This window comes from Moschus berezovskii, chromosome 26, assembly GCF_049115385.1.
Source record: "Moschus berezovskii isolate FMDL1 chromosome 26, NW_MosBer_1.0, whole genome shotgun sequence".
NCBI classification, from domain to species: Eukaryota; Metazoa; Chordata; class Mammalia; order Artiodactyla; family Moschidae; genus Moschus; species Moschus berezovskii.
In genome coordinates, this window is record NC_142485.1 from 20765350 (window position 1) to 20909528 (window position 144179).

At 45.2% G+C, this 144179-nt stretch overlaps 2 protein-coding genes across 3 annotated transcripts; one reads left to right on the forward strand and one right to left on the reverse strand.

The window, feature by feature from the left end:
- Positions 1–42801: 42801 nt before the first annotated feature.
- Positions 42802–57580, reverse strand: LOC129549359 (uncharacterized). Its single transcript, XM_088832667.1, has 5 exons — positions 57553–57580; positions 53264–53518; positions 52477–53148; positions 44544–44642; positions 42802–43090 (listed from the first exon to the last, which is right to left on the reverse strand). The coding sequence occupies exons 1-4, from the start codon at positions 57578–57580 to the stop codon at positions 44560–44562; spliced, it is 1038 nt and encodes a 345-aa protein (XP_088688793.1). The 3' UTR covers positions 42802–43090; positions 44544–44559.
- Positions 52795–101700, forward strand: PRAG1 (PEAK1 related, kinase-activating pseudokinase 1). 2 transcript variants are annotated; one of them, XM_055416527.2, is made up of 6 exons: positions 52795–52939; positions 57878–58297; positions 60099–61933; positions 79904–80061; positions 92520–93259; positions 99135–101700. In XM_055416527.2, the coding sequence occupies exons 2-6, from the start codon at positions 57968–57970 to the stop codon at positions 100296–100298; spliced, it is 4227 nt and encodes a 1408-aa protein (XP_055272502.2). In that variant the 5' UTR covers positions 52795–52939; positions 57878–57967; the 3' UTR covers positions 100299–101700. The 2 variants fall into 2 exon arrangements, with proteins under 2 accessions (XP_055272502.2, XP_055272504.2); XM_055416529.2 differs by having other exon boundaries at positions 60384–61933.
- The last annotated feature ends 42479 nt before the right edge of the window (positions 101701–144179 follow it).

Consider the following 144179-nt stretch of genomic DNA (forward strand, 5'->3'; position numbering starts at 1 on the left):
AAAGCAATGTTTGTGAAATGCCTTAAATTCATACAATGGAGGTTTATAAATTCAGAATAGTACTGCTTTTGGAGATGCTATTTTTGGTGTTGTGTGAAGACTGTTAACACATTTTTATAGATAAAGAGAGTTCCTGGCTGGATGGTGGTGCTAGTGGCACAAAATGGGAATGTTCTTAATGCCCCTGAACTGAACTCTTCATAGTGGTTAAGATGGTAGATTTTATGTTATGAGTATTTGACCACAATTTTAGCAATAAATATATAAAGAGTCAACAACAACAACAAAATCTTTGCATTATTTGCCTGTTTAGAAAGCAGGTTTCTTGACATCTACCTACTCTGTACCCTCCAATTTGTGATGGACTCTCACAGAGCCTGGGAGGGCAATTGAAGATCAGTGGCCCATCTTGCTGCTTTCTCGCACTTTACAGATGAAAGATGAGACTCATCTGAACAAAATGATCGACTCTAATTAAGGTTCCTTCCTTCCTACAGTGTTGCTAGGAACAAAAGTTGGTGTAGCCACTATGGAAAACAGTACAGAGGTTACTCAGAAAATGAAAAACAGAATTACTATATGACCCAGCAATCCCACTCCTGAGCATGTATCTGGACAAAACTATAAATCAAAAAGATACATGCACCCCTATGTCCGTACAGCACTATTAACAATAGCCAAGAAACAAACTAAATATCCATTGACAGATGAATTGATAAAGAGGGTATGTAACACATATATATAACAGAATACTACTCAGCCATAAAAAGAATGAAACAATGCCATTTTCAGCAACGTGGATGCAACTAGAGATTATCATATCAAGTGAAGAAAGTAAAAAAGAAAAATACAAATACCATATGATATCACTTATATGTGAAATCTAAAATATGACACAAATGAACTTATCTATGAAACAGAAATAGACCGACAGATACAGAGAACAGACTGTGGTTGTCAAGAGGCAGGGGGTTAGGGGAGGGATGAGTAGGAGATTGGGGTTAGCAGATATAAGCTTCTATAAGTAGAAAAGACAAACAACAAGGTACTCCTGTATAGCATAGGAAACTACACTCAATATCCTGTGACAAACCATAATGGAAAAGAATATATTAGAAAAAGGATGCATATATATGTATAACTGAATCACTTTGCTGTATAGCATTAATTGACACAACACTGTAAATCAACTACACTTTAATAAAAAATACATGAATGAATAATTTAGGGTTCCTAATTTTAGGTCACATTTCAATTTCCAGGAGGAAAGTAGCACATCATTCTATGTATTATTAGTAGCAATAACCGTAATATTAGTAACAATTAATAATACCATAATAAAAAGCTGTAAGACCAATATCTTTCCACATGCTTGCTTTTGCAGGCCCTGGAAGAAGGACTGCAGAAAGTGGAGCCCAACGTGCACTTCCTTGGCCTCCTGTGGGTGACAGGCACGCACAGGGCCAGCAGGTGAGGGGACACACAGTGGAGTGGGTCTGATTCCTGTCCTCCTCTCCCTCAGGTTTTAGGTTACCAGCTTTCAGTCTAGGACCAACTCAGATAACTGAATGCCAAGTGTCACCAGAGAGCAGACGGGACATTCAGTGAGTGGGTTATAAACTGTCATCGGGGGCTCTCAGGCAGGTTGACACACCTCCCACTACCTTGGCTGAGTGGTGCTGCAGTAACTCAGCCTGGGCCTTTAGAAGGTGCTGTCTCTGGAAACAGACCTGCTGAGTATATGATGTGGTCACCAGGCAGTGCAGAGTCCCAGGAAAGGATGCACAGTTCCATTAGCCTTGGAAACGATGTTAGAAAGTAGGAGTGGGAGGAACAGTAGCCATCTGGTTAAACCCCATATTTCACAGATAAGGATCTGAGGACAGAGGCACTGGGGGTGGGGCTGCAACCTGTCCAGGGCTGCCCAGCTGCTTAGCAGTATCTGGGAGTGGAGGCCAGACCATTTACCAGCCAGGGTCCCCTGCTCTTTCTGTCACCCTAGTCTACCTGTGCCTGGTAGGCAGAAGAGCAGGGGAAAGCATGGACTTTGGAGCCAGACCAACCACACATCTCATCTCTCCTTTAACGGCCCTAAGGCTTTGGGCAAGTCATACTCTTTGAGCCTCAGTTTCCTCATCTATAAAATGCTCATAATAATTCTTGTTTTTCAAGGTTGGCATGAAAGTTATGTGATGTGTATGAAGTGCCAGCACAGTTTTTGGCAGAACAAGTGCCCCCCACAAACAGTACCTATGATTTAGTACTATTCTTGGGCCACCATGGTTCTCTGGGCACAGTGGGGCAGGATTCCAAATGCACTGTGGGTCCTGCTTGTTGGATGAGGGCAGGCACAGAGTGGGGGTTCCAAGGTAGAATGGAGGGGTGCACAGGAGGAGGACTGCCTGGCTAGTTCGAGCGCCGTTAGATCGGAGTGACTCCATGGAGCTGGCTGGCAAATGCCCAGGACACTGTGTTCCCTAGGATTACCAGACACCTATGATGATAATTATATGGGTTCCCCTCCAATCAACAAGGTCAGCAAAGAACAAAGCCCTTACACTTACAGGTTTGAAAAAGGAGGGACTTCCTCTTATTAGCTGGAGAGAATGGGGCAAATCAATTCAGATGTGCCCTCTAAACACATTTAAATGAAGGTCCACAGAACTCTCAGGGGTACCGCAGGGAATTATGAATGGTTTAGTTGTCTCCAGACATAGTAACAGAAGATCCACTCAGGCCAGCGGTCCTCACAGTGCGATCCTTGGCCCAGAAGCAGCAGCAGCACTGGGGAGCTCGTTAGAAACGCATAATCTCCAGGCCCCAGCCTGACCTACTGAATCCTCTGAAGATGGGCTCCAGGAGATTTTACCAATCCCTCCAGGCCATTCTTAGGCACATACAATTTAGAAACTACTGGCCTGGGCCATTTCTCCTGATTTCCTGATTGACAGCATAGGGGCTATCAATCTTGGTTACACAGATGCAGTCCAGTGCCAAGGCTGGGATTGGACCTAAGGATCAGGTATTTTAAGTCTCGCCAGGTAATTTCAATGTGCAGCCAAGCCTGAGACCCACTGATTTGGAGCAACAATTTGAATGAAGCAGTAAGTCATTCATAGCATTTGTGCGTGAGAGTATCAATCAACTTGGAATGCTAGGAGTTTCTACATTTTCCTTTGTTCAAAGTTTTTGTGTTGTTTATCCCACCACTACTTCCTCAATTGTCCTCTGTGGGTTCTGCTCCCTCAGAAGTTCTGAACACTCTTGTCCCTTGTACCCATTCACCTACTGCTACCACCATATAGTCATTAACGTTGCTGAAATCACTGACTAAAGGTAAGACCCAAGAAAAAGCCCCATTCATTCCAGGTTCTTAGGATCCAAAATCAATTTGCAAATTAAAGACATTTATGTTTCTGTCATATGTGTGTTTCTTCTCTGTTGGGAATTGTCTAGACTGTTCTTGGTGTGTTTATTCATTTGTGTTTCTTCTCTGTTGGGAATTGTCTGGAGTGTTCTTGGTGTGTTTATTCATTTGTGTTTCTTCTCTGTTGGGAATTGTCTGGAGTGTTCTTGGTGTGTTTATTCATTTGTGCTTCTTCTCTGTTGGGAATTGTCTAGAGTGTTCTTGGTGTGTTTATTCATTTTATTCAGCTTTTGGTTCAGATCAGCACTAGAACAGGTCCCAGCTGGTCTGTTTTGTTTGGCCTTTGAAACCTGCAAGCATCTCACCTGCTACTTAACACTAGAGACAGCATGGCGTTTCTTCAGCTAGGCGAGGGTGGAGAAGCAAAAAGAATCTATTCTTTCCCCCAGTATCCTGCAAACTGTACTGCAAGAAAGCTGGTGAGTAACCTTAAATGACACTTTCAGGTTCTAATAAAAAATACTATGTTTTAAAATGAGGCAATAAGATAGTTTTATCTAAGATGTCATCATAAAGGCCCGGCTTACACTTTTAGCTTCAGATCAATTACTTGGAAGTTTTAGAAATCTTCAGGAAGCCCAATTTAGAAACGTGTTCAGTTCATGGAGTTAACACTCTTTAGTCTGCCGATACAAATCAAATGTTCCTTCTCAGGGAGGTTCCCTAGGGTGACCTCTCCAGGAATTCTGAAACTACTTTAAAGAGAAATGGATATTTAATATATTTTTTCATATTTCTCTGCACACAGTAGGCTGACCAAATATCCTGATCACTCTGGAACTTTCCCATTTTAGTATAAAAAGTCTCACGGTCACCTTCCATCCTGGGAAACTGGGATAGTTGGTCACCCTGCATCCTGCCCACTCCTTGCTCATCAATTTCTTTATAAAACCTCCCCTTCTGTGTGACTCATGCACTGCCTCATCTCAAACCATCAGTACTTGTGCTTGGAACATACACAATCACACCCAGTTCCTTCCTCACAATAGGAATGCAAATACATTCTTTTATTTTTCTCAAATTTCTACTTCCCATTTTTCTCATGGCCCCATCACCACCTTCTCTCTCCACAGGGATGATTCCAAAAACATCTTGTTCTTTCTAATCAAACTGCCAGAACAAATGTGGAGAAGAAAGGAAGGTGATTCCTGTGTTTCAGAGCTGAAACTAGATGAAAGAGTGCAGCATAAAAGTTAACGAGTGACTTTTTATTCAATGGCATAAATCTTTATTGCATCTCCCTTAGGTGCTGGATACTATGCTGCACGGCATCCACAGTAAGACAAGTCCTTGACAGCAAGCTAGTAAGCGAGACAAACCTGCTCTCTTCACTCAGTAAGGCTCCCTGGCATCCTAGATCTCCTTGCTCCTTAACTTTCCATTCAACCAGCAAATGCATCTTTGGTTTTTGCATTCCTTATCTTGGACCACTAGCGGAAACTGACTGAATACAATACACTGCCAAATTATTCTTTCTAATCTCAGTGATACCCTCAAATTATTATAATAAGCTCAATTAATTTCTTGTAGTGCTTCTAAATTCTGTCCACACTGAAGTTCCTTCACCCACCAATCAAGTAGCACATGACCTTGTCATCCACCTTCTTGGCTTCAACATCCTGGGATGGATATCTATCTACCATGCACGTCCAACCTTAAATTCTTCCAAGCTCATTGTGGTCTTTTTCTCTTGCCCTGCTGTCTTAAAGAAATACAGTTTTTTTCTCTCTGAGACTTCTTTTATCCTCTACCCCTTCCTCTTTTAATGTGCTTTTTCCATCTGTACCCATCTGATGTATTTTTTCTGCCCTTTGATTTCTCTTCAACCTGTAAATGTGCCTAAATCACAATTACTCTTAAGAAAAAAAGAGGTGATCTGACTACACTGAAACTATGGAATGCCCACACCTTTCCCTCTTCTGACCTCCCCCATCCATTTCTCCCACCCATTTCTCAATCCTGTGCTCCTACTAAACTGCAATTTTCTCTCAAGTGGTACCAATACGCTTCCTATGGCCTGCGGTGCCTCTTCTGGGTTTTCCCCCACCCAAGCCTCTTGGCGTCATGTGAGGGCGCTGTGAGGACTACCTCTTTGACGCCTCTCCCGTCCTCTCACTGGACCACATCTCCTCCCATGATCTGCTCCTTCTGCCATGCCTCTTTCACTCCTGCTCTGGGCCCGTCTGGACTTCCCTGGTGGTTCAGACAGTAAAGCGTCTGCCTACAATGTGAGAGACCCAGGTTCAATCCCTGGGTTGGGAAGATCCTCTTGAGAAGGAAATGGCACCCTACTCCAGTACCCTTGCCTGGAAAATCGCATGGTTGGAGGAGAACGGTGGGCTGCAGTCCATGGGGTCATGGGTTCCAGTTTCAGCTCCATTCTGTTGACCACACGTCTATATCCCCACCTCTGAACTCTCTCCTGAGCTTTCTATCCTTATTTCTAAACATCTAATGGGCAGCTCCACATGGCAAAATTCAAAGATCTTCAAACTTAATACATCCAAAGTTAAGTTCATCCCTCAAACCTGTCTGCCTGCATTTTCTGTCTTAGTCCCTGAGTCCATACTACTAGAAATGCCTGCATCAATCTTCACTTTTCTTCCAGTCCAAACTTCCAAGCATCTGCTAAATAACACCAAGTTGTGTTATCAGAACTTTTTATTACAAATGGCAGAATCCCAACTCAAATTAAACAAGAAAAAGAAACGTATTAGCTCATGGAACCAAACCATAAAAAACGATGGATTTGTGTGAATTGTACGAGATTTCTCTCTCCACCTTTCACCTCAGCTTTTGTTTTGTTTGCCCTCATTCTTCCAGGTTTCTTCATGTGGAGGGGGCCATGGCTGCTAGCAGTCCCAAAGGCACACCCTGATAGCAACAATGAGAAGAGACACTTAACCTGTGTCAGGTACAATTCTAGGCACTTCAGAGCCTGTGAGGCAAGAAAGAGAGAACGTGCTCTCCACTTCAAATTCAGAAAACCCATCGACAAGCTCTGAACTGAGCCAGCCTGTGTCACGCACCCATCTGCTGAAATAATCACTGGGTCTAGAAACATGAAGTAGAGTAACTGCGGGGTTTGGACCATCCGCTAGCCCCTTAGCTTGAGTGAGTCAAGGAGGAGGCAGTCTGAAGAACCGCAGCAGGTGGGAAAACATGCAGGGTTAGACTGTGAGGCAAGAAACGGAAATGCACGAACTCTGCAGTGCTGACTCAAATTCATGGGTCTTTGTATCACCTTTTGAAAACTGAGAAACCCATCAGGAATTGTATCTGAATAGACATCTCACCCACCAAAAAAATGTACAGAAGAAAACCACGACATTCCTCAAAAGACAGTTTTAACAATACACTAAAAACACAAATAAAGGGTCATCAGAGATCAAAAATGTATGCCAAGAGTTCCTAGCCTCTGAAAGTATAGAATATCTTAAAAAAAAAAGACTCTCAAAGTTCTAAATAATAGTGGTTGTAATGATAAAAAGCATAATGATGAGACAGAATGGCATGCCTTTGTATAACGTTACCTGTTCAACCTGCAGGTGCTGTTTCATCTCTTGCACTGACTTTGAGGCCCCAGGGAGGTCTGTGGTCGTGGGTGACATTTAGCTGTTCTTTCTCAAAGAACTTCAGAAAGAGTTCTACCTGAAAAACTTCCAGCAAGAGTATTGAAATTGACCTCTGAAATCAATAACTTCTTACAGAAAAATCTCCACAATGTATCTGTAATTTAACTTTTTAAGATAAATAGTTGGAAAATTTATCCTGAGGTAGCTTGATATTCAACATTGTTTCAGACCCCAAACACTGCATCTATGGGCTTGCATTTACTGTCATGCACTGCTGCTGCTGCTGCTAAGTCACTTCAGTTGTGTCCGACTCTGTGTGACCCCATAGACGGAAGCCCACCAGGCTCCCCCGTCCCTGGGATTCTCCAGGCAAGAACACTGGAGTGGGTTGCCATTTCCTTCTCCAATGTGTGAAAGTGGAAAGTGAAAAGTGAAAGTGAAGTCGCTCAGTCGCGTCCGACCCTTAGCGACCCCACGGACTGCAGCCTACCAGGCTCCTCCATCCATGGGATTTTCTAGGCAAGAGTACTGGAGTGGCTTGCCATTGCCTTCTCCGACTGTCATGCACAGTAACCTCTATTTTTCTTCTATTTCTACAATTCCTCAGATTATTGATTTCTCATTCATCAGAAGATTTGTAAACATAATAAAGCCTAAGTGGAGCACACATGAATATGAATTTGTGATGCGTATAAATTAAGTCTCCCACTGCAGCATTCGGGGAAGATATTTCTCCCAAGAGCCAACGACAGGTGTGTAATAAGATGCTATTTTCATTCCCCATCATCTAAGGTTTTGGATGTAACTGGAAACATTCTTGGAAGCAGGGGGAGGGGACTGTCTGAGTAATTGTTGTGAAAGCCATTATTCTGCATCAGTTGGACTTGGGAATGAATTAGAACAAATGTTCAAGAATGTTCTGTTTCTACATGAAGCTATTTCATCTGTTATCTCTTCCTCTTGCACTTAAATGTGACCAAAAGATATTCCAAAGTGAAATGCAGTCTTGTATGAAATCAAATTGATTTCTCTTATTTGTAATCTACCAGAGGATATTTGTCCTGAGTAATAGGGGGCAGCAGAGCTATTGTCCTTATTTAAAAAAAAAAGAAAAGAAAAAGGAAAAAAAAACATTTGGCATTGGTGTTAGAAAGAAAAAACTATACAGTGTGTTCTATATTTGAAATTCCATGAACTGTTGATAAACTGGGTTTTTCCTGTAAAAAGAGACGTGCAGAAGTCTGATTTTTCCACCTCAGTGTTCACTTTTACCACCCCCAGCACCCCTTGTTCAGTCAAATGTGTATGAAGTCCCAAGGTGTCTAAGAAATGCCCCCCTCCATCCAGGATCAAACAAAATGATTCTGAAATGGAACATCAGCAGAACTCCCTTTGTTCACCTTTTTCCCTCCATGATTTTTTATTGTTGGCAGTGACTGCTGTTCAGAAAAAAGGCTACCTGCTTTCAAACAGAAATGAGGAAAGGCTAAGTCTGTGTGTGCTTGTACACAAGTGTGTGTGTGTGCGTGCGCACACGCGCACATGCGCAAGCGCACGCTGGGTTGGGACGGGTGACATCCAATGTGTTCCTTCACAGGAGTTATTTACTGTGTTGAATCTGTCTTCAGATGCTTGTAAAATATTCAGCAGCCTGGAAGGAACCTCTCTAGAGGGTGCTAAGCCCCAGATGGACGTGTTAGGGAGTAAGTTTTCAGTCACCTCTTCATAGGAAGGCTCATGAGCCCCCAGGAATGTGCTCATGCTGAGATGCCTCTAGGCTGGCAGAGCAAGCACGGACCTAGGGGGCCAGGAGAACCTGACTCCTTAACTGTGAAAAATCAGGACACGTGACAATGCCTTAAGGAGCCTCAGTTTTTTATCTATAAAATGAAAAGCTTGAACTAAATCAGGGATCTTCCACTCTGTCCCACACAGTAGCCTCATTTGATTTTCTTGTTTTTAATAATGATAAAGGGCCTTACCCCAGACAACTTGAATTAAACCTTCAAGGATGGAACCCAGACACAATTATTTTCTTTTAGGCTCCCAGGTGCATTTAGGTGCAGCCAGGGTAGTGGCTGGGTGATTGCCAAAGTCTCTCCAGTGCGGGCTCGACAGGACTTGCTCCGGTCAGATCAAGTGTCTGTTGGGTCAGCTCTCTCTCCTCAGAAGTCCACACTGCCCAGTCATTCTCTGTCCAATGGAACTTTCCATATTCATAAGACACCAGGGCCACAGCTCCTATAGGATTTGTGAAAACAGGCTGTCATTAATTGGACTAACCAATCTAAAGAGTGAGGAGTTGGGAGGGAGGAGGGGAAGGATCCATTGTTTAAAGGGAATCATTGTAGTTTCTAAGAAAACCACAGGACAGCACTGAAGCTGCAGGGAACTATGCATGGTGAGCTCATTTCCCTGTTCACCTCCAGCTATGACATCTCTTTTGCAGCCCAGCACTGTGCTGCAGAGATAAACTAATTTAATCAGTAGCAAGAGCTGCATTTTGATCTTGCAATCAAGTCACATAATTTCCTTTTCCAGGACAGCCCCACACCTCTCTATGTTCTGTTCTCTTGCCTCTCAGAGTTTTCTTTCCCTCTTGCTCCCATTTAACCCATCCATCCCCGCTTCCCATCCTCCAAAGATCTGCCCACTGCTTTGTGCATCCCCACCCCAACCCTCCACAAGAAAAATTTTTTGGTCATTTCCCATTCACCCTACTTTGTATGCTCTGGCCCTCCTTTCCCACTTCTCCATTTCCCAGCCAAGATCGCTGGGCCACCAATGGCTATGAGGATGTGAAAATCTGAGCCACAGGCATGAATAATGAATTGGGAGCAGCAGACTGAAGCCAGTCGGAACTGAGAACACTATTTCTGAAATGCAGCCAAATGATTTAGCAAGAGGCAATATGGAGTTACTGCCATCCCTGGAAGTCCTGGAGACAATGGTAATTATGAAAATGCAGTTTTGACAAAATATGAGTCTGATGGAAGTTCCAAGGCTGGTGGAAGCGTCATACCCTGCTTTGGGCTGAAGTGAGAGCTGTGGAAGGTATGGTGACACTTGCTGACCCCATTGGACTGACGGACTAGTGCAACCACTGGCAGGATGGCCTGCTTCCTTATTCCAAGAATAGCATCACCACCCTGAGTCCAGTGCAGCTGGACAGGGTGGCTAGAGGGGCTGGTGCTGGAAACTCCATCTGGCTGAAGGTCAGGGAAGTGGAGGACGCTGGAACTTGAGGTTACTAGGATGGGTACAGGCAGAGTCGTCTGCTGCTCTTCTAACTCATTAGAAACCAGCCTAAGTACCAGCCCTCAGCTCTCCTATGTCTGATCCCCTGCTATTTCCATTTAGTCAGAAACCTCCTTTGGACCTTCCCTTTATAAGCAAGACTTGATGGATGGGTCTATGGAGTCTGTGGTTCAATGTGGGGACTTGCTGGAACTGGTTAGTGAATGAGGGCCTCCAGACAATCTTCATTAACATTCTGGCCACCCCTCCAGTCCTTTCCCATCTGCCCTCCAAATGCTGCCAGACACATCTTTGTGAAATATAAACGTGGTTATTGGACTATCTACCTAGAAACCTGTTTATCAGCTACTCATGGGCTCCAGAATGGAGGCTAAATTCCTGATCACAGCATCCGAGGCTGTGACTTGACCCAAACTTCCATCTCCCACCCCTTGTCTCTCTACAGCCCAGAGATGCTGCAGAGCTTTCTGCTTTGTGTCTCTGCTGCTCCTTACCTGCACATCTGTGCTCAGCCTGTGTCCCCAGCATCTCTGTCTCCTGCATGAACACCCATTTATCCTCCCGAGACCCAGTGTAGGAGCCCCGCTTGCTAGGAATTCCTCTGGAGCGCTCATATCCGAGGAACTCTCCTCCCCTTGTATTCCCATCTTATCTGCTGCCTACTACTTCACGCGGGAAGGATCTCTTTGTGAGTGGGAAATGTGTTGCTGCTGCTGCTGCTGCTAAGTCACTTCAACCCAGCCCCAAATCATTCTGCTCATCGCATAAACGGCCAGTAAATCATGAGAGGAGGTGTTGGGGTGAAGGGAAAGCTAGCAGACCCAAAAGACAGCAGACTAGTGTCTCAAAAAGACATCTTCCCTCAATCCAAAATTCAGTTCCTTTTATATAGAGGAAGGGGAGGGGGAGTGGCCCAGTGCGATGCCAACCAGTGGCTGAAGCATGACTCCTAAGGACTGCTTCTTGACAGCTGCTCTCGAAGGTCGAAGGTCGCTAACTTAGGGGAGGGTCCCACTCCAACACGGACCAATGGCTGAGCAGGACTGTTAACGGTCGCTTGCTTCGGGGAGGGGTCCACTGCCAGGCGGACCAGCTGGAACGCTAACAGAGGCTCGCTACCAGCTGTGCACCTACCCCGCCCCTATTACAGACAGACCCTCCGGAGGCAGAGACTGTGTCCCATTCACCCAGGAATGCTCCCTGCATCCCACATGATGCCAGTAGACATGCATAAATGCTTATGCAGAGAATCCCGGCTGGGACAGAACAGAAAGCTAGGATCACAGGACTCCCATCTTACAAGAATGGACGTTCCCACAGTCCCTGCCTTGAACAGAGGTCCAGCCTTTGGAGTCACGCTCTGCTTCCCGTCCTGCTCAATGGAGAGCTCCCAGCACCTGCTTCTCCGGTACCCCCACCCCCAGCCTGATGTGCTGTGACTGTCATCTCAGGGGGCGAGCTGCTCCCAAGTTCCCGGTTCTTGTCATCATTATGCAACCTTGACAGGCAGTGGAGACGCACCCTGGAGATTCAGATATTGCCAGCTGTGAGCTGAAGCTTTCGAACCAAAACCACTTTCCCCGAATGAGGGTAATAACTGAGTCAGGAGGGAACTAGGTAGAGCAGGTATGAATCTCTGAAAATAACAAATGTGCAGAAAAGGTATCTTGAACTTTTCACAACTCGATTTAATTTCTATTTCAAGTCCCATTTTTTCCCTAAGAATGTGAAGTCAGTCTCCCCTCCTTTCCCTTTTCTATAACGTATCATATGAGCACCTGGGAGGGTTAAGGCGGTGTCCAAGTGAGGGCGGACCTGGTCTTCATCCTCAGCATCTTCTTTTCATCCTGGTTCCTGTTGGGAAGTCCCATCTCATCTAATACAGTCTGCCCCCGTGGTCGCTGAGGCTTCCTCATTCCTGTCCTTTCTGCCATGCTTGGAGAACAAGAAACCATGCTGGGGTTGTAATGGGGCCTGGAGAACTCTTCAGTTCAGTTAGTTCAGTTTCAGTCGCTCAGCAGAATAGGAAAGACTAGCGATCTCTTCAAGAAAATTAGTGATACCAAGGGAACATTTCATGCAAAGATGGGCTCAATAAAGGACAGAAATGGTATGGACCTAACAGAAGCAGAAGATATTAAGAGGTGGCAAGAATACATAGAAGAACTGTACAAAACGATCTTCATGACCCTGATAATCATGATGGTGTGATCACTCACCTAGAGCCAGACATCTTGGAATGTGAAGTCAAGTGGGCCTTAGAAAGCATCACTACGAACAAAGTTAGTAGAGGTGATGGAATTCCAGTTGAGCTATTTCAAATCCTGAAAGATGATGCTATGAAAGTGCTGCACTCAATATGCCAGCAAATTTGGAAAACTCAGCAGTGGCCACAGGACTGGAAAAGGTCAGTCTTCATTCCAATCCCAAAGAAAGGCAATGCCAAAAAATGCTCAAACTATCGCACAATTGCACTCATCTCACACGCTAGTAAAGTCATGCTCAAAATTCTCCAAGCCAGGCTTCAGCAATACGTGAACCATGAACTTCCAGATGTTCAAGCTGGTTTTAGAAAAGGCAGAGGAACCAGAGATTAAATTGCCAACATCCTCTGGATCATCGAAAAAGCAAGAGAGTTCCAGAAAAACATCTATTTCTGCTTCTTTGACTATGCCAAAGCCTTTGACTGTGTGGATCACAATAAACTGTGGAACATTCTGAAAGAGATGGGAATACCAGAGCACCTGACCTGCCTCTTGAGAAACCTGTATGCAGGTCAGGAAGCAACAGTTAGAACTGGACATGGAACAACAGACTGGTTCCAAATAGGAAAAGGTGTACGTCAAGGTTGTATATTGTCACCCTGCTTATTTAACTTCTATGCAGAATACATCATGAGGAATGCTGGGCTGGAAGAAGAACCAGCTGGAATCAAGATTGCCAGGAGAAATATTAATAACCTCAGATATGCAGATGACACCACCCTTATGACAGAAAGTGAAGAGGAACTGAAAAGCCTCTTGATGAAAGTGAAAGAGGAGAGTGAAAAAGTTGGCTTGAAGCTCAACATTCAGAAAACTAAGATCATGGCATCTGGTCCCATTCCTTCATGGCAAATAGATGGGGGAACAGTGGAAACAGTGTCAGACTTTATTTTGGGGGGCTCCAAAATCACTGCGGATGTTGATTGCAGCCATGATATTAAAAGACGCTTACTCCTTGGAAGGAAAGTTATGACCAACCTGGATAGCATATTAAAAAGCAGAGACATTACTTTGCCAACAAAGGTCCGTCTAGTCAAGGCTATGGTTTTTCCTGTGGTCATGTATGGATGTGAGAATTGGACTGTGAAGAAAGCTGATCGCCGAAGAATTGATGCTTTTGAACTGTGGTGTTAGAGAAGACTCTTGAGAGTCCCTTGGATTGCAAGGAGATCCAACCAGTCCATTCTAAAGGAGATCAATCCTGGGTGTTCATTGGAAGGACTGATGCTAAAGCTGAAACTGCAATACTTTGGCCACCTCATGCGACAAGTTGACTCACTGGAAAAGGCTCTGATGCTGGGAGGGATTGGGGGCAGGAGGAGAAGGGGACGACAGAGGATGAGATGGCTGGATGGCATCACCGACTCAATGGACATGAGTATGGGTAAACTCCGGGAGTTGGTGATGGACAGGGAGGCCTGGCGTGCTGTGATCATGGGGTCGCAAAGAGTCGGACACGACTGAGCGACTGAACTGAGACTGAAACGGACTGAACTGTCAACCAGCAACTGTTAGTGATCCTGCTCACCTATTGGTTGGTGCCTCAGTGGGCCCTCCCTAAGCAAGTGACTGTTAGAGAGCAACTGTCAACCAGTGACCATTAGTCAGCCATTGGTCAATGCCACATTGAGCCCCTCCCCCTCCTTCTCTTCCGTATAAAAGGATCCCAATTTGGGACTGAGAGTAAATGGTTCTCTGAGATGCTAGTCTGCCATCTTCTTGCTCTGCTAGCTTTCCCGTGAAAATCGTTATTCCTTGTTCTAACAACTTTCCTTTCAGTTTATTGGTCTGTTGGGCAGTGTGCAGAATGAACTGGGCTCAGTAACAAGGCCACATCTTTCAAGTCACACTATAGAGTCATTGTTACTTCCCCAGAACCTTAAAGAAATAGGACATGGGTTCACTCTGTTTTCTTTCTGTGGGGCTGGTTTTAGGTTCCAGCATCCCTCACACCTGACATGGAACCAGAGTTCATGGCCTCCTTTTTCAATGGCAACCCACTCCAGTACTCTTGCCTGGAAAATCCCATGGGCGGAGGAGCCTGGTAGGCTGCTATCCATGGGGTCGCTAAGAGTCGGACACAACTGAGCGACTTCACTTTCACTTTTCACTTTCATGCATTGGAGAAGGAAATGGTAACCCACTCCAGTGTTCTTGCCTGGAGAATCCAAGGGACAGCAGAGCCTGGTGGGCTGACATCTATGGGTTCGCACAGAGTCGGACACGACTGAAGCGACTTAGCAGCAGCAGAAGCATCTAAGCTCTCATAACCTTCATTCCAGTTCACTCTCCCACCAATCTGCAGCATCCTTTTCTAGCTAGTGTGTGGGGAGGTGGAGGAGAGAACACTTCCAACTACTTGCCTGAGTCCATAGTCTATTACCTTTGTCCTGTTTCCATTTCCTCAAAGCCTGTTCTTTTGAAACTCAGAAGGAGGCTTTTTCTTCTTTCCTTTCACATCATTTCCCTATGACCTATGGTAGTGATCACCTACCACCATCTAGTTACTGAATGGAGAGCTGGGGTAGGGTCTAGGGGGATTGGGGTGGGGATTAAGAATGTGAGCAAACGCCTAGGTAGCATTTACAATCAGTCAGGCACTGCTCTAAAGTCTTTACATACATTAGCTCATCAAATCACTACCACCCACTGAAGCAGATACTATTATTCCCAGTTTACAGATGAGGAAATTGATGTTAAGTAGTGACAAGTTGGGTTTCCCAGGTGGCTCAGACAGTAAAGAATCTGCCTGCAAAGCAGGGGACTAGGGTTTGATCCCTGGGTTTGAAAAATCCTCCGGAGGAGGAAATGGCAACCCACTCCAGTATTCTTGCCTGGGAAATTCCATGGACAGAGGAGCCTGGTGAGCTACAGTCCATGGGTCGCAGAGAGTCAGACACGACTGAGCAAATAACACTTTCACTTTCAGTGACAACTGGAGGAGCTGGGACTTGAACCCAGGCAGTCTGGCTCCCGAGCCTGTGCCCTTAACCACTAAGATGATAGCTTCTCACTAATCAACACCCTGCCACACACATTATTCTGATTGTCGATTTGAACTCCTTGAAGATATATAGTAAGAGAAAAGTTTAAAAAAATTATAATGAAAACATCTCCTTCTACTCAAAGTGCTTATGCTGAGATCTAGCAAATTTTTATTTTGATGAGAAATCTTTTCATCATCCATGTGAATGTAAAATAAAAAAAAGATAAAAGCCTAGAAGTCCTTAAAAAATAGAATCTCCCACCACTATTGCCATCAACCAACACTTGTAGCTCCAGCTTCCTAGAAGTGTTTTTATCAGGCCCCTCAGCAGCAGAGTAGAAGTTAGAAAGGCATGACCTCCGAAAAGGTGCTGCCAACTCTATGTGTGTTCCTCTGTGTGCCCTGAATGTTTCTACCTAATTCTAAGCATTAACATCCCTTTTGATGAAAAGATGCCCAAGAAAAAGACATTTGTGTAGAACAATCATTCTTAACATTTTGGGGAGTCACAGACCTTTTTTCAATCTATGAAGTTACCTCCCCAGGAAAAACAACTGCTTATATCCAAAAGCACATATAATTTGGCATAAAATTTTAGGCAAATTACTGAGCCCTATACTGTGTGTGAATTATCCCTAGAAGGGAAGTTGTTTTGTTCATTTCTGCAACCTTCAACACCTAGCAGAGAATAAACTCACCGAGTTACACGCATCCTGTCTCCATGCTGGCCCAAGCATGCACACTGACTCTCTGTGGTACCATGAGAGGCAGAAAATCTTCCCCTCCCCTTTATCCAGCCCAGATTCTCTGCAAATGCCTGGTGCCAACAAGGGCATTTGTTCTTTGTGCATTGATGCCTGTGTTTTTGCCTCCAAGAGACAAACGCTGACTGTGGGATCTGAGTGGAAGTGGCCACTCTGATTTTCAGGCAATTTGGGGGTTGTACATAAAATTCTATATCCTCTTGGAGGCTAGGGAGGAAAAGACCAAAGCTCCAGGCCTCTTTATAAGCCACAGAAGATTCCTCATCCATTACAGCAGGGTAGCCAATTCCCTGACTAGTTTTTCCTTTTTTCAGAAGGGAATTCAACACATCAAGTTTTAAAATACCTTCTCAAAGAAAACAATTTAATGGGTTTTCCTGCACCTCAAGAGTATCAGGGAAGTGCAGTTAACTCTGCTTTTCAATTCTCAAATCAAGCAGCAGAGAGGATGTTTGGGTCAAGGCCAAATACTATTTTTTCTATGAAGAAAACAGAGATGGTTCAGATCAATTCTGTTAGCAGCTCAGAGCCCTCTGCAAGAAATCATGGTTCTCTGTGAGGGCAAACACTTACATGATTACCATTTGTGGTTAACTGGAGTCACATCACCAAGGGGATTATCAAAAACGAGTAGATCAAACATGGCAGAGACAGTTAAAAGCTACTGAGAAATAATAATACTTTGTTCCTTTTCATTTTTCTTTTCTCTTCCTCCTATGTTGGGGTGTCATGGTTTATCCTTTCTATCCCTTCTATCAACAGTCTTTACTTCTTTGATGATTATTTCTTGTGATTTATTCTTGTTATCAAGTTTTATATCTTAACTGTGTTCATGGATTCCTATACCTTGAAAAGGGCCATCTTCCTTCCTTACAAGTGACTCCTAAAGCCTTTGCGGCTCCATACCACTCAGTAATTATTCTAGACTATTCCTTGTTAGAGTACATTTATGATTATATAAATTACATACATGTAAAAGTGTAGTAAAATTCCATATGTACATAAAACACAAAAATAAATTGGAAACAGATAAGATGAAATCATTATAAATAGGACTCTAACATTTTATTTTTTCTCCTAATGGATTGTCCATTCCCCTTTGAGATTTTAACATCTTGCTTTGAAACACAGATCAAACGTATCATCAGGCAGGTAAACATCAGGGGAAAGCCCTCAGAGGGCTAAAACTGACTGTCAGTTGTAACCTGTTCAGCCTTGGGTTGTAACCTGTAATAGTCCCCTTACATCTGTCATTCATATTAGTGAGTTCATAAGAGATGCTCTGTTATGGACTGAATGTGTTCCTCTTTCAATTCATATGCTAAAGCCCTAACTCCCTAGAGTGACATATTTGGCTAAGGAAGTAATTAAGGTTAAATGAGGTCATAAGAGTGGGGCCCTAATCCAATTGGATTAGATAGGTTCAGTGGCCTTATACAAAGAGACTGAGAGACCTCCCCCTGCCTATATATATATATATATATATATATATATATATATATGTCAGTCTCTCCCAGTAAGCTTGCATCTAGGAAAGACCATGTGAGCACACAGCAAGATGGCAGTAATCTGAAAACTGGGGAAAGAGATCCCAACCCTGCCAGGCCTTGACTGGGACTTCCAGCCTTCAGAACCATGAGAAAATAAATTTCTGTTTAAGCCACTTGGTATTTTGTCATGGCATCAGAGCAGAGAAATCTACTCTGAGAAAACTCACTAGATTATTCTTATAAACACAGATATACTCATTCAACTTCAGGTTAATATTTTCTTCAAAATTGGTCATACAATTACTATTAGGTGAGAAACTTCGGTGGTGCCAGCAATGTTTACAGGTATGAGGCACTCCCACAACATCCCTTTGACCTAGGTGAGCAGAGGAATGTAGGGCCTGTGCAGTCCTGCTGCTACAGCAGAGGTGCAAGCCTCACCTTTCCATCAGAAAGGCAGCAGCACCCCACTGCTTGGCACTGTAACTGCCCCCATTACCACGCTCTTAGTGTGTGGCTTAGAGAGACAAGAATTAAAGTGTCTGTGGGAAGTAATTAGAGACTGAAGCTCAGTTCTTCAGAATTGTATGGGCTGCTGTTTCTGGACAAAATTTAGGAAAGATAGAATGATCTGCTCTTCCACTGAAAACAACATAGACCCTGCTTTTGCTTATTTATTAAAAAAAAAAAACTCTTTAAAAATGCATCCACGAACAAATAAGAAAAATCAATGGAGGGTAAAAGTTAATTAAAAGGAGAAATATATATAGGTAACTAAGCACTGAATCTGGTTTTTGCTCTGGGGGAATCTTTTAAATCTTGATTACTTTGAGCTCCTGTTTTTGACAGCCGTACAAAGTGTGAGGCGTACGACAAATCCTCACGCTCAACTAAAGCAGGAGTCTGAAAGGAAAATCCATGATGTTCCTAGGAACATCAGACAAAGCTAAGAACCCTCAGTAGAGACCATTAAAAAGTGCTAGTTTCTCTCAACTGTGGAGCTGGGTTGAAGGGGAAAATATCTCTCCTGAGAATTCATAGTGTAATATAATTTTCATGGGAATTTTCAGCCCCAATACAAACTCCTTCAAATCTGGAACTGATTTTAAAATAGTCCCTGCTGTGCCAGGTAGAAGTAAATGTATATTATCATTTAAGGAAATTACTTTCAACTTAGGCTCAAAAATTACTACAAGTGAAGTTTTAAGGAACATGAGTCCATAGTAAATATTACAACAAACACGGAAACAAAACACATCATGAATGAGAGATTACAAAATCAATCAAGAACATTCAAAAAAGAACCCAAAAGAATGCCCAAAACAAAAATACAATGATTTGAAAGTCAAAGCTCAATATTCAGGCTATATAACAGGCACAGTTTAAGACTTGATTTACTCAAATAAAGAATGGTTAGGCAGAAATTACCAGGAATGTAACATAGAGAGAAAATGAAGTACAAAAAATTAGAAAGACATTAAGAATCTTGTAGTATACAGTGAATTTCAGAATTTGCAAATCACAACCAGGTTTTATGAAGGATGCAATAAACAAAATGGAGAAGAGGCAATATTCAATTGAAAATGGCTAAGAATTTTCTGTTACTGCCAAAACATTCAAATTATCTTATCTGAAAGATCAATACATTCAAAGATTAAAGTTTTAAAAATATATAACTATACACATTATAATAAAAAATACACATTATAATCAAATCACAGAAATAACTACTAAGAAGAAGGCACACACACATACACATAAAAATATAGCAAGGAACCCATGGCAAAATGTACCATATTTAAAAAATATACCTCAGCTTTGCGAGAGTAAAACAGCTTAAAAGAAGCACTCGGACTTTTCCTTCTCTCATACATAACAAGAGAGCTCTACTCCTTCACTCACTACAGTCTTATATGAGCTTTACTCCTCTCCTTTAGACCCAGTTCAATTGTACACTCCTTGAAGGTCTGAATCAATATATTATTCCCTATGTAGTTCTCACAAAATATATAGAATGGAACTTTATATATAGTAGATGCTTAATAAACATCTGAGTTACTATGTACTGTATTTTATGGATTTGAAGGTTTTGACACTACCAGACTTATCCGAATTATATTAATAAGTTTTTATAACATGTGAAACTCAATGGTATATTATATGAGTTACAATTTGAATGTTTTTAGTTCCACCACCTCCTTTCACTTTCTAGATTTCTTGCTAAATTTGGCACAATAAGAAAGACTTCAGGCATTTAGGAAAGCAAAAACCACAATACAAAATTGTCTTAAAAGCAACCATATTAACATGTTCTTAACATCTCCATTCTGTGTGACCCAAAAGCCAGCATATGGAATGCATTCTGTGATCATGTTTGTATATGTCACATTCTTAAACTTCAGCTCTTGGGCTGAAGGCCAAATCTGAGAAGTGGATGGGGGAGTAGATTTCTGGATGTATGATGGGGGTCAACCATTAATCCCAGATACCCCAGTAAATACTCCTGGGAGTCTTCCAAATCTTACAGATCAGTTACAGCTGGAGATGCAGAATTGGGTCCTCTTGGTAGACAAAGTAAATGGCTTTCTATATCCTGAAGTTATCCGGACAAAGTCACTTTTTAATGCATTCATTCTTATTCTCACTAGAAAGAAATCATCAGTGAAGATAAGCCATGAGAAAGTCTTTTTCAGAAGTTCATGCTGAAATAGTTGCTTCTAACTTTTCAAATTTTTGGCCACAGAAGTGTTTCTTCCAATGTTTAAAGTAGATGAATGTGAAATAGGGGTGGGGCAGCCCAGAACCCCAATTTCCGGCTCTTAAATCTATGAACTCCTAGTCAGCAGTCAACTATTTCTCAAGCTTTTGCATGTATGTAAGAGTCACCTGGGAGTTCATAAAATATGTAGGTTATTGGATCTAACTCCTGAAGAGTCTGATCAGAAGATCTGGGTGGAGTCTGAGAGTTTAAATCTTAACAAGCACCCCAGGGCATGTAGAGGCTGTGACCTGCCCTACTATATCTCACAACCCCTCATCCTTTACAGGGATGCTCAGCAGAGACCAGTGTGAAAACTACTTGGCAAGTCTCTCCCAAGTGAGGCTCCTTCTTTGACTCACTCACAAAGTGGTGATAGAGGCCCAAGATTCTCAACTCACTGTAGCTGATTTTTCCCATAATTTCCTAAGCCGCTCAAACCTGAGGCAGCAACCAGGTTTTCTCTGACTGGTGGAATGAATTCTAAGAACTTGTTTATTTTAAAGCAGCAATAATGATAGATGCAGAGATTGAAATTCTACCTAATACTCATCTCCCAAATTATCTCAGTAGAAGGACGTGAAGCCTAGATCACGTGGAACTTGGTAGGACACCAGCTGAAACCCTAAAAACAGCTGAATCATGATCCGAGCCCAATCAGGGAATTCCTTCCTGACAAATGACTTCAGTGGATTCCCATGAATGCACAGCTGCCTGGGGGGATGCAAAACCGCCACTCAGGGCTGAAACAAAAGGTCTTAGATTTTTAGAAACACTGGCCACCAGTGACCCACTATTTTCTTGTCTAAGAAATTAGACATTGGTGAAATCTGTATTCCAGAACAGCAGTGGTGTGCTGGGCAGAAAAAAATTGCTCTTTCTGTTTGGGGCGTGGTAACACATCACACTTGGGTGCCTGTCCTGCCCCTCAGATTAGACAGTAGAAAAACTACAGAGTAGGAGTTGGCATATGTGTCTTTCTTTATCCACACTCTATCGCAATGTTCTTTAGTGTGGTTGATAACACCAGCTGATTCCCTCAAAGCAGGAAAAGCCTGAAGGAGGGGTTCCTAGATCCATTTTCATTCAGAAGAAATCATGAGCTCACTTAGATATGTCACTAGAAGTTCCAGAATCAGTCTTATAGTGCCTGGGACCATATATTGGCTAAAAATACTAAAAACAGCTCAATTCAGTTCAGTTCAGTCGCTCAGTCACATATGACTCTTTGCAACCCCATGGACTGCAGCATGCCAGGCCTCCCTGTCCATCACCAACTCCCAGAGTTTACTCAAACTCATGTCCATTGAGTTGGTGATGCCATCCAACCACCTCATCCTCTGTCGTCCCCTTCTTCTGCCTTCAATCTTTCCCAGCATCAGGGTCTTTTCCAGTGAGTCAGTTCTTCATATCTGGTGGCCAAAGTACTGGAGTTCCAGCTTCAACATCAGTCCTTCCAATGAATATTCAGGACTGATTTCCTTTAGGATGGACTGGTTGGATCTCCTTGCAGTCCAAGGGACTCTCAAGAGTCTTCTCCAACACCACAGTTCAAAAGCATCAATTCTTCGGCGCTCAGCTTTCTTTATAGTCCAGCTCTCACATCCGTACATGACTACTGGTCATGTACAGCTAAAAACAGCAGCTAAACTGTGGTAAATTACATTTGGTATTTCTCTGAAACTTGAGATTTCACAGAATTTGAGAACCTATATAAAGAGACATTATATAATTTTCTATTTTTTCATAAGGATTGTGGAAAATTGTGTCTCAAATCTGGAAAGCCCTTCAACTCTTGGGGGAGACAGATGAATAAGAAAGATGATTATCAAGCATTAATCTAATTTTTAAGTGCGTTTACTAGAACTTTATTAAAATATCATTAACATTCAAAATTCAGCCAAAGCAGGCTATACCTGTATTTCAGTGCAGAGGCTATTTCTCAAAATATTTTGGTGTCCTATTTTGTGAATTGTTTTTAAAGTCAATTTGGAAACCACACAAAAGAAGTCCTATTACAGCATTTTTAAACTTCTTTTTGGACATATGAATAAAAATTTTGAAGACTGTTAGCTATTCTTTGTCCTAAACCCCATTACACTGATCATGCTATTCAAGAAAGTTTAAGTTAAAATTTGTTGTTTACTTAACAAAATCATGACTTCCTTTTTCTATTTTTTTTTTCATAAAAATCACCATCCCCAGAATTTTTACTTATACACTCAGAATCACTGTATTACATTTTAGTAAAAGCTTGTTTTTAACCAAAAAACAAAAGCAATCTGTCATACCCAATGTGATTATCCCCTTTATTCAATAGCTTGCCTCTGAATGAGGCCTTTTTCAAAATTCAAATCCATTTTGAACAGGGAGAATTTGCTATCATAAAATAAGGGATGTCACAGATTTTGACAGCAGTTTCAAATGGATTCTTAACAGACTAATACTGACATCTAGAAAAGGACAGTATCTGTTTGTGTAAACAATATCTAATTGGTTGATTAAGAAAATTAACCTTAGTCTTATCTACTTGTTATAGTTTTTAAACAGGGATTCTGCTCATAACACAGGTCACTATAGATTAGAAGCTACATGTACAGAGAGCAAAGTCTGATTCCCAGTTTATTAGTCATGAAGTGTGTTAATCTAGGACCTCAAAAGACAGGTGGTGAGAGGGACATTCATATTTGTATAACACAAATTCATAAGGAAGAGCAAAATGTTATTATAGAATTACATGAGTGTGTGTGTGTGTGTGTGTGTGTGTGTGTGTCTGTGTGTGTGTCTGTGTTTTGGGATGTGTGAGGAGAATGAGTCAGGAAAAACATATATTCAAACTTACTTCAAAGACATTTTTGAAGGCTGACCACTTTCCAATAAACGATGAGAAGAATTTGATCAAAGAGAAATTTGTAAACTACCTCTGCCACCAATGCAGATTGAATATTTGCTTTTACTGAATAAAAGTCTGTAGCCTGCCAAAGCCATGTTTAAATGTTTGAGGTCTGAATAGGCTTGGATAGTGATAGGTTATAACTTTTTAGTGAAAGGAAAATCATAAATGTGATATTCACATGAGGAGGAGAAATTGACCACTTCTGTCCTAAGAAAATCAGATGATGGTGGGGATGTTTACAGTGGTGGTGACCTTGGTGGTGGTGGGGTGGTGGCGATGATTATGCTGTTGGTTTTGCTGCTGGTGATGAAATTATTAGTGGGAGTGATCCTTTAATTTTTATCCCACGTTTTCCCCAAGTGGTTCCACTGAACGAATAATGTGGTTTCCTGAAGTTTCATATTAACTCATAAGCAAAAACACAGATAACTGAGTTGCTTATGTTTTGAAAGAGTAGAAGAAAGTGAGAGACCATCTATTGTATCAGAATTATTTTCAATCCATAGTAAACCTGGGACCAGAGATTTAATTTCCAAATGACAGCACTTCAGTCACTCACTGTGACATTCAGTGGTGTATTTATGCTTTGTTTTTTTCTTGTAAAGATTAAAAAATGTTCATTTTCAAGTGCCACTGTGGGTTTCTCATGAGATACATTTATTTTTTATCAGCACCAGGATTAATAAGAATGCTCCAGAAGTTAACCAGACAAAACAATAAACACGGTACTGCTGCTGCTGCTGCTGCTGCTGCTGCGTCGCTTCAGTCGTGTCCGACTCTGTGCGACCCCATAGACGGCAGCCGACCAGGCTCCGCCGTCCCTGGGATTCTCCAGGCAAGAACACTGGAGTGGGTTGCCATTTCCTTCCCCAATGTGTGAAAGTGAAAAGTGAAAGTGAAGTCGCTCAGTCGTGTCCGACTAGTAGCGACCCCATGGACTGCAGCCTACCAGGCTCCTCTGTCCATGCGATTTTCTAGACAAGAGTACTGGAGTGGCTTGCCATGGGAATTCAGTTCGAATCCCATCTCTCACACTCTCAGGATGTGTGAAGTTAGACAAGTTAGTCTCTTGGAGTCTCTGTAAACCATTTTTACTCATAACAGCTTGTGATACCAAGTGTGGGTTTTCCACCCAAGCAATTCTCCAACTCTCTGGACACCAACTGTGTCCTACAACTCAGCTATGACACTGGCTTCCCAGAGTTAGCATCAGACTCCACAAGTTGAGGTTCAGTCTCACATAACTGCCCCTGCTTCAGACACCCAATGCAGGTTCTGGACCTCCCATACTTCTGACCTACTGGCTATAAATCAGGGATTCCCACAATCCTCTCCTTGGATTTGCTAATTTGCTAGATCAACTCACAGAACTCAGGAAGACACTTTATTTGGTATTATCAGCTTCTTATAAAGGATACATCTCAGGAATAGCCAGTGGAAGGGATGCTCAGGGCAAAGTATGTGAGCATACCACCTCCCAGCACCTCGATGTATTTGCCAACCAGGAAGCTCTTTAAATTACTCCCAACCACCCCCTGCCATGTTTAGGGCATTTTATGGCAGTTTCATTACGTAGGCATGAGTGATTAAATCACAGTCATTGGTGATTACCTCAATCTCTACTTCCTCCCCCCCACCTGGCAGGAGGGTGGGGATGAAATTTTCTAACCTCTAATCATGGACTTTCTGGTGACCAGTCCCCACCCTGAGCTCTCTAGGGGACCCCAGCCTCCAGTCAACTCACTAGCATACAGAATGACATTCTTACACTCCAGAGATCCCAAACGTTTAGAAGCTTGTTTCAGGAATCAAGGGCTAAGAACACATGTGATAACAAAAGATGCTTTTATCACCCCTACCCTATTTCTCAGGAAATTACAAGGATTGTGATAATTGAGGACAAAGGCCAAATATATATTTCTTGTTATATAACAATATCACAGCCTCATTTTTTTTTCACCTGTGAAATAGGATTATAATCACTACATCACATGGTAGTTAAGAGGATTTAATCTGTCATTTGTTAGCAAATGTCTGGGACAGAAGGAGTGTTCCCTTGGTGGCAATTATCTTATTTTTTTCTGTTCAATAATGGTACCCATGCCCTTTGTGCCCGTCTCTGAGTGGAGCACTACAAGGGTGCCAAAAAAAAAAAAAAAAAGCAGACAGGTCACAGTCTACCAGGAACCTCAGCAGGGCTGTGTGGGCCCCTTAAGGGGAAAATGCTTCACAAGAATAGAAACTTAGTTTGCAGAGTAGTTGAGCATTTTTGGCTTAAGTGTGTCGAGTAGTAAGTGTCTCGAATGTCAATGATTAGCTTACTTCCAGAGTTTAGAGACCCACTTCATGTATTTGTTTAGAAACCAGGGATGTGATACCAACCATAAAAGGAAACTGAACATTGTTCTCCTGTGTGGTGAATCTAGAAAGCTAGTGGGAGCTTCTGTCTGCCCAGTGTTTAAAAATGAGCTGTTGCTTAAAAAAAAAAAAAAAAAAGTGAACTGAAAGAAAAAGACACCTACACAGTTACACTGGCAAGAAAGTGTTGTTCCAACGAGATCCAATTTTTTGAAGTTCTTTGTGAATGGTATGGTACTATACAAATGTTTGGCAAGCTTCCACATTTTATTACCTTTGTTATGTTAGTGTGGGTTATAATTGAAGGTTTTAAGATTGTAAAGAGTGTTAAGTCCTCCACTTGCACTCAGGATGCTTGAGAGAGAAGAGTGAACTTGTGTTCATGGGAAAGCATATATACCCTGGGAAATGGGAAGAGGAGACAGCGGGCAGCGTCACTCCTACATTGTTCTATTTTTAAATGTCTGTTTTTCAGCTTAGCTACTGAATTTGTTTCTGATGTGCAGTAGCATTCCTTTCATGGTAGAAAATTCATAGACACAAGCTTAGGAGCTGAAGAAAACTGAGTGTGACTTCTTTGTCCCTGGCGTTTCCAACTGAAATTAGGTTATCATCTTTGCTCTCCCAAGATATTATTACATGAGCCCCTCCTGGTTTAGTTAATCGGATGTGGCCCTCACTTCCCAACATTCATATACTCCTTCACCCCATGCCTCCCAGATAATCTGAGGTTTATCAAGGTGTCATCACATATGTTCTCAGGGGCAAGTTTTGGGGGTTGGCTTTTATTCTTGCTTTTTTGAACTGCAGATTTAGTTACTGCTGCTGCTCCTTCTTATATTAGAGTATAGCTCTACTGGGCCAGGCATCTCTGTTGTCACAAGCATCTTTTTCTCCAGCCTCCAAGAAGGGCCCTGGTTTTCCTTAACCCCCAAAGGACACTGGCATACAGTACATCTGAGATCAGGCTTTTCATAAAACTTTACAGAGGACAGGGTCATAAACTAAGTGAAATTCACAACTGCTTCTAGGGTTGGATACTCTTAGGATTTCAGGCTCAGACCCAACCTCTGCATCTAGGTCTAGGTTCCATGGGGCTCCCCACACTTCAGAGTTCAAACCCAAGTCAGTTCCCAGAAAAAAAGTGAAGAATCCTTCCAGCCTGGTTCAAACCCAGCCTCCTCCTCCCCTGGAATAAGTGTTAGTCACTCATTTGAGTCCAATTCTTTGCGATCCCCTGCCAGGCTCTTCTGTCCACGGAATTCTCCAGGCAAGAATACTGGGGTGGGTAGCCATTCCCTTCTCCAGGGGTTCTTCCTGACCCAGGGATTGAATCTGGATCTCCTGAATTTTACAGGCAGACCCTGCATTACCATCTGAGCCATCAGGGAAGCCCTTTCCGTGGGATAAGTGATCACTATTTCTTTCCTTTGGGTGAAATCCCACCCTTCTCTTAAGATGATAATAGTCTGACCCTCAGAGCTCAGGCATGGCAATCACGGGAGTCCTGAGAACCCTCCCAAAGCCAGGCACATTTCACCTGCAATCACCACTCAGGGGGGCAGTGACAACAGTCCAGGCTGCATGACCCAGCCCAGCCATTCCTTTTCTCAACAGTTCCTCCAGCCTGATGTGAACAGAAGTTCAAGTAATCTTGTCATTGCTGAAAAAGCTGGTTCTTCCTCTCAATTATTCAAAAGCAAATGTTTGTATGACAAACTACGCCTACCTCCCACGATCAAAAATAACATTCTGGAAAACTTGGGGGAAAATCATTTTCTGTCTCTTTAAACATGCAGTTCTGTTAGTACACCTGGTTAATACTAGAAAAGACTCTGATGCTGGGAAAGGTTGGGGGCGGGAGAAGGGGACAACAGAGAATGAGATGGGGGGATGGCATCACCGACTCTACGGACATGAGTTTGGGTGAACTCTGGGAGTTGGTGATGGACAGGGAGGCCTGGCGTGCTGTGATTCATGGGGTCGCAGAGAGTCGGACACAACTGAGCAACTGAACTGAACTGAACTGAACTGAACATTGCTAAGCGTCAAAGGACAACTCAACCTGAAGCATCTGATCCTGGGTTCCTTCTCTGGGTTCCAGGTTTCCCTTTGCACAAGGGGTGGCTGTTTGCTCTATAACATTTGGAAAAGTGCCACCCAGCAGTACTCCCTACCACAGGTGGGGGGCCCCCACCCCCAGCGATGCTTGCATCTCTCAATGTGGCAGCATTTTGCACACGAAAAGATATAGTCCAGTGTCTTATTACATAAATGTTATGATTTTAAGTGTATTTTTCTTAAACTTCTCAACTCATACAACTCCAGAGCATCACTCCCGCCTGTCAATCTGTCATGGCAGCAGTAGAAATAAATAGTACCCACTGGGGACTACCGTATACCACCATGTGGTAGATGATCATCCTGGGGAAGGGCTGGCTGGAATTAGCAAATGAATAAATTGTCTTCCTTAAGGACATTCATGCTTTGTAAATCTTTCCAACTTCATCTTGCCTAGTTCCCAGGGCGACAGAGGATGAGATGGTTGGACATCATCACTGACTCAATGGACATGAGTTTGAGAAACAGGAAAAGACAGGAAAGCCTGGCATACTATAGTCCATGGGGTCCTAAAGGATTGGACATGATTTAGTGACTGAAAAACAACAAGTTCTTCAAAACTGTCAACTTCATCAAAGACATGGCAAGTCGGATAGCTGTTACAGTCAAGAGGAACCTAAGAAAATTGGACAGCAAAAAGAAAGGTGGTACCCAGGACAGGATCCTGGAACAGAAAAGAATATTCGGTTAAAACTAAGGAAATCTGCATAAACTATGGTGTTAATAAATAAGAATGTGTCAATATTGGTTCATTAATTGTAACAAGTGTAACTTACTAATGTAAGATGCTAATAATAGGGGAAATTTGGTACAGAATATATGGGAATTCTCCGTACTATTGTGATTTTTCTATAAATCAAAACTTCTAAAATATTAAAGAAAATCTGGATAAGTCATGGGTGAAAGGCCAAGTATGATGAATCTTTAGAGAAACAGGTTGGAGGCAGGCTGAGCAAGGCCTAAGCCAGAACGCTGAGTGTCCTTTGGCCCTTCTCTGCATTAGGGGACGTTGGTGGTAAGGTTTATGGTTTATTGAACACTACCTTCAACTTTGGACTTTACCTAAGATAACTCCAAGGAAACTTCAAGGATTTACAATCTGCTGGTGGTTTAAGAAGTAGAATAAAGAAGAAGACTGGCAGTCCTCCAATGATTAACCAATATATTTACATTATCCAGGTTAAAAAAAAAAAGACTTTATATACAAAGAATTAAATCAACCACTTATCAGTAGGACTTACTAAAATATTTTGGTTTAAGATGTACAGACAATAAGTTGAGCTACTTTCTTTTAGCAATATTTCCTTAGGTGCTTTTTAAATTCCTTTGGAAGTTTATAGTGACTGTACATATTTATGCCAAGAATCCACCTAATCTCATTTCAGTACTTTCCCTCTTTCTTTTTGCCTTTTACGCTTTCCAAAGCTAATATCCAGGTAATTCTTAAGGATGAAAAATCTCATCTGTTTAGTTTATATTTAGGACTTGAAAGCTTTTTAAAATGTATTGCACTTCTTTTTCATTATGTCAGGCCCAGAGTACCTGTTAAATTATGACTTGTATTTGAATCTTAAATAAATCATACTTTATTACTAATAAAATGATTCATCAAATTAAGTACATGTTCTACTTTGCTCAATATCTTTGTAAACATTATAGATAAACTTTTGCCTCTTCCTCCCTCTCTCCCTTTCTTGCTTCCTACTTTCCTTGCTTTCTTTCATCCAAAATGCTCATTGAGCATCTACTCTGCCCAGGATTTAGGAAAACAATATAAAGAACATATGCGTGGTATCAAGGGGGCTCACAGTCCAGTAACAGCAGATGAATGGACATATCATGAAACCTCCTGATATAAATATTAGACTAGGCATGTGCAAAGGATGCTTGTGATGGGAACACAGAGCAGAAGGCTGTTACTCAGATGGGGGATGGGGGAAGGCCTCTCTGTGCAAACCCCTCCCTCACCCAGCACTAGGCTATCAGTTTCAGGAAATTGCTTCCTATGTCCTAGGTACTTCTGAAATCTGATCTTCTCAATCAATTGACAAATGCATCAGACATAATTGTATCAGCCAGGCCCTTCTTATTATGTACCAACTTGCCTTTAAAATGTCTCCTAGAAGTAAAAAACAAGGTGTTTGTGATTAAATCCTAGAAGGAGCCATGAAATTCTTTCTGTCTTCCAGTCCTCTTCACATTAAATACATAAAATAGAAGGGGCAATGAAGCAAATTTATCACTTTAGCAAGTGATAAAATTTAACTGCTTTGTGTATTATTTAAATATTTGCATGGAAAGTCAGATTTCTTTCAGGGTTTAGAAAGTTTTTGACTTAATGTTTAAAATATTTCTTTAAAACTTTTTTTTCTGATAACATTGTGGTCTTTTTAAGTTGTGAGTGATTAGGGATTTCTGGTTTCTACATCAAACCAAAGTGATAAATAGCCATCAAGCCATAATCTGATAGTGCTGGTCTCAATGACTGTCTTGGAAAAAGAATGTCCCCATTGTAACGTTGTACAGGGCAAAGTGGAAACCTGTCAGAAGGGTCTTAGTGTCATGCTTTTGCTCCAAAATGTGCTGGATATCAAGAGTCATGTCACATTACTGTGTAAGGCAGTGCCCACATCGCTACATAAAACCATATTATGTAGGCGAGACATGGACCACCAGCAAATATCAACACCGACATACCAGCTCCATCTTCCAACCATCAAAGTCAGCAGTAGATCTTCTAAAGTTTTTATTCAGGGAGTGCTTTATTAAAAGTCTTACTATTTAATTCAGAAAAGAGATATGTCTACATTTGTGAACATTAGAGGAAAAAATTCAGTAAAGAATTAAACATGTAAATTTCACATGCCCCACTGTATTTAATCAAAAGTTTAAATCAGATCCTACAGACACTTTACTAACACTGAATCTTAACAGAAGATGTTTATAAAACCACTAGACTGACATCTGAGCCCACGACTTTGGTCAAGAAAGAATCTGCTACTTACACAACGCACTTAGCATACTACCTGGCTTGGATAAACCATGGGTGCGACTCTGCATGCATGTTTGGTTAGTCAACAATAGTTTCGATAAATAAGGAAAGTCCTAAAGGTAGTTTTTTGGTTAACCGGCATTACTGGCAGATCAACAGTGAAAGTGAAAGTGAAGTTGCTCAGTCATGTCCAACCCTTTGAGAGGCCATGGACTGTAGCCTATCAGGCTTCTCCATCCATGGGATTTTCCAGGCAAGAGTACTGGAGTGGGTTGCCATTTCCTTCTCTAGCAGATCTTCCTGACCCAGGGATCAAACCCAGATCTCCTGCATTGCAGGCAGACGCTTTACCCTCTGAGTCACCAGGGAAGGCCCTGGGAGATCAATTCTCTCATCTAATCCAGATAAAGGGTATTCTACGGAAAAGCTACAATGGAAGCAAGCCTGCCAGGCAAGGCGTGTGGAGGCGTGTGGTAGTGGTGCTTCCTACCGTGAGACTATTACAGAGAGGGAAACAGAGGAGTTAGGGTTCAACAGAAACCAGGGGTCAGAAGGCACTCACTTCCTCAATTACCGGGTTGATTTCATTCATCTTCCCCCGGAAACATCCAGGGTGGCAGTGAGCAGTAGGGAGAGGCAGGAATTTAAACCGGGGCGTGGGGGCGGCGACAGCTATATTTTACAGAGCCAATGACCAGCGCCTGCCAACGACTTCTGACCATTTGCACCCTTCGGTTCAAACTCTTTCCTTCTCTTCCCTGATGTTCTTCTTTACTTTCTTGGAAATAGCCATTGCTCAGCTTTTAAGATTCTAATCAGAAATCACATCTGCCAGGAAACACCCCTTATGTCAGGATAACCAGTCTTCCCCATCCCTATCACCCTGTTCTTATCACAACCTGTGGCAGGTACCCTTCTTGGGTGGATGGGTACACCCTGACTCTTCTTTATGACGTCATTCTCCAAGCAGTGGAAGATTCTCCCAGTCACTGCTTAGGCATTTGCCCTGGGAAGAAATTTAAAGAGAAGTGAGCATGGTGATAATGAAGGGTGATGGGAAATTGCCCGTGAGGAGGGCCTGCAAGGCTGAATACAACCTATTTTGACATCACCAGTGTGGTCACCATTACAGTCAGTCTAGGACCAAAACAGGCACAGAAGGGGAAGACAGGGCTACGTCTGTCTCTTGGAAGCAGTAGAAAAACTAAAGTAAATCTCAACAGGAAGAAGACTGGTGTGCCTGAAATACACACATGTGTTTATGTGTATTTGTGACATATGTGTGGATGCGTGTCCATATCTACAGCTATCCATCATTTAGTAAATGAGTGTACCAGCTACCCTAGACACGTACCCTTTTGCTCTTAAGAGAAATATTCTTGGCATTCTTTGACTGACACTCATTCAGATGAGATAATCCCAACAGAATTCCTTACCTTGTCACTACCAAACCCAGCTAATGTTCCACGTTTTAAAGTAATTATTTCTGTCCTTTTCTCTAAGGTGGTTAGGCCAAATTACTAATTCCCAAACTAATCAAAAATGAGATCTTTGAGAAGTCTGTTACTCATGATATTGGCACTTTTAACAGATTCAGAAGGAGCCTACTCAAGAAAACATAAGGGTGACTAATTTCTGCTCAAATATGATAAGCTGCATGGCACAGACTTAACAAGATAGTCTGATGCCTCTAAAAATTTTTTTAAATCGAATATAAAAAGACCAGCTTCAAGATAGATTTGCAAGAATGTGGTTCCTAATTAAAAAGAACATTATCTAGTCAAATTACTTGTGAAGTATTTCTGTCAGATTTTCCCATATCATATTTCAGAGGTCAGCACACTTTTTCAAGAATGGGCAGAGAGTAAACATTTTCAGCTTTGCAGGCCACACAGTGTCTTATTCAACTCTGCCATTGGAGTAGGGGAGCAGATCTAGAAAACAGGTGCCAGTAGGACTCAGATATTAATTGAAATGATAACTGCAGCTGAGTTTCCAGAGTCCTGACTCCTTCATACTCAGAGCGATGGTAGGTAGAACTGCTCCCCAGATAAGGAGACTGAGCAAACAGCTAATGATTGAGTGCTCAGTTGCTTTAGTCATGTCTGACTCTTTGTGAACCTATGGACTGTAGCCCGCCAGGCTCCTCTGTCCATGCAGATTCTCCAGGCAAGAACAGTGGAGTGGGTTGCCATGCCCTCCTCCAGGCAATCTTCCCAACCCAGGGATTGAACTCGGGTCTCTTACATTTCTTACATTGGTATGTGGGTTCTTTACCACTGGTACCACTGAGAAGCCCAGTTAATGACTGGCAGGGCCTTGATTTGAAATTGGCTAATTGGCTCCAGGGCCTCCACCATTAACCCACTGGACTCTCCTGCCTCCATCTAGATGACTGTTCTCGTTCTGCCACTGACTTGTACAAATCTGCAAAGGTTCTTTGGAGAAACAGAATCAAGAGGATGTGTGAGTGTATCTATACATCTATATCTATTTATTTTTAAAAATTGGTTCATGTTATCATGGACACTTGATAAATCCCAAGTCAGCAGGGTAGGCTGACAGTTTGGAGACCCAACGAAGAATTGCAATTCAAGTCCCAAGGCAGTGGACTGGCACAATTCCCTCTTGCTCCAGAGGTCAAATATTTGTTCTATTCAGCCCTTCAACTGACTAGATGAGGCCCACTCCTATTATGGAAATAATCTGCTTTACTCGAATTTACCAATTTAAATGTTTATCTCCTCCAAAAACACTTTAAGGTTGAACATCCAGAATAAGGTTGAACCAAATATCCGGGTGCCCATGGCCCAGCCAAGTTGACATATGAAATTCACCATTGCCCAGTGGTTCTCTGCAAAAACCCATTCCAGTTCCTGCCTGGTTTCCCTGATCCTGACAGTTAGGTAGTGTCAAGTGAGTCGATTTTGGAAACAACTTTTGAAATTCTAACATCAAAGGTGCTATATAATTACCCAAGGTTTCTACTTCCTTCTTCTCACCCCTTACCCCCTTTTCCTTCCTTCATCTCCCCCTCCCCCCAGTCTCCTTTTTGTCTGGGAAAAGAAGGTGAGAGAGAAAGAGACGTTTCAACAGTCAGAGTTTTGCAATGTGATGCCACGGTGTGTTGCAACACTGTGATGCCCGAGGCAAATGAATCTAAAAGAGAAATTCCATTTTAAGTGAATACACTGTATAATAAATCAGCACTCACCTATCTTAGAACTTTGATGTCTTTATATGTACTTTTCTTCTTACTCCTCAGATAAGTAATTTTCAAAATGGAACAGAGTTTGAAGAATTGAAGTTCAGCACCTAATTTCCCATGGGTAATGTTGAAAACCTATTCACATATGATTATTTACATCATAGCCTTATTGCTAAAGGGGAACTACTGGATCTCAGGCAGCTACAGCCATGACTTTCTGAGTCCCTTCATTCTGAGAGCAGGATACTCGCCTGTTCAGATACAGAGAAGAGGTGTTTTCTCCACATGGAAAGTCAAAGGCCTAGAATGACAAGTACAGGAAAAAGGCTACCTTTTGGAGCATCCATGCTAAGTTGCCATGATCAGCCTGCCCTGGTTACCATTATAGTTCAGAATGAATGCTTCAGTTGAAAAGGCATAAGATAATCCCTTAATATCAAATCAAATTAAAAATACAGAGGACTTCCCTGGTGGTCTGGTGATCTCAACTCAGGAGTTCCAATGCAGGGGGTGTGGGTTTGATTCTTGGTCAGAACCCACATGCTATGTGGCATGGCTAAAAATCAATCAATAAATAAATAGCTTGGATAACTAAATACTGGAGATGACTAAAGGTTAAAAAAAAAAACCTTCAAAATGAATTTTTATTCAAAATCACCAAAACTCAGAAAGAAATGAAATGTCCATCAATTGATGAGTGGGTCATCAAATGTGGTATATCCATATAGTGGAATACTATTCAGTAATATAAAAGAACATATGACTATATGGAGCAACATGGATAAATATCAGAAGCATTATGCTATATGAAAGAAGCCAGATTCAAAATGTGACATCTTTTATGGTGGTGGTGGTGGTTTAGTTGTTAAATCATGTCTAACTCTTGAGACCCCATGGACTGTAGCCCACCAGGCTCCTCTGTCGATGAAACTCTCCAGGCAAGAATACTGGAGTGGGTTGCCATTTCCTTCTCCAGGGGATCTTCCTGACACAGGGATCAAACCCAGGTCTTCTGCATTGCAGGCAGATTCTTTACCAACTGAGCTACGAGGGAAGCCCCATTTTTTAAGTCTAATATAATTTTCTGGAAAAGGCAACACGATAGGGACAGAAATTAGACCAGTGATTGCCAGGGGCTAGAAATGACAGAATGGCCACAAAGGGGCATGAGGGAACTTTTGGGAATGATGGAACTATTATATCTTGAAATGTTAAGAAAAACTCTTATAAGGAAGAGTATTTACACACAGTATTTACAATACTGTATCATATTTATCGATATTTCTAGGCTACATAGGGCTTCCCTAGTAGGTCAGACGGTAAAGCATCTGCCTGCAATGCAGAAGACCCGGGTTCAATTCCTGGGTCGAGAAGATCCCCTGGAGAAGGAAATGGCAACTCACTCCAGCATGCTTGCCTGGAAAATTTCCATGGACAGAGGAGCCTGGTAGGCTATAGTCCATGAGGGTCGCAAAGGGTCGGACACGACTGAGTGACTTCACTTTCTTTTCTTTATTTCACTAGGCTACATGGTTCATCTACAAGTTTTTTCAAATTGTTGCAAATCTCCAAAATTTTTTCTGATATATTTATCAAAAAAAGTTCACATAAAAGTGGACCAGTGCTGTTTAAACCTGTACTTTCAAGGGCCAACTGTATATTCCTCACAATGGCTGAAACTTACCATGTCTACACTGTGCTAGGTGCTTTCTAAGTATTATTTCATTTTCTGTTAAAAAGAGCCCTATGAGGAAGGTGGCTCAGACAGTAAAGCGTCTGCCTACAGCACTCTCATTTTTCAGATAAGGCTAGAGACATAATTATCTGGGACTCCAAGTCATTGTCAATTAACATGAAAAAGCAACCAAACATTACTTTTCAAACTTTTGAAGGTTTTAGAATGCCTGAAATCCTGGTGTACTTATAGTCAAAATTCAACCAAGGTTGGCTGAATTCACAAACGCAGGACACATGGATACAGAAGGCTGACCATATTACTGGGTTTTTCATAGAAGACTTGATCATCTGTGGATTTTCGTATCTGTGGGGGTCCTGGAACCAATCCCCCATGAATAGTGAAGGGGGAATGTGCTGAGTTATGTACCAGTTGTGAAGGAGGGAACAAAATTAGTACTGCCTTATGAAAGACACAGTTGTTTTCAAGATGGACCTACTAAAATGAAACCATCCAGATTGATAATGGACATACCTTCCCCCTTTCCATACTCCTCCTCCCAACCCTCCCCTTGCATAAAAGCTTTTCATCTGTACATATGAAGCCAGAATCTTATTTGTTTTCTAGGTGCTATATTACTTGAAAGTCTTAAGTAAATTGGAAACCATCATAGATTTAGAAGGCTGGATTTGCAATTGATTTATGTCTCTTTAGCTCCATGTAACGCAGGCTCTCTTTCATTATAACTCGATTAATCATCTGAACACAAGTCCTTAAATCTGACAAGTGTTAAGAGTGTGCTCACCAGTTACAAAGCAATTCCTTCCATTTTTAAATGCAGAGAGCCTCCCTATAAGTTAACCTCACTAGTCATAGCTTTCATATAAGCAAAGCCCCACTTCCACATCACCTCCCAACTCGTATAGATAAAAATAGAATCCTATTGCTCCCTCTCTGCATCACATCCTCTTTTCTGGGTGATACAGCTTCCAGTCTTTTAAGCTGTTTCTTATCAACAGTGTCCAGGCTCTTGGCTCTGCTAGAACTTAGCTCTGCCCAGTATGCCACCACCCAAAGTTGCAACGAGGCTATGATTGTACTGACTTTTTTTGGTAACACATCACCTTGTTGTTGGCTTCCCTTCAGCTTGTAATGATAGAAACTGCATAAGGCAAAGATGAGGTCCCTGGCTCAGAAAAGTGGTGATGAGCCCTGGGTATGCATGGAGGGTTTGACCAGGGCAGAGAACTCAGACCGCATCCTCACCATGAAGATCAGTCCTGTTGCTTGTGACAGGACAAGCTTGTGAGACTGTATAGTGTATAAAACCCAGAAGGCCAGTGAGTTAATTCAGAATGACTAACAACTGCTTCTAGGATCCAGAAATGGCTCAGATTCAACACAATTTACTTCCCTTCTTTCACCCAAAAATACCACAATATTTTTAGTCAAACACCTGCATGAAGTCTGTAGATGCTGCAAGTTCTTCATCCGCCAGCATGATAATCCACTGAATCCCCTGAATCCCGTTTCCACTTCTCCATATTGAGATAAACAGTGTCCTTGGTTATCATAGGTGCCCTTGTGTGTATAGACGTAACAAAAGTGATCCAGGTGGAGAATAAACTAGGTAAGAGGACAGACAGACTAAATATTTTTTTGACAAACATTGACAGGGAAACCATCAAAGACTCCAAAATATGACTTATGGCTCTTCTTAGATGTAAAGCTCACTCCTACAGGTTAAGAGAGGGTCCAGAACAAGTGTAAATCAGGGCATCTGGGTTTTAATCTCTCACGGTTGAGGCAAGGGCAAGAGAGAAAACTCTAAAATAATTAAGAACAATGAAGGGGCATGAAAGGGGAACAATAGGAATGGTATAGGAGTTGCAAGTGGACTGGATCTTATAAGAGAGAAAGGTCATGGTGGGGGGAGTGGGGGAATGACCTAAAAGTTAACTTGGAGAATGAATAGAATGTAGATGGTGGGGATGGGGTGAGAAAGAGCCTTATAGATAGAACCGATTAGAAAAGAAAATATGGAAGGAAAAAATCACTGGAAGGGTAAACACATTCCGTCAATGATGACAGATTTAAGGGAGTGTGTCTAAGATAAATTTGTGTACGGACTCTTAGGGGGAGACAAAGAGATATTTAAGGAAAACTTCCAAGAGTAGTGAAAGAATATAAACAGCTTCTCTGGAGCCCAAAGGGGACCTAGGATCACCTTTTGGAGACAGAAAATGACAGCATTTGGAGAAAGTAAAATAAAATTTTACTTTACAAAGTGGTTGGAAAATGTACAGAATTTGCTAACCTTGAAGGATACAGACTATATGTGTGTGTGTGTGTGTGTGTGTGTGTGTGTGTGTGTATGTATATATTAAAAAATGTGAATATAAATGCACAGTCTATACACATATCATAGGTTATTAAGAGGAACTAGAGAAGGAAATGGCAACCCACTCCAGTGTTCTTGCCTGGAGAATCCCAGGGACGGGGGTGCCTGGTGGGCTTCTGTCTATGGGGTCACACAGAGTCGGACACGACTGAAGTGACTTAGCAGCAGCAGCAGCAGCAGCAGCAGCAGCAGGGATGTGTCTGTATTCTGAAAAAGGGGTTAGCATCGCAAATGGCAATAATGTCTCTTCTTAAAACAGTATCTTTTCTAAGGTAAAGGAGGTTACTCCCCACCAACATAACCAACATGACCCAATGTATCCAGTCCTGAGTCTTATCTTAGACTGGGGATTCCATGACACACAGATGACATTTCTGAATAGAACCATATTCTGATAACCTATTCCCCAAAAGACAGTCTCCTCCTCCTTAAAAGGTGTTCAGTTTCCTTTGAAGTAGTTTGTATTCTAGTAAGAACTGACCTTATTTTCTCTCTTAACTGTCTTATAAATCCACTATACATTCTGATCTGTACATTTCTAGATATTCCTCCAGCACTTGGAAATACTTAAATGATGGAATTTGGGATAAGTGTTGAGAAGATCCTTCTGTTTTACTGTAACTTTGGTTAAAAATAAATGCACTATTAATATGCTGCTTTTAGAGACAATTTATTTTTGTATGTCATATCACATCAGAATATCTCAATTTTAGTTATTAGCTTGCTCTTTCTACACCACAGACAGCCTGGGAGCTGTTGCTATGTATTATAAACAACAAGTTTCAATGTCATTCCTGAGTGTCTATACCCAGGAAAAAAAATAAAAACCAGATTCAACTTTTTTAAACATTTGTTTTATAAAAGGAGTTTTTGTTTTTTTTTTGGTGAGGAAGAGATAGATGCCTCTTATCAACATTTTGTTTGAAAAATATTTAAATTCGGACTTCCCTGACAGTCCAGTGGTTAAGATGCCATGCTTCCACTGCAGGGGCATGAGTTCAGTCCCTAGTTGGGAAATTAAGAACCCAAGTGTCGCACAGCATGGCCGAAAAATAAATAATAGAATAGCTGGCATAACATTCAAAAAAATATTTAAATTCCATTATAACCGCAAAGCACAATTTTTATCATGACTCCTTTCTGCTAACAGAGAAACAGAAATAAACAACTTGGGGCCCTTGATTTTGCTTTTAATGGGCAACACATTCAAATTTTTTACAAAAGTAAAAACGAAAAAGTGTGTGTGTGGATGACAGGGTAGGGCAGTTAGGCAGACACTGGCCGGAAGAGCAGCGTCTGGTCGCCGTGGCTTCGGGAAAAGGGAAATGCCGAAAAGGTTTTGGGGAGAAGCATATTTGCCTTCTACCAAGAGTAGCCAAAAGGAGGTTTGCTGCCAAAAATAAAAGGACAAAGAGGGTGGGGAGGGTCGTGGGAGGGGTGTTCAGAATGGAGGGGATACATGTATACCTATGGACATGTATATAATAACTGGCATAACATTTAAAAAAAATACTTAAATTCCATTAGAATCATAAAGCACAATTTTTATCATGATTCCTTTCTTCTAACAGAGAAACAGAAATAAACAACATAGGACATGTATACCTATGACCGATTCATATTGATGTATGGCAGAAACCATCCCAACATAAAGTTATTATCCTCCAATTAAAATTTAAAAAAAATAAAAGGACAAGGTATCAGCTACACTCAAGACGCTAATATTGGCCAGGTGAGTAACTTGCTATCTGCCCCAGTGCAAAGTAAACTGTTTCTTTGCCACGTGTTATGTTTCATTTCTGAACCTACAGGCTCAACACAATAGCACAGAAGCGGTTAACGAAATGAAAACACAGCAGAAACCTCCACCCTTGCTGCTTTTGGAGCTTCGAGGATATTGGAGGTAATGACTCAGAACCGTGATGAACTCTCTCAGGGTTTTGTGCCTCCACGGCTTGCCCCGCATTTGGCACCGATAATCAAGCACTGGCTGGAATAACCATTATGATAATACAGCAGGGACGTCTAGCTTCTCTTCTAGTGAGTGCCCTGATAGAGGGCTGGAGATAGAATATTCAACCGGTGAGCGCTCTGATGTGGATTTTAACGGCTCTATAAATGATTCAGTTGGACATACTCCAAAGTAGAAAAGTCTCAGAGAAAATTTACGACTTTTTTTTTCTTTTATCCTCTCTCTTTTACTTTTTCCCATCTCTGTGTGTCTTTACTGCTTCTCTCTCTCTTTCTTTCCTTCCTTCCATCCTTATTTACCTTATCTTTCCTTCTTTTCTTTCTTTTCCTCTTTATTATCAAAGAGGCACTGTGAGGATCATCCATAATAGTGAAATTAAGATACAGAAGGGACCTCAACAATTATTTTCTCAAATCCTTCCATTTGTGGTATAGGCAAGAGACCTGGAATAAAAAGGTCTGGATTTTAGTCTAAGTCTTAGTGGCTCAGACAGTAAAGAATCTGCCTGCAGTGTGGGAGACCAGGCTTCGATCCCTGGGCTGGGAAGATCTGGAGAATGGAATGGCTATCCACTCCAGTACTCTTGCCTGGAAAACCACAGGGACAGGGGAGCCTGACGGGCTCCAGTCCATGGGGTCGCATAGAGCCGGACATGACTGAGCAACTTTCACTTCACTTTACCACCTACCAGGTGTTATTTCCTGGGTAAATACACAATCGACTTGAAGTCCAGTTTTCTCATCTGTAAACCAGGACTACTAGCGGGGGCCAAGCTGGAGCTCCACTGCCTCTCAGTCTGCGGCTCTTTGTGTTAACTCCACGATCACCTTGGATCCTTCCTATTTGCCTCCATAATCCCCACCCATGTCGCTTCCCCACAGACCCCTAAACCATCTCTCCCTTGCATTGTCTGTGTTCCCTCCATACCCATCCCTGAGACACCAGAGGATGGCAACTGATGCCAGAAAAGGCACTGGAGGAACTTACTCTGCTAAGTTCACACCAGCACATCTCTTGCTCCTCCAAGAGTATGAAATTAAACCACAACAGAACAGACATCCTTTCCCACATCCTGCTTCTGTCTCATGTCCCACCTCCCACATCCACATTTATCCTTGCAAACTCAGCAATGTCAATTCAAAAGGAAGATTTGTTTTACTTCCTAGATGATAGCATTTTCCTGCACTGGGAACTTACGAAGCGTTGTCCCTTTGGAGTCCCTGTCACAATATAAGTGCACGATCCTGTTTGGCTCTGTCATCACCTCCCCACCTCCCCTCCATTTATACTGTCTGATTCGGAAAGTCAGGAAGCAGATCCGTTTGGCTCAGTGCTGCATCATCAAGGCCTTGCTTAGAGTTTAGCATAGAGGGTGTCCTCAAACAAAGTGCCAAATGGATAAATGAATGGATTTAGCTTCTGATGGACTTCCCAGGTGGCGCTAGTGGTAAAGAACCTGCCTGCCAATGTGGGAGACATAAGAGACACAGGTTCGATCCCTGGGTTGGGAAGATCCTCTGGAGAAGGGCATGGCAACCCACTCCAGTATCCTTGCCTGGAGAAACCCATGGACAGAGGAGCCTAGTGGTTTGTGGTCCATAGGATTGCAAAGAGTCGGATACAACTGAAGCAACTTCACACACATGCATGTATATGCTCTAATATTACCCATCAATTACTAAGAGTGTATACCAGTTGCCATAGGTTGATTGTTTGGGTCCCCCCAAAATTCGTGTATTAAAACCTAACCCACAAAGTGATAGTACCAGGAGATAGGGGTTTTGAGGGGATGATTAGGTCATGAAAGGGGAGCCCTCATGAGCAGGAATTATTGCCTTTATAAAACAGAACCCCAGACAGCTCCTTTACCCCTTCTACCATGTGAGGCTACAGCAGAGAGACAGACTTCTATGACCCAGGAAGTGGGCTCTCACCAGACCCTGGATCTGCTGGTGTCTTGCTTATGGATTTCCCAGTCTTCAGAACAGTGAGAAATATTTACAAGTCACTGGTCTATGGTACTTTGTGATAGCAACCTGAATGGACTGAGACACCAGGTTCTCAACTAGGCATTTCACATAACTTAGCTTATTTAATTTTCAAAACAGCCTTTTGGGGAAGATATCACTAATTGTGTTTTACAGACAAGGAAATTGAAGCCAAGAAGGGACATCCAACACAGCTTCCACAGTCAGGAAAGGTTTTCCAAAAGTAACAATGATCACACCTTAATTCCTTCCAAGTCCTGCTAAAATCAGTTTTAAGTGGATGACCTTATTGGATGACTGAGCATTTTAATAGGGAGAGACAGATAGACAGACAGATGAGTGATATCTCACATATATGATCACACAATTGGTATTTATCAAGGCTCAATTAGCTATGGAAAATGTCAACAAATATGAGAAATAACCATCTGGAATAGATCTGGGCTAAACTGGTTGACCATATAAGGCACGGGGATTTTTTTCTTTTGCTTCTCCTCACTCCCCAAAGTATAGCTCTTTGGACACCAAGGACTGTCTGCTCTGGCTCTCTTAAGGTAACTGATTCCAACCTGTCAAGCACAGGTTTAGCTGAATTTCAGCCTGGAAGATGTGAAATCTCTTTATTATCTTCTCTGTCATACAAAAGCATTGTAATGCCTGTTCTTTAATTGAATTACGAACAAAGCAACACTATGCCCTGATATGAAAAGTCACATTTATTTTCATTCTGGACACTTGCTCTGCGGGATCACGCCAGTGAATGCTGCTGTCATCCCCACTCAGACTTAGTCAGCTGAGTTGGAAGAGATTTTGTGTTTGTTTTATTTATTTATTTTTTTAAAGAAAAGAGATTAGTGAATACATGTCTGTTTGAAAGCAAATTCCTTTTTGAGCAAAACACCAGCTTGGAGCCCTGGTAATGAGTCCTCTCTCTCTCGTCATCTGGTGAGCCCTGACCTATGGGTGAGAATATGAGATAATAAAAGGTTTATTTAAAGGAGAATCAGAGATAAAACTGTACAATTCCCTCATCTCACAAATGCACAGTTTTCTTTTCCTTTTATGCTCTTGTGTTACATCTTTTTGGAAGCTGTTTTCTCATTCAAACCACCCCTACTGGGCAGGCATGTCTGGGAGAGCTGCAGGTGTCCCCTGGCCACGGCTCACAAAGCCCACTTGTAATCAGCGCCATCACGTGTCTTCTGACCCCCTTCCTCCCCTGCTCTCTCCACATCTCCCCCAGCCAACCACCACTGCTGCTTCTAAAAGGGAAAAAAAACCAACAGCCAGTCAAAAGAGTTATTATCTTAAAGATTCCTTAACGAGGCCTGGGGCTGTCTAGAAAACTAGTTCAAACTTTTGCTCTGCTGTCTCTTTTAGCCATGGGGTCCCCCTTCCCTCAGTCACTAGTCACTGCAAAGCTTGTTGACTCTGCTACATTCTGTGGTCCCTGGGCAGTCCACCAGTGTCCCTCCAGGAGCCTCACGGCCACCACTCTTATATGCCAGCCCCAGTCAGGAATGTAAATCCACACGCAGATCATCCTGACCCCACAAAGTACAGCACTGGTGACACTGTATGCGATGCTAACTGGTAGTTTTAATACCGAGGATCTGGAAGACAAGTCATTTTTGTTTTTCCCTCCAGTCTTCTATACTTGATTATTAACTGGTCTGCCTAGGCAAGTCTTTCCCCCACTACTTGACTGAGATGCAAAATGAGAATGTTCATTCTGTGACATTATGACTTGGGAAGAAGTAATTTACTAGTGAGAGTCAGTGTTTATAGAAGATGCAGGGTCGGCATAGACAGATACTCTGTGTCAATTACGTACTCTGTACCTGAAATAGAAGGAGGCTGCATGCAACCTGAAGGCCCTAGATGGGAAGGTTTACTTGCCCCCCCACATCACCCCACCCCACCCCATGCAGAAATCAAGCAACATCTGTCTCTTGATTCAGTGCATTCACTCAGAAACCTGAAAGGAGGAAGCAGGTTAGTTTTTCGTGGTTTTTTTTTTTCTTGGTTTCACCATGTGATATATACCAAGGAGAGAAATAAGACCTCCCCTCAGAGTCCCTTGCATTGTATCAAAACAGGATTTTACTCCTGCAAAGCGCCAAAGCTGGTTATTGGTAAAATGCTCTGTGCCCAAAAAATTGTCCTGAGATCCTTTTGTGATATATTTCCTATGAGAATCTAAGAAAAATGAAAAAAAAAAAAATGAAAAGGGACAAGGGACAAGTCCACGTCACTTCAGGGGTGAATATGCAAAGGAAACATTTTTTCAACATGTTTAGATGGCGAATGTCATGTTCTTTTTAAATAAATGGGAAACCCCCTCCCCACCTTTTCTTCCCCCTATCATTGAAAAATACTCAGGAAAATTTGATTCAGAGCACTGGCTTACCTTGTAAGTAAAAACCTCAAAGATATGGTCCATGGGATGACATCCTTATGGTTGGGTTTTGGCAACTTGTCTCAGAGGTAACGTTCCGCAGAAGGCTTTCTGTAAAAGTCAACAACAGTACAGAGGTCGGACACTCAGAAGCCTAGTGACCTAGTAAAACCGAAACCGAAGCTGCCTTGGGGAAGACGAGGAGAAAGTCACAGTGATGGGGCTATTGAACCACGGTAAAGCATGTGACGCTTTCTCAACCCTGATTTATCTGGCAGCAAACAGCCTGGAGTTTCTGTGATGTTATAGAATTATGGATCCATCTATCTCCCACGGGAGTTTAAAAACCGATGGCCTTTGAATGACTAAGCTCATTGACCTAAAGATACATGAGGTTTCTCAGACCTGCTGCATCTTTCACACACTGGCAGCTCTCTCAGAGTGACACAGGTGATCTCTCTCTATGTGTGATGACATCTATATGACATAAAATGGACTGCTAACTTTTTTTCAGTGTGCAATTCTGTGGCATTAAGTACACTCACATTGCTGTACAACCAACACCACCATCCATCTCCAGAACTTCTTCATCTTCCCAAACTGAAACTGTACCCATTAAACAATAATTCCCCACTCCCCCTTCCCAAAGGCCCTGGAAACCGCCATTCTCCTTTCTGTCCCTATGAATCTGACTACTCTAGGTACCTCGTGTAGGTGAAATCAAACAGCAAGTGTCCTTTGTTGACTGGCTTACTTTACTTGGAATAATGCCCTTGAGGCAGCATGAATCAGAATTTCCTTCCTTTTAAAGACTAAATATTATTTCATCTTTCTCTTTTTATAAACAGCTTTATTGAGTATAATTTACGGAGCATAAATTTCAACCATTTTTAGCATGTGAATCAGTATTTTTTAGTAAATTTATCAAGTTGTCCAGTCATCATCACAATCCAGTTTTAGACCATTTTCATCATGTCAGTAAGATCACCTCCCTGCCCATGTACAGTTCATCCTTACTCTAAATCTTTTTCCACTTTCTGCTATAGGCAACCACTACTTTCTGTCTCTGAAAAGTTGCCCTCTCTGGACATTCCATATATCTGGAATCATAAATTTAGTCTTCTTTTGTGTCTGGCTTCTTTCACTTAGCACTTTGCATAATGTTTCTGAAGTCCATCCATGTTGCCATATGTATCGGTATTTCACTGTTTTTTCTTACTGAATATGGATATGTCACCTATTGTTTATCCATTGACCTGCTAATGGATATTTGGGTTGTTTCCACCTGTTAACTATTACGAATAATGTTGTATGAATATTGGTGTGCAATTTGTTGTGTGGACATACTTTCATTGCTCTTGGGTAGATATCTAGAAATGGATTTGCTGGGCCTTATGACAAATTTACAGTTAACGTTTTAAGAAACTGTCTACTGTCTTCCAAAGTGGATGTGCCATTAGGAGGTTTTCTTTAGGGCAACTAAACAAATCTTTCCAATGGGTTTGTTTTGATTTTGTGACCCTTCCCAATGTAAAATATTCTGCTTTTCAACTCTGACCCCAGCTCAGTCAGAAAGTCAAGCAGTGGGCGGGATGAATTAATTCTTCAAATAGTTCTCATTTTCACATCCTTAACTCACAGCTGAGTTCATGTTAAAACTAAACAATTTTTAAAGCTTAGAAGAAGGGTTATAAAACATTCTATGAGACCTCTGGCAAGTTATGTTGGTCATTTAGGGCCTCAGGGTCCCACTTGTCAGAGAAGATGAGACCAAGGTGACTTCTAATGTCCATTAATGGCATTTATGGAGGTATCTATGGACCCACAACAATCCTTTGTTGGCTTTGAGATACTTAGTTTACACCGCCTGGGTGCGGAGCTGAAGAGTTTCTCAACCATGCATATGCAAACTCAAGGAACTGGGACTTTCCCCTAAATGTGGACCCTAAAATTGGAGAAACAGGAAGCAACAGATGAAAGAATGACCCTTTCTCTTCCTAAAGCGAGCTGAACGAAGCGACACTATGGTCTTATTCCCTGAACTGCCCGGCGTAACATGCATGGTGGACATTAATTAATATGCCTCTGAGGTCATGTTTCTTTTGAGTTGATTTTTTAAAATCTTGATCATCTGTCTGGAAGTGGTGGTGTGTATTACTCACTGGAACATGTTTATCTTAGGAACTGTATTAATTTCCTAGGGCTGCTCTAATAAAGTACAGTCATTCTTAGCAGGGCTGGTTCCAGGAGTGCCCCACATACTCAAACCCATGGATGCTCAAGTCCCTTATAAAATGACATAGTTCAACGAGTACATTTGGCCCTCTGTATCCCTAGGTTTTACATCCTTGGATTTAACCAAACTGCAGATAGAAAGTCCTGGAAACAGAAGGCTGGCTGTACCAAAAACTGGGTAGCTTAAAACAACAGAAATATATTGTCTCACAGTGCTGGAGGCTGTAAGTCCCAAAGCAGGCATTGCAGGGAACATGCTCTCTCTGACAGCTCCAGGGAAGGATCTTTCCCTCCTGTCTTCCAATTCCTGGCATGCACTGGCAATCCTTGGCCTGCCTCGACTAGTAAATGCATCACTTGACTTACATGGCCTTTTTCCCATCGTGTCTTCACACTGTCTTCCCTCTGTGAGTCTGTCTTTTGATCCAAATTTCCGCCTTTTATAAGGACACCAGTCAGCTTGGGCGGTTGTTTTTCAGTTGCGCAGTCATGTCCGACTCTTTGCAACCCCTTGGATTGCAGCTGCACCTGGCTTCCCGGTCCTTCACCATCTCCCAGGGCTTGCTCAAACTCCTGTCCATTGAGTCAGTGATGCCATCAGGACCCACCCTAATGACTTCATTTAAATTTGGTCACGTCTGTAAAGATCCTACTTCCAAATAAGGTCACATCTGAAGTACTGGGGGTGAAGATTTCAACATATCTTTTGGGGGAGTGGGCAGTATGGGAAAAAGTTCAACTCATAACAGTAACAAGTGGGGAAAAAATGAGGTTTAAAATATGGTATCTGTTACTGAATGCACATCTAACTGTAATTATATTATAAAAGGAGGGGAAAGTGTTTTCCTTCTTCAACACCTGTCATCTGAGTTCTACAGAACTTGAGCACAAAGAAATGTAACAATCCTGAGCCCTTGACTCTCAGTCCCGTGTGGGTTGAGATTCTGACATCTGCAGTCATTTAAACAAATGCCTTCAGTCTGGGGAGGGAGAGGATCTATTCAGTGCTTGGGATAAAATACTGTAAATCAGTTAACATGGTTTATCCTGAGGAGTGCTTCCTAGGACTAAAGACAGGGAAGAACGGGATGTTAGGAATGGCTTTTTAAAAAGTTGGGATACAAGGATGTGATTCCATAATCACAGGACGGGGATTAACCCATCAGATTACTTGAGTTTCCACACCTTCAAGAAGGAAGAGAGAATTTCAGGTTAGCAATTGAAAGACCTGAGTATCACTCAGGAGGAAAGAGAGACAGGTGTGGGACCGTGTTCCCTTGCCAGAGTGAACTTTAACTGGCTTGCAGAGGGTATCATCTTCTAGCAGAGGGACAGAGAGAACCCAGAAGGGCTCCTCACAGCAGATTTTCAAAAGACCTGTTTCCCTTCTCTCCTTGCACTCGCAGTCCCCTCCATGAGGGCTTGGGGACTCCCGCTGCCTCCCAGGCAGACCCAGCACAGCCCATGGCTTTCAGGAATTTCATCCTGTCTCACCAGCCATCACCCTTCTCCCCTTTTTAAATTCACCTTTTCTCTCCCTGCACCCCTATCTTTCCCATTCCATTTGTGCTCCCATCTGATTTACTTCTTCCATGGGGTCTGCTGGAAACCTCTGCTGTTAGAAGAAAAGTAATGAAGAGTTTAAGCTGGTCTCAAATATGCAACGCAATGCCCCATGTGCAATACCCTACCTTGTGCAATTAGCAGAAACTTGGAATTCTCCTGATAATGCTTCTCCCTTCCCTCTAAGAGACCTCTCTTCACATGGCTCTGGGTTACACACGGTCTGGAAGAGAGTTCCTATGTTTCATGGCCTCCCCTAGACCACCATGTTTCCAATCTTTCCCCTCTTTGAATCATCTTTGCTCCTTCCTCGCCATGCCCCTCCAGCTCTTTCATTTCTCCTGTGGCTCCAGATACCACTCTACCAGGAGAACTTCATTCACCAGATGGCTATCCCACGCTTCAGACTCCAGAGACCACAAATGAAGTCCTTTGACTTCCTTATTTGTACTAATTAAACCAACCTTCTACCAGTCTCTTGAGGCAGAAGTTCTGTTGGTTTTCTTTGATTTCCCTCCTCTCCCTCAGCCACAGCACTAATCAGGAAGCATCCAGTCCCCTTATCTCCCTTTCCAAACCATCCATCCAACATCCACACTTTCCATTCCCCCTGCCACATACGTTATCAAGTCCTGACCTCCCACCTGGACCAGGGTTAGACACTCTAAGCCTGTCTCCTTGTCTCCAATTTCTTCTTCCACTTTCTTATCCACTTGAGATATAAGAACCAGATAGAGCTAATGAAAAATTAACTTGGAGAGCGTCATTCAGCTGTTCAGAAATGTCAATCCTCTCCCGCTGGTTTACTTGAAAAACGAGTCTTTCCTGTCCAGTGCCCCACGCCATCTCCAGGCTTGTGTCCAATAATTATGTTCCAGTCAAATTGGATAAGAAATCTCTCAAAGTCTTCTGCCTCGCCCACGTCCATTCCTTTGCAGATACCATTCTCTCGGTCTGGAAAGTCCCCAGTGTTCACAAATTGGAATCCTTATCCTGCAAAGCCCCTTCCTCCCTGAAGCCACTTCGTGTTTTTGTCTTTTCTTCCTTTGAATTCTCACCACCCCTAGCTTATCTTCCTCTCGTAGAGCTTATATTTGTATCTCTTTCATCTTTCTTTTTTCCCCTATATGCCCTCATCCTAGGCTACATAAGGAGAAGGCACTCAGTAGATGTTTCTATTATTTGAGGTTACTTCTCCGGGTGGGGAGGTACAGGTTTGGATTACTTTGGTCCAATCTTGACACTAACCCCTCCAGTACTGCTGCTAGCATTTTTTCTCTAAATAATTTAATGATGTGCACTTCCTCATCTTACCTTCTCACCTTTCTAATTCCAAATTACTTTACCTTATCCACCCCAAAGCACACCACCTGCCCCAGCCTTTGTCGTAATTTCCCCAAATTAAACTGCTCTCTTGTGCAGGCTGGTGCTCCAGGATGAAAGCCCTAAAGGGAACCCCTCTTCTTTGAGGTCTGATGTGTATCAGGGAAGCCAAACCTGCAGTTAAAAATGTCGTGAAAATGAACTGATAAGTAGCTAGAAGCAAAATGCTGAGTATACACAAATTCTACTGCATTGCAGAGCGCAGTTTGGAAGTTCAAGCAAGAATTGTTTATTAAAATGCATGAGCTTACCCGAGCTTCACCAAGGAGATAATATACTTAACAGTTACTGGTGAAGCATTGCCTAAGAGAATGGGTATTTTGTGTGGATCTAAGCAACTCTTGAAGTATTTTTTAAAATTCTTTTCATTAGGCTAGAAGAAGCCAGCTTTAAGGCCATGTCACTGGCATTAAAAGATGCACATTATACATCAGCAACTACAGCATTTACTTCGTGTGAGCACAACAAGAAGCTTGAAAATAGTTTATTTTGCAGAAAGACTGAATTAATCCTTCAACTGCTGTCCCATGCCACAGAACTGCCAATTCTGCCATACTATATAGCCTTCGCAGTGAAGTGAAACAGTCATGTCCAACTCTTTGCAACCCCATGGATTATACAGTCCATGGAATTTTCCAGGTCAGAATACTGGAGTAGGTAACCGTTTCCCTCTCCAGGGGATCTCCCAACCCAGGGATCAAACCCAGGTTTTCCACATTGCAGGCGAATTCTTTGCCAGCTGAGCCATAAGTGAAGCCCAAGAATATGGGAGTGGGTAGCCTATCCCTTTGCCAACAGATCTTCCTGATCCAGGAATCGAACCAGGATCTCCTGCATTGCAGGTGATTCTTTACCAACTGAGCTATCAGGGAAGACTTTACTTCTTATAATTACATATTTTAACCTGTTAATATACTAGAGACAAATTAAGTAAAGAGAAGGAAAAAAGGGGGAACAAGAGGTCCTCCTGTGTGCTCCCTTCTTGGGGTGGGTGTCCTCAATGGGGCTTTATAGAGGAAGAAGGTAAAACCTTTACATTACAGAGGAAATATCCAACCCATGGGACTAGGAACTTCTCAAACACAGGGCTTTTCCCTCTTCCATTTTAACGGAATGGAAGCTTCCCAGATGGCACACTGGTAAAGAATCCACCTGCCAATGTAGGAGATTCAAGAGATGCAAGTTTGATCACTGGGTGGGGAAGGTCCCCTGGAGTAGAAAATGGCAATCCACTCCAGTATTCTTGTCTGGGAAAGTGGGTCTTATAATGGGTCTAACCCACAAAAATCCCATGGGCTGAGGAGCCTGGTGGGCTGTAGTCCATGGGGTTGCAGAGTCGGACACGACTGAGCATGCACACAAGCACACCTTCTAACAGAACTGCAAGCACCTCCTGATGTCATTTTTATATTTCTCCAGCGACCACCACTTTGTCCTTACCTGCTTTTCAACACCTTCCCCTCCTGGTTTCTCTGTAAACAAGTGGGGCTGACCCTTCAATTTTGCTGACTGCTGATGGAGTTCCATGTTTGTTCAAATGGTTTCCCATCATTTCGAGAAGAAAGAAAAACAGAGCTGGATGACCAGTACTAGGGGAGGGTAGTGTGGCAGAGTGGAACTGCCCATCAGAGGAGCCAGACTGCCCTTGGTTCCAATCCCAGGACCAAGACCTGCCAGCCCATGGGTCCTGTGCACCTGTCTTCTCTGTGAAATGGGGATGATGTCCCTCTCATGGGGTTGCTTGGCATAGGGTAGGTATTTGACAAATGTTAGTTCTACTTCACTAAACCTTAACCTCCCAGTTCTGTTCATACTCAGAAATTAGTGACGTTGGAGCAAAGGAAGGTTTTGTTTATTTATTTTTAATATCCCTGCTAACATTCTCCATTTCTCACACAGAAGCCAAATCTCAAATACATGTCTTCTCCCCACCCTCACCCCACCTGCCCAGTCCTGCCATGTCAATGCCAGATCACTAGGTGAGCCCAGGAATCTCAAGGAGAACCAGCCTCCTCCTCTTGGCTGGGTGGAGGCCCACAGGCGAATCCTGATGGGCTCCCTGGAGGAGGAGGACCTGCTGGCGTTACTGGACTCACTGCCTCTCTGGGGAGGAGGAAGGTGCACCCAGAAAGCCACAGGTGTTCTTCGAGGTCTTTTCTTCCTATTCCCTTCCCCAATTTCTCCCTACCAGGCAGGCACCAGGTGGTGACCTGGATGCTGTTTCCCTGAAGAAACACCCAGGTCAAGGTTCAAGCCTGTTGCAGGCGGCAGGAGGAAGGGAGAGGGCTGACTGGGTCCTAGGCTGTCATACTCTCTGTTAAACGATTTCTAGCCCGAGGACTATCTCGAACTCATTCTATCTCGGTGAATGAGTCACTTACCGGAAACGGTGTAAACACAGGTGTAATCCTGGCCTACAGAAGCCCTTGCTCTCCGAGCTTGGAAGAAGACCAGCTCTTCCGACAACCCTTGCCTTCCACTTTCAGAAAACTGAAGTTCAAGGGGTTACGCCAGGTGCCTGAGGCCTCAGTCGAGGGACTGAGGACTCCCAGTCAGGCTGGGTGGTGCGTCAGCCTCCTACTACCCGCAACAAGTCACTGACAATTTCGGGGCCCACGCAACTTTCGGGACGCGTCTGGGTTCCTGATCTCATCATTCCCCTGTGCACCCCCAGATCTGGGGCTGTACCCTCCACCGCCTCTCCCTCGTCCTCTCCGGGTCTCGCAGGGCGGGCTGGACGAAGGGATGCAGGACACCTACATACCTAGGCGCACATTACGGGAAAGGGAAGGCTGCAGACACGGAAACTCGCCCCTGCAGAGCCCCGCGGGGCCCTCCTTGGAGAAGGGTGCAGAGGCGCTCACTCCGGGGTCGGACGGGCAAAGTCTCGGGCTGGGGGCGGAGCCTCGGTCGGGAGCGGGAGGCAGGGGCGGGGCGGGGACCGCCGGAGGCGTCGGGGGCCGGGGAGCGAGCCCGCCGGCTGGGGGCGCGGGGCGGCGGCCGGGACCGCGGAGGTGCGGCGGGGCCGGGCGGGCGGCGCCACCGGAGGCGGGAGGGGGCGGAGCCGCGCTCGCAGCTGCCACCCGGCCGCCGGGCCCGGGCAGAAGACGCCGCCCGCGGCCGGGCACGCACCGCGCGCACACTCTGCAAACAATGCTCCGAGGCGCCCGGCGGGGCAGCTGGCGGCGCGGAGACCCGCGGCGAGGCCGGGGGAGCGCGGCCCCGAGGTGAGCCCGCGGCGCCTTCTCGCAAGTCGGCCTCTTTTTTTGTCTGGCCGACGCGGCCGCAGAGGGGAGCTCCGGGGGAGCGCGGCGATTTCGGAGCAGGCGACCCCGTCGGCGTCCCCCGGGGGTGACAGGCGGTCGCTGGAGGAGGGGGGAGCGTCCGGACCGCGTGCGCCCCGGGTTGCGCCCGAGGTGGAAGCGCCGAGCCCGGGCTGGGGGGTGGAGGCGGGTGGGGGAGGACCGCGGAGCCAGAGGTATGTTTTCGATTCATTCGAGAATCGCGCTCTTTCGGAAGGGGAAACTTTCCTCGAGTTCCGGCAGCGGAACCGACTGCCCTGGTCTCGCTGGTCTGGCTGCTGGATTCGGGGCAGGAGACCGGAGCGCTTTGGGGATTGCTATTGTGGAGACTGCGGTTCCGCGGCCGCAGGATTGTCACAGGAACAGGGAGAGACCGCTCGGCGGCTCGGAACGGGACCCCGGGCGCGATGCTTTGGGACGCCAGGTTAGTAGCTGCCTCTTCGGCAGCCCGCAGTTGGATGCCAGCCTGGGGGTCTCCAGGGGGAGCTAGACGATACCTTCTTCCTGAGCGGTGGCGGAGCCCTCTGAGAGGCTACCGTGGGCACGTTGTTAAGCTTTGCTTGTGTTGCCTCCTCCTCCCCCGCCACACACACACACACAAAATAGAATCACACACACACAGAAAATAGAATCTCTCCACTTTCCGGTCGTCAGAACGCAAGGAGGCAGGGCCGGCTGAATGTGTATTTCTCTCAGGTGAAGCTCAGCCAGCGAGCACATGGCTTTGCAGAGCCCACAGAAAGCCCAAAGGTCTAGGAGGGAGGAGTTTTGCAGGGCATCCAGCCCAGAGTCAGGTTGGGAAGGCCCTATTGATCCCTGGCCTGAAAAACCCCTTCCCCTTTTGAGCCGGAAATTTGACAGGAAGCACTGGGGAATTCTGCGGTTATTTCTCTATCTTGGGGTCTTGTGGAATGCGGGTATCTTCCTTACTGATTTAGTTTGTAGTGGGTCTAACCCACAAAAACCACATACCTGCTGCTGAGATTAGATTATGTAGCGCTGGAGAAGGAAAAAAGAAAATAAAAAGTTGGGCGAGTTGCATGACTTACCCTCTGTGCTGTGGGTGTTGGGGGTGGCAGGAGGTAAGGCCGTTACTTTCTGCCTGGGCAACCCCTGTCAATAGAGAGTTGAAATCCAGACAAATTTCCATAAATATACCTCTTTTGCACACATTTAATTGTATTTAAATGTATTTAATTGTAAAAAATAGATAAATTTTTTTAGATGACTGTTTTCTGGAATTCTGTCACTTCAGGGTAAGGCATGAGCAACTTTCAGTGCCAGTGTGAAGGGCATTTGGAGCCCAGAGGTTTGATTTTGTGGATCTGGTCACCATTGTTTGGATTCTTTTTGCTATGAGGTGGGTGTGTATCTGACAGCTTTGGTCTTGCACGTTTTAGCCACAGCTCTGGCACAGAAGTTTGCAGAGGCAAAGATATTTTATCATGACTTGGATCAGAAAGAATGCTGAGATCTTTTTCTAATCTTACACTGCTGCCTCCCACTGAAATGGGGGAATTTGCATGATTCTGAGGGCTGCCTGCCCTCGGAGGTAAGGAATGTGGGCTGGGAAGGTGCCATTCCCAGGCGGTGGAGAGCTGGCTCCGCAAGGCAGGCAATGCTCATGCTTGGTGAGTGCCACTTGAGTTTTTCCACTGTCTTTTGACTGAAAATAAATAGATAGTTCCAAGCCCAGAACCTCTCTAGACAGAGAGAATCCTTTCTGGCTTGATGTAGTGATAAATTCTGTTTGCTGTGACTGAGGAACCAGTTTTAACAGGACGTGTAGTGAGTCAGTGATGGTAGGAGCCCAGGGCTTCATTTCATTCTGTGCCCATCTTCATTCTTTTTCCCTGAAAAACGTTTTCCAGTCTCTGAGTGGTTGGCGTAAAGTTGTACCCACCGTCGGAGAATTTCAGATCTGAGGATGGGAGCGAGGAGGGTGTTCAGGAACTGGTGAGTTCTGAAGGAAGCTTCCTGAATGTTGGTAATCCAACCAGAAGTCCCAGGGCTGGAGTGGGCCATCTGCTCACAGGAGGGGACCTTTGGCACCAAGCAACCATGACACATTTGGTTTGGTTATCTGAGCAGGAAATGAGGTGTGGCCACCCCATGTGGCTTTCTTTGCCCCCCTCTGGATGCCTCACTCCTCAGACAGCCCAGCCCCGTGAGGAGCTGCAGGAAGGAGGTGAGCCCACTCAGACCCGATTCCCAAGCTCTCTCCCCTCATCCTGTCTGGGGTGCGGAAGCCTCTGCCTGCAGTAGAGGGGGCCAGGATTCCCAGGAAAGGACCTCTCCCTGCCTCAGGGCAAGGGTATGGAGCTTTGCGTTATTGAACAACAGAATACCTCCTCTACTTTTTCCTCTTTCCAAAGTCCTCCCTGGCGTGGGATTGTGAGAGAAAGAAAAACCTTTGCTTTCATCCTCTGCCTGTTGAAGCTTAGTGACCTCTTCTGGGCAACTTGGCAAGGAACAAACCTGCCACTTGGGTATATTTATAGGAGAAGAAGAACCCAACTTGTAATCATCTTGATGCAGAAGATCCTAACAACGGTCACGAAAGACAGATACTTGTCTTTATTTCAGAGAGTTCATTTAGCTTAAAGATGCAGTGGGCTTCCTGGTTAACTTTGGAGGGAAAAAGAGGCCCAGTGTAGCTTCAGCTCTCATTGAATAGGCACCCCCGTCTGCGAGTGTGGGAGACCAGAAAGAGAGCTCTTCCCACAGAGATTCTGGAATGATCTTTGGGGCTCCTGGCTCATTCCACCTGGTTAGTCCTGTTGATGGTAGGAAAAGCAGCAACCTCAGAGCCAGTTCTCACGGGAGGAAAGCGGAAAGCAGACCCTGGGGCCAAACCCTCTCTGTTTAATGAGTCTGTTCACTGTAGATTCTTCAGGATGATTTTCTCCTGAACACAGTCCTTCTGAGGAAGTCAGTTCATTTAAGTGAGGTAAGGAGTGCAAAAAGCAGTAAACAGATAATGGCAAGCGACGCAGTGGTGTGAGGTGAGGATGTGAGGGGCTGCCGGCAAAGTTGGCTTCTCTCTGAGGAGCCCCTGAGCGCTCTGCGCCTATGGACATGCCTCAGTTATGTTCTTGGCTTTGTTTTCCCATCTGTAAAATGGAGGTGACAGCTACCTGGTGGGTCTTATTCGGGGTGAACTGGTTAAAGTCTGCAATCCTTTGAGTTTTCCCCCCTCAGTGGTGAATTTACTGAGTGAATTCTGTGGTGCAAACTCTCCGCCTTCAGTTTTACTCTCAGAGGAAATAAACTCTTTCAGCGAGCTGACTGCCTCCCCTCCAGGGTTCTCGTTATTGTTCAGTCTTGTCCGACTCTTTGCGACCCCGTGGACTGCAGCACACCAGGCTTCCCTGTCCATCACCAACTCCCACTTGCTCAAACTCATGTCCATTGAGTCGGTGATGCCATCCAACCATCTCGTCCTCTGTCATCCCCTTCTCCTCCTGCCTTCAATCTTTCCCAGCATCAGGGTCTTTTCTAGTGAGTCGGCTCTTTGTATCAGGTGGCCCAAGTATTGGAGCTTCAGCTTCAGCGTCAGTCCATCCAATGAATATTCAGGACTGATTTCCTTTGGGATTCTTTAGGGTTCTCATAGGGAAAATCATTGTGAGCAGTGACTCTTCTAGTAGAGTCTACCGTACAACTACTTCTAGTACAGTCTATCCAGACCTAGACCACAGGGCTGACATGACCATGAATCTCTCTGTTTCCCCCAGGCCTGAAGCTCTAGGTCTATTGATCTCACTAAGCCCTGGGCTGAATAAGGCATATTAAGTAGAGGGGTTGGAGAATTCCCAAGATCCCAGACCTCCCAACCGGGACCCCCTGGGGAGCAGCTGAGACCACCCCTCTCCATTTTCTCACCCCTTCTGTCTCCAAATCCTTATTTGGGTTGCAATGCTGATCTCAGAGCCCAGGCTTGCCTCCCCTCTCATATCATTCTCAGTTAAAAATTGTGGCTTATTCTCCAGAAGCCACGATTCCTGTTTGGAAGTTCTCATTTCTCTGGGGCCAAGTCCCAGGCTCTAGACCCCATAGCAGCAAGGGATGCACAGATCAGCCACAAGCTTCTCATCTCCAGCTCTGTGTGATTTCTTCCTGTGAACTACCCCCAGAACCTCCAGGTGCTCAGAATTTTAGGGGACTGAAGTATCTTTTACACTTTCTACTCATGCATCAGGGGCTTCCCTGGTGGCTCAAGTGGTACAGAATCTTCCTGCAATGTGGGAGACCCAGGTTCAATCCCTGGGTCAGGAAGATCCCCTGGAGAAGAAAATGGCATCCCACTCCAGTATTCTTGTCTAAAGAATCCCATGGACAGAGGAGCCTGGTGGGCTATAGTCCATGGAGTCACAAAGAGTTAGACACAGCTGAGCAACTCACACACACACACCCACACATGCAAGAGAGCTGTGTTTAGATTTTACAGCTTTTTAAGGCCACCCCACTAGAAAGGGATTAAGAGCCTCATGATAAGTGGGTGAAGGCCTTGGAATAAATAGAAAGGTCATCTTCACCTCTTTTCTTCTTCCCCTTCTGCTTCATAGTCATATCATCAGACTCTGATCATGCCCCATCTTCCCCAAGGGGCTCAACGGTTAAAGAATCCGCCTGCAATGCAGGAGACACAGGAAACGGGCATTTGATCCCTGGGTGGAGAAGATCCCCTGGAATAGGAAGTGGCAACCCACCCCAGTATTCTTGCCTGCAAAATCCCATGGACAGAGGAGCCTTGCGGGCTACAGTTTATGGGGTCACCAAGAGTCGGACAGGACTGAGAATACACTAAGGGATCCTCTGGCAGGGGAAATCGCTGATCAGGCAAGTGTTCTGCTTTTCCAGGAAGCCGCCCAGTGAGCCCCTTCTACCTTCCTGGAGACCACACCAGCAAGCCGAGTGCAAGATGAACCAGCACCCCGTCCGCTGCTCAAGATGCTCGAGACCATTCCACTGAACCCCAAGAGCCTGAAGATGTCTGCGTGCAGCGACTTTGTGGAGCACATCTGGAAGCCCGGGTCCTGCAAAAACTGCTTCTGCCTGCGCAGCGACCATCAGCTGGTGCCTGGCCGCCCCCAGACCCGAGTCGGCTGCCTGCCCCCTCCGCCTCGCCTGCCCCCCAGGCCGGAGAGCGGCCGCCCAGAAGATGACGGCCTGAGCGGCTCGCCCTACTCCAAGCCCACCATCGCCGTGAAGCCCACCATGATGAGCTCTGAGGCCTCCGATGGGTGGACAGAGGCCGGCGTGAGTGCCGACGTCGCACAGGTGAGGCTGACTCAGCCCCGTGGTATTTTTACAGGGGCTGCTCCTGTTGTAAGGCCGCGGTGACTGGCGGGCAGCCAGGGTGAGCTGTCCCAGCAGGACTCCTGCAGGATGGCTTCCCGGGCAGCTCGCCCGAGACTGCTCTTTCCTGACTGCTGCCCTCTCTTCTCTCTGCTCTCCTTTCTTTCGGTCCCTTCAGGCCAAGAACCTGAATGCAGTCCCTCCGAGTTTATTTGGAGATTGTATCAGGACACACCCACTAAAATGAAGCATTTTTCTAAAAAGTTAAAAATAAATTGTTTTTTTGAGATCATCTTAAATATATACGAAACTAGCAAGAATTGCTTAACAAACCCCATGCTTCCACCACCCTGCCCCAAGAGCTTGAACAGTCACCAACGCATGATCACTCTCCTTCCATCTGTATCCCTGCCCCGACTCTTCCTTCCCCTGCTTTCCCCTCAAGCAAACCCCAGATACTGCATCATGATTGTACCTCCTTAAAAAATTCAGTCTTTATACAAAATATCATTACCACACCTAAAAATGTCATCAGTAATTCTGTGATATCATCCGATTCCCAGCCAGTGTTCATATTTCCAATTTGGAAGCTTGGATTTTTCCACCTTTGATCTGGGATTACTAAAGACAATTACATCCTTAGAGAGTAGACCATTCTGCTCATCCCCCTCTCAACTCCCCCACCCCCCACCCCGCCGTTGACCCTGACCAAGGTCTAATTATTTAGAGGGCACGTGAAGCCTGCTGCCCCTAGACCTGTCTTCTAAGAAGCTGCATGTCTAAAACATATTCTTAGGACTTCTTGTAACGTCTTTACCTGTTCTAGTTTTCTTAAACTGTCACGGTGAGTGGGTCAGGAAGGCTTTGTGAGCTTATGTGAAATCAAAAGTCAGTTTTAAATCAAGGGAGGCTGGAATGAGGCAAGCTACCTCCTGGGGTTGCTCTTCACTTCAAGTCCCCTGCAAAGCTGCTCCATTTTCCAGAAGCTGGTTACACTCACTCCCCAGGCCTTTCTCGGTACCTTCAACCTTCACAGATGTAAACCAGGAACTCTTTCTAGTTTGGATCATCTTGGAAAGGAGCCAGAGGCCAGCCCTGCCTTGAGGCTTCTTTGAAAGTGGGGGTAGGGGAGATTTTAGAAGGGAAGGAGGAGGGGACTGTGATTTCTGTGATGGGAATGACTAGCCTACATCACTGTCTCAGGCTCAACTAGTCCAGCCACTTATGCAGGTTTGGGCTGAGGTCACTGCCTCTCATTGGGAGAAGGATTGTGGCTCAGAGTGAGTGATGCAAGGGAACCAGGGCCCAGCTCAGAAGGTGCCCCTCACCCTCCTGCCCTCTAATCCCACCCCCAACTCAAGGTGTTTTTAAAAGCCTTATGGCTTTGTTTTCTTCCTACCATGAAACCTTTATCGAAAAACTAATGAACACTAAGCAAAAATTAAAACTCCAAACTCTTATTGTCAAAGCCCATGGGAGAATTCATCTCATCTAGCAGTTTTGAGGGAAAAGGCAAAATGTTCTTCTTTAGCGTTTTTCCCCTCAGCCAGAAGAATAACAGACATGGGCGGGAAGCTCAGTGTCTGGGAAGACTGCCGGCTCCAGGGGAGCCTCGCGATGATGAGAAGGCTGTGGGGAGATCAGAGGGTAGGCGGGCAGCCTAGCTCCTTCACTGTGGCTCGGAAGACGGTTTCCAGTGTCATGGCCCTGCCCTCTCACTTTCTCTCTTCCTTTTTTCTCTGGCAAGGTCTAATGTAAGTCTTTTAACCTTGGGGCTGTGTAGGTCATCTGGAGACGAGCCCCTGGCAAGCTCCCCATTCCGAAGCAGGAAGACGTGCCAATAGTTTATCTGGGCAGCTTCCGAGGCGTCCAGAAGCCTGCTGGGCCCTCGGGTCCCACAGACGGGGGTCACCCCCGCAGCCCCCCTGCCTATGCCATGGTTGGCCTGCACAGCCTAGAGCCCCGAGGGGACCGGAGTGCCACCTTCCACCCAGTGAGCTTCCCCGATGAGAAACTTGGACGAGATGATAAACCAGTGATCCCCTACCAAGAGCTAAACTCCCCACAGGAGAGCTTCCGCCAGAAGCTGGCCGCCTTCTCCGGGATGACTTCCGGCTGCCACAAGGGCCTGGGGCCCTACCCATCTGCTCAGCCCCTGCGGGAGTCCCTGCCCTCGGAGGATGACAGCGATCAGAGGTGCTCGCCCTCGGGGGACAGCGAAGGGGGAGAATACTGCTCCATCCTGGACTGCTGCCCCGGGAGCCCAGGCGCGGAGGACGCCGCCCGGGCTGGCTGTTCCCAACACAGACAGGGTGGCAGGGACTGCTCGGCAGCCTGCTGGGAGCCGCGGGTGTGTGCCAGGCCACCTGAGGAGGAGAAGCGGGCTTTGAATTTCCCCAGGGACTGCTGCAGTCAGGGCCCAACCGAGAGCCCGCCCCGCCTGGGCCCCAAGAAGCAGTCCCTCGCTTCAGAGGCTGCCAGCTCTTCGGATGGCCTCTCCTGCGGGAGCGCCAACAGCCGTGCCAGCAGCCCCCTGGTCCCCCATCCTGAGAGAGATTACTGCTCCCTCAGGAAGGAGCCTGGGCCAGGGAAGCAGCAGGACTCTGGCTGCCACGGCGTGGCCTCCAGCAGGTGCCTTGGGCAGACTGGGGAGCCCCAGCCCCCAGCCCACTCCAGGGAGGCTGCACAGCCTGAACCCATCTATGCTGAGAGTACCAAAAGGAAGAAGGCTGTTCCAGTGCCTTCCAGGCCGCAGGCCAAGGCAGGACAGGGGGCAGGCACCCCAGGCCAAGCCCAGGTGCGGACGGTTAACACCTGGGTTCAGAAAACCGCATCTGGCTGGGGCCAGGACAGGGAAGGCCCGGATGCGGCCCCCCAGATGGCGGCCACCATCACAGTCATGGCAGCCCACCCAGAAGAGGACCACCGAACAATCTACCTGAGCAGCCCTGACTCCTCGGTGGGGGTGCAGTGGCCACGCGGGCCCCCGAGCCAGCAGGCTCCTGAGGCAGGCAGAGAGGAGCCTTCAGCTGGGCAGGGGCTCGGCTCCAGGGAGAGCCGGCATCGCGGTGCCAGCGAGACCATGGCCAAGGGGAGACCTGCCATCCCCCCCAAGATGTCCAGGAGCAGCCCTGGAGGGTCCCCAGTGTCCCCCTCCGCCTCCCCGCTGTCCGACCTCAGTGAAGGGAACTCAGGCGTCCCTGGGCCCCAGCCTCCATCCAGGGGCCCCACTGACCCCACTCCTTCCTGCCGGGCCAACGGCATCCCAACTAGTGACTCTGCCAGGGGCCCCCCGCCTGCCACCAGCACGTCAGCCTTGGAGCAGAGGCGGCCCCGGCCCCAGGCCGGTGCCTGGAGTCGCCAGTGCCGGATCGAGGAGGAGGATGAGGTGGAGCAGGACTTGATGAGTCAAAGTTGGGGGAGAGATGTGGAAAATGGCCCCTCGGACCCGGCCAGCTCCTCCGCCTGGCACCGTCTTCGCCCCACAGACGGCTCCTCTGGGCAGAACAGCAAAGCTGGGACTGGGATGAGCAAGTCGGCCTCATTTGCCTTTGAGTTCCCCAAAGACAGAAGTGGGATTGAGGCATTCTCGCCTCCCCCGCCACCTCCAAAGTCACGGTAAGTACGACTGTGTGTGCGTGCAACTTGGTGTCAGGGTGGGCCTGGAGGGGGTGTTCGTCCAGCAAAACGGAGGCATCTTCCAGAAACCGAGGTCTTTGCTGCCTGCACGAAGACATCAGGCCAAGGATTGGTGTCCTGACGCAGGACACCTGTGTCGGCCTGTGGGCACGTGTGCCTTTGTGTAAATTTCTCCTCGGTGCTCAGCACACAAACCTAGGAGCAGTGCCCTGCTTGGGATTGGCTGTTGGGAAGGCACCCTTCTGAGAAGCACTGAGAAGCTGTCACTCTTGGCTGGTGCCCATCCTGTTATCATTGGGTGCCCTTGTTTTCTCCATCTCTCTGAAGTATCTTCAGCCGGCTTCCTCTCACCCAAATCCTAAAGTTCCTGATTGATTTAAACATGGAGAAGCAGGCTCCAGGAGGCTGTGCTGCAGAATCTTGCGAGGCAAAGAGATGGGTAGGCGAAGGAGCAATGCCAATGTGCTCCATAAATTGTAACCATGATAGTGATCAGACTTTGGGGGCAAAAGCAGGTTCTAGGAGGTACTGCACATGTTTTAGAACTCTCAGATGTGGGTTTTTAAAGAAAAAAATACATATATATAGTTTCACGGTAGCATGCTGAAACTCACAGCTTTCTCACTGTTTTCTCCTGCCAGTTTAAAGTTCCTCTCAAAGGCCTGAGAAAAATAAATGCCTTTTTTTTGAAGTATTGAGTTGTGCATGGAATTTAGATTCAGAGGCGGGGAGGGGGAAGTGGGGGATGGCCCTCAATTAGAGCAAAACCGATTCCTCTCAGGGAAAGGAACAGCCTGCTATTTTTCAAAAGATGACAGCCCTTTCGAACACTTTCTTTAGTCGTGTCATCTCCAGTGGTTCTGTTTCAGCTCATGTGTCTCCAGGTTGATGTCAGAAGCAGGGAATTGACCACAGAGGGAAGCAGCTGTGCTACTTGGCTTTGAACATCAAGGCGTCTCTGGCTGTGATGCGTCCTAATATGGGCTTTTTCTGGGACCGCTGCTTTGTGCTGGTGCTGAGTTGGCCTCGTGCCATGTGTAGTAGATAGCCATCCTCCAGATCTTTGGATGAGCACAGACTCTGAGCTACGGTCTTTGCTCAGTGACTGAACGCCGGGTTCCTCAGCTCAGAAGATCTCCCACTTTATAGGGCACTTACTCTGGGCCAGGCATGGAGCTAAGGGACTTAGACATATTAACTCATTTGATGCTCAGAGCAGATCTAGGAAGCAGGAATTACCACCCTCAATTATGGATGACAAAACAGAGAGACAGCTGAGTAACCTGTGCCAGGGTCACATGGCATACTTGGCATGCTGCCTCCGAAGTTTGTGCTTCCAAACTCCTTAGACGCATCAGTGTATGGAGGAGTGGGCAGGGCATTCAAATAAAACATGGGCATCATGTCTGTCTGCCTCAGGCCTGGAGGGCTTAGTGGGAGGCACGGGCTTTGGAGCCAGAAAACTGAGTTCATGTTGCGTCTGTCTCACCTACGTGTTGTGACCTCAAGCAAGCCGCTCACTGTGCCAGAGCAGCTTCAAGTTACTCTCCACAATGGGCTACTAACGACAGTGCGTTTGTAACACCCTGTTGCTGAAAGGCTCAAGTGGATGAGCAGATTCTAATGCAGAGATTAATTCTGTAGGCAATAGCCACCCCGAGCTGTCCACAGTAGCAGGGATACCACACCTTATAGAAATGGGACTGGCCTGATCCAAGGAACCCCACCTGAGCCTTGGAGAAGGAACCGAAACTTTCTTGGGTAAGAATCACAGGGTTTGGAATAACACCAGTCACCATAGCCATGTGACTCAAGTAGAATCCTTCGTTAGCATCTAGGGTGAGATCAGAGTTTTGGAGGCCAGTTTGTTAAAACCATTGGGTTATGTACAATTCACACCAGGTGGGAATCTCAGAGGTTCTAGGTGCCAGCTCTTTTTAAAAAAGTTTTTATTTTCAGAACTTCGGGGAGAAAAATCTAGGAAATAAAATTAACTGGCTTAAGAGAACACAGAAAAAAAGGAAGGAGCATCTGGTACTATTTAAAATAAATTGAAGTAGTATATATATATTCATTTGGGGAATTTTTCAAGCATTACTAGCATTCTCTTTTGAATCATAGCGCATCCTCCCATGAGGATATAAGAGGGCAGGCTAAGGACCATCAACTCAGTTCAGTTCAGTCGCTCAGTCGTGTCCAACTCTTTCTGACCCCATGAATCGCAGCACGCCAGGCCTCCCTGTCCATCACCAACTCCTGGAGTTCACTCAAACTCGTGTCCATTGAGTCGGTGATGCCATCCAACCATCTCATCCTCTGTCGTCCCCTTCTCCTCCTGCCTTCAATCTTTTCCAGCACCAGGGTGTTTTCCAGTGAGTCAGCTGTTTGCATCAGGTGGCCAAAGTATTGGAGTTTCAGCTTCAGCATCAGTCCTTCCAATGAATATTCAGGACTGATTTCCTTTAGGATGGACTGGTTGGATCTCCTTGCTGTCCAAGGGACTCTCAAGAGTCTTCTCCAACACCACAGTTCAAAAGCATCAATTCTTCAGTGGTCAGCTTTCTTTGTAGTCCAACTCTCACATCCATACCATAAACTGACCATAAACTGACTTTTGATTCTGGAGCTTGGTGCTGTACTTACTGAGGTGGGTGCCAGGAACCCACAGCCTTCAAACCTAGTCGGTCTGGGTGATGGCAAATCAGAGTATTGACCAGAGTATAGCCCATGGTTGATCCAGCACCACACTGGTGGCTGTGACAGGCTGATGTCCATTTTCCAAGATGGGAAAATGTTGGAAGGTCTTTGAGCAACATCCAAGGTTAACTTCATTTCTTCACATGGGTCATCTGTTCAATGGGTTTTATTTCTACGGCTCAACCTCACCTGTGAACAAAGATAACAGCTGTCATGATGGGTATGAGGTCCACTCAGGACTCCAAAGAGAGGGGCTGTTCCATGCAGGGTAGTGTTACTTTTTACTGACAGGCACTTAAGCAGGTAAGTGAGTGCTTTCTCGGGCCACTATAGAACAAAGAAATCATATGCTGGCTTTCCTATGGTCCCATTTTACAAAACTGACTGACTCAGAGGGGAGAAAAATAGATGTTGAGAGTGACCTGGCTTTCCTGTGGTCTTGTTTTGAATGTTTGGCAGTAGCTTTTCTGTTTTCTGAGATACTGGCCTCTGCAAACTCCCATCAGGGTTCCTGAGAAAACTCTTGCTGCTATGCCATGTAGGATGAAGATTCCCAGTACTCCCTGAAAGCCATGTAGAGGTGTTCAGGTACATGTTCAGCCTTCCTCCCGGGCAGGTGAGGCGATCTGGGTCCTTTCCCTGCTGCTGCCAAGGCAGCCTCCTACCTGTGTAAGCTCACACCTGCTCAACCTGACCAATCCCACTGAGTCTGTGGGTCACCCCTGCTCCAATTTAGGGCAGACTTAGAAGGTAAGGAGCAACAAATACTGCTGGTTAGAAAACAAAAATCCACAGGAAAGAGATGTGCACTTCTTAGTTTAAATGTCACGTTTGAGACCAGGCAGTTCAATGAGAGCAGCCAGTGCCTGGGGGAGTAATTAAGATGTGAAAAAAATCAAATTTATTTCTGCCTTTTATTTCCTCACAGATGCAAACCTGGTTTTAAATGACTTATGGCTTTTCAGTGACAAGGTCAGTTAAGGGAAAATCTTCTGATTCGTGCCAAATAGGCATCTCACAAAGAAAACCCAAAATAGGAATTAGGCTGTTAGAGCTGAACTCAGAGGTAGAATTAGAGGACAACAGGTGAATGAGAAATAAGACAGGTTTATATGGTTTTAGTTTCCAGATGATCTGGCCCCAGATGAGACTAATCAAAAAGAAAGAAATATTTCCCCAAGAAAGCGAGAGATGACTTTGTTTTAAAGTTATCACTCATGCTTATAATTTTAACCTAATACTTATACTAAGTTCTCCTCCTCCTCTGCAAGGATTCTGGGGAGCAGAGATTGAGTGTGTCCTAAGCTTTTGTTCATTCTTAATTCTCATCCTTCTGACATGGCTTCTCAGCAGACAGGTGGTGATGGTGTCAGAGATGGAGTTCTTTTCTGCACACGAAAATGGCCACATTGCTCCCCAGAGGAACCAAAAGAACTTCATTGTATGATCTCTCAATCACACGCTCTTTTAACGTGACTTCGAGGATTGCAATTGGATGAGTGAGATGGCTCACTGTCTCTAGATCCTATATCCAATCTGATTAAATCTCTAGGGGCTTCCCTGGCAGTCCAGTGGTTAAGATTTCCCCTTCCAAAGCAGGAGGTGCATGTTCGATCCCTGGTCAGGGCACTAATATCCCATATGCCTTGTGGCCAAAATGCCAAAACGTTAAACAGAAGCAATACGGTAACAAATTCAATAAAGACTTTAAAAATGGGCCACATGCAAAAAAAAAACCTTTCAAGTGCTTTATTTTTTTTTTTTAGCTCAGCCTCTCTACGTTTATTTATTTATTTTATTGGAGGCTAATTATTTTACAATATTATATTGGTTGGTTTTGTCATACATTGACATGAATCCGCCCCGGTGTAAATGAGTTCCCCTTCCTGAACCCCCCTCCAACCTCCCTCCTCCCTTTATCCTCCCTCTGGGTCATCCCCACACACCAGCCCCGAGCATCCTGTAACATGCATCGACCCTGAACTGGTGATTCGTTTCACATGTGACAACATACATGTTTCAATGCCGTTCTCCCAAATCATCCCACCTTCACCCTCTCCTACAGAGTCCCAAAGACTGTTCTATATTCTTGAGGCACCTCTTACTGTAGTGGATTGTGATGGGATGGCAACAATTGACCAGGAAATCCCACAATCTTCATGTATAACATGCTTTTCTCAGTGGCGTTTTGAAAATCACAGTTTGTGTCAGAAAGCATTATACATGCTTCCGGAATCTTCTCTATGTTTATCTTTTTGACAAAACTGAAATAAGTCTGCTGGAGATTGAGTTGATTCGGTAAAGACCAAATACTGGGCGTACTTCAGGGGAGAAACCACCCCCCCCCACCCACATACACACACAAAGTTTGGCAAACAAAGTACACATATCAACAACACAGTTTTATATCCTGCTCCGTGCCAGGAAATTTATAGTTGGCTTCTTCCCATGAGTTTGTGGGTAGAATCTGACTTGGGACATCTAGTGATGCTGAAGCAGGGAGAACTAACATTGATTCCTATCTTATTCTGTAATTTTTTTAATCACTAAGTGGAACAGTAGCATATATAAAATATTTACAACATTCTCTCCATTTTTGAGAAGGCATCCATGGTGAAGGCTTAGGGATTAGAGATTCTTTAATTCATCAGATATCTACTAATTGCCCACTTTCTGTGCAAGGTGCTAAAAAAAGTCAGTTACTGGGGTTCCACCCCTTAAGGCCCCTGAGGGTTGACTTGGTAGGAATTAAATCAGCAGATGTGCAGAAGGACCGCCAAAGTTCACTCCTGCTTTGATTGCTTTTGTTGAGACTGGTTATACAGCATCTGGATTCTCACTGAATTTCTTGTCCTGCCCAGTAAAACCAAGGTAAGCTCAGCTTGGGGTCCAGGAGTAATGAAATAACAATCCTTCCTTTAAGGTCTTTTGACGTAATACAAATCACACTTAGTCCAGGCATGTAGCTAGCCATCAATTAAAAAAAAAAAAAAAATGTTCCTTGAAGGTAAAAGACTTGCTTCAGTTAGTCAGTCAGTTCAGTCGCTCAGTCGTGTCCGACTCTCCGCGACCCCATGAACCGCAGCACGCCAGGCTTCCCTGTCCATCACCAACTCCCGGAGTTCACTCAAACTCATGTCCATAGAGTCGGTGATGCCATCCAGCCATCTCATTCTCTGTCGTCCCCGTCTCCTCCTGCCCCCAATCCCTCCCAGCATCAGAGTCTTTTCCAGTGAGTCAACTCGTCGCATGAGGTGGCCAAAGTATTGCAGTTTCAGCTTTAGCATCAGTCCCTCCAATGAACACCCAGGATTGATCTCCTTTAGAATGGACTGGTTGGATCTCCTTGCAGTCCAAGGGACTCGCAAGAGTCTTCTCCAGCACCACAGTTCAAAAGCATCAATTCTTCGGTGATCAGCTTTCTTCACAGTCCAACTCTCACATCCATACATGACCACGGGAAAAACCATAGCCTTGACTAGCCTTTGTTGGCAAAGTAATGTCTGCTTTTTAATATGCTATCTAGGTTGGTCATAACTTTACTTCCAAGGAGTAAGTGTCTTCTCATTTCATGGCTGCAATCAGCATCTGCAATGATTTTGGAGCCCCCAAAAATAAAGTCTGACACTGTTTCCACTGTTTCCCCATCTATTTCCCATGAAGTGATGGGACCAGATGTTTTCTGAATGTTGAGCTTTAAGCCAACCTTTTCACTCTCCTCTTTCACTTTCATCAAGAGGCTTTTGAGTTCCTCTTCACTTTCTGCCATAAGGGTGGTGTCATCTGCATATCTGAGGTTATTGATATTTCTCCTGACAATCTTGAGTCTAGCTTGTGCATCTTCCAGCCCAGTGATGCTTAGCCATCTATAATTTCAGAATATCCTGTTTAATGCCTGGCATATGTAGATGCTCAAACTTTTATTCAGTTGACAGTAGTAGGCAGAGGCCATACCCTATTTATTTCATTTTGGCCAGAAGCACCTAACTCTATGTTTTGCACACAAATACTGAGAAAGGCGCAAGTAGCATCATTAAATACTTATATCAAAGTGTCTTTCTGATACCCAAGTTTCAGATTGCCCCCGTGCTCTGTTCTTGCCTCTCTTTTGGCAGTTAACACAGTGTTTTGAATTAAACTTCATTCATAAGTCATATCTTTCTAAGAGCTTGTAAACTCTTGAGAGTACAGGAAACATTTTATATACTTTCTTTGACTTTTCCATAGGATGCCTTAAGACAGTAGGTATTCAATAAAAGATTATTGAATTAGGGGGGAATAAACGCAAAGAGTCGGACACGACTGAGTGACTGAACTGAACTGAACTGAAAGGCCAGAAGGAACTACAGATCTTGGCCTTATTTTTCACTGGGCACCCCATTATAATTCTGTGGCTTGAGTTAAAGAAACTGAAGTTAATAATTATTAATGCTATTAATACTTCAAGGTGGGCAAACACTATGAGAGCACAATGCACCCTTTCATGGATTAATTACTCTCCAACGATTGTACATTTGCTTTTTTTTTTTTTAAAAGCTGAGCAGGTGTTTGGAGCCCAGCCCTCTCTTGCCACAAGAATGTTCTTTTCAGGCAGTAATCACCTAAGGACTTTTTTCCCCACCCATAAATTGCAAGGAATTCTAGGGTGTGGTTTCATTTTTCTGAGAGTAGATTTTCCATGCTTTCTGAAGTGGGTTGGGAGATACAGGCATGGGCCGCATGATCAAGCCCCCTCTGCCATCACGTGATCAAAAGCACTTTGTTCCTAGAATAGCCAGCCTACCTTTGAGGTGTGGAACTCACCAATTGCTGAGAAGTTTTCTCTATTAGTAGTGCAGGAAATTTGCTGGTTGATTAGCATCAATGTGCTCACAAGAAGACTTGCATTTCCCTTACCAGGGTAGATAGACCAACTTCAAAGAATCATTAGCAACCATTTCTCCAACTAATAATTTTCCTTTTAAGAGCAGCGTCTTCAGCCTCTGTGCTAAAATCGCTCACTTGTTTCTTTCTACTGGCTTTTGGGCAGATCCCTAAAAATGTTGGGCATTTAAGGGTGTTTGTTCTGTCCCCATACAGCTCTGTAAAATCCTCTACTTCCATCAGCTTTTGTCTGGTACTCTGGACATTTATTCTCTGTACTTTTCTAACAGTCTGACATGTAAACAAGTGTCCTTCGCCGGGGGAAAAGGGGAACTTCCAGATTAAAGACTGCTTTAAAAAAACCCAGAAAACCCTTCCCTTCTTACTCAGATATTTTACTCTTCAGTTAATTTTAGTATCTATCTCTACTAGATGATCCCCGTGACTTCCTGGCAGTTTGGTTTTAGCCATTTCATGCCCATTTATACATGTGCTATAAAAAATTTTCCCAAAGTTTAAAACTTGTCTTTTAGGCAAATGATTGGCTGTGTTTCCACTATATGTCCCTTCACAATGGCTCCTGATTCCAGGAGCTCCGTAGACAGTCAAAATGAATGAAAATTCAGATACCCTGGATAAAGACAAGAATAGTTGAGATAAATTGACACATTAAGTAGTAATAAGACTTTGAAGATTAGGAAGAAAGGGAAGAAGAATCTTTGGAATTTTAAAATCAGTCATAGTGGGGAGGCCACTTAAAATAATCCTTATGAATGTGTGATCAAAAGGAGGGTTTTGTGACTGCATGTTCTTGCACCACCATGGCAATTAGGTTGCATCCTCCACACCAGCTACCATCAGTTGGAGTAGCATTCTGGAGTTTCACATGGAAAACTGTGAGAACTTGCCATACTCCATCAATACTGTCTGGTTATGGGAGGGAGGAGTAGTATACAGCCACAGGTGCCAGCTGTTTGCCAGTCCAGCTTAAGAATCCAAAATTTACCATCAGTAATTGCAAAATCATTGGGGATCAATAACTGTTTCCTATCAGATGGTAAAGAATCTGCCTACAATGCAGGAGACCCAGGTTTGATACCTGGGTTGGGAAGATCCCCTGGAGAAGGAAATGGCAGCCCACTCTAATATTCTTGCCTGGGAAATCCCATGGACAGAGGGGCCCGGTGGGCTACAATCCATGGGGTCACAAAGAGTCGGACATGACTGAGCAACTTAACACTTCACTGTACTAATTTGAAAGTTCCACACCTGGGAAAGGATCTGCGGTCCGTCTAGCCCATGTAGCCCTAAGCGAAGTGTTTGCAGAAGAGGGTCTTCTGATTACAACCTCCATTTTGTGCCAAAATGTTTTGTTTCCTCTTAATGAGTGATTATGAATATTTTCTGACTTTTAATGAGTGACTGAATATTTTGTGAATTATAATGAGTGATTATGAATATTCCATGAATTTTTGGAAGTTTGTATTTTAGTAAACAGTTACATTAATTCTAGTATCCAATATATAACATTATTTCTCTTTAAAGACCTTAAATTTATGTTTTCGTTCCTTGAATCATATTAACCAAGGAATGTTAGCCTCACCCTCTTTAACTTGTAGCACTGACTTTCTGTTCCCCAGGTGGTTGGGGTAAGGGAGTCGAGGCAGGAGGTATATGTCAGAATCTTCTGGAGGAGTAGTTTGAAATTGGAAATATTAAATATATAATATTAATATTATATAAATTAATATTAATGTTAAATATGATGATATAAATTTATATTTTAGAAATGGAAAACTATTGTTTTCATAATTACTTACTTATAATTTTTCCAAGTCTTTTTGACTGGTGGTAAGTGAGGTCATCTTTTTTTATGAAAATATTCAACATGAGGACAGAACACGTCTCCCTTGGAGAAAGTGGAAGAAAACCCAGACAGGAATATTTGCTGATCTGTTATACTTACTTGGTGACTTCCCTTTAGATCTTTCAAAATGCCTCCTTGATATCTGTGTCCTCTCCAGAGCTTGACACAGGGAATTGTCTGCACAGTAAATAGTAAATTCTAAATCCAACCCCTCAATCCTTTTCCTTTGCCTCCTTCAGCGTTTATCTGCCCTTCCTCCTGCTTCTGATAGTCATTTAATCACTAACTGTTGAGGTCTAGGTGTAAGGGAAGCTAAAATGAATTACCCAGGAAAATAAAATATAAGAATACGCTGGGCCCTCTCCATTCCTAAGTGATGCCTTCGAGTAAAACACAATGAAGATTGGTACAATATTGTTTGTAGTAGCTGGGAGTTGGAGCAAACCCAGGTTTACTTGAGAGAGGTGAAGATAGTGGCTAAGAATACCAAGTAATGGGATGAAAGGTTGGAATAGCTGCTCTGGAGAATGGGAGGTCCCGTGAAAGGATGGCCCGGGAGCCACAAGAGCTAGCTGTCAGGAAGTTTGAGTTCATCGTGCTACCAGTCTGCATGGTTGTGTGCTTTCCTAGAGAAGCAGTGGGCTACCTAGTGCAGGAGTCAGATGGGAGATGTTTGTTTCATCTTTGGGTCTCTTTAAAATATGAAAGTGAAATCTCTAGCCTATCTATTAGAAAATATCTAGGTATTTTCTATCCAGGTACCAAAATACTGGATTTGCTGGAGGCTGCTGAAGTCTTCTGTCTGTCTGTCCCCATCTATCCATCCATCCATCCACCCATCTTTCTGTATAACTAGTACTTTCTTTGTACCTGGTGCTGTCTTTAGCACTTATTAAGTCATCAGCTCCTCCTAACCACTGCCCACCCCCCACCCCCCAGTGAGGTAAGTAGTAGTCCTATCTCCATTTTGTGCACTGGATGCCCCGGGGGCCATGCTCTTAAGAGTGAAACTCATCTGGGGAGCTTTTCAAATGCTTTCATTGCTGCTGTTCCCAAAGGCTCCAGAGGTTTCTTCCACACTATGCTGACCTGTGGGCAGGGCAGCTGGTGGGAGGGCCCCGTCTGTGGATTGTAGTTGTTCAGTCTTAACTTTCCATTGGTCATTCGTTGCCCTCTTTTCACCTCCTCCCATCTGCCCCTGTGTGAACAGATGATCAAGCTCTTGAACATGTAGTGTTTCTTCCTTAACAGGCCAGGAGTTGGAGACTCATTGTTCTTAGGTGGTGAGATTGGAGATGCAAGTGTAGTGGACCAGGTGAGGGGGTCCAGCCGCCGAGTTCTTCTACACCCTCTTACCTGCTTTCCATAGCTGATCTCCTGTCCTCAGCCTGGGCTTAAACCTTCCGTCACTAGGTAGTTGCTGCCTTCCTCTCTCCTGCACCAGAAATTCTTTGGGAAAGGACATAGCCATGCAGACTGGGGGCCACAAATAAGAGACTTCGATTTTCTGAGACAGGAAAGGTCATCTTTTTAAAGCCATTTGTGTCTCTCAGTGCCAAAGTATATCTGTGTATAGTTAGGACAAATGGCTGTAAATTTCCATTTAACCTATTGAAGCGTTTTTATCCATTTTTATACCGGCTAACTAGTAGCCTAAAGATGTGTATGTAGGTGCAGGTGTGCGTGCATGCATGCGCATACCGCTGTCTTTAAAAATAAGCATAGCTTTATTCCTGTTTTTGAATGATTTCCATTGAATGCAAAGTGCTTTCGTTTTGGGGTTAAACCAAAGGCTTTTTTCAACTTGAGGTGCCCCAGCAGTCACCAGTGCATTAACTGCAAATGCAAATTAAAAAGCCTGCACTGTGGGGACTGTAAAGGTCATCTGACCCAAAATGAGACTGATTTCCTATCTTTATATGTGCTAATAAGTCAGCAGGGAGGCCTGCCGCCAGAGCAGACTGGATTCACTAGTTCCTTCATTTGGCACTTAGACACTTTGCAGAATAACTCCCATAGCATCTTCATCAAAGAGCACTAAGGATAAAAACAGTAAAAACCTTTCCAGCTTAGCTGTCTAAGTTTCTCATCCCATCTCTTGGAAAAAAAAAAAAATGTTTTTTAAACTATAAGCTTGTTAGATTGTATAAATTCAGGATATTTGGGAACTGTGGTATTTTGTAGATATGAAAAAGCCTCAGCTGTTGAGTCCAGCTTTCTGGAGGGATGGTGTTTACTCAGCGTTCCTGCCTTTTGCAAGTTTTGCTGGGCAAGTGTATCCGGGCAAATGTGATTCTTTTCTTAAAGGAAACATTTATCCTCCTAGATGCCTCCCAGTTATTGAAACAGAGGCAGATAAACTTAATCAAGAAGTATTTAATAATGACTCTGTGTTCCAGCATGTCCTGACTAGGACACAGCTCCTCAAAACAGTTTATAATTGTGGTGGTAACAAGCCTGTTTCACATGAAACAGAATCGTCTAACCAGGATTATAACCAAATGCTCAGTGATGTGAATCAGACTCAGTTTGGTATGAGTTCCAGAGCGGACAGACCAGTCAGAGGAGACTGAAATCGCTTGGGAAGGGTTTGTAGGTAAGTGATGCTGCTGCTAGGTCTTGGGTATGGAAGAGGTTTGAAGGGAAGGGAGAATGTTTCCCTCTCCGCCAAGATGGGGCAGGGACAGGAATGCAGGGTTCTTTGGGGACAATGAGAGACTAGCCCCACTGGAGCAGAGTATATATAAGCAGAAGTAGTGGATATTGATTAACCAAAATGGTGACAATTTTTTTCCAAACGGAATGCTAGGCTTCTGTTCTAATGTATACATGGTGCGGGGGTGGGGTGAGGGCGATATTTGAAATCAGAGAAAATCTGGAGGTGTGTTTCTGTTACTATGTGAGACCAGAGCTGATTCGGTATGGCAGCAGAGGTCAAGAATACTTGTACGAGCTCTGTGTAGGGTTCTTGAAGGTTGACCATCATTATGAGAGAAGAATTTTGGAGAGATTTTGAGTCAGAATGACCAAGGCTGCAGATATTTTCTGATGCCTATGGCTTGAGCTCTCTGCATACATTTTTAGAGGAGATTGATCAATATTTATCTACCAGGTTGTTGAAGCAAGGATGGTGTCACCTCTCCTTACTGTTGTATCCACAAAACCTGACACAGTGCCTGGCACAGAGTAGGCAGTCAGTATTTATTTACTGGACAATCTGAGAATGGTATTCAAAAAAGACAGGATTGGGGAATGCACTGCTTGTCATACAGGCATAAGATAAATAAAAATGGGGTGCTTGTATTCACCAGCTAACCCAGTGTTTCAGCTCCAATCGTTGAATGATTTTGACTTTAGGATCTGGCCAAATAGTAGAGAATGAAATAGGGTGAAATTGAGTGTATTTGAGAGGGGATTTGAATGACTTCTGATGGTGCAGCCCAACAGGACAATTGGAGATTGAAAGCCGCAGGTCGCAGAGGCAGAGCCGTCCCTATTTTCCTGTGCTTTCGCAGGAAGTGCATTTTATAGAAAAGTCAGAGAGGAACTGAGGGGAAACTCAGCTCTGAGCTGGTGAGTTCACAGCAGGCTGACAGGGCACACTTGGCCGCCTTTGAAGCTGGCCCTTCATCCTCAGGGCTGCTCCGCAGGACTCTGCCGTCACCGGCCCGGCCCATCCCTGGGCTCTGGGAGGCCATGCGGATGATCACAGCACCGAGGGCTGGAGTCTGGGATGGTAAGAGGCTCTCATTCTTTGATTAAGGCATGACTTGATTTAGTTGCATCTAAGTCAGTTTGTTTTCCCTTCTTGGTAACTTAAACAAGGTATTGAGTTTTTGAACATGTTCGTGCTTTCTGAGCTACCTGAAAGGGCTTCCCCAAAACATTAGACATAGCGGTGAACTTGATTCATCCTAAGACTGGGTGGTATAACTATCTACAGAGGTCTGGAGAACTAGTGTAAAACTGCACACTGGTGCTGTGCGACTTTTCTTACCTTCCGCTCCAGAGGCAAAAATTTCTCAGCCAAATGGATGTGAACTAAGCCAGACTCAGAGCTGTGAGAATGAACGTTTGCCTTGGTCACACTTTCATTTGTGCTGCGTATGAGGATTCTAGCTGCCGTGTCTGAGAGACAGTCTCTGCCCCCACTGGGGTCTGGTATCTGTTCAGAATTTTGGGCATTCTGAAAACTTGGGGGTATTTTTAGACTTGTTTCTTTTTTTTTCCCTACGAATGAGGAAGTCTGGCAGATGGCTCTTCCGGCTGGATTATTATTATTTTTTTGCAGCTTTCTACCAATATGGTAGGGAGAAAACTCTGGCAAGGCTTCTTTCTGTAAGGACAATGGGGGGAAAAGCCATTCTGCAAACGCTGGGCAGCAGCTGCAGGGCTCAGATCTCTAAGGACGCTGTGCCGCTGGCTGTGTATCTCACACTGCTCTCCTGTGACCGTGTCTAATCACGGGGGGAGGTAGGGAAGGAAGTCCGAGCAAGAACAAGTCATTTATCACAGGCTAGAGCAGTGACATCCGTGCAGGCAGTGCTCTCTCTGTAGCTGATAAGAGTGTTATCCACCACCGGGAGAGGAAAGACTGGAGCATGTGGCTTTGGCCTCATGAGGCCACTTCCTTAAGTCACATGACATTAGAGTTCATCGCATAGATAGTTTGCACCAGTTTTATGAAAGGCAAGTCAAACTATCATTAATGAAGGAAAAGATCCTTTAAAGGAGAATATGTATAGTCTGGCTGTGTATTGCTGAGTGCCTTCGGATTCTCTTCTAGCCTCGCATCTGATGGAACAATCTATTAGGACACACACACACACACACACTCACATCTGATGGAACAATCTATTAGGACACACACACACAGAATTTATCCTGCAGCCACTAGAATAGTCTGATTTTGTCTGCATTCACGTGGTGGGACTTTAAAACTGTGACTTCTCATATTGAGTAGATGTAGAAAATTTCACCCTCACAGTCTCAGATGAGTTGTTAGGACTGAAAACTAACTTCCATCCATGAGGCTTTTTTGTGGTGAAATCAATCCTCATAGAGCCTGTCTATCCCATGAGGACTGATTGAAATCTCACTGGGTCATCTCTGTGTTCGCAGGTCAATAGAAGTGGCCATGTCTGGGCTTAGTCAGACCCTAGTGATTTCTTTCTTTCTGAGAATGTCCATTTCCAAGTTTTTCAAGCTTGCAGTGAAGTTCAAAGAATGATTAAACTCACTTTCATGTGTTCAGGGGCTTCCCTTGTGGCTCAGCCGGTAAAGAATCCACCTCCAATGAGGGAGACTTGAGTTTGATCCCTGGCTTGGGAAGATCCCCTGGAGAACGGAAAGGCTTCCCACTCCAGTATTCTGGCCTGGAGAATTCCTTGGACTGTATAGTCCATGGGGTCACAGAGTCGGACACAACTGAGTGACTTTCACACACACACGTGTCCAAGGGTTTTCCAATAATTACCATTTTGTTCTCTGTTTTGGGTTTTTTTTTAAAGGAAATATTACAGATGCAGTGGAATATCCCTCCCTATACAATTTCCATTTTAATTTCCCCTTGCTACCCAGAGTCATCACTGTCTTGAAGTTGAGTGTCATTTCCATTTTACCACGTATATGTGATAAAAATGTGTAAAAAATACATAGAATCGTAATGTGTTTTAAAATTATATATAAATGTTGTCACACTTGAGCCTTTTGCAAGCTACTTTTAATAGTCAGCATTTTAAGAATTCTTTTCATACTAGTACATTTAAATCAAGTTTATGTATTTTTGAATGCTATATGGTACTCTGATACAAGACTATATACCACAGTGTATCCATTCCTTTACTGATGGCCATTGGCCTGCCTATGATTTTGTTTCTGCTGTTAGTAATACTGTGAACAGTCTTCCCCATGTATGAGTTTCTCTAGATCTGCCCTACACAGTGCAGTAACCACTAGCTAAAATGTGGGAGCCTAAATTGCAATGTGCTATAAATATAAAATACAAACCAGATTTTGAAGACTTAGAATAAAAAAACTATAAAATATCTCATTAACTTTATATTTGTTACATAGTGAAATGACAATATTTTACATATTTTGTGAAGTAAAATACATTGTTAAAATTAATTTTACCTTTAATTTGGTTACTAAATTTTAAAAATTTTATATGTACATAACTTGCATTATATTTCTATTGGACAAGACTGTTCTAGATCGTTAGTCATCATCTACCACCCACAGGTCAGCCATCTGTGTTGTAAATAAAGTTTTACTAGAAAACATGCCCATTTGTTTACGTATTGTCAGTGGCTCCTTCCCTGCTACAAAAGCAGAGCTGATACTTACAACAGACTATATGATCCATGAGCCTAAAATATTTACCATCTGGCCTTTAAGGAAAGGTTTGTCTATCCCTATTCTAGAGAATTGACTTTTAACCTTTTTAAAACTAAGTTTCTAAAATATATTTTAGAATTATATTTAATACTGTGATCCAGTACACACACACACACAGACACACACACACACACCTGAAACAAAAGTTTCACAAATACTCTTTTCATTTTCTTTTTTTTTTTTTTTTCTGGTCTATTCTGTTAAACTGCCTTGACTCACAAAATTGAGCTGGCCATTCATTCACTACTAGTCATTTAATATCTTTGTTCCCTTTGCATATGGCAACTGAACATTTTTCTTTCTTTTAATGCTTCACTTTATACTAAATAAAACATGTGTATGTTCTCACACATACCACATTTACTTTTTGTTTTGTTTTCTCTATTTATATACATTTTTTCTGGTGTTTTTCTGCATCAGCTCAGCAGCTGTGGTGCTGGGATTTCTCCCATGGCAATTTTCTGAGCCTGTAGACCAGGAGACTGCAGGGCCACTCTGATGTGGGCAGACTCCAGGGCCACTCTGATGTGGCTGGATTGCCAGAGACCTAGCTTTTTTTTTTCCTAGACTGAGGACTTGTCGTTATTCACAACGTCATATCTTGGCCTCATCTGCAAAACTATTGTTGTTGGATCTGATGAGGATGGATAAAAATATTTTATGAAACCTTTTATGACGATATTTTGCCAGAGGGTAAAAACAATCTACTGCCATAGCACTTTCTAAGATTTGATATCCCCAAGGCCCCTAGAGTGACTTTGGAATGTAAATAATATTATTAGTTGTAACATTGCCATCACTGTCATATTTAGTTGTAATAGATTTAAAACTCTTAAAAACGCAGTCCTAGGGGTGGGAGGTAGGGAGAGAAACATATTTCTGGAGAACATGTTTCATGGAAGCAAACTTTCTCTAAACTTTTCTGTTAATGAACAAGAGATTCCACTGCCTGTGAGGAGAATACAAGGCTGGGCAATGCTGAACACAAAGAACGATCAATACATTCTTGGCTGTAAGGTCATATGCATTAAATAAGGCAGTTCTGATACCAAATCAATACTGTTTTGTGTATTTCCTACAGCAGATATTGAGATATAGATCCACCGTGGTGGGAGAGGAGTGTCATCAGGAGATATCAGTCCAGACAAATCTAGGTTACCACCAACAGGGAAAGGGCTAGATTGATTGTGGTCTGTCCCACTGTGTGGGGAAAATGTCAGGTCAGAGTGAATATTCATGTGGTCCTTGGAAAGAGGGAAATCAATCAGCTAAACCTTCTACTTAATAAGGGAACCGTTTTCTCCAAGGCGAGGTTCTTTTCTTGAACTTGATATTCCTGTCCCCAATGCGTCAGTCATTCTATCTTAGATACACAATCAAAGATTTCATAGAAAGCCTAAGGGCAGATTCATTCCATAGTTTTGGTATAAGGTTTAACATGGTTCTATCTAATCATTGCACTACAAGTCTAGTTAAAATTGAAATAATGTTTCCTTTAATTCCATGGAACAAGCTAGACCCTTTGAAGGTATATCGGGAGAGTACCAGGCACAGAAGAAATCTTTTGTTTTTGGTCCACAGTTCACTTGTCCTGTGATCTTGCAGAACCTCCCCAATCTCTATATATCTCTGTACATTGGCTTGTATGATAATGTGCAGTTTTTCTTTGTAGAGATGACACGTGGTATAATAGCTGACAGACATGTTTTGGCAGAGGGGGCCAGAGTATGAAGGCTGCTGCTGCTGCTGCTGAGTCACTTCAGTCGTGTTCAACTCTGTGTGACCCCATGGACTACAGCCCACCAGGCTCCTCCATCCATGGGATTTTCTAGGCAACAGTACTGGAGTGGAGTATGAAGGCAGTTCCTCCCAAATCATGGTTTGGGGGATTTTCCAAATTTAATAGACTCACTTGTCTTTAATCACACTCAAGAAATCACCTGCCATTCGTGTGTATGAGGTTTCAGAAGAGCCCCTGTTCTGTCTTCCCCCAAATCATTTTTTTCAGAACTTGTCAGCACTGGTCAGGCTTCAAGAGCATGGTAGCTTCATACTCCATTGGCTGGTTTTTTTGAACAGAGACCAAATTAATTACTTTTATCGTTTGTTTCTACATTTTCCAGGCACCTTTTAAAAATGAACAAGAGCAGCTCTGATTTGGAGAAAGTGAGCCAGGGCTCTGCCGAGAGCCTCAGCCCGTCCTTCAAGGGCGTCCACGTCAGCTTCACCACGGGCTCCACGGACAGCCTGACCTCTGACTCCAGGACCTGTAGTGATGGAGGTAATACACTTGACCTTGATGGAGAGGCTTAGATTCTCCTGAGCCTGGAAGGCCAGGCCTGGGTTAATTGGCAAGATTTGGAAGCATTGAGCTAGACCTACTGTCTCGGTCCCACTTTCCACACAAAATAGACTCTACCGAGGAGTTTTTTTTTTTTTATGAGTTCTCTTTATTTTTATTTATTTATTTGTTTGGCTGCACTGCACAGCATGTGCTATGCTGTGCTTAGGCTCTCTTTGCAACCCCATGGACTGAAGCCCACCAGGCTGCTCTGTCCATGGGGAGTCTCCAGGCAAGAATACTGGAGTGGGTTTTCATGCCCTCCTCCAGGGGATCTTCCCAATCCAGGGGTCAAACCTATGTCTCCCACGTTGCAGGTGGATTCTTTACTGTCTGAGCCACCAGGGAAGTCCAAGAATACTGGAGTATTCTTGGTAGCCTCTCCCTTCTCTGTGGGGTCTTCCTGATCCAGGAATCGAACTGGGGTCTCCTGCATTGCAGGTGGATTCTTTACCAGCTGAGCTACCAGGGAAGCCCACTGCCTGGCATGTGGGATCTTAATTTCTCAACCAGAAATGGAATCCACACCCCTACATTGGAAGGTGGTGTCTTAACCACTGGACCACCAGAGAAATTCTTATTCCCTGTTGAATTTATGGCAAGGTACTTCACCCCATATGTCCCTCTCCAATTACACATAGTACATCCACATGGCAATACGGTGGGAGGTCAGAAGACTCCTGACTCCTGGGTAATGAGTCATTGTATATATTGGTCTGCACTTGATTTCTCTCCTCAGGATTGGTTCACAGTGGCAATCCCAAGTTCCCTCTCCCTCCACCCTCTGTCTCTCCTTTTCTTTCGCAGGCATGCACAGCAGGTGTTTGTATCAGTGTTTGTTGAATTAAAGCATGGAGGCTTCATTAGACCACCACCAATCCCGGAGCTTCTGAATAAAGCTCTAAGGCTTCACATGTGGGATTTGGCTTCCCAGGTGGCACTAGTGGTGAAGAACCCACCTGCCAATGCAAGAGAAGCAAGAGATGTGGGTTCGATCCCTAGGTTGGGAAGATCCCTTGGAGGAGGGCACAGCAACCCACTCCAGTGTTCTTGCCTAGAGAATTCCATGGACAGAGGAGCCTGGTGGGCTGCAGTCCATAGGATCGCAAAGAGTCGGAAGCAATGTATCACACATGTACACATGTCCTGATTGGATGTACAGTTGCTCCCCCCAATATCTGCAGGCTCTGAATTCACAGATTCCAACAGGTTCCCAAGGTTAAATCTTTGGTTAAATTGACGGATGCAGAACCTGCGGATACAGCAGGCTGATGGTACTCTGCTGCTGTTTTGTATAAGACACTTGAACATCTATGGATTTTGGTATCCCAGAGGATTCCTGGAACCAATTCCCCCTGAGATAACGAGGGATGACTGTATGCCTAAAAACAAGAACTCTCACTTTCCTGTGGTTTTGATGGGTGAGTGTGTGTGTGTATGTGTATGTTGACTCCTGTATTTCTCATCAGCTTGCCCTAGCATGATAGATTTGAACGTGTGCTATCATGACCCTCTCAGTCCTAAGGAAATGTTTCTTCTCCGTAGGCATTTTTAGAGTAGAAAGTTCCAGTGTGAATTTACTGTCACCAACATTTTTCTGTCTAAAAGATTAGTGCCACTCAGACAGAAGCAAAGAAGTTAGTCTGTGGTGTGTTCTGATGGGGAACTTCTGATAGCTCTGACTTAAAAACAGGAAATATCTTAGCCTTGATTTGGGTGGGATGTGGCAAAAGAATATTTTCTTTCTCTACAGGTTGTCCTGGGCGTCTATCTTTTTCCTTTCCCCCTTCGATTGTGCAGAAATTTCTACAAAGCACATTATTTTGTGGAGGGCTGGGCTGGGCGCTTGAACCGTTAGACTCTGTGCTGGTCCATGGGGACCTGCTCTTTTGGGATTGTGAGCGATTTTGTGGGAGGGTCTTCCATCTGCCACCCACCAGCTTGTGTTGGTGAGAACTGGACTAAATTGCTCCAGCACTTTTCTTCTCGGAACCAGCAAATCATGACGTTTGCTCTCAGGCTCTTACCGTCTAGCCAGGAAGGTAAGATTAAAATTCCTGACCTGTGGGTGGATGGAGTCAGCAAGCACATTGGGCTGCTCAGAGCAAGAGTGCTTATGAAAGCATCCAGAGGGAGAGGAATCAGTGAGGGCTGGTGGAGGGTTCAGAGAAGGCTTCCTGAGGAGATGGGACTTCAGCTCTTGTGTCAAGAGTGGTTTAACTTGAGGAGGTAGGGGAGGAAGAGGAGGTTTTGCAGGTTAAGGAATGAATTCAGGAGGAAAAAAGGCACAGGGTTAGCGATGCACAGGGGAAAAGGGTGAGACCAGCCTGACACACTTCAGTGGAAGCGAATGAGGGGCGTTCGTCTACGAGGTGGTGGGAGGCCAGGGGCGGGCTGGTACAAAGCTCTCCAAACCAGTCTGTGGAGTTTGGAAGTAGGGAGCCACCTGGGGGTTTATGAGTTCGTTGGTGACACCTAACTCAGACTTTTAGAATTAAAATGAACATTTGTCCATCTGACACTGAGATGACACTGTAAACCAGCTATGCTTTGATTTTTTAAAAAGGATACATTTTCATGGTTATCCTTTTACTGTGAGCTGGTTATTCAATGGAAATGCCCCTCAAAATCTAGATTCCTGGAATAACAAAAAGGTATATATTGCATTGGCTGAAAAGTTTTTTCAAGTTTTTCTGTACTATATTATGGAAAAACCCAAAAAACTTTTTGGCCAACCCAATACCTTCTTAACCAGACTCTGGCTCGTCAGAGCAAACCAGTTTCTATCTGCTGCTCCTATGTATGGCTCTGTACCCAGAACCATGCTTTGAAACTGGCAAGAGACCACAGGAATTCTCTCTCTTTCTCCTTTTTAATGTCTCTTAAACATTAATCTGGAGACTATCCAGAACCACCAGTCATGAAATGTAAGAAACCCTTCATTGAGCCACTCATCATTAGCCAAGGCAGCTGGCTTCAATCTGTTGTTGAACAGTGAGCTTTTCGTCCCATGGATCCTAACTCACTTTTACCTTGGAGCAGAAATACTTGCCCATCGTGCCTTTTGTTGCTATTTGGCATCTACTGCTGAGGCTGAGACAGGGAACCAAGATAGGAGAGGTAGAACTGACTCAAGAATGTAGCATCGACCTCTTTCATATTATATATCAAATCAAAAGAGACCATTCGATTATTGATTTTGTCAGTAAGAATTCACTCATGGAAATGACGCATTTTGTGGACTCTGAGTCAGTGGTATGAGCAAGCCTGAGTGAGCTGAGGACAAAGCCATTCCAGGGCATGTAGCATAGTAGTAGTTTTTAGAAACTTCTTGGAAACTCATCTGGGTTCATGGTGAAAGTTAGTTTTCTTCTATCCAGGTTTTGTGCCCCACCCCCTGCAAAAGTTTCTAATTTTATAAGAAAAATAAACATAATCGCAAGCTGTAACTTTGTTGCATTTTTTAAAAAGACGAGTTTGTCTAAACTTGACAATATTTTTGTATCAATGTTAATTCAGCTCTTCCTGCTTCTGTCGCATTTCTTACTCCTCTGAGCGCATCTGTTATCCCATTTGTCCATGTGGGCAGTTCCATTGAACAGTGGGGTCAACTCGGTGAAAGGAAAAATCCATCTAAGCAGTTGTCAGGTTTATGCTTGGTTAGGGAGGGATAAACTGCATGTGTAAGGACAGATCTATGAACGCTGCCAAGGGGAAGGTCATCTGGAGTGAGTGGATGGATGGGGCTGGGAGGAATGGTCATCGGGAGACTCATGTGCTTTTAAATGGTTACTTTTAAATATTGCAAACCTCATAATTGCATTAAGATCATTTTACCTTTTGATGTAAGATAACATTCAATTAAGAGTTCCACAGTTAAACAAACATAATGGATGCCAGGCTCCCATCTCCCATTGAACTGAAAAAGTGGTCACAAGGGATAGATGAGAGGTCTAAATAACTAGACAGTTCAGTTCAGTCACTCAGTCATGTCCAGCTCTTTGTGACCCCATGAACTGCAGCACGCCAGACCTCCCTGTCCATCACCAACTTCCGGATTCTACCCAAACCCATGTCGGTCGAGTTGCTGATGCCATCCAACCATCTCATTTTCTGTCATCCCCTTCTCCTCCTGCCCTCAATCTTTCCTAGCATCATGGTCTTTTCAAATGAGTCAGCTCTTTGCATCAGGTATGTGGCCAGAGTATCGGAGTTTCAGCTTCAACATTAGTCCTTTCAATGAACACCCAGGACTGGTCTCCTCCTTGCAATCCAAGGGACTCTCAAGAGTCTTCTCCACACCACGGTTCAAAAGCATCAGTTCTTCAGCGCTCAGCTTTCTTTATAGTCCAGCTCTTACATCCATACATGACCACTGCAGTGACTATAAACTCCCATGAAGAAATATACCCAGGCAGTGTTTCTGTTCTGATTTTTGTCACTGGCAAACTAGAGGCACAGAAAGTTCATTAACTATTGACAGTAGTGAGCTTGTATTTCTCAATAATAATGCCAAGAGGATTTTTAAAATATAGACGTTAATGCAGTCATTGGTTTGATAGGTATTTGTGGAATACAAACAATGTGCTCAGTTGCTCTGACCCTATGGACTGTAGCCTGCCCAGTTCCTCTGTCCGTGGGATTTCCCAGGCAAGAATACTAGAGGCGGGTTGCCACTTCCTTCCCCAGGGGATCTTCCTGACCCAGGGATCTAACCTGGGTCCCCTGCGTCTCATGCATTGACAGGCAGATTCTTTACCACTGAGCCACCTGGGAAGTCCCACACAAACTATGGATTGAGTACAGTTTTAGATGTTGAAGACACAGCAGGGACAGAAGGTGCCACGTCCCTTCTTCCATAGAGTTCACATTCTAGTGTGGCGACATGGACAGTGAGGAAGATACAGAACTCAGGTAGCCAGTATGTCAGATGGCAATAAGTGCTACAGGGAAAAGCCATCCAGGCAGGGGGCGGGGCACTCCTGTCAGGGGGACAGTAAGTCCACAAAGGGCAGACGTCAGCCCGACCCTCACTGAGTCCTGGCTCATCCACTCAGGCTATTATCTGAGCCCCTGTAAGAAGAAACACCTCTTTTTCAAAACGGTGGTCCTGGGAGTTCCCTGCTGGCCTAGTTAGGATTCTGGGCTTTGCTGCTGTGGCCCCGGTTTAATCCCTGTTTCAGGGAACTGAGATCCTGCAAGCTACATGAATCAATCAAAAAAAAAAAAAAAAAGGTGATCCTGAAAAAGACATCTAAAACTTTCAAGCCCCAAATATGTGTTTTCAATTAATTAAGTAGTCTTGTTAGAATGCGTGATCCTAAATGGATGGGTTCAGTCTAATGTATTCCATCCGTGTTTTGCTCTCACACTGTATTTCTCCTCCCAAACCTCCATGGAGACACACTGGGTCATGGGTTCTGTTCTGGAAGATCTATTACTAAGGGTTGGAGAAATTATCCTAAAGAAAAGATACTCATTTTTAAGTGGAAGTGTGGCCTGAGCCCTCACAATATCACCAGACTTAAAGCTTCATCTTAGATTGAATTTAAAAACATATATTATTATTTCAGTAAAGTCCATACATGTCTCTGATACAAATCTAAACGATGAAGAAAGACATAAAATGAAAAGCCAGTCTTCAGACACTTCCACCCCAGCTCCCACCTCTACTTGGAGCATTTTTTCTTTATCATCCCACAAATTTGTATCCATATTCCAAATATCATAAGCTTCAGTTCTACACACTTTTGTACTTACTGTATCTTAAAGTCCTTCAAATCAGAGCCTCTAGGTCAACCTCATTTTCTTTTCATGCTGCATATTGTTTCATTGTATGAATGGGTTAAACCCTTCTCTTGTCATTGCATGTATAAGTTCCTTTCATTACAAGTCTACAGTAACATCCTGGGACGTACACTGAGATAATTTGGTGAGCACATCCATAAGATAAATTCTTAGAAGTGGAATTGATTTGTCAAAACATATGTGCATTTTAAAATAGATGTTACCAAATTAACCTCTAAAAATGTCAATTTATGCTTCTACAGTGGCACACAAAAGTTCCTTGAACATTCTACTGTTAATTAGGAAGCAAACCCTTAATGACCGTGTTATAATGGGAAAATTCTTGATTCTGGAAGCACACACAGGCTGTAGACATGAAATATTTTCCATGAGCCTGTTTTCCAAACTGAGACAGTGCTTCCCCGTTTTGCGTGTCAATGGCCTGCCCATCTTGATCACTGTTTCTTGGGATGCTTAAGCAGTCTGGAGAGACATCTCACAAATGCCGCGTTTTCCATACAATTGTAAGATGCTAATAATATGCTTCCATTTTCAGATCACGTTTGCCTACTTGAAAAAGTAAGCATTCCTCTTGAAGGAATGCCATGTGCCTTCCTTTAACAAAAAAAAATAGAGCTTAGTCTATTTTGATTGTAGAACCCAACAAGAGGTTGTGCAGTTTTCCTTTGGAGGAAAAAATTACTCTCTGTGAGTCTAAAACATACCTTGTATCCCCACCCTTAACATTTTCTGGGGGTGGGGGAGAAGGGGTTTTGGCCAAAATCTGCAAGACTGCCACTTCCTGTGTGACGCTGGCCTCCACTGATGGCTTCAGTTTTCTCACCTTGAACATGTAGGGATTGAAGCAGGCCATGGTGCGGACGCGCTTTCTCCATCTCCTTTGTCCCCTCTGCCTTGCCTGTCGTGGGTGCTCAAGAAACACTGAGTGAGTGAATGGATTAATCTCTACAGTCATTTCCAGCCAGCCAGTCATTTCCTATTACCCTCATTTTAAAAGAAGATCCACAAAACACTGAGTGTTTCGAACAAAAGAAAATTCCATTTACTTTCCTTTACAAGGTGGAGAACAGTCAGACACCAAAGCTAAAGTTTGAAGCTGGGCTGGGGGGCTCTTAGCTGGGACCCTGCCTTTGTCCCCACCTTTGCTCTGGCCTCCCTGCTGTCAAGGTCTGTGTCATTCAGTCCTTTACATCCGCTGTCAGAAGGCAGAGCCGGGCGCCAAGGGAGCCACACAGGCTTATTTACACATTTCAAAACTGGACTGACCACTTCCTCCTGAAGCCCGGCTCTCATTTTGGCTGTAGAGAACAATGAAAGTACCTATTAAAACCCAGCCAGAAGAGAGGACTCTATAATAAGAAAACTTCACAGTGCTGGGGTTGAACTTTTGGCCTGCGTTTCTGCATAGGAGTTAAGCTCTTTTTCCGGACCGTTGAAATCCTGGTTCCTTGTCTCTGCTTTCTAAATAGGATGGCACCAAATGAGTTTACCTTCCCGTCGGTTGTTCTAAGATCCCACCCCGTGCACCGCGTGATAGTTAGCTTCGTCCGATGAAACACTTCTCTCTGAAGCAAAGGCACTAAAGAGATGCAGAGCTGTTCTGCTGTATGGCTAGCTGTGGGCTTGATATGCAGAGTGGAAAATTGGAAGGAAAACTTAGGAAATGGGGTTTGTAGCTCGCTGGCCCTATTAGTACACAAAGTCATTTTTTAAAAACTACCAATGATGTAACTGTGATGTAGGCAGACTTCCCAGGAAAGTACTTTCCATTCTTACGCTTTTTATACCCTTAATTGTAAGCCAGAATTTGGAAGCAGAGTGACCTAACACCGGCCTAAAACCCCAGGATATATTTGACTCTGTCTCGTGCGCCCTTGGCTCCAAGTCCTGAGAATATGGGCTGTTGGCCAAAGTGTTTCATGGTTTTTTTAGGCCCATTTTTCTAAACCAGTGGCTTGCCTGTGAGGTTTGAGACTATTTTAGGTGTCAAGGCATGTTTGTTCCCTCTTCTTTCTGACTCTTCTAAATGCAGAGGGTGGCAGCTACTACACATAGTAAGAGTCTAGCCTCTGCACGGTCACAGCCATGTTTCTGAGGAGGTGCCCCATGGAAGAGCCAAGAACATGACAGAGCCAAAGTGGGCTTTCGGGGGCTCCCTGTGATTCCATGGAAGACGGCTACTGCCTGTCTTGTGGTGGAGAAATCACAGTTTCATTGAGAAGGGTCACACATGGACATCTCTTTCTGAGAAGCCCTAAGAATATTAACAGCTGAGATGTTATTTATTCAGTCCTGTGGTGCCTGGGAGCCATCAGAGAGAATTACGGTCTTCTCATCAGGCATGCGGAGAAGGCAATGGCAAGCCACTCCAGTACTCTTGCCTAGAAAATCCCATGGATGGAGGAGCCTGGTAGGCTGCAGTCCGTGGGGTCGCTAAGGGTCGGACACGACTGAGCGACTTCACTTTCACTTTTCACTTTCACACATTGGAGAAGGAAATGGCAACCCACTCCAGTGTTCTTGCCTGGAGAATCCCAGGGATGGGGGAGCCCGGTGGGCTTCCGTCTATGGGGTCACACAGAGTCGGACACGACTGAAGTGACTTAGCAGCAGCAGCAGCAGCAGCAGCATCAGGCATGGGTCTACGTCTGAAGCATGGATTAAGAATGCCTCAGGACAGAAGGTAGGGTACCAAACTAGGTGATTTTTTTCATTCACAATATGTCTATATAAAGGGCTTCCCAGGTGGAGGTGGTGGTAAAGTACCCGCCTGCCAATGCAGGAGATGTAAGAGACACAGGTTTGATCCCTGGGTTGGGAAGATCCCCAGGAGGAGGGCATGGCTACCCACTCCAATATTCTTTCCTGGAGAATCCCATGGATAGAGGAGCCTAGCAGGCTACAGGCCACAGGGTCGCAAAGAGCCGGACACGACTGAAGGGAGTTAGCATGCACACACGTATGTAATGCCGAGTTATACAGGGAAAGGGCACATTTCTGATGAGCCTCACTTCACTGGAGGTCTGTGTCATGTAGTCCTTTCCATCCGCTGGGCAAGCTCCTGGCTGGGAGCCTTCCTGTGCAGTGCCATCATCCGACTGCTCGGTGCTTTAGGCAGTGCTTGTTGGGTGACAAACACCTAACATCTAAGAAATAAAGCAAAAGGAACCAGCCTACACACTAATCCTTGAAGCCACGCCTCCTTCTAATATCCAGTACTCCTGGCTCGACTTAGTTCAGAGGTTGCAGGATATAGATCTCATCGAAGCCACTGACTCACAGTTCCCACAAGAAAGCAAGAGAACACCTACAGGGCAAAGGAGAAAAAAGTCACTTCCTTCCAACTGCCTGAACACACATGATATTTTTTGTGCTAAAGCACAACCTCTTGGTTTTCTGTGGTAATCCAGGGAATAAGAAGTGTTGCTGATTTTATATATATATATATATTTTAAGATTCCTGCTATTCTTAAAGACTGAAAAGTTTTCCAGCCACAGCATGTGAGAGCTAGATCTTGAGGAACAGAGGAAGCCAGATAACCGTCAGTATAGAGGTGCCTTCTTTCAGGGGCAGCTTTGAGACAGAATACACATGAGGAGCTGTTGAAAATGGGAAGAGTGGCTGCAACTGTAGACTGTTAGTTTTGGAAGGGGCCTTCGTGGGGATGCAGTCTGGTCAGTTTTCAATGAGGAAACTCAGCTGAGTGAGATCGACAGCTGGCATCTCTCTGTGCACCCTCAGATCAGGGTAGGGGCAGAAAGGGATGTGGTGAGAGCCATACAAGGAAGGCAAGAAAAGCGCACCAAGTAAGGGGGTGGGCACAGCAGGAGGCTGGAGGAGGGGACTCACCCGCAAACTGATTTGTCACAGGCCTCGCCGGCCGGTGGAACCAGGGACCAGGAGGCAGAGGCAGGGCGTCCCTGTTGCTGGCTGTTGTTCAGTTGCTCAGTCGTGTCCGACTTTGCAACCCCACAGACTGACCTCAGCATGCCAGGCTTCCCTGTCCTTCAGCGTCTCCCAGAGCTTGCTCAAACCCGTGTCCATTGAGTCGGTGATGCCATCCAACCGTCTCATCTTCTGTCATCCCCTTCTCCTCCTGCCCTCAATCTTTCCCAGCCTTGGGGTCTTTTCTAATGAGTTGGCTCTTCGCATCAGGTGGCCAAAGGATTAGAGTTTCAGCTTCAGCATCCATCCTTCTAGTGAACATTCAGGGCTGATTGACCGGAATTCTGATCACACTCCACTCCTCCCCCACCCTTATCTTCTGAGTGTTGATAATACCTCTTTGCCTGAACCTGGTTCCCAGCTCCTGGTTCAGTGAGCTGTGTGTACTAACTCTGTCCTTCTGGGGGCTTCGCACAGGGCATGCTCTGCTGTCGCTCACTGATGCTGGTCAGTGAGGCTGGGGCACGGATATCAACGCCTGAGGACGTGGTCGTCCACCTTGCTCTCTCTTGCCTATGGAGAAGCATCTTAAGTAAGGAAACCATCCCGACCCTGCGCCCTGCCCCATGTGGATGTGCGAGGTTTGGTGCCGGCCACCTCTGCCCCACTTCGGCTGGAGGAAGCAGAGAGAAGCTCAGGCATGAACAGCTGTCACACATGCACGAGCAGGCCTACGAAGGCCTTGAGTGAAGCGACACAAAACTCACAGCAGCCTTCCTCTGGGACCTCTCTCCACTTGTCGGCCTCTGTCTTTGATGCGTATCTTTCTTTCTAGGCGTCCTGCTGAGAGGACAGGGGTTCAGAGACGTACTGCATGCCCTGCCCTTAGGTGACATCACAATCACAGTGGTGCCCAGCTTTTTTGGCACCAGGCACTGGTTTCCTGCAAGACAGACTGTGGGTGGTGGGGGGTGAGATGGTTTGGGGATGATTCAGGCAAATTACATTTATTGTGCACTTTATTATTATTACATCAGCTCCACCTCAGGTCATCAGCCATTAGATCCTGGAGGTTTGGGGCCCCCTGAAAATGATGGGTGCACATCATAACCGTCCATTTCCTTAAATCTGAGACCCCTGTTTCTTTCACATTTTAACCTTCAGGATAATAGCATGCATTTTACCGCATTTGGATACAGTTAATGGGTTTCTTTTAATCCCCCTAAAAGCTTTTATTAAAATAGTGGGTACATCTTTGAATCAGTTCTTAGAATGAAGTAAACGAGTATTATTTCAGTTGGCACTTTCTTGTCTCCAATGTCAGTACCTTTTCTTAAACGTTTCTTTTACCTGAGCTCTTGTTTCATTGTGAACTCTCCATTTAAGGCAGTTATACAAAGACTAAGTCCAGTCTTCGCTCTGTCTAGATTGGCCATCCATCTCACCTTCTGTCATGTTTCTGGACGTACCTGTGCTCTGCGGAGACCTGGGGCAGTGACGGAACTTTCCCAGAATCATAACAGTATCCATGCGCACCACTCTGGGAACTCAGGGGCCTAGGAACCAACTCACTTTTCTGCTGCTTCTTTTATAAAATCACCTTCCTTTGCCCTCTGGGCTTCCCTGGTGGCTCAGCGGTTTAAAAAAAAAAAAAAAAATCTGCCCACAATGGAGGAGACTTGTGTTCAATCCCTGGGTTGGGAAGATCCCCAGAGAAGAAAATGGCAACCCACTCCAGCATTCTTGTGTGGAAAATTCCATGGACAGAGGAGCCTGGCGGGCTACAGTCCATGGGTTCATAAGAGATGCACACAGCTTAATGACTAAGCCACCACCACCATTGTTTGCCTTCTAAAATGTCTGTGGGCCTGCCCTGTCCCCCAGGCCATCAGAGAGTTTGTCAAAACTCATGGAATTACGCACTAAAAAGGAGGCGTTATATTGCAGCTAAACACTGCTGCTGCTGCTGCTAAGTCACTTCAGTCGTGTCCGACTCTGTGTGACCCCATAGACAGTAAGCCCACCAGGCTCCCCCGTCCCTGGGATTCTCCAGGCAAGAACACTGGAGTGGGTTGCCATTTCCTTCTCCAGCTAAACACTACCTTCTATAAACTGACTTTTTAAAAAACATCCAGCCAAGCCACACATGTTCAAGTTTGCTGCTGTTGCAACATTGTTTGCCACATATTAGAAGCAACCTAAGTATCCATCCAGCGGGAGCTGGTTAAATAAATTTATGATACTTTCATATGATGATATACTATGGGGCACCTGTTAAAAAGGATGAACTACACCTGGACATCATCTGATGTGGACTATCTCCAATCCATAGTGGCAAAGGAAGAAAAGGAATACTGGGGTCAGTGGGCACTGTTTGTTCTCCTTTGTGTAAATGTGTGTATGTTGCGTGTGTGTTTGTTTTGGTTGTTTGGCGGATCTCCAGAAGGATGCATGAGAAATTGCCAGCAGTGGTTTCCTTTAGATTAGAGGGACTGGATGCTGAGGGACCAGATAGGAGGAAGACTCGTTGGCATTGTATACCTTTTTTGCACTTTTAATTTGTTCATATGCGTATGTTGTCTCTTCAAGAAATAGATAAAAACAATATAAAATAAATTACTTTGATGGAAAAAAAAAAAGCCCACAGGACCCTGGAACTGAGCAGCATGGACTTCTAGCCTGAGAATTTCTGTTTCTCTCTCAGGTCCATCATCTGAGCCAGCTCACTCGCCCACCAACAGCAGGAAGAAGCTCTTCGCCCCTGTCCCCTTCCCTTCGGGCTCCACCGAGGATGTGTCCCCCAGCGACCCACTGCAGCCCCCTCCTCTTCCCCAGAAGAAGCTCGTGAGTCGGGCGGCCTCTTCCCCTGATGGCTTCTTCTGGACCCAGGGCTCCCCCAAGCCCAGAACAGCAAGTCCCAAGCTGAACCTCAGCCACTCGGAGACTAACGTCTGTGTCCATGAGGACTCCCACTTCAGCTACGCCTCAGGCCCTAGTGGTCGCCACCAGCACGTCTTCTCCGCTTCTGAGCCGCTGGAGAAAAATTCCAAAGGCAGCGGCCACCGGGGCCCCGCGCCGGGGCTGGGGGGCAGCAAAGGCCTGCAGGGCAAAGGGGTCTCCTCCGCCTCGTCCTCCCAGCTGAGTGTGTCCAGCCAGGCCTCGGCAGGCAGCACCCAGCTGCAGCTCCACAGCCTCCTGAACAGCATCAGCAGCAAGGAGGGCACCTACGCCAAGCTGGGGGGGCTCTACGCCCAGTCCCTGGTCCGCCTTGTGGCCAGGTGCGAGGACCTCTTCATGGGTGGCCAGAAGAAGGAGCTGCACTTCAGCGAGAATAACTGGTCCCTGTTTAAGCTGACCTGTAACAAGCCCTGCTGTGACTCAGGGGATGCCATTTACTATTGTGCCACGTGCTCCGAGGACCCCGGCAGCACCTATGCGGTGAAGGTAGGTCCCACCCCCGCCTCCCACTCCCCCGCCCTGTGGCCAGCTGGCGGTCCTGGCTGGCAGCCCTGTGGCTTGAGAAGTCCTGTCCCCTCGGCCGCCTCCCCGAGGAGGGTCATTTCCTAGAAATATTCGGTGAGTTCACTCTGCCTGGCCCAGGACATGGTGCAGTGTGATTTGTATGCACATGTTCGATGGAGGAAAGAGCAAGCTGAACATGATCAGCCTGGTCATCTCTGGCAGCCCAGAGCCCGGGATCTGTACCCATCCAATGCTGCTGCTGCTAAGTCACTTCAGTCGTGTCCGACTCTGTGCGACCCCATAGACGGCAGCCCACCAGGCTTCCCTGTCCCTGGGATTCTCCAGGCAACCGTACTGGAGTGGGTTGCCATTTCCTTCTCCAATGCATGAAAGTGAAAAGTGAAAGTGAAGTCTCAGTTGTGTCTGACTTGTAGCTACCCCACGGACTGCAGCCCACCAGGCTCCTCTGTCCATGGGGTTTTCCAGCCAAGGGTACTGGAGTGGGGTGCCATTGCCTTCTCCGACCCATCCAATGAAGGGATGTAAATTTGAGCTCCTTGAAAGTCAAGGGGATGGAGGTGCCTTTAAGAAGTTCTTTGCTTCTGTTGACCCAATGGACCTGAGAAAATGATCTTTGGATCATCCCTCTGCTTCCACCCTGAACAGTTTCTTGTGTTCAGGTGCATCAGTTACTCTCCCCTGCCTCCTGGGGCTGGACCTGCGGGCTCCTTCACTGTCAAGAGACAGCTGACCTCTCCATTTTGAGGAGGAACAAGCCTGGTGGGACAGGCTTTTAATCCTTCTTGCCCATGGGGTAGAAGGTGATGTGGCGCAAGGGGGCCACTTGGTGCAAGGTCTGCCGCTGGATCAGAACTTCTGGATCAAGGGGTTTGGTTTTTTAGATTCGTGATTGTGCTGTGCAGCTTGGATTCTAAGACCTCCTGTAATAATGTAGAGTTAGCCAATTCTGAAGAACAGTGCAGAAAATTCAGCATTCCCAGAGAACGTTAGAAGGCAGTGTTGTTCATTTTATCTGAAATCTAAACCATAGGAGGGACTTCCTTGGCAGTCCAGTGGTTAAGGCTTCACCTTCCAATGCAGGGGGTGCTGGTTTGATCCCTGGTCAGGAAGCTGAGGTCCCACGTGCCTCCCAACCAAGAAACCCAAAACAGAAACAATATTGAAACCAAGTCAGTAAAAACTTTAAAAATGGTCCATATAAAATAATAATAAGGAAACGAGCAGATAGACCTTGGGCCTGTTAAGGAAGAGAGTCCCAGTGTTCTCTGTGATTCTGCTGGAGCCTTGGCAGATCAGGGAGTATCTCCATAGCATGTGAAAATGAAATTTCTTTTAAAATTTTTTTAACTTTTTTTTATATTGGAGCTCAATATTTTGTGAAAAGGAAATTTGAAGAAGAATTTCAAGTATTCAGAGTCTAGGGAACAGCAGCATCAATTTGCAGATGTGCCTGGCCTGGTGATGGGGTGGGGGCGGGGTACAGAGCATCCTCCTGCACGCGCCGCCGTTCCACTTCATTAGTGCTGGTTCTGGATGGAGTACAGTCATCTGAATCCTCTGGGTCCCCAGGAGGGGGAGCAGGCTCCTTCCCGAGCCGCCTGTCTGCAGCCGAGCTCGTCTCATCTGTGTCTGGGATGCAGGAGCTTTGGTTGCAGGCTCGCACCTGCTCAGGCTCACGTTGGTTTCTCTGTTTGTGGGCTTTGCCTCCTGTGGCAGCGAGAGAGTGAAGCCAGCTCGTGTAGCCCTGCTCCACGAATACAGGGTAGGAGAAGAAGCCTTTGTTACGTGTGCTGTCGAAGCTGTTTCGTGCCTCTGTCAGCCAGAACTCCAGTAATTAGGGACCTGTGTTAAGCTGGCTGGGCCTTTTTTATTTCGCAGACGTGACTTAGCCCAAATTTTCAACCACGAAGCAGGCCAAGGCACCAAAGTTTAAAGCGAGACTTGGCTCAATGAAACCTTTGAAATTGGAGCTGAACCAGTCTTTGTGAAGTCTTGAGCCAAAACCTGAGCACAGACCCCTGAAAATGATCTTGCAGGGTGGAGAGGGGAGGCGGGGGTGGAAGAGAAGCCTTCCACCCACCTCCTCTGCCTTCACTCCTAATTTGACACTGTAGAATGATCATGAGGGCCCTGCCCAGGGCTCCCCCACTGGTTAACACGCACCCCATCTTTTGTTCAAGGCAGCGAGGTCTTGCCAGAGGACCAGCTCACTGATTTTGAATCCCATCCATGCCAGTTGTCATTTACTCTGCTCCTTCATTTACATCTCTGTGCAAACTGCCTAGACTCCTGAGGAGAGATTTGCTGGGCTCAGGCCTTTGATACCCTGGAGAAAAGGATCCTTGGAAACACATCCCAGGCATGGCAGCTGAGCCCTCTGGGTTTGTACAGTTACCTGCCAGCCACCTCTGGATTGCCTGGCTGCACCACCAGGTTACTGCCAGACCCATAACGGTAGTCACCATAGCAACCTTTCCCGGTGGGTGCTCACCTGGGCTAGGCTTTGTGTTGAAAGCTGTGTCTGTCTTATGTCTTTTAATGCTCCCAGGGGCCCTGTGAGGAGGGACACTGCCCTTGAGATACAGAGGAGAAACAGACTTTGAGATAAATAGTCAATTCTCAATATTTGGGGATTCCATATTTGTGAATTTGGTGCTGAAATTTTTTGTCAGCCCAAATAATAAATGCTTGGGGTGCTTTAGTGGTCATTCCTGGCCACGTGCAGAGTTGGGGAGATCCGAGTTATTCAACACGCAAACCCGTGCTGAGGTGCCGCACAGGGACTCTCCACCTTCTTTCGCAGCTCTCATACTGTAAACAAGTGCTTCATCTTCACATTTTTTTAAAGGGTGATTTCACCCTTTAAAATGGCCATGCCAAGCAATGAAGTCCTGTCTCCTGATCCTAAGGTCAGGAAGACTGTGATGCAGTTTTGAGAGGGTGTTAGATCAGCTTCTTTTCAGGCGTGAGCTACACTGCTGTCAGCCATGAGTCACTGTGAGCACAACTGAGATACTATTAATATCTATGAATAAGGCGTCTTTAAACAGAAACTCACATACAGCAGGGTTATACATTGGCCAGTTGATGAGCATCTTGTGACCAGAGATTTGTAAGAACTTCACGCTGTGTTTCCCCAGGAGCAGTGGTTCAGCATTCATGTGTTCAGTGTGACTACTTAATAGAACATAACGACCAACCGAAAAGAACAAGAATCAAGGGTAACTTGCCAGTGTTTGCAGAGTTCATATTGAAATTAAGGTCCTTTTCACCCTAAAGCTCATACTCTTCACCTCCAGAACGCTTCTCAGCTGTATAATCTTGGGCAAATAACTTTTTAAAGTCTCAGCTTCTTGTTCTGTAGTAACATCTATCTCATTGAGTTGTTCAATGAGATTTAAAGAGACACTACAGGAAATATGCTTTATAGGCACCATGTGGAAGTTTGCTGGGTATGTTGTAGTTGAGAAGCTCTTACTTGTATCCATGGATGGCACTGCAGACAGGTCCATACACAGTGGTTGCTGGCATTTATACACTAGACTATTTTTTGAGAACCAACCCAGCCGACAATGTCCCAAAAAACTGCTATTTAAAAACCAAATATAGCTGGCTGGGCTCAGATAAAAAAGAACCTACAGCAGCGCCTTTTCGACATGTATCCTGAAATCACTTTTGTTCATGGAAGAGGAAACACTCTCTGGGATAAAATGAGCTTCCCTTTTATTTCTATTCTGCTTTTCTCATAAGAGAGATCACTAAATGAATGTGTTCCCTCCCCCCGACCCCCCAACCCTCCAATTATCTTCTAAAAAGTTTTCTTAGTAGCTGAGCTCCTTTTTGCCAGGTTTCATGCTGAGGTTTGTAGAGCTGCAATATACATAAATCTCTTTGAAAAGGTGCTTGCAACAGAACTTCTAAAAACATCACCTATAAGCATTGTGGCACTCCATAAACACTGCCGTGATCATTCGAGTATAGCCATGCAGCAGCCAGAAGGGTTACTTTGAGATTGTTTGCTGGGTGGTATTTTGTAGATGGGGCCAGATGCCTTTCTCCTCAGGATTACATTCTGATCCTTCATTCAGTTCAGCTCAGTTCAGTCGCTCAGTCGTGTCCGACTCTTTACAACCCCATGAATCACAGCACGCCAGGCCTCCCTGTCCATCACCAACTCCCGGAGTTCACTCAAACTCATGTCCATAGAATACTGATCCTTACCCTTCTACAAAGCGTGACTGGGGCTGCACCATCTCCTTTGCAGAGGAGTGCCCACAGACCATCTGCGGTCTCTTTCCGTGTAATTAATTAGAGGGGCTCAGGCCTGATGGGAGGCCATTGTGTGTGACTCAAGACTCTCAGTTGTGCGGCCACCAGATGAAGATTCCTGTTGCTCAGGATCCTTAGGTGGCTGTCACTGTCATTCGTACAAAAAGATGTAGAAGAGGTGGGAAAGACACGGCATAGGAATTCCCCAGAGAACTTGAGATCCTCCGCTTGTTTATTTCCATCTTCAGTTCAGAGGGTGCCTTTGGGCCCTTGGGCTTCCCTATTCCCTGGAGAGCTTTCTATTTTCTTTCAGCTGCTATGACTCACCCTTAGAGGATTGGCTTGTACTTAGCAGCTCCACTAAAATCAGCCCCGTGGATTGTGCCAGTTGGTAGGCATGGCATATTAATTTAATCTGGATCTAGAAACCAGGGCAGCCTAAGAGAATTTGATCAAGTCCTAGAGGTGTAGGGCCTGCATCTCTGCCCCTGAGATTCCCCAAGAAAGGAACATCCCAGCGATCAAACATATCTGCTGTCAGGTAGCTGCCAAGTCAGGTGCAGTGGCTGGGGAGTGAGGCTGATGGCTGGCTTCCTGAGAATTTGTCCAGTCCACATTGTGGGCAGAGCGATGTCTTCCTATCAAGGGAACTCATTCTGGCTGGATTGTATGATCATTTTAGGTTTAACTTTTTTAAGAAATTGACCATCTGTATTCCAAAGGGGTGGTACCTTTTTACATCCTACCAGCTGTATCTGTGGAGAAGGAAATGGCAACCCACTCCAGTGTTCTTGCCTGGAGAATCCCAGGGACGGCGGAGCCTGGTGGACTGCCGTCTGTGGGGTCGCACAGAGTCGGACACGACTGAAGAGACCTAGCAGCAGCTGTATCTGAGAGTTCCCATTTCTGCACATCCTCATAGACGCTTGGTATTATCATTTTATTACAGCCATTCTGGTGGGCATCACCTGGGCTCTCATTGTGTTTTTGACTTGCCTTTCCCTTATGACTCATGATGTTGAATATCTTTTCATGTGCTTATGGCCATTGACATAGTTCTTGGGTGAAATGCCTGTGAATATCTTTTGCTGACTTTTTGGTCGGATAATTTATCTTATGACAGCTTTGCAAGAATCCTGGGTATGTTCCGGATGGATATGTGTTTTGCAAATATTTCCTCCCACTCTAATACTTGTCTTCCCAATTTTCTTAATACTTTTTTTAACCACACAAGTTTTAAGGTTTGATCAGGTCAGGTTTTCCTCCTTCTTCTTTTTTGGACCATGGTTCTGGTGTGGTCGCTGAGAAATCCTGGCTTAGCCTAAGGCCTCAAAGATTCTGCCCTGTGTTTTCTTCAGAAGTGTGTATGTGTGTTGTGGCTCTCACACCTGAGCCTCTCCACTGTGACCTAGGTCCATGTGACCCATTTTGAGTTAAATGGTGTGTGCGCAGTGGGCGGTAGGAGTGTAAGTTCACCATTTGCATGCGGGTGTCTAAATGTCCCAGCACTGTTTACCGAACAGAGTGATGGCTCTGGCTTTGACCTCACTTCCACTCTCCCCCACAGATCTGCAAGACCCCCGAGCCCAAAGCAGCCTCGTACTGCAGCCCCTCAGTGCCCGTGCACTTCAATATCCAGCAGGACTGTGGCCACTTTGTCGCCTCCGTGCCCTCCAGCATGCTCACCTCTCCCGACGCACACAAGGACCCTCTATCTGCCCTGCCCTCACATCCCCCCTCCCAGGAGCAGGACTGCGTGGTGGTCATCACTCGGGAGGTGCCCCACCAAACCGCCTCGGACTTTGTGCGGGACTTGGCCACCAGCCACCAGTCTGAGCCCGAGGTTTACGAGCGGCGGGTGTGCTTCCTGCTCCTGCAGCTCTGCAATGGACTGGAGCACCTGAAGGAGCATGGGATCATCCACCGAGACCTGTGTCTGGAGAACCTGCTGCTGGTGCACTGCGCCCTCCAGGCCTCCCCCGAGCCCTCCCCGGCTGCCTCCGGCCCTCCCACCACCACATCCCCCACCCCTGCGGCTACCCACTCCTCTGGCCCCTCAGCCACCATCCCTACCAGAGTCACCCCCACCCCTCCAGCCGCCGCCGCCTTTCCAGGAGGGTCCAGTGAGAAACACTTGCCCCGGCTCATCATCAGCAACTTCTTGAAGGCCAAGCAGAAGCCGGGTGGCACCGCCAACCTGCAGCAGAAGAAGAGCCAGGCACGCCTGGCCCCCGAGATCGTGTCTGCCTCCCAGTACCGCAAGTTCGACGAATTCCAAACGGGCATCCTCATCTACGAGCTGCTCCACCAGCCCAACCCGTTCGAGGTGCGGGCGCAGCTCCGGGAGCAGGACTACCGGCAGGAGGACTTGCCCCCGCTGCCCGCGCTGTCCCTCTACTCGCCGGGCCTGCAGCGGCTCGCCCACCTGCTGCTGGAGGCCGACCCCATCAAGCGCATCCGCATCGGCGAGGCCAAGCGCGTGCTGCAGTGCCTGCTGTGGGGGCCCCGGCGCGAGCTGGTGGAGCCGCCGGGCACCTCGGAGGAGGCGCTGTGCGCCACGCTCCACAACTGGATCGACATGAAGCGAGCCCTGATGATGATGAAGTTTGCCGAGAAGGCGGTGGACCGCCGGCGCGGGGTGGAGCTGGAGGACTGGCTCTGCTGCCAGTATCTGGCGTCGGCCGAGCCCGCAGCCCTCTTGCAATCGCTGAAGCTCCTACAGCTTCTGTGAGGCAGCTCCCGGCCCCCTCCTCTGGGCTGGACCCTCATCCTACCCCCTTCCCCGTGCCCTGCCTTGCCTTGGAAACATCTGTGTCTCTTGGGAAATGGTACAAATGACTGTCCTACTTGGATGTAATATATATATATATATAAGATATAAATATGAAAGACTGTGGATGTCATTGCCCGCCGTGGTCTAGCCTTCTTTTCTCCTGTGGTCTTGCAGTTTCCTCTGCAATTATGTACATTTCTAGATTCTTGCAAGGTCGTGAGGACAGTGCCGCCCGCAGTATGAAGCCTGGACTCTGGTCTCACTACCCCATTAGGGGGTCTCTTTTAAAAAAATTCCATTTTTAATCAAAATTGCTGGTTGAGTCGTGAGCAAAGCTCTTTTATCCCCAAGTGTGTTAATACCTTTGGTGGGTAAAATCGCTTTAAGCCCTTGAAACAGTGGCTTCAGGACCACTTGAACTGTCCCTGTTCTTCCACTTCTCGTCAGAAGGAGCGTCAGGCCACAGGAGCGCAGGCGTGTGGGGACCAAGTTCATCTTCCCTGCTTCTCTCTCCACCTAACAGCCTCTTAGGAAGAAGCCAGACACAGCTGGTGTGATCCCAGAGTTTCAGAATTTAATCCCACTGCTTGAAATCCATTTCCAGTTTGCTAAAGCTGGTTATCATTTGTATCAGAAGCCTGGCTGAAAGCAGAAGCCAGCCCAGATGGTTCCAATGACAAGAACTTAGCAGGGGACCACTTAGAGGGTTGCGGGCAGGATTAAGAGAAAAACAACGGATGGTGAGACGAGCTGGAATGGGGAGGGTTCACTCAATCTGTTCCCCACCTGTCATCCCCAGGCCAAGACCAGTGAGACGCCGGAGAGCAAGGGGGCCTGGTTGATAGAGCAGCAAGACTGACTTCCTGGGCAGGGTTGGGAAGAAAGGGTGGAGTGCCGGGTGGGAAACAGCCCCCTGTTATTGCTGTCCTAGATAAGGGCAGTGCAAGAAGAGAACTCAAAGTGTTTCCACTTTCAGACCACTCACCCACCTGCTGTTCAAAGCTCCTTTGGGTTTCCATTTTTTAAAACTCATTCAGTTGACACATTTATTGGTACCTACTGCAGTCAGCATTTGTTACCATGCCTTTAAAAAGTGCTTCAAAGAGAATTCGGAAGCACCAGATCTTTCTTCCTCAAAACTAGACACAGAAAAAAATCAATAAACACTCATTTGAAGGGAAATAGCCCAAGAGCCTTGTATGGCTACCTAAAGGGTAATCTTTGAAGTTGTGAACGAATTTCTCAAACCTTGTTAATAACAATGAACAAGTTTAAAATAAATTCTACGATCTTAATGGATGTCCTAGGAATCTAGGAAAGTGGCCAGCAACCAGGATGACAAAATCTCCCAGGTCCCATTCTACATAATTTTTAAATTATTTTATTGAATTATTATTGGCTGTGCTGGGTCTTCATTGCCACGAGGGCATTTCTCTAGTTGCGGTGAGTAGGGGCTACTCTCTGGAGAAGGAAATGGCAACCCACTCCAGTGTTCTTGCCTGGAGAATCCCAGGGATGGGGGAGCCTGGTGGGCTTCTATCTGTGGGGTCGCACAGAGTCGGACACGACTGAAGCGACTTAGCAGCAGCAGCAGCAGCAGGGGCTACTCTCAAGTTGCAGTGTGTGGGCTTCTCATTGCAGTGACTTCTCTTGTTGCAGAGCTCGGGCTCTAGGGCATACGGGCTCTAGAGCACAGGCTCAGTAGTTGTGACACATGGGCTTAGTTGCTCCATGGCACGTGGGACCCTCCCAGACCAGGGATCGAACCCCTGCCTCTTGCATTGGCCAGAGGATTCTTCACCACTGAGCCACCGGCAAGTGCTCCTGCATATTAATTTCAGTCTTTTTGCAGCCATTCCAGCCTGGGACTCCAGGTAAACACACCCACACTTCCAAGCATCTAAACTGAACCCTGGGGCTCCGAGGCACGTATGTCATTTCAGTGGTTGCTTGAGCACTGAGGGAAAAACCGGCTAAAACCAGCTTCCAGCTATGTTTGTACAGATAAAGTTTTGAACATGGAAATCATAATTCTCCATAGGACCCATCTGTTTCAGAGGGTATTATTTTGTCAGTTGTTTCTTCTTGGGAATTTTCCAGGCAAACCCTCCACCCTCAGTTTGCTGTCTTTTGCTTTCTTGTTCTTTCTCACATCAAATAAATAAACAATGGAGAGGGAGGAAGCAAATATTCTGCCAGGGGGAATGCAGCGCTATTTGGAAATAACTGTCACAAGAGGCACATTTTAAACCTCTGAATTAATTGCACCTTTTTTATATGCCACCCACTTCAGGGGAAAAAAAAAACAACACTGAGATGGTAGGAAAAGATTTTCAGAACTAAAATGAACCCCAAAGTAAAGGTGGAAAGAAAAGGAAATGTAGCAGTAAATTCTAATTAAGTAGAATGGTAGTGATCAAATATAAGACTTACTTCTGAGCTTAGGCCCACCAACCTAAGAAAAGTACAGAACAGCTGGGTGTTCTCATTTTTGGGTAATTCTTTGTAATTTCAGGAGACAGTTCATCGACAGGAATAAACCCTTTCCTGATGCTTGAAGGGATTTTGTCAAGGATTTCCTTGTTTAAAGGCATTAAATAATGTTCCCAACAGCATACACACACAAATTAAAAAGACATATTTTTTAGATAGGGCAATTCCTTATATCCACCATTGGAGAAATCCACGGATGAACATTCAGGCCTAGTTTCATTAAGATGATTCTGCAGGGCCCTTGCCACTCACTCAATTCCATGAATCAGCCTTTTCTGTGAACGACAAGTCATGCGGCTACAAATACTAGGTTTGGCAAACAGCTTCAGGCACACAGAATTCCAAATATAGCTTTTTTTGTCACCCCAACATATATCTGGGATGCATGAGTTTACTTCACAGAAACCTCAAGCACCAAATAAATTTAAATCCAGAAACAGAGTTTCTTCCACAGGGGACCGAGGTTCAGAAAGAGGCAGCAACCTTTGTATGATGACAGTCTTGGAACATCTGGCTATCTAATAGTCCTGTTATCTGTGAGTTCATCTCCTCTTCTTTCTTCTTGGCTTTAGACCCAACTACTAGTATTTAAACCTCTAGGTTCTTTTCCCTCCAACTCTGAATCAAGTTGCCCACATAGCCTTTCCACACGGGTCTTTCCCTTTCCCATGCCCAGATGTAGAATCGTTTTCTCCTAAATTCTTTTCTGCAGGTGTCACAAGTCAGGCGTCTAAATTATTGTATCCTTGCCAGAAGCAAGATAAGCACTTCAGGGAGGATTTATTTATGGTAGCACATGGCTCAGCTCAAAAACGATGGGGCTCTGGGGAACTGTAGTTACCACTCTGTGTGAGGCATCCTGGTTTCCAAAGGCTTGGGGCTGGAGAAAGCCCTCTTCTGAGGCACACATGTACACAGAACAATGATGAAGATTTTGAAGAGGGAAGACACACATTCCTTTAATGACTTCTCTGAAATGTGTTCTTTTAATATATCGCCAGTCAAGGCAGCAGCCCTTTCCCACTCTGATGAGTGTCTATAAGTCTTTGAAGATCTAAGAATAAGCTTATTAAGTCCCATTAAAGAGGTAGATTTATAATGTAAAATCTGCTTGGCATGTTTAATAGAGGGTGAGATAAATGGAATTGATTTATTAGAAACCAAAATTTAAACCAATTGCTGTCATTGCTAAAAATAAAAGGCAAGAATAAAACATCTGGGGCAAGTTCTATGGGATGAAAATCTTGACAAATTACTCTTTCTTCCTCTTTTCCAATGCTAATTAACACAGTTAACGACACTCCTGGAGACCTACTCCAGGTCCTCCAGGTCGGAGATGCCTTTGGAGGACCTATGCGCTGGAAAGGAGGTCATCTTCAGGTAAAGCATCCAGATTAACCCAAACACAGTATTATTGATTGAGGAGGATCTGGGGTCATGGTCAGTTTGGAAACTTACTTGATCTTGGGTACTCAGTCTTCTGGAGTCAGGGAAGCAAAGTCAAGTTTACTTGGGATCTTTCTGCATGCCAGCAAGGCAGCTTTGTATTCAACTATCCCAGTGGGATTTGAACATGTACAATTTTCACGTATCCTGAAGGCGGGATTCAAATCTTTCCAGACCCTTTACCAGAAATGATTACAGCTATTTCCTGCAAAAATGCTGTCCTGAACACCGGATGTGATTAGATGACCAAAATGTTTATGTACAGTATTAGGACCTAAAGGTCATCCTTCAGGCTCCCGCCTTAGTACCTTATCAGGGATAATCAGGCATGGAGACAGGTTAAGGGAGCTGGGCATGGGAACTGAACTCTTCTAAGGGTGGAAGAGAAGGCAGGAAATGAGAAGGCAAGATTCAGAGACAAACCATCTGTTTTCCCACTTGCCTGGATCTAGCCCCGAGGACTTCACATAATCCCCCAAAGATATTCTTGTGTCATAGTCCAATAGGGCTGCTAACAAAATACCATAAACTGAGTGGGTTATGACAACAGAAATTTGTTTCTCACAGTAACAGAAGCTGGCGAGTCCAAGATTGTGGTGCTGGCAGATTCATTTCTGATGAGAGCACACTCCCTAGTTCACAGGTGGCCGTATTTTCATTGTATCCTCACATGGCAGAAAGGGCAAGGGAGCTCTCTGGGGTCTCTTTTATAAAAAACAGACCACTAGTCCCATTCATGAGGGCCCCAGCCACATGACCTTCAGTTCAGTTCAGTTCAGTTGTTCAGACTCTTTGCGACCCCATGAATCACAGCACGCCAGGCCTCCCTGTCCATCACCAACTCCCGGAGTTCACTCAAACTCATGTCCATCAAGTCAGTGATGCCATCCAGCCATCTCATTCTCTGTCATCCCCTTCTCCTCCCACCCCCAATCCCTCCCAGCATCAGAGTCTTTTTCCAGTGAGTCAACTCGTCGCATGAGGTGGCCAAAGTATTGGCGTTTCAGCTTTAGCATCAGTCCTTCCAATGAACACCCAGGATTGATCTCCTCTAGAATGGACTGATTGGACCTCCTTGCAGTCCAAGGGACTCTCAAGAGTCTTCTCCAGCACCACAGTTCAAAAGCATCAGTTCTTCTTCGGCAATCAGCTTTCTTCATGACCTTAGCACCTCCCAAACGCCCCACCACCTAATACTATGATCACACTGGGGACTGAGTCTCAGTGCATGGCTTTGGGGGCAGGGCAGCGGGAGGTTCACAAACATTCAGTCTGTGGTATCACTTGTCAGACCTGTGCTGGAGTAATACAGTCACTACTGTGTTCCCAAAGAGCTCCAGCTATGCAGAAGCTTCAGAACTTCAGGTTGTGTAGATTGCAACCTCCGAGTTTATAGCAAATTCCTTAAAAAAAAAATCTGAAAGACTAACAATTGTGCCCTTTATGTATGACCTTTCTTTATTGACTATTCCCATCACTAGTATGCTTTTTCAGCTTTCCTAGGGGGCTTCCCCGGTGGCTCAGATGGTGAAGAATCCACCTGCAAAGCAGGAGACCTGGGTTCCATCCCTGGGTCAGGAAGATCTCCTGGAGGAGGACATGGCAGCCCACTCCAGCATTCTTGCCTGGAGAATCCCATGGACAGAGGAGCCTGGTGGGCTACCGTCCATGGGGTCACAAAGAGTCAGACACGACTGGGCGACTAAGCACAAAGGAGTAGCTGAGACTGCCTTCTCCTCTACCCCTCGGTCTTACTGGTTTTATTTATTTGGGGAATGTAAAACATCAGTCAGTCAGTCAGTTCAGTCGCTCAGTCGTGTCCGACTCTGTGACCCCATGAACCACAGCACGCCAGGCCTCCCTGTCCATCACCAACTCCCGGAGTTCACTCAAACTTATGTCCATCAAGTCGGTGATGCCATTCAGCCATCTCATTCTCTGTCGTCCCCTTCTCCTCCTGCCCCCAACCCCTCCCAGCATCAGAGTCTTTTCTAGTGAGTCAACTCGTCGCATGAGGTGGCCAAAGTATTGGAGTTTCAGCTTCAGCATCAGTCCTTCCAATGAACACCCAGGATTGATCTCCTTTAGAATGGACTGGTTCGATCTCCTTGCAGTCCAAGGGACTCTCAAGAGTCTTCTCTAGCACCACAGTTCAAAAGCATCAATTCTTCGGCCATCAGCTTTTTTCACAGTCCAACTCTCACATCCATACATGACCACGGGAAAAACTATAGCTTTGACTAGATGGACCTTGGTTGGCAAAGTAACGTCTCTGCTTTTTAATATGCTGTCTAGGTTGGTCATGACTTTCCTTCCAAGGAGTAAGCATCTTTTAATTTCATGGCTGCAGTCACCATCTGCAGTGATTTTGGAGCCCCCCAAAATAAAACATAACATGGCACTAAAAGCCCAAACTGTTCAAAAAGACATGCTCAGAGAAGTATCACCACCCCACCCCCGTCACCATCTCTCCAACCTTTCTAACTTGCTCCCACCCACCTGTTGTCCCCAAACTCGATGATTTCTTCTTTATCCTTCCTGTGTGCCATGAACACAGATGTGCAGAGGCAAATATATTCCTTTTGTCTCATACATCAGTTAGTAGACTGGCAATATGAATACTTCACTTTTCTCTCTTAGCAGTGGGTTTACAGAAGCTTTCTTTGTTTTATGAACATGTTTGGAGTTCTACTAATCATGATATTTACAGACACATATTCCACAGATGTTTACATCTTCACACTGTAGGTGGTACTTCTGTCCCCAGACTGATAGAAACTTCTTAGGATCTTTCAAGGATTCCCAAGAAACTTCTTAGGATCTTTCAAGGATTCCCAGTCCTCGGCTTCATTGTTGTTGTTTAGATGCTAAGTCCTGTCTCACTCTTTTGTGACCTTATGGATGGTAGCTCACCGGGCTCCTCTGTCCATGGGATTTCCCAGGCAAGAATACTAGAGTGGTTTGCCATTTCCTTCTCCAGGGATCTTCCAACCCAGGGATGAAACTCGCATCTCCCGCTTGGCAAGCAGATTCTTTACCCTTGAGCCACTGGCAAGCCCCAGAAGCTTTCTTAAAGTGGGGAGGCAACTTGATCTCTCACTCGATTCAGAGAATTGACAGGGTTTCATCACCTTCTACCCAGGTATTTAAAAGCATCATTTGCACAGCTAGAAGAGTGTTCATCCTCCAAAGTTTTAATGATCTCTTAGGACTATAGCTCCTCAGTTCAACCGATTTCATTTCCATAGTGAGATATGAACTGTTTTTAGTCCCAGATAGAAATCCTGAGGTTTGCCCCAAACCACCTGTAGTCAGCAGACCTCTAAGTTTAATGATGAATTTTATCCTTCACCCTCACTCCTCTGTAGAGTGGCACTGCTGGTTCTTGCACTTAGAACCCAACACTTCTTTGATAAGCTCTGCCTTGAGCCCTTACCTGACTATAGCCAGGTCTCAGAGGAGAACACTCCCGGGATGATCTTCCAGAAAGAGTGTTCAAGGAGGGAAAAGATGGTGCTGCTCTGTGGCTTGGCCTTTCCGTGGCTTTTCCCTGACAGTAGACAGTGCCATGTAAGCAAGAAGAACTCCACTCGTGGAAATTGTTTGTAGAACTTAGAGTTAACACTTCAACAAAAGTAGCCTGATACTATTGGTCTTGACTGAGTTCAGCATGAGTTGTTTCAAGTACCTGATTGAATATGGACAGAATGAAGGGTTTTGCTGGCTGTTTCATCCAGTCGAACAGCTCCACATGGAGACAAGAAATGGGAAAGAGAAGCTGGAGGTGGGGAGCTGTGTTTCCAGCGCAGAAGGCACACAAGGGCACAGAGCAGAGAGCACCTTCTCAACCAGTGCCAATCATACCCTGGCAGCTGGAGCTGGCAGCCTCCCCTCAGCTATGAATCACATGTTTGTTTGCAGCCCTCATCCTGCAGAAGGCCCTGAGCCAGTTGCTGGGCCCTGCCTGATCCCTGATCGCTGGGCAGCACCCCTTCTTTTCAACTCTGAAAAGGCAACAGACCATCAGAGAAAGCATTGGAATGAAGAAAACCAAGAGCATTGTGACGTGGAGGTTGCTGCCCCTTGGGTAGGATAAGCATTGCTGAGCAAATCCATCTCACAAGTGCTCCCACAAAGGGGCTTTCTCTAGGAGTTCCTCTCCGGGAGCAGTTTACTGGAGAGTAGGGATTATCACCTTCTAGGGGACAAACCCTGAAAGGTCTGGAATTTCTCTTCTGTAGTATCGCCAATGTTACCGTGAAGGGAAAGAAAGGCTGAAGAAAAGAGACGCTTAATATCCCTGGAGTGCTGCTGTGAAGAGCTGACCACAAGCCCTGGGAACGCTACCGCGGGGCTCTGTTTGCTATCAGTGTGTCTGTAAGTGGACACCATGAGGCTTAGTGAACAGAAACCAGGCACGTAATCCAGGTTCTTTGTCCAGCTTTCACTCACACACCTCTGTGGTCTGAGCACTGAGAAAGGAATGCCTTCATCCAGGCAACCTTTCATTCGTGGACTCCCCGGGTTGTATAAACAGAAGTTTCTAGTTTGCTGTCTAATGAAAATATTGGGAAAGTATGAGTGACATAATAATAGTCTCTTTGTTTACCTGATTTCACTCTTCCAAAAGACTTCAGGTCCTGGTGTTTGAAATATCATTTTGCTTTGGTACAGCACTCATCTGATGTATGTAGGAATCAAGACAGGAAATCTACATATTAAGAGGGAATCGAGGTCTGCAAGAGATCTCTAGTCTTTCCCATTCTATTGTTTTCCTCTATTTCTTTGCATTGATCACTGAGGAAGGCTTTCTTATCTCTCCTTACTATTCTTTGGAACTCTGCATTCCATCTGGTCCCATCACTTCATGACATGGGGAAACAATGGAAACAGTGAGAGACTTTATTTTGGGGGGCTTCAAAATCACTGCAGGTGGTGACTGCAGCCATGAAATTAAAAGACGCTTGCTCCTTGGAAGAAAAGCTATGACCAACCTAGACAGCATATTAATATGCTTTTTAATATGCCAACAAAGGTCCGTCTAGTCAAAGCTTTGGTTTTCCCAGTAGTCATGTATGGATGTAAGAGTTGGACTATAAAGAAAGCTGAGCACTGAAGAGCTGATGTTTTTGAACTGTAGTGTTGGAGAAGACTCTTGAGAGTCCCTTGGACTGCAAGGAGATCCAACTAGTCCATCCTAAAAGAATCAGTCCTGAATATTAATTGGAAGGACTGATGCCAAAGCTGAAACTTCAATACTTTGGCCACCTCATGTGAAGAACTGACTCATTTGAAAAGACCCTGATGCTGGGAATGACTCAAGGTGCGGGGAGAAGGGGACAGCAGAGGATGAGATGGTTGGATGGCATCACAGACTCAATGGACATGAGTTTGAGTCAACTCTGGGAGTTGGTGATGGACAGGGAAGCCTGGTGTGCTGCAGTCCGTGGGGTCACAAAGAGTCAGACACGACTAAGCAACTGAACTGCACTGAATTGAAGGTCTGGAAAGGTGAATTGATAGGTGAAATGCAAAGCAGGGCTGGGATCTAGACTGCATAACTTCCATCTCCACCAAGCATCATTGTGTGGTCACAAATTTCCTGGGGACCCATCAGCACCCTGGTTGTCCTTCAACATTCAGCTCAAGCCTTATCCCACCCATGAAGGCTAGCTTCCATCCCACCTCTTCCCTCACTCCATCTGGAGGGCACCGTTGACCCAGTATTCTTGACTCATTCTTGGCTCCCTCTTGGAGAGGCGGGTCCTATTTTTCTCTCACTATAATAAGAATGATGATGGAGTGTATTCATTGTCACTAAGTAGACCCTGAGCCCCCTGAGGACATCGACCATGTCTCAAATGACCCCAGTCCCTTATATTGTACACAGTCAGTGCTTAACCAATGTGTTGATGGTATTGAGGACAATGCATGGTTTACAGTGGATGACTAGGACCGCTGCTTGTGAAAAACGATGCTCCACTCATCATCCAAGGCCATACAGCTGGCAAAGCACCTTCACAAGCCTCGCTGCATGCCAGCGCTCGCCAGCGGTTCAGGATCTCCAGGGTCAGAGCACACAGAGAGCTTAGAGAGACTAAGTGACCTGCCGGAGAGTCCTTATGGCTGGTGAGTGACAGCACCCAGGCTGGAGCCACGTCTTCTGTGGTCAAACCCAGCATTCTCTCACCCACATTCCTGAAAAATAGCACACCCCAATTCACACAGGGACCCCCAAAGCCTCTGTCTTTTACAGAGTTCTTTCTGTTTTTCCACTTCAACAGTGCCTATTCAAAGGAACATTTTACAGTTTCTCAGGCATGTCACGCCAACACTATCTGCCCCTCTAAAATGTGTAGGAATGTGGTGGGCTGTAACAGATGCACACGAGTTTTGTCAGCACCGTTTTCCATTGAATTACCTTAGATGCACTCCCAGAATGACAGCACCCCCAGAGGAAGAGCATTCTGTCTCCTCAACCCTCTGCTCAGCCCTGGCTGGTTGCCACACTCTAACCCCTCCCCTGCACTGAGGTCAGGGCAGGGAGGGGGAGAGGGGGTCACGTGGGGAACGTCCCAGGCAGATACATTGAAAAGACTGTGACTCCACAGCCCCTCTCCTGGGGTGTCTTCCTCCCTGAGGCTTGTCACCCTGGCACCCGGCCCCAGGCAGGACGACTGGTCAGAGAGAGCAGTGTGGTTTCTCAGCCAGATGGCTCCAACACCAAATTCTATCTCCTGCCCCGAACCAAGGCTCCATGGGCAGAAAGGAAGCACGAGTTTTCACACTGCTCAAGCTGCTTATTGTTCACCCTGCACTGGGCAGTTTTAAGGCTGAGTCTGAATGTCACTGAGATGCCAGCTCTATGGCACAGAAGGTGTCTAACGTGGCTGTCCCAATATGCCAGGCATTGAACCTCTGAAATGGGACTCAGCCTAGCTGAGTCAGGGCTGCAGGGCTGGACACATGGCATCTTAACAGGACTCCAGGCAGTGCATTCACCGAGTTCCTTGCAATAAAGATATTTCATGGGACTTGGGTGTGGGGTGCATTGTTTGTCAAAGCTTAGGGAAACTGTAGGATGAAATATAATGAGAACCACCTGAATTCATAAGTGTACATAAGTTTACAAATCATTTGTTTGTGGTAGTTCTAGTTTTAGTTCTTAAAGGAACTTCTATACTGTTTTCCAGAGTGGTTGAACAAATTTATGGATTCCAAGAAGGGAAGGAGGTAGGATGGACTGGGAAATTGGATCTGCATTTATACACTGCTATCAAAGAGTCGGACACGACTGAGTGACTGAACTGAACTGAACTGATGTATGAAACAAATAGCTAATGAGAACCTACTGTATAGCCCAGGGCCGACTAAGGAGAACCTACTGTATATTACTCAGTGCTTTGTGGTGACCTAAATGGTAAGGAAAACCAAGGAAGAGGGGATGCATGTATACATATAGCTGATTCACTTTGCTCTACAGCAGGAACACAACATTGTAAATCAATTATGTATGCATGCATGTGTGCTAAGTCACTTTGGTTGTGTTCGACTCTTTGTGACCATATGGACTGTAGCTTGCCAGGCTCTTCTGTCTGTGAGATTCTCCAGGCAAGAATACTTGAGTGGGTTGCCATTTCCTTCTCCAGGGGATCTTCCTGATCCAGGGATCGAACCCACATCTCCTTTGCATCTCTCCATTGCAGAGAGGTTCTTGACCACTAGAGTCACTTGGGTATCCCCATAGAACTATACTCCAGTTAAAATTTAAAAAAAAGTTTATCAGTGTTTTTTTTAAGGAGTACTCTTGAGCAAAAATTTCCATGAGATAGTGTTCTGTTCAGGTCTCCCCAAAGTTGGACCAGCTTTAAGACACACTCTATTTCTTGGCAATGGCCCAAGGGTGCCTTCCTTTTGAGTTGCTTCTCAGTGTGATGTTCTTAGAACAGGAATTCAGTTTTCCAAAACAATTTCTCAGTCTTTCTGGGAAAAAGTCTCCATAAACCTCATGAAGCAAGCCTGCTCACAAACCTCGCCTGGCATCCCTGACAGCTAAGCTCAGTGGAGTTCAGATCTCTGCCTGGGTTTCTGTTCATTTCTGGTCAGAAAGGTCTGTGAGTTCAATTCTCAGCAGATTATTTCATCGGTCTTAATAAGGGCATGTCAGGGCTCTGGCAGGAAGAATCTGGTTTCAGAAGCAACTTTCCTTTGAAAGTGCCAGGGTAATCGCTTCTACCCAAACCCATGAGGATCGCATTGCAGGAAGCGAAAATGTGATAGCATGACATCTTGGCAGACAGGCTTCTTCCCTCTCCCCCCAAAGCCTCCAGACAAATAGCTCTCAGGGAGGGGGTATGGGGGAGTGATGTCTACATCAGACGCACTTGTCACTCGGTGGGTCTCCCAGATGGGGAAGTGTTTGCTTTGGCTGAGAATGACTATCTTCTCTGCATCCGGAGTCAGGGGCTGACTGCGAGACACTCTTTCTGGCTGCAGCTGAGTGGATTTGTGGGTGCCATGCCTTTTCCCAGCTCCCCTCATCCAGAAAGGTCAGAGGAAGTTAAGACAACACAAAAGACCTAACAAGAACTGAAGATCTCCAAAGTGGGCAGAGGCTCCTGGGTGTGCCATTTTAAAGAACATAAAACCTGTGAGTTGATAATATCCAGCTCTTGGCAAAATCTAGGGTCTTGTGGGATGCCAAAATTAGATTTTTCTCTTTTTTTAAAGAACACATAGGGGCTTCCCTGGTGGCTCAGTGGCACAGAATTCACCTGCCAACACAGGAGACCTGGGTTCGAGCCCTGATCTGGGAAGATCCCAGATGCCACGGAGCAACTAAGCCCATGTGCCACAACTATTGAGCCTGTGCTCTAGAGCCTGGGAACCATAACCACTAAATCCACAAGCTGCAACTACCGAAGCCTGCACGCCCCAGAGCCTGTGCTCTGCAATAAGAGAAGCCACCACAATAAGAAGCCCACATCCTGCAACAAAGAGTAGCCCCCACTTGTGGCAACTAGAGAAAAGCCCATGAAGCAAAGGAGACCCAGCACAGCCAAAAATAAATAAATAAATAAAATTATATACGCACACACACACACACACACATATATATATATGAATGCACAAGTAGAAACACATCCATCTCCTATTTGCATCCATAGATCTCCTCAGGAAATTTGTCTGCATTAAAAAAAAGTCAATGAGGAACTTCCCTGGCAGTTCAGTGGTTAGGACTCTTTGATTCCACTGCAGGGGACACGGCTTCGATCCCTGGCTGGGGAACTGAGATCCGGCATGCTGTGCAAAGTCACCCCCCCAAAAAAAGTTGATGAAACATGAGACCTACCTGCCACAATCCTGGATGGGAAGTCACTTTTTCTCTCTGTCAATCACTGTAATGCGATCCCCGTTGAATGCTCTGAGCCTAAGTAATGTCCTCAAGTCATTGCTTTTTTGATTGATAAAAAGGTATAGCACTGTTCAGCTACTAAAATCCATGATAATCTCAGATAGTTCCCCAAAGTCACTTTTAAATCCAAGTGAGATGCCCACTCACCTATCCAGCATTCTTATAAGGAACAGGGTAGCCATTGTTGGGGGGGAGCGGATAGAGTTCAAAGACGTGACCATGTCCTATGACTTTTATCCCTGAGACTGATAGAAGCCAAGAAAGGATTATGGGCTTAGGACAGGGATGATCAGGCAATGATGCCAAAATAAGTTAGTACTGAGTCAGGGCTTGAAAAAAGTTATGCTCATTTTCCTACAGCATTCAAAGGGCCGAAACTTGGATAATTGTGTATATAAAAAATTGTATAGAACTTAAAGTTTGCATACCGCTTTCAAACACATCTTTTTAAAATCAGTCGTTTTCTAGGCACCTTGTCTTGCCACTTCTTGTTCAGATTCTTCAAGGAGAATGACTGTCCTCTACATATTTTGTGCGTGTGTATATTCTCAGTCATGTCCCACTCTTTTCGACCCCATGGACTGTAGCCCACCAGGCTTCTCTGTCCATGGGATTCCCCAGGCAAGAATACTGGAGTAGGTTGCCATTCCCTCCTCCAGAGGATCTTCCTGATTCAGGGATGGAGCCCGAGTCTCCTACATCACTACATTTCTTATATCGTTCAAAACATGACTCACAAGGCAGCAGCATCTGCATTCCTGGGCATTTGCTACAAATGCAGAATCTCACGCTCCACCCAGAACCTACTGAATCAGATGCTGCATTTTAACAAGATTCCCACATCATCTGCACGTTAAAGTTTGGGAAGCGCTGCTGCACTCCTTTTAGCCTTTAGATCCCCAGTCTTGAAGCAAAATAATTATCATACAAATGTTTTACTTTTAAAAAGCTTTATTAAAATATAATTCACATACCATGCTATTCACCCAGGTATAGTGTACAGCTCAATGTGTGTGCATGCTAAGTTGCTTCAGTCATGTCCGACTCTTTGCGACCCCCATGGACTATAGCCTGCCAGACTCCTCTGTCCATGGGATTTCCCAGGCAATAATACTGGAGTGGGTTGCCATTCCCTCCTCCAGGGGATCTTCCTGACCCAGGCATCGAATCCATGTCTCTTATGTCTGCTGCATTGGCAGGCAGGTTCTTTACCATTAGCGCCACCTGGGTAACTTTTAGTAAATTCATAATTTTGCAGCCATCACCACAATCTATTTTACAACGTTTTTATTATTTCATAAAGACAGTCCTATAGGGCTTCCCTGTTAGCTCAGCTGGTAAAGAGTCTGACTGCAATGTGGGAGACCTGGGTTCTATCCCTGGGTTGGGAAGATCCCCTGGAGAAGGGAAAGGCTACCCACTCCAGGATTCTGGCCTGGAGAATTCCATGGAGTGTGTAGTCCATGGGGTCTCAAAGAGTCAGACATGACTGAGCCACTTTCACTTTCAAAGATATTCCCATAGTAGCCATCACTTCTGAAGCCCCTGTTCCACCCAGGGCTGGGTAACTCCAAATCTATTTTCTCTCTTTATATTTGCAGTTTCTTAAAGCCTGGTTAAAACTACAGCTTTCGGGGGACTTCCCTGGTAGTCCAGTTATGAAGATTTCACCTTCTAATGCAGGGGGTACAGGTTGGCTCCCTGGCGGGGGAACTAAGATCCCCTAAAACATAGAACAGAAAAAAAATACTGTGACAAATTCAATAAAGACTAAAAATGGCCCATACCAAAAAAAATATTTTTTAACTACAATTTTTCTGTTTCTCAAGCCCCACCTCACTATTAGTAATTACTTACAAATATATGTATTTTTAATAATCAATCCATTTAAAATCTTTTGGTGAAAAATTTAGCCCAGAGGTTGCCTTACAAGATAATCTGTGATGTCTTTTCCAGTTTTCTGGTTCTCTGGAGACTATTTCCCCTTAAATAAACAAATGATGACCTCGTCTGTTTGGTAAGTAGTCAAGGTTTCCGTCCTTTCACAGATGTTAGCAACTTTATTATTAGTGCAGGCCCAGCACGGTACCTGGACATTTAGCCTGGGAATTCACCAATTTATTTTTCCTGTCAAATTTTAACCATGATTCTTCCTTTAGATACTCCAGTAGTATGTTGGGGTTTGTCTCCTTGGACAACTGGCTCACTCAACCGAAAAAGGGACTGGACATGACTCCTGTCTTTAAATACCAGCCAAACTCAGCTGAGGACTGTACAAAGGACAAGCCTTCCTGGCTTCTTGAACCACTCTCATCAGACACTGATGAGAAATTAGAATCTGGCTGTTTTGGGCTGGAGACCTCCCTGCAGTTTATGGTCCTGGGGTAACATTTGAGTCGGCTTTATCTATGCCTTGTAGTTGCTCTGAGGGCCTTGTCTTGGGAGCTATGAGATGGTACATGATAAGCCGTTAATGACCGGATACAACCATTCTTTTAACTTATGATTAAAGTTATTAAAATGCATGAATGAGTAAGATCCTCTACAGCCACTACTGGCAGTTATTGTCACTAAATCGGAGCCTCTATCCTGTTCTCTTTCTCACCGTCATTCCTTGGAATATTTATCTACAGTCTTTGTGTTGGGCTGAGGTATTTTTCCAAGAGTTTAAGGCTTTCTCAAGATGGCTGAAGGGAGAGACTCATTGGACCCTTAACATTCATTTTCTCCTCACACTGAGTCCCTCTACACTCGACATCAGGTCTTTCTTAGTTCCTCTCCTCACATTACCTTTCTCTCTTAGCCTTTTAGGCTTTCTCTTGATTTTCACCTTCCATGAGTGGGGAGACATTGCCAATTGTTAAAATACTGCCCTGAGAGATCCCCCATCTGAAAGAATCTCCCAGCTGACCCACCCTCACTGTTAAGGTGGTCAGCCTACAGGGGACACCATTTAATTCCTTTCTGAGTCTGTCTACCTTCTCAAGCAGAGCTCAGACCTGAAACCCTAACCCAGTAGTTAAAACACAGATAGGAATTTCTCCATTTGGTCCCCACACCTGGTCTTTCCCAGGTACGGCATGTCCTACTTTGGGATAACTGAGCTCTAGTGATTTTTTTTTTATTATTATAATGCCACCACCATCTAAATGCTTATGTTCCTTTATGGTCTTATGAGTGATGGCAGGAGATACCATTAACTCCATTTTAAAAAAGGAGGGACATCCTTGGCAGTCCAGTGATTAAGACTCCAAACTTCCAACACAGGGGGTGTAGGTTTAATTCCTGGTAGGGAAACTAAGATCCCACAGGTGCACAGCAAAGCCAAGAGTTAAAAAAAATAATTAAAAAATTTTTTTTTTAAAAGAAGAAAGCTGAAGGGCCTCAAAGTCACCACATCACATGGTTATAGTGGACTCAGCAGAAGCCTAAATCTTCGGCTTTCTTTGAAAGTTTCATCTGAATCAGGAGCTCTCGTTATGTCTTTTGGGACAATCTACTCTTCTGTGGCCCCCCCTCTGAGGGCTCTTTTTTTTTTTTCCCCATGCCTGAACTGGAATTTTCCACAAGGACCCCTGAAGATGGAGAAGGAACAGTCACAGCACCCACAGCCCACTGCCCACCCCACCCACTTCCCCACGGAGCCCTTGGCTTTCCCGTGTCTTTCCCAGCCTGGCCGAAGAGGAGGGTCCCGTGGCAGCCTCTGCGCCAGCGGCTGCCCTGGGACTGAGGAGGAGTCCTTTTGCTCCACAAATGATCCGCCGCTGTGCAGCAGAAGCCCGCTCCCCAGAGGTGCAGCTCTGGCCGCCTCCCCTCCTGGGCTCCCCAGAAGTGCTTCCCGAAGCTCGCCCCGCGTTCTGCACAGTCTCGCCTCCTGCCGTCCTCCGTGTGGACCGGTCGAGGACTCCGGGAAGGCGCGACCGACCAGCTCCCAGGAAAGGTGCCGACTCACAGCAAGGGCGGCCGCGGAGGCAGGTGAAAGGCCCGGGCAGCCGCGCCCGGGGCCCGGGCAGCGGGCGGGTCCCGGGTGGCCGCTGAGGTCAGGCTGGTGGAATGCTCTGGTAACACCCTGCCGGGCAGAGCAGGAGGTGAGTCAGAGGGATCCCGACCCTGAGCCTGAAGACGTGAGCCAATCTGCTGCCCAGGGCCAAGCGAAGGAGGAAACGGAGTGAGCCCTCCACCCGCAGCCGGTGCCCGGGAGGCCGCGGCGAGGGCGTGGCCCTGAGCGCAGATTTCATCCAGCGAGTCCCACGCATTCTCTTCTGGAACAGATGGAACTTTGGCTTGCTCCTTGGATGGGTTTGCCCTTCTGGGGCCCTTGGGAATAAGTGGAAGAAGGTCACTCGCTTCCTCCAGCCACCTCCGTGAGGAAGGAAGAGACCTTTCTGTTGAGGACAGGGCGGGGCCGTGCCTTGTCCCAGCACATAGTAGGCCATCATCCACGTTTCCTCCCTGGGCTGAAAAGTGGGACGTCTTCCCTTGAACCACTTTCTAGAAGCCTCCCCGCCTTAAGTAGTTACAGGGTCCCATTTTCTCAACAGAGTGAATGTGGAACTCAGGGCAAGTAATTCACTGACTTGGAAACGGTACTCAAAGACTCAGCACTTCCAAAGACGGGATCTGACAGCTGGGAGAGGGCTGCAGAGGAAATCTTAACTGTGGAGCACAGCCTGTGACTGTAAATCAAGTAGCCTCCACAGGCCTTACGTAGACTGGCCAACCGCCATGGACTTGAGGCCTGGAGCTGGGGCAGGTAGGAGCACTCCACAAGTAGGAGCATTGAGCTTTGGTAGGAGCACTGCACAGGTAGGAGCACTCAGCTTCAGTCGGAGCACTCCACAAGTAGGAGCATTGAGCGTTGGTAGGAGCACTGCACAGGTAGGAGCACTCCACGGGAAGGAGCACTCAGCTTCGGTAGGAGCACTCCACAAGTAGGAGCATTGAGCTTTGGGCCCCCGGGTCTGAAGGTTCTGAAGCCACTGCTGAGAGCAGACAGCACGTGAAGGACAGAGTCCAGAGACGGAGAAAGAAGCCCTCTGAATGAAGCGAGATCAACTGGCTCTTCCTGCCCACAGCACTTGATATGCCTGCAGCCTGCCCCATTCTCAGCACCCCTCGCCCTCCTGGGAATGGCCAGTTGCATAGTCAGGAAGGGTGAACGGGGAGCCATGAACCTGACCTCAGGCCTGTCCAGTCGTGAGGGTGAGGTGTAGCAGCCCTAGCTGAACCAGCTAGATAGACAGGGGTTCGGGGTGCAGCCCCGTCAAGTGGCTCATTCGCAGGAGGTGGACATTGAATCCTTCCTAACAATTTCTTGCTCCCACTGTTCTCCCTTACTTCTTACAATGTGGCAGCATTTTACTGTCTTAGGCTTTCAAGGAGCTTTACTTCCGACGGCCCCTCACTCTTTCCACGTGGACAGTCTCACCTCTTCTCAACTTTTCTCTCCTGTCTGCTGTCATTCAGTCTGTCATAGAAGAATTTAGTTTGGTTACCAGGTGCCAGGCCCAGAGCAGGCCTGTGGATACAAAGTCCCAGGGCTTCCAAGGGCTTGTATTTGAATTGGAGAAATAAGCCCAGTTCATCAAGAAGACCTTAGTAAGATCTGTGCTGGTGGCCACAGGAAGGAAGAGTGGGGGTAGACAGACAGGCCCCAGTGAGGGAGATAAGGGGGAGGGGAGGCTTCTCAGAGGCTGGTTAGGACCACACTGTGAGCTGTGTTTGGGAGCTAGAGGGTGGTTTTTCCAAAGAGGGATGTGGTCCTCATTTGGGGAAGAAGGAAGGGATGCATAAAGGCCTGGATTTGAGAAGCATGTCACGTTGGAGAGTGATAGCAGCTGAGGGTGCTCTGAGCTGGCTGAAATGATGGGGGACCCGGTGAGTAGCAATAGGGCTGGGACTTCACTTCCTGACACTCCATCAAGTCATGAAAGACTCATACAGCCCCTGGATTGGGAGGAGCCTGTGGGGAGCACAGGATTCCGGTCCTCTCATCCCCCCCCCTCCTCCTCTCCACCTCTGGGATGATTTATTCATACATTCTGTCTTCTGGATCCCGCCTCACTTGTCACAAATCCAGCTTATCCTTGATTTGACTCTTAAGCACCACCTGCCCTACCATTTTTGCCTAGGAAGGGAAGGAAAAGCTGAATGACATTAGCCTCTAAGTGAATGGGAAATCGGCCACATAAGGAATCCTAGCAAAAGCACTAAACAAAAGCAGGAAGGATGTTTCAAAGGAAAATCCTCACATAGGAAGTAGGGAGACAAAAATAAAAAAGAGAAAGGGAAAAACAAACTTAGGTCACCTGTGAAAACCATTCAGTTAGCTAATGAAATACAGGATATGACCAAATGAATTACAATAAGCTAGGAAGATAATCACAGCGAACACTTAAATAGCAGTCACTCTATATAAGCCCTTTCTTAAGCATGAAACAGTTGTTAACTCATTTAAACCTCAGAGAAACCCTATGCATTGAATACTATTATTATCCCCATTTTACACATGGGGAGACTGAAGCATAGAGAAGTAAAGGAAGTGAAGAAGTAAAGAACGGATACTCGCAATGGATAAAAATGAACAGTCTGCATATATTATAACAGAAGTTCACAATGAGTAAGTTTAAGATGTTCAGGTTGGGGAAAATTCTCCCCTCATGCTCTTCCTGCTCTCACTAGGGAAGCCTGCATTATACAGAGCGTATGCCAGTTTAAGCCTGAAGTACAGTCATCCCTCAGTATCCTTGGTACCCACAGGAGACCGGTTCCAGAACACCCCTTGGATACCAGAATCCATGGGCGCACAAGTCCTTTATATAAAATGGTGTGGTATTTGCATTTGATGTACATGCTGCTGCTGCTGATGCTAAGTCGCTTCAGTCGTGTCCGACTCTGTGCGAACCCGTAGACAGCAGCCCACCAGGCTTCCCTGTCCCTGGGATGCTCCAGGCAAGAACACTGGAGTGGGTTGCCATTTCCTTCTCCAATGCATGAAAGTGAAAAGTGAAAGTGAAGTTGCTTAGTCATGTCCGACTCTTAGCGACCCTGTGGACTGCGGCCTACCAGGCTCCTCCATCCACGGGATTTCCCAGGCAAGAGTACTGGAATAGGTTGCCATTTCTTTCTCCATATGATGTACATACCTCCTCCCATATATTTAAATCATCTTTCCATTACTTATAATACCCAATAAAATAGAAATGCTGTGTAAATATATAGTTGCCATGAAGTGTGAGGCAAATTCAAGTTTTGCTTTTTGGAAATTTTTGAAAAAAAGTTTTTGTAGTGTTTTGACCCATGGATGCAGAACTCTTGGATAAGACTGTCTTGGGTGGAGGAGGTAGAAGTGGACAGTGGGAAACCATGGCTTGACAGGGAACAAGAGCATGGCCAGGACCACGACACCCAGCAGCTTGGCAGTGCTCAGCAGGAGTATGGCCAGGTACCCAGTGCACACAGAATGGTACTCAGGGGAGGCAGCTTGTCCCAACCAGAACCGTCAGTTCAGTCACTTAGTTTTGTCTGACTCTTTGTGACCCCATGAATCCCAGCACGCCAGGCCTCCCTATCTATCACCAACTCCCGGAGTTTACCCAAACTCATGTCCATCGGGTTGGTGATGCCATCCAACCATCTCATCCTCTGTCGTCCCCTTCTCCTCCTGCCCCCAATCCCTCCCAGCATCAGGGTCTTTTCCAGTGAGTCAACTCGTCGCATGAGGTGGCCAAAATATTGGAGTTTCAGCTTTAGCATCAGTCCTTCCAGTGAACACCCAGGACTGATCTCCTTTAGGATGGACTGGTTGGATCTCCTTGCAGTCCAAGGGACTCTCAAGAGTCTTCTCCAGCACCACAGTTCAAAAGCATCAATTCTTCAGTGCTCAGCTTTCTTCACAGTCCAACTCTCACATCCATACATGACCACTGGAAAAACCATAGTCTTGACTAGACAGACCTTTGTTGGCAAAGTGATGTCTCTGCTTTTTAATATACTATCTAGGTTAGTCATAACTTTCCTTCCAAGGAGTAAGCGTCTTTTAATTTCATGGCTGCAATCACCACCTGCAATGATTTTGGAACCCAGAAAAATAAAGTCTGCCGCTGTTTCCACTGTTTCCCCATCTATTTCCCATGAAGTGATGGGACCAGATGCCATGATCTTAGTTTTCTGAATGTTGAGCTTCAAGCCAACTTTTTCACTCTCCTCTTTCACTTTCATCAAGAGGCTTTTTAGTTCCTCTTCATTTTCTGCCATAAGGGTGGTGTCATCTGCATATCTGAGGTTATTGATATTTCTCCTGGCAATCTTGACTCCAGCTTGTGCTTCTCCCAGCCCAGTGTTTCTCATGATGTACTCTGTATATAAGTTAAATAAGCAGAGTGACAATATGCAGCCTTGACATACTCCTTTTCTTATTTGGAACCAGTCTATTGTTCCATGTACAGTTCTAACTGTTGCTTCCTGACCTGCATACTGGTTTCTCAAGAGGCAGGTCAGGTAGTCTGGTATTCCCATCTCTTTCAGAATTTTCCACAGTTTATTGTGATCCACACAGTCAAAGGCTTTGGCATAGTCAATCAAGCAGAAATAGATGTTTTTCTGGAACTCTCTTGCTTTTCCAATGATCCAGAAGATGTTGGCAATTTGATCTCTGGTTCCTCTGCCTTTTCTAAATCCAGCTTGAACATCTGGAAGTTCACAGTTCACATGTTGCTGAAGCCTGTCTTGTAGAATTTTGGGCATGACTTTACTAGCGTGTGAGATGAATGCAATTGTGTGGTAGTTTGAGCATTCTTTGGCATTACCTTTGAAAACTGACTTTTTCCAGTCCTGTGGCCACTGCTGAGTTTTCCAAATTTGTTGGCATATTGAGTGCCGCACTTTCACAGCATCATCGTTCATGATTTGAAATAGCTCAACTGGAATTCCATCACCTCCACTAGCTTTGTTTGTAGTGAAGCTTCCTAAGGCCCACTTGACTTCACATTCCAGGATGTCTGGCTCTAGGTGAGTTATCGCACAATCGTGATTATCTGGGTTGTGATGATCTTTTTTGTACAGTTCTTCTGTGTATTCTTGCCATTTCTTCTTAATATTTTCTACTTCTGTTAGGTCCATACCATTTCTGTCCTTTATCGAGCCCATCTTTGCATGAAATGTTCCCTTGGTATCTCTAATTTTCTTGAAGAGATCTCTAGTCTTTCACATGCTGTTGTTTTCCTCTATTTCCTTGCGTTGATCACTGAGGAAGACTTTTTATTTCTCCTTGCTATTCTTTGGAACTCTGCATTCAGATGCTTGTATCTTTCCTTTTCTCCTTTGCTTTTCACTTCTCTTCTTTTCACAGCTATTTGTAAGGCCTCCTCACACAGCCATTTTGCTTTTTTGCATTTCTTTTCCATGGGAATGGTCTTGATCCCTGTCTCCTGTACCTCCATCCATAGTTCATCAGGCATTCTACCAAACAAAACCCATTGTGGTAGCTGAAACCAGTGGTGAGACCTGGCAGTTACTAAGCATCCGGCAGAGCTATGTCCAAACAGAAGTGAAGTGCTTGTCACTCAGTCATGTCCGATTCTTTGCAACCCCATGGACTGCAGCCCACCAGGCTCCTCTGTACATGGGGATGCTCCAGGTAAGAATACTGGAGTGGGTTGCTATGCCCTCCTCCTCCAGGGGATCTTCCCGACCCAGGGATTGAAACTGTGTCTCTTGTGGCTCCTGCAATGGCAGGTGAATTCTTTGTCATTGTGCTACCTGGGAAGCCCAAGTATTATAAGGACGAACTCCAATGAGTCCCTGAAAAAAAAAAAAAAGACAAAAGCAATCAGTGCAAGTGATTATTGAATTTGTAACCTCTAATTTAAAAAAAAATCAATTTGACTTATGGAGAAGTATTTGCATTGCTTTAACTTAGAATTTAATTTAACTTAGGGCTTCCCAGGTGCTGCAGTTGGTAAAGAAGCTGCCTGCCAATGCAGAAGATGCAAGAGTTGCAGTTTCAATCCCTGGGTCAGCAAGATCCCCTGGAGGAGGGCATAGCAAACCACTCCAGTATTCTTGTCTGGAGAATCTCCATGGACAGAAGAGCCTGGCAGGTTACAGTCCATGGGGTCACAAAGAGTCCAACACAACTGAGCACACACATGCAACTTAGAATTTAGGCAAAATCTGTGTTTTAACAGAAAAAAATTTAAAAATTTTCACAAATAATAGCTTCCTTAAAATGAAGAAACATATTTTAGGTCATCATGATACCAACCTAAAAAGGAGTTAGTGTTTAAACAATGTTTCTTAGGAATGTTTGCTGTTGTTGGTTTCCTTAAAGTCTTGCTAAATACTGATGCCTGTTTTCTATTTCCTATTGTTTGAATAATAGCAGTGTTTCTGTGGATAAAATCCAAAACTCGAAAACACAAAAAGAAAGTTCATGGCATTTGGGTCAAGATTTGTTCCTCACCTCTCCCCCCGACCCCCGGTTTTGACTCACTGTGGTCTTAGAGGCATGACCTTGTCTATTAATCTGAATGACATTCTGGTTTCTGAAAGGGCCGCCCTCTGAATGGCAAATAATAAGATAAAAGCATTTAATCTCTGTAGTCCACCTGTGTACCTGCTTTACTTTGTTTCAGTGTCTATGTGTGCAGAGATGATTCAGAGTAATCAGCCTGGTTATACCTAATGCAACAAATACTATCCAACTTTAACAAAATAAGAATTTTACACTGTCTGGCTTGTTCTTAATTCTTCCCTAAGGGCCTATTTGGTTTAGTATCAAATATAAGCTTAAGAGACTCTAAACTTGAGCTAAACAGTCACTCAGGGGGATTTAGAGATGATCTCTTTACACAGCAGAGGGTTAGCATACGTCTGACATCCCCTGCAGACAGCACATCATTATACATATCCTACACCCCTGATTCCTAATATTGATTATTTGAAAGCCAAATGAAAAACAGTGTTCCCATACCTTCAAAAAATCAAGTTGCATTGTGTAAAAGTTTTGGCAAGACAAGTCTTTATCGATTGATGCTGAATAAAGCAAAAAGAGAGAATGATATTTGTAGTGATTACATGATCACATTAAAGTTTATGTGTGTATATCCATGTATGTGTGCATACATAGGTTTATTTGCATCTGTCTCAAATTTGCATAGCGCAAGTGAAGTGAGTTAATAGGAGCTCAACGGGAATCCCAAATTTGGTCTTCTAAGACCCATTCCAGTGCTCTTTGCCATACCCCATGTTGTACCCAAATGGCAGGAGAAACTTGCCCAACAGAGGAGGAAAAAATACAGGATAATATTTATCAGTCCCAGTCCTACCCATTGACTAATGATTAAATATTTTTGTATAAGTAGCAAACCAAAAGATGCATTTTTTCATGTGTTTAGACTTAATAAGATTGTCTTAACAGTTTTAAAGAGACAGCAAGGCTAGAGAAATAGAGAAGGAGAAAGAGGTCCCTGGTAATAAAGATAAAGGGAATGAGGGGGAATAACTCTGTCGTGGCGCAGGTGGGCTCATTGCTGGCTCATTGCCAGGCACCAAGGCAACGGTGAGACCATTCTCAGAGAGAGAAGAGGCTGTTTTGCAGGGCAGCCAAGCTAGGATACGGGGGCAATGCTCAGCTCTGTCTCCCTGATCAGCTTTTGCGTGGGGTATTGTGGTCAGAGGGAGCAAGGAGGGTGGGCATGCTCAGACATGACTGGTGGAAAAAGAGTTGTCTGTGCAGGTGTGACTGTCTTTGCAATTTTGGGGTGGGGGTGAGGGTGTTCCATGTGTTCCATGCTATGGATTTTCAGCCTGTGACATCCGAAGTTCACTGTGGGTTATTCTAGTCCCTCAATATGCCTGCACCATGCTCAGTTGAAGGGGTGTTTAGCAAGTTGTTTGCACTCCTGTGCTTTCCCTGCTATTCTTGGAGGCAGGTTTGAGGGTTTCAGTTAATCATTTTGTTTCTGCCTAATGTGCCTTGGAAGTTACAGGGTATGGTTTCATCTTTCTCTTTAAAGTCGCTTTTCTCCCAAGAGATAATAAAACTGTATAAAGAGCTGCAAGATTCCAGACTGTATCCCCATAAAGTTACAAACTGAAGAAGAAGGCTTAGAAACAAAGTGGGAAATGGGAGAGTGTAATTGGGAATGTTCGGGAAGACAGAGGAGCATCAGCAACAGAAGGCTAGTTGACCAAACCTGGCTTAGCTGGAAGGGTTTTCATGGCACCATGCACCAGCAGAGGCAAAGTCACTTTCCCAATTTATTTCCATATGACAGGAAATGTGCTTTTTAATATTTGACTTATTGCTTTTGCAGGGTAAAATGCAAATATACGTATACATAAACACATTTAAATGCCAGTGATTGAGGGTTACATTTTCTAGAATTAATTGTTTCTGTGTTTATAATGTATGGGTTCATATCAAATTGTTAGGTGGAGTGAGAGCACAGAGGTTGTATACACTGCTTCATTTACAGAGGAGGGAATGGATTTGGAAATCACATATGGTTTGCATATGCATAGTTTATGTAACATTTTATTTTTAAAAACTATTTAGACTGTCTTGGGGTGTTTTTTTTTTTTTTTTGCTTCTTCTAAGTCCTAAATTTTCTGCAAATGAAATTAGTTACCTTGGTTGCAACTTTATTTCCTCACAAATATGTCAGCTCTTTCACTAGGCAGACCTCTTGTCCTGGTAAGAAATGCTAATGATAGGGTAACAGCAACCAAATAAAAGATTAGGTGCTGTTAGGGAAAGAGTATTACTCATAACTTGGTATACATCCTGTCAGTTATCCTGCCCCGATGAATAGTATGTGACGGGAAGCCAGGAAGTGATTTAAAAAAAACCTGCCAGCCTCATCTCCTTGAAGGGGAAATAGGGCATTGAGTGATGGCACACAGGACACCTTGTCCCACACACCACAGCGCCAGGACAGGGTCCATTCATCACTCCCACGGCTTTGGGACAACCTCTGCTCTGTTATAAAAAGTGGATACCAAAGGGTTTGACATTCAGGTCTAAGCAGATAAGCCGAGAGTATAAAGAGTCCAAAATGAACATCTTGTCCCAAACCAAAATATTATTTAAGAGAGGAGAAGAATAATCATGTAAGCCAAAAGAGTAGCTTTGCTTAGATATCTTTTTTAAAGATATCTTTATTCCCTGCGACTTGTGGGATCTTAGTTCCCCTACTCCAATACTTGGGCCACCTCATGTGACAAGTCGATTCACTGGAAAAGACTCTGATGCTGGGAGGGATTGTGGGCGGGAGGAGACGGGGACGATAGAGAATGAGATGGCTGGCTGGCATCACCGACTCGATGGACATGAGTTTGAATGAACTCCGGGAGTTGGTGATGGACAGGGAGGCCTGGCGTGCTGTGATTCTTGGGGTCGCAAAGAGTCAGACACGACTGAGCGACTGAACTGAACTGAACTGAACCAGGGATTGAACTTGGGCCCTCAGCAGTGAAAGTGCGAAGTCCTAACCACTGTACCACAGGGTAATCTCCTGCTTTGACATCTTTCATCCACTCTCTTTTTCTAGTTTATAAATAACATGGTCTAATCAATGTACCATGATTCAGTTCAGTTCAGTTCAGTTCAGTTGCTCAGTCATGTCCAACTCTTCGCGACCCCATGAATCACAGCACGCCAGGCCTCCCTGTCCATCACCAACTCCCGGAGTTCACTCAAACTCATGTCCATCGAGTCGGTGATGCCATCCAGCCATCTCATTCTCTGTCGTCCCTGTCTCCTCCTGCCCCTAATCCTTCCCAGCATCAGACTCTTTTCTTCCAGTGAGTCAACTCGTGGCATGAGGTGGCCAAAGTATTGGAGTTTCAGCTTTAGCATCAGTCCTTCCAATGAACACCCAGGATTGATCTCCTTTAGAATGGACTGGTTGGATCTCCTTGCAGTCCAAGGGACTCTCAAGAGTCTTCTCCAGCACCACAGTTCAAAAGCATCAATTCTTCGGCGATCAGCTTTCTTCACAGTCCAACTCTCACATCCATACCTGACCACTGGAAAAACCATAGCCTTGACTAGACGGACCTTTGTTGGCAAAGTAATGTCTCTGCTTTTTAATATGCTATCTAGGTTGGTCATAACTTTCCTTCCAAGGAGTAAGTGTCTTTTAATTTCCTGGCTGCAATCACCATCCGCAGTGATTTTGGAGCCCCAAATCACTGTTTCCACTGTTTCCCCATCTATTTTCCATGAAGTGATGGGACCAGATGCCATGATTAGCTCCCCCCAAAAAAGAATTCTTTTCACATCTCTAAGTGTATAGATGGTCAGTAAGCAACAGTCTTAGAATAGCAAACCCAGAATTGCAGATATCTTGATGGCCTTGACATCTGGGCCTCCCAGGTGGCACTGGTGGTAAAGAACCTGCCTGCCAATACAGGAGACACAAGAGATGTGGGTTCGATCCCTGGGTCAGGAAGATCCTCTGGAGAAGGAAATGGCAACCCACTCCAGTATTCTTGCCTGGAAATCCCATGGACATAGGAGCCTGGCAGGCTACGGTCCATAAGGTCACAAAGCATTGGACATGACTTAAGCGAAGCAAGCAAGCCAACAAGCATGCTTGACATCTAAATTCTCATCCAGTGAAGGGACTCCTATAATAACCTGGAAATGATCCAGATGCAGTTACTCTTTGAATATTGCCAGTATTCTGGGCAAATCATGACCTAACCATGCACATCATTCTGTTTTCAAACAGTTCTACTTATTAGCAAGTCCTCACGGGATGGGGCTGGGTTTTGAATACTTCTATGAAAGTCTGCATGCCCCTCACCAAGTATTTGTGTGTACAAAGGAGTGTGATGGGAGCTTTGTTTTGACCTAAAGAAGGAGGTAGAAAGGGGAGACAGAGTAGTGTCCATGCAGAGTTTCCCACGTGGTCTGGGTGGGAGCCCCTCTGGAAATAACGGTGAAGGGCCAGAAAATGAAACAGCCATAGAGATAGTTCTTGTGGCTTTTCTTGGGAGAAGGGTTCAGGGTTTTAAATGAGTGCATCACACACACAGCCATGCAGCCTAAAGTCCTTCACCCCAGGGTCTCCACTACAGCAGGCTCCCTGTCCCCCGCTTGGCACCCCTGCCCCCTCCACCCGACTTTCTGATGACCCTTCCCCACTCTTCCTCCTCCTCCTCCCCTCGAATCTGTCCTCTTCCTTCCTGGCAGCGCCTCCTCCTTCACACGTGCTGTAGAAGACAAAGGGAGACTGTGAGCCCTCATTCATTCATTTGTGGCATGTGTTCATCACACCGTTTAGAGTCTCATCACGATAAAAATTTAAGTTGATGTGAGAGAGCTCGATGACCCTATTTTGTGGCACGCCGGGGAGCTCACACAGAAGGAAGAGAAACACAGGGGCTGACACCACTGAGCGTGGTCCTGGGATGGCGCTTTATGCCCACAAGGCGAAATGGGCATCTCCCGTCTTGGTTTGTCTGAGGTGTGAAAATGGTAAGAAGCCTTGTTCCCGGTGCATTGTGAGACTGACTGTCCTGTGGAAATGGGAAAGCATGTCAGATGATTCATCTACTAAAGGTCAAAGAGGTCACTTTGTTAGAGATGGATGGCCTTTGTAGAGATGATTTGTTTGGAGATGGCTATCAGCATGTTACAAGCTCTGCCCACGCCTTTCACCTCAAGCGGCGGAAGGGAAGAGGCTGTTTGAAGAACCACTCAGAACACCTGTCCCCCACCTCTAGCTAGACAGAGTGGGCTTGGATTTGACTCACGCCTGAGAAATCTAAGGTCCACAACTGCCTGGCCAGCTGTCTTGATGGCAGCGAGCACAGAGATCGCCAGGATGAGGGCCGGCTGCTCAGCTGGGGTGAGGGGTATGGATTGATTTGTGAGTGTGTCCGTGGGCCTGACCTGTTGCTCCTACACCGAGAGAAGGAACGGAAGCTTCCCTTAGGACCTGGAAAGCCCTGGGCTTCAGAAGAGGAGAAGCTGAGGGGCTCTGCTCTTTCCAAAGGCCTGAGAGGGGCTAGGAACAGCCACAAAATAAAGTCCTTTTGCCATGGTCAAGTGCAGCCCAAGGCTGGAGAAATGAGGGACTGGCAAACTGAGTCCAGCAGGCCTGCAGCCTGCTGTGTACGTTTATGGAACATGGTGCACCCGCTCTTTGATGTGTTATAATGCAGAGTAGTTGCAACAGAGACTATGGGGCCTGCAAAGCCTCATATACTTGTTAATGCTACCTGGCATCTTACAGAACATGTTTGCTGAACCCTGGGATAGAGTCTCAGAAACTCTCAGAAGTGCCTCAGGAGGGAAAGAGTGAACTCAGAGAGCATGAATCCACCTTAAAATGTTACGGTTCAAGTAAAAACTCTCCACTGCCTTTTACTCCTTGCTCTCCCTGCATCAACTTAACCAAGTCTACATGATTCTGACCAACAGTCCCAAGGTGGGGGTTGGGGGGAATGGGGGATGGGGTACATTCCAGACCCACAAGCAATTCTCCATCGCCAGCTGGGTGTCCTATCAGTCAGGTCAGCCCTGACTCTATCCCCCCGGAAACAGTCGCAGATCCCATAGACTGGGGCTTCAGTCCTACAAGACTGCCCCCTCACCAGGTGCCAGCAGCAAGTCCAGTTTGTTCCCTGTGCTTCTGATCCACCGGCTGAAGATCTGAAGGGGGTTCCAACAACCCCCTCCTTGGGTTCAGTTAATTCACTGGAATAGCTCACAAAACTCAGAGGAATATTTTACTTACCAGATTACCTATTTCTTATAAAAGCATATCCCTGGAGGAGGAATGGCAACCCACTCCAGTATTCTTGCCTGGAGAATTCCATGGACGGGGGAGCCTAGTGGGGTGAGGTCCATGGGGTCACGGGGAGTCGGACACAACTGAGTGACTAACACACACACACACACACACACACACACACACACACACACACAAAACAGGAACAGCCAAGTGGGAGACATGTGCAGACAGGCATGAGGAGATGACCTGGAGCCTCCATGCCCTTTCCAGGTGCGCCATTCTCCCCAAACTTCTATGTGTTCACCAGCCCTGAAGCTCTCTCTTTTGGGGTTCTATGGAAGTTTCATTAGTAGGCATGGTTGATTTGACAATTGATTCAGTCTCTAGTCCCTCTCCTTTCTTGGGGTAAGGTAAGATGGGAGGAATGTGAATGCCCATCCTCTGATCACATGGCTGGTTCCCTGGCAACCAGCTCTCAACCTTAGATGCATCTAAAACTCACATGATCAACATGACAAAAACACACCTCATCACTCTCATCATTTAAGAAATTTCAAGGGTTTTAGGAGTTCTGTGCGAGAACCAGGGATGAAGACCCAATACATATTTTGTATTATAAACCACAGCATCACAAGGTCAGACACCACTGCGGGAGGAGCAGAAAAGAGAGGAAATGACTCCGCCCTCCTTTCCCATTTGAAGGGGTCTGACCTCAGCAGGCCCAGCCTGGGTGTACGAGCAAGGGGAAGGAAAGATGGTATGAGATGTTTACTCTAAGGTGGACTGAAGCTTGGCTTATTATGTAGGTCTGGACCCTGCAAATTACTACATCAAGAACCTGCTGATTAAAAAGTAAATGTATTTTTCCTTCAGAGGTAAGGGAAGAACTTCCACTGTGGAGCAAATATCCCAGAACAGTGGGAGACAAAAAATAAACTCCGCTCTAAGATAACATCCCAAGAGTCCTGCCTGTTCAGTATATTTTCTGGTTTTACACGTATTCCTGCAGTGAGGAAAGCCAGGCTCCAGATGTGGCTCTTGCATTATTTATATTGTACAGGGCAGTCCTCATTGTGTTTTCAGCACTCCTTTTTCTGTGAAATAAGGTGTGGACCAGCCCTAGACAGATCCTTTCAGCATTGGTAAATCCTTCATGATCAGTTCATGCTTATTTGTGATTCTTTAGCCATGTTGCTCAGGATGCCTGCTGTAGCCTGGGGGTAACTTGTATATAAATGCCCGTGGAAATGATTCAGTGTGTCCCCGCCCTCACCTCTGAGAGTCCCTGAGTGCTTCCTGACTATCCGTGCCTCTCTTTAACCCCTAGAAGGAGCTGAGGATGAGAAACTAGGCAGGAGAGTTTACATTTATATGTCTAGGATCTGGGCTTCGTGGGTGTCTTAGTGGTAAAGAATCTGCCCGCAGTGCTGGAGACACAGGACAGTAGAGTTCGATCCGTGGGTTGGGAAGATCCCCTGGAAGCGGGCATGGCAACCCACTCCAGTATTCTTGCATGGACAGAGGAGCCTGGTGGGCTACAGTCCCTAGGGTTGCAGAGTCAGACATGAATGAAGTGACTGAGCACACCCACGCACAGCCAGGAGTTCGGCTGTTTTCTGTTTCCTGTGGCTGCGGTGTCCAAGGCTAAAATTTCCTCCAGTGCTGTTGTTTTTGTCTTCCCTGCTGTCTTTGGATTTCCCCAAAGACTCCTTAAATAAGGACTTGAGGCTTGCAGTTCTTAATCTGTATTCCCTGTTATTACCCAGGAGCCCTATCTCGTGGTCACAAGTGTGGGGGAGGGGAAGCACTTATATAGTCCTATAATTAGGTCTCAGGCTTTTACTGAGCCTGCCTTGGGTGTTTCCTGTCCCCCACGTTGAGGACCAGAAGAGGCCGGAGATGGGTACTTCTCTTCGCTCTGGTCATTGAGGCTTTGGTAAAATAGTTTCCCTTGAGGGCAGTCCTTGTTAAAGAGAACAGAATGTCCTAGTATCTTTCAGAATGCGTAACTGTCCCTCCACCTGCCACAAACGCAGGGGGATTTTTCTCCAATCTTCACAGGAGAACCTGCCAGAGCTCCCAGAGGTACAATTCATGAAAGTGGGGAGGTTTTCCCTACGATTAAGACACCGGGAGTTTCTAACCCTCACTGGGTTAGAAGGCACCCACACTGAGCCTCCAGAAACTTGTCAATTACCTCTTCAACATTCTTCCCCACGTTGGCTGCAGCCATCTGCTCCTTAGCTTCTGTTTCCAGGAGGCTGTGACCTACTATCTCCACCTGTCTGTCTTTCCAGTTTTAGTGGCGACAGCTGGCCCGTGACCTCAGCCCTCTGATGGATCTGAGAACAGTTGTGACCCTTCACTTTGTTCAGCTTTTTATTACTGTGAAGCCAGGAGTGAGGACTTTTCATGCTTTTCACATGTATGACCAGAAACCACGAGCCTCCTCATTGATCTGGGTAAATAAACTAAATGAAATCATTGCCAGGCAACAATTTTGTCCTACAAAATGGCAACATCTCATAGGTTCAACCAAACTCAAACAAATAAAGAAAAGTAAGTACAGGAAAAGAAGAGACACGAAAAGCAAAGGAGAAAAGGAAAGATATAAGCATCTGAATGCAGAGTTCCAAAGAATAGCAAGGAGAGATAAGAAAGCCTTCCTCAGCGATCAATGCAAACAAATAGAGGAAAACAATAGAATAGGAAAAACAAGAGATCTCTTTAAGAAAATTAGAGATATCAAGGGAACATTTCATGAAAAGATGGGCTCGATAAAGGACAGAAATGGTATGGACCTAACAGAAGCAGAAGATATTAAGAGGAGGTGGCAAGAATACACAGAAGAACTGTACAAAAAAGATCTTCATGACCAAGATAATCACGATGGAGTGATCACTCACCTGGAGCCAGACATCTTGGAATGTGAAGTCAAGTGGGCCTTAGAGAACATCACTACGAACAAAGCTAGTGGAGGTGATGGAATTCCAGTTGAGCTATTTCAAATCTTGAAAGATGATGCTGTGAAAGTGCTGTACTCAATATGCCAGAAAATTTGGAAAACTCAGCAGTGGCCACAGGACTGGGAAAGGTCAGTCTTCATTCCAATCCCAAAGAAAGGCAATGTCAAAGAATGCTCAAACTACCGCACAATTGCACTCATCTCACACGCTAGTAAAGTCGTGCTCAAAATTCTCCAAGCCAGGCTTCAGCAATATGTGAACCATGAACTTCCAGATGTTCAAGCTGGTTTTAGAAAAGGCAGAGGCACCAGAGATCAAATTGCCAACATCCACTGGATCATGGAGAAAGCAAGAGAGTTCCAGAAAAACATCTATTTCTGCTTCATTGACTATGCCAAAGCCTTTGACTGTGTGGATCACAATAAACTGTGGAAAATTCTGAAAGAGATGGGAATACCAGACCACCTGACCTGCCTCTTGAGAAACCTGTATGCAGGTCAGGAAGCAACATTAGAACTGGACATGGAACAACAGACTGGTTCCAAATAGGAAAAGGAGTACGTCAAGGTTGCATATTGTCACCCTGCTTATTTAACTTTTATGCAGAGTACATCATGAGGAACGCTGGGCTGGAAGAAGCACAGCTGGAATCAAGATTGCTGGGAGAAATATCAATAACCTCAGATATGCAGATGACACCACCCTTATGGCAGAAAGTGAAGCGGAACTAAAAAGTCTCTTGATGAAAGTGAAAAAGGAGAGTGAAAAGGTTGGCTTGAAGCTCAACATTCAGAAAACAAAGATCATGGCATCTGGTCCCATCACTTCATGGGAAATAGATGGGGAAACTGTGGAAGCAGTGTCAGACTTTTATTTTTTTGGACTCCAAAATCACTGAAGATGCTGATTGCAGCCAGGAAATTAAAAGACGCTTACTCCTTGGAAGGAAAGTTATGACCAACCTAGATAGCATATTAAAAAGCAGAGACATTACTTTGCCAACAAAGGTCCGTCTAGTCAAGGCTGTGGTTTTTCCACTGGTCATGTATGGATGTGAGAGTTAGACTGTGAAGAAAGCTGAGCACCGAAGAATTGATGCTTTTGAACTGTGGTGCTGGAGAAGACTCTTGAGAGTCCCTTGGACTGCAAAGAGATCCAACCAGTCCATTCTAAAGGAGATCAGTCCTGGGTGTTCATTGGAGGGACTGATGCTAAAGCTGAAACTGCAATACTTTGGCCACCTCATGCGACGAGTTGACTCACTGGAAAAGACTCTGATGCTGGGAGGGGTTGGGGGCGGGAGGAGAAGGGGACGACAGAGAATGAGATGACCAGATGGCATCACGGACTCGATGGACGTGAGTTTGAGTGAACTCCGGGAGTTGGTGATGGACAGGGAGGCCTGGCGTGCTGTGATTCATGGGGTCGCAAAGAGTCGGACACAACTGAGCGACTGAACTGAACTGAACTGAAGTACAGGAAAATTGCCAAATTTGAGATTCAGAGTGCATTGTTATAGGCAGCCCTGAAATTATTGTAAAGACTTACTATGATATTTTGTGTTAAAATCTAGTTTTGTGAACCTTGAAAACAATTTTTCAAGTACTGCTTCATAGAGAATCTCACTCTAACCCCTTTAAGCAATACCCAACACATATTTCATAATTATAATCACTTCCAGAACTTTCACTTTGTACATATTTTAATATACATTTTCTCACAGGTGGGTAGAATTGACATGATCTTTAGGTATCTTAGTCTCAAGAATCAAAATTTCATCATGGCAGTGGGGCCAGTACCAACCGTGATAGCTATCCTGTGATAGATATTTGTGGAGAACGTGCATTTGCAAACCTTAATCTATGTATACATTCAAGAAATGTAATTATTTTCTTGTTGCTATGTAGTCCCTAGTTATGTCAGAGTCTTTGCGACCCCATGGACTGTAGCCCGCCCGGCTCCTCTGTCCATGGGCTTCTCCAGGCAAGAATACTGGAGTGGGTTGCCATTTCCTTCTCCAGGGGATCTTTCTGACCCAGGGATCAAACCTGTGGCTGCCACCAAGTCTCCTGCATTGCAGACAGATTCTTTACCACTGAACTACCAGGGAAGCCCCAAGCTTGGGATTCCCATTCAGAGGGACCAGCAGAAAGTCCCCCTCCTATCCATACAAGTGTCTCCCTCCCCTCACCAGCACCCTAAGAGCCCAGGAGGCCTGGGTGGTGCTCGGAAGGGAGAAGATGCACATGGGCCTCTCAGCGCCTCCAGGGTCCCGGCACATGGTCCTCTGAGCCCGTGGTCCCTGGAAGGGAGCTGCTCCGCACACCCAGCCCGAGAAGACCGCCGTCCTCCTTTGCCACAAAGCCTGGGGCATCCAGTTACACGAGACAGACTCCCCCAGAGGTGCTGAGGCATGGATCTCCAGGACATTTGGGATGATCAATCTATAGGAAAATAGGGAAGGAAGGACAGAGAGGGGGAAGCAAGGAAGGGAAGAAGGAACTGAGAGAGGGAAGGAGCAAACAATGATAACAGAAAGTGTCTCTCTGCTCTCTCTCTGGGACACAGAACACATGGGCTTCAGTGAGCACCAACCAGCTCCTGCTTTCTGCTCTGCCCAACGTGGCCTGAGGGTAATGTTGGCATTCGTCTTCTAGGAATACCTGTGGGAAACCGAAAGAAGAAACGCATTGAAATGTTTCAGTGAATGACCCTGCCACACATCCAGTACGTCCGCGAGGAAAGCCAACCCCACCCACGATAATGTCTTCACCTGAGTTGAGGCAGTTTAATCCCTGGAAATACTTTCCTTTGTTTCCTCAGTTTGGATATTAATTATAGGAGGTATGTGATAGATGACAAAACACGAATGAATGAGCAGAGAGATCCTGAAGATCCGTGCATGTCTTCTGGGGGAGAAAAATCATCTGAAGACAAGCGCATTATCACAGCACACGATGCAAGGAAGTGGGGGTAATGGCATGAACATTGCCTTGAAATTAAGACAGAGCTGTACACGTAGAATTATCTTTTTTTAAGTCAAAGATGCAATTTGGATAAAAAGAAGACTCCGAGGTGGCCTCAGACAGAAAGTGGCTGTGAGCATGAGAGCACTGAGAACAAATAGGAAGGAAATGAAAACAGAAAAGGACAGTGAAGTCTTCAGTATAACTCAAACAGCTGCTTTGCTGGTGAGACTATTGATATTATACTGGAACTGACATTGACTGCGAGTTTGTAGGGATTGACAAACATTTCCTTAATCTAGAAAGCAGCTACCTTCCACTATTTCAAGTTCACATCAAATGATCTTACCTAGAGTATAAATTTAAAGTTCTCTAATACCGAGGACTTCCCTGGCTGTCCAGTGGTTAAGATTTGTCTTTCAAAGCAGAGGGTGTGGGTTTGATACCTGGTTAAGATTCCTACGTGCCTCGTGGCCAAATAACCAAAACATAAAACATAAGCAATATTGTAACAAATTCAAAAAAGGTTTTAAAAATAGCCTTCATCTAATAATATCAATCACAATTAGTCATCAGTGATCAGTATTGCAGTGTTCCACACGACCTAGGGACTTCTTCTTTCCATGCCTTTATTTCTGTATTTGGCAGGCATTTATTAGTTATCATAATTACGAAATTATTCGGGAGCCCAGAAATCCACTGAAGCATGTGATTCTCATCTTACAGTTCCACTGGAAAATGGCCTCTGAATTCTTGCTGCTAGATATGACAAAAATCCAGTCAAAGCAAAAATCTGTTTTAGAATGCTTTCAGAGCATCGGGGTAGGGTAGAAGAGAGGCTGTTAAGACTGAGGCAGCCCAGCTGAGACACTGAAAACATTCATGCAAAAAGGTAAGGCTCTGTGAAGGGTTAGATTTCCTTGCGCAAGCTGACACATTCACACACAAAACAGAGAGACCAGACCAGTTCCATTTCTGGAACTATGGCACACAAGGTATTCAGATAAACCTCTAAGTATAACTTACCTAAAAATGCTAGATGTCTATCTACATCAGCATATGTGTATGAGTAGACAGGGACTTTCCTATTGATATTTTTATTGAGTTCAGTACCTGTCTACTTGGGCTTCCTCAGTGGCTCAGCAGTAAAAGAATCTGCCTGTAATGCAGGAGACGCGGGTTCAGTCCCTGGGTCAGGAAGATCCCCTGGATAAAGAAATGGCTACCTGCTCCCGGTATAATTGCCCGGGAAATCCCATGGATAGAGGAGTCTGGTGGGCTATAGTCCATGGGGTCACAAAGAGTTGGACACGACTCAGCGACTAAACAACAACATTGAATAGATGGATAGATGGTTGCTCGGCATATATATCAGTAACATTTGGTCTTTGGAAAGATCTTTTTCTCAGTTACGTACCTAAGATGGAAAACTCAGTGATTCATTCTCTGAATTAGTGCATGTCCTCAATACCTTTCTTTCACCTTAACAGGTAAACAACTGCAATGCCTGATATAGAATTCTTGGGAGTTTCTTCCAAAATCTAAAGGTACAAATTTAGATTTGCGGTGTTGCAGATAAGAAGTCCAAAAACAGCCAAAAAAGGAAAATCCTGGAAACTTGTTTTACCAGATTATGCCTAAGTGTGTGTCTCCTCAATCCAGCCAAGAATTCTGAATCTTTTGACCCTAAAAACTCAAGTCTTTCTTTGGCTTAGGAAATTTTTCTAAGTTATTCAAAATGGTTTCTTCTACTTCTTCTGTTCTTTCTTTTTCTTTTATAATATGTATTATTCAAATGATAGATGTCCAGGATCTATTTTCCAAATCTCTCTCCATTTCCCTCGTGATTTCCATCTCTTTGCGTGGTTTGCTCTGTGGTTGGTGGTGCTGATGGTCCTTAACCTCCCAGGCCATGAATACACTCCTCATCAGCTACCATCACGTTTTCTATTCATCCCTTAGATTGGTAAGAATTTTTAAAGCCCTGGGAAATCTTTTTTACTTTATCAGTTGTCCTATAATTTTGTTGTTAAGTACTCTTTTCAATTTTATTTTTTAGGAATCCATTTGTCTGCTCCAGCAGTTCTTTTCAACTGGGCATAAGATCTGAGTGTTCTTTCTGTGTGTCCTCTTTGGCCTCTGGACACCTTTAGAGCCAAGATCCTTCCAGATCCCCTTCCTGTGATCCTGTTGTACAGGCTCCCCATCTAAGGCATGGAGAGGAAGCATCTCTCGTCATCCTGAGCTCTCCCAGCACCTATGGCAGGGAAGGCTTGTCCAAACCTATATGTCCCTTTAGGGAATCCTGGCACACTCAAGTAGGACAGAGTAGACCTTAGGGTTCCACACAACTTTTTAAAAAAATAGATAAATATTTATTTATTTGGCTGCACCTGATAGTTCAGTTGGTAAAGAACCCACCTGCAATGCAGGAGACCCCGGTTTGATTCCTGGGTTGGGAAGATCTGCTGGAGAAGGAATAGGATACCCACTCCAGTAGTCTTGGGCTTCCCTGGTGACTCAGCTGGTAAAGAATCTGCCTGCAGTGAGGGAGCCCTGGGTTTGATCCTGGGTTGGGAAGATCCCCTAGAGAAGGGAAAGGCTACCCACTCCAGTATTCTGGGTTGGAGAATTTCATGGACTGTATAGTCCATGGGTCAAAAAGAGTCGGACACGACTGAGCGACTTACACTCACGTCTGAGTTGCAGCACTTGGGAATCTAGTTCCCTGACCAGGGATAGAACCCAGGCTTCCTGCACTGAGAGCACGCATGGAGTCTTAGCCACCGGACCACCAGGGAAGTCCTAGTTCTGCACATCTTAATTAACAAGCTCTGTTCCTTTCTCCAAGCTCACCAAGTTCAGTACCACTTCTTTTGCAAAGAAGCAGGGCAGGAAGCAGTCCCCATGGAGAGCCCAAGCCCTAATTTACTCCCACCACCGGTCCTGGCTCTTGGCGAGTTCTTGGATTTGGGAATGGAGGGGAAGGCAATCTCATTTAGATCACCACGTTCTGAAAATCCTCAGCCCAGGGGTTTCTTTCTGTAAAATGAGGAAATTTAGACTCATGTTAAATCATACTTAAGAACTCTTTCAGTTCCCCAAATGTATAGATAAAATGTATTTGTGACTACGATAACTTATAGGATTAGAACATGTCATGAGAGAAACCCTTTAGGGTAATTGTTTTTAAGAAAGAAAACGTTTTTGAGCTGTAATGTTTTTACGAAAACCAGCCAATTGGAAGACAGGAGATTGAGCATGGAACTGGATGGTGAGATCCTCTGAGCTTTCAAATCTTTGATCATATATTGAATGTAAAATGTTTTCCTCCTGTAACCTAGGATAGAGGTTGTCAAATGTACAAATCACCTACAGTGCAGACTCTGATTCAACAGGTCTGGAGGAGGGCTGGAGATTCTGCACTGCTTACCAGCGAGGCTGCCCACCCTGCTTGTCTGTGGTTCACATTTCTGTAGCAAGGCTTGGAGGATTTGCAATGGTAAGTAGACCTCTGGTGGCTGTTGGTAGAAATGCACAATCATTTTGTCACATAGCTGTAATTTTTCTGAGTTTCCCTGGTGGCTCAGCTGGTAAAGAATCTGCCTGCAATGCGGGAGACCTGGATTCAATCCCTGGGTTGGGAAGGTCCCCTGGAGACGGGAAAGGTCCCCTGGAGACGGGAAAGGTACCCTCTCCAGTATTCTGGCCTGGAGAATTCCATGAACTGTACAGGACTGTATTGTTCATGGGGTCACAAAGAGTCGGACCCAACTGAGCGACTTTCACTTTGTAACTTTTCTGGAAATGTTAAAAAACTTGTTGCCCCCCAAACCAGCAATTGATCTACCTCTAATTGACATTATAAAGGGCAAGTCAAGATGGTTCATTAATTTAGACTCTATTATTCTGAAATTTTGTGTCATTTCAGACAGATCGTTCTGTCAGTGATAATCAAAGAAGGAATATATGTTTAGTCTATTAAGTCCTAAATCAAATGCAGCAAAAAATGAAGAAGCCAATGAGTTACAGATGATTAGTCTTTATTTTACTAAATTAAAAAATAGTCTCTAAGTCTTTTAATTTGATTCTCCTGTCCCTGTCAAGGGTTGTCATAAATTACACTTCTTATGAAGTGCTCCCTGATTCAGACTCTTTTCTGAATCAGACAAGCCTACTCTTTAATAAGGAAAAATGAAGGCAGTTTATAGTAGTTTTCAATTTCTCAGTCTTTTGGCTCCTTTCTGTCTATGCTTCTCAAGCAGAAAATAAAAAGTATGGTGCTGTTTGACTAACTATTGTCAGTGGTTCAAATTAAACAAAAACCTACAAACGTTGAAAGGTATCCAGTTTGGGGAATCATTTCTTCTTCTGGTGTTTTTTAAACTACAAGTATATTTCTTATTTTGAATGTCAATAGACACATTTCCTGGCTTTGCTATGGTAAATAGATAAATGTTCCAGAAATTATCTGTTGGGTTTTTTTTTTTTTGAGATAACAAAAGTAATATTGCTCTAGGAAGAAAGATAAACATCCTACATCAACACATGCTTACTCTCACACTTGAAGCTCATCTAATGGAAACAAACTTGCAAATTGATACTAATACCAACTTAATATTGATATAAACCTCTAGCCTCATACACAACTCACTGTCACTAGTTCTGAGCTGTTACTGGAAAATGGTCCATTGGCTCATGGTAATTTTCCAGGTCTAGTTCTGTTCCAGTGTCCTTGCATTTGGACACAAATGAAACCCTAAAGCAGGTCTTTTCCTTTGCTGGCTTCCATAGCACCAGCACAAGCATTTATGTCGTAAGAGTTATACAGATCTTATCTATTTTAGGAAGCTACATATGATTATTTAAGCCTTTTATTAATCAGCTTTATAAAAACTTCTGGAGTTATTACAACTAATGACCTAGACCTGGCAGATCATTTCAAAGACGCCTGTTCTGGGCTTTAGGGGCTGGGTAGGTTTTCTCAATAAAGTTTTGGTGGAAAGTGCAGATAATGATTAACTACAGATATTTCCATATCCTTCAGGTCAGTTCAGTTCAGTTCAGTCGCTCAGTCGTGTCCGACTCTTTGCGACCCCATGAATCACAGCACGCCAGGCCTCCCTGTCCATCACCAACTCCCGGAGTTCAGTCAAACTCATGTTCATTGAGTCGGTGATGCCATCCAGCCATCTCATTCTTTGTCATCCCCTTCTCCTTCTGCCCCCAATCCTTCCCAGCATCAGAGTCTTTTCCAGTGAGTCACCTCTTCTCATGAGGTGGCCGAAGTATTGGAGTTTCAGCTTTAGCATCAGTCCTTCCAATGAACACCTAGGACTGATCTCCTTTAGAATGGACTGGTTGGACCTCCTTGCAGTCCAAGGGACTCTCAAGAGTCTTCTCTAGCACCACAGTTCAAAAGCATCAATTCTTCGGCGAGCAGCTTTCTTCACAGTCCAACTCTCACATCCATATATGACCACTGGAAAAGCCATAGCCTTGACTAGACAGACCTTTGTTGGCAAAGTAATGTCTCTGCTTTTTAATATGCTATCTAGGTTGGTCATAACTTTCCTTCCCATATCCTTAGAGTCCCACAAACCACACAAAATTTCATATGCATCTCTGACTCAGGGATCCAAATGTGGTTTGTATATATAACTAGACATCACCTGGCAAAGTCCCTGATGACTTCAATTCACTAAATGAAAGAAAAAAACTCTATTCTTCTACTCTCTACTCACAGCACTTCTGACACCACACACACATCAACCAATTCTCTGACGCCAGCGGGGTGACCTACAATTCAATTCAGGTCTGACACCATCTGCCTGGAGTCAGAATCAGAGCCACAGGTTAAGGAACCTGTCTCCCAAGACAGACCCTACTTCAGACGCCCGTCCTAAGTAGTGGGTCCCCAGGTCACTCGTGCTCCTAGTCAACTTGGCTACAAATTGGGGGTTCCAACGATCCCCTCCTCAGGTTCAGTAATTTGCTATAACATCTCACAGAACTCATGGAAACACTCACAATTACCAGTTTATTATCTAACAAAAGAACTGATAAAAGATACAAATAAACAGCCAGACGAAGAGATACACAGGGCGCGATTCAGAAGGGCCCCAAGTGCAGGAGCTCCTGACCCTGTGGATTTGGGGTGTGTGAAGCACAAGGATGTACGCTCTCCTACACGGTGTGCTTGTGTGTGTGTGTGTGTGTGTGTGTGTGTGTGTATGAGTCACTCAGTCGTGTCTGACTCTTTGTGCCCCCATGGACAGTACCCCACCAGGCTCCTCTGTCCATGGGATTCTCCAGGCAAGAATACTGGAGTGGGTTGCCATTTCCTTCTCCAGGGGATCTTCCCCGCCCAGGGATCAAACCCACGTCTCCTGCATTGCAGGTGGATTCTTTTCCATCTGAGCCACCACAGAAGCCCCTCCTACACGATAGTTCAGGGATTTTTATGGAGGCTTCATCATGAAAACGTAATTGATTATTAACCCAGTTTTTCTGGCCCCCTCTCTTCCCTGGAGGGTGAGGAGTGGAGATGAAACTTCCAAGCTTCCAGAGCCCTCCTCTCTAATTGCCTTCAGGGCGAGGCTGGCAAATACCTCAACTGCGTCCTCCGGTAGGGATGAGGCAGAGGAATGAGGCTTCTGTCTCTGGAAGTTGTGATGCAATCACAGGTAAACACGGAAAGTCAAGTCCCCGAAGGAATGCAAGTAAGAGCCAAAACCAACATTCTAAACTAGGTCAGCAACCCCAGGGGCAAGTAACCAGTAGAAACTAAGGTAAGGCGCCAAATGGGTTAGAAAAACAAAAGAGAAGAGCTCAATGAGAGCATCAGGTTGTGCCCAAAGAGGCAGCATTTTGAGGTCAGGCTGACTGGACTGAGAAGCACTTAAACTGTTCAGAACTGGGACTTCCCTGGTGGTCCAGTGGTTAAGACTCTGTGCTTCCATTACTGGGGACACCAGTTTGACCCCTGGTTAGGAAACTAGGATCCCACATGCTCTGGGGCTCGGCCAAGAGATGAAAATAAATACATTGTTCAAACTAACACCAACTCCCCACCCCTACTAGGCTTTCTCCTACAGGGTCTCCCTAGATTTGCCTGGTAGAAGGTTCTGGAGAAGCCTGGAGCTTGCATTTCTAAGGTGGTAGGAGGTTCCTGTTGTCACAGTGGGTAAACTACTGGAGCCCTTATTGGGATCAAATGCTCAAGGTTGGTTGTTGGAGGCGGACTGGGGATTGGCAGGGATCCATGGAGAGTGGTCAGGGTGTTTGCAGTTCATGGAAGCTGAGGACAGGAAGCCATGGCGTGTTGGCCTTTGACAGCTTTAAAGACCCAAGTGGAGATCTGGTTTTTCCCTTGGGTCTGGAAGATTCTGAAGGAGACCCAGGCATTTTCCATTGAGATGTTCTCTTTTAGGGATGAGCAGCTATCTATTTATGACTTATGTTGACCCTCAGCACACTGCAGGGCTTTCTAGAGGTCTTGTTAGGTGTCACGGCTCCTCCTGCCTCTCACCCTGGAGTCCTTGTCACTGGCCAGGCCTGTGCTCAGAAAGTGGGGAATTCCTGGGGAAGGAGCACAGTGGAATTTTATAGCAAATGCCCCTGAGTTGAGTTGAATGCCCTGGTTATTTTGGTTTCTCTAGAACTGCAGAAGCTTCTCCCCACTGCCCTCTCACCAAGTTAATCTTGATTAATTATTTGTAGACTTCAAGCCCAGTAAAAAGCACTTGATATGATTCTCCCTGAATCTTTCCCATGCTCTCTAGCAGACCCTCCCCAGAATCTTG

Excerpts from the sequence above, each read along its gene's own strand:
- LOC129549359 (XM_088832667.1), bottom strand. The coding sequence starts at position 57,580 with ATGAAGCAGAAGGGGAAGAAGAAAAGAG. Across the intron at positions 53,519-57,552 it reads GAAGGGGAAGAAGAAAAGAG|GAAGAAGGTATCGTCTAGCT; the intron begins GTGAAGATGACC and ends GCCACCGCTCAG. Across the intron at positions 44,643-52,476 it reads TTCCCGTAATGTGCGCCTAG|AAAGCCTTCTGCGGAACGTT; the intron begins GTATGTAGGTGT and ends TGACTTTTACAG.
- PRAG1 (XM_055416527.2), top strand. The coding sequence starts at position 57,968 with ATGCTCGAGACCATTCCACTGAACCCCAAGAGCCTGAAGATGTCTGCG. Across the intron at positions 58,298-60,098 it reads TGAGTGCCGACGTCGCACAG|GTCATCTGGAGACGAGCCCC; the intron begins GTGAGGCTGACT and ends GGGGCTGTGTAG. Across the intron at positions 93,260-99,134 it reads GCAGCACCTATGCGGTGAAG|ATCTGCAAGACCCCCGAGCC; the intron begins GTAGGTCCCACC and ends TCTCCCCCACAG.